This window comes from Lepisma saccharinum, chromosome 2 (genome assembly GCF_977018435.1).
Source record: "Lepisma saccharinum chromosome 2, izLepSacc3.1, whole genome shotgun sequence".
In the NCBI taxonomy this organism is placed as follows: domain Eukaryota; kingdom Metazoa; phylum Arthropoda; class Insecta; order Zygentoma; family Lepismatidae; genus Lepisma; species Lepisma saccharinum.
The window spans coordinates 100,163,343-100,307,521 of record NC_139230.1 but is presented as its reverse complement, the minus strand read 5'-3'; the positions used below and the strand labels follow the sequence as shown (position 1 = coordinate 100,307,521).

The following is a 144,179-nucleotide window of genomic DNA, read 5'->3' as shown; positions in this document are numbered from 1 at the left end:
GTACAAGTGGTTCGGATCCCACTTTAAACTGTAGGTCCAGTCCCGATTAGCTTTACTGTGCATATAGTGGACTTAAAGCAACAAATCAAATGAAATACAATCGTCGAGAGGAAGTGAACTTGGATCCAGAAGTTTTAGTCATGGCAGATGGCAACGCTTTCTTACTATCTAACAACTGTGATGGTGAGATTTGCAAGTTCCAGAGGGAAAGAAATATTAAAAGAACAAAAAAACATATTGTATGGAGCATTTATGTGTGTTTAGCAAGCAGTTAGCTTCATTAAAAACTATTAGGATGGTAGCCCTCGGACGAAACGCTACTTAAGTAACCGTAAGCTGCCTGTTCCTGGAATTCGGACGAAACGCTACGCCACGTGCTGTACATCTGAAATGGTAAGCTGGCGGTTCAGAAATGGTGAATCTGATGAAGGAACACTCACAGAGAAGACTCATGCACAGGTCGGGATTGGAAACCGGGACCCCTGGAGTCGTAGCGCGGTGTGCTAACCACTCTGCCACGTAATATTTTTTATTTACTTATTTTTAGCTACTTCCTTTTACCTAAGCTAAAAAAAAGAAATAAAAAAAATGAAAATTAGTCTTTTTTCAACATGTCCATTGAGAATGTAAATGATCTGTCCATTTTTCATTTTGTCAGGAAACCCTTAAAGTTTGACATTATATTTATTGGACTTTCGTCGCCATTGCACTGAAAGTTTATATCATTGCAAAGGCTGATATATATATCTACCAGATAGAACACTGGAATTGAATGAGATTAGGTAGTTGTTCTGTAATGGAGATAACACAATTCCATTATAACTTCGTCACTCGGTAGCAAAGTAAAATAATAATCGATTACTTTGATTTCACTATTATTCAAAATGTATCTATCTGTTAATAGCAAAAGTAAGAACCGAAGTCCACCATGCCAGCAACACTACTACTTTTAGCAGCTCCCACAAGTGACTGAGGTTAGAATGAAAGTTTGTCTTGTTTTAAGTTCACTTGTATGCACAGATAGGCTAATTGGGAGTGGAACTACAGTTTCAAGTGGAATTCGAATCACTGTGCCTCCACCAGGAATCAAACGCGACTAGAATGCAAGTGCTTTCTCATTTTCAGATGGCAATTGCAGGATGCAATTCTTTCATCTCTTATCGTCTGATGTCTACATACAAGCAAGTTTGGTATATTGAGTGTGTTTCTCGTTCATCTGCACAATATGGCAGCAGCCACGAGAATGCAAGCTAAAGACAGGCACACAAATTTGGAAGTAGTAAATACTGTATAGATGAATGAACAGGGCAACATTTAAATTAACACACAAGTATTGCTTTCGAATATCTTAGCATGCTGTGGAGCAAATTGTGGTTTTGAATTACAGGGAAAACACGCGAATACCACTACTCACTCGTGCATGCAGTGATCGAAGTGGTGGTTTGTACAATATGGTGGACGTTGAAACGAGCCTTGGAAATCGGTCGGGAAGTTGTTTATGTTATTGAATAGAGGAGTTGGGCGGTTCAAAACAATACTTGGTACGAGGCCTATTATTTTTATTAATTTAAGCACAATAGAAAACCTATTTTGACGATGTTTTTGTCGATTTTATACTATTGCAATTCTGTGTTTTTTACCTCGTACTTCGTACGAGTGGTACGAGTTTTTATTAATTTAACCACATTGGAAAACCTATTTTGATGATGTTTTGTTGATTTTATACTATTGTAAATCTGTGTTTTTTCATCCCGTACTTGGTACGAGTGTCATAATTTCTTACGAGTTAAAGTTCGTAACACCTACACCCATCTACACCTACACCTACACCCACGCCCACCCACGCACACCTACACCCACTTACACCCACTTACACCCACCTACACCCACGCACACCTAAACCTACACCCACGCACACCTACACCCACGCCCACCAACGCACACCCATGCACACCCATGCAAATTTATTTTCGGTCTACTTCGGGTCTACTTCTATTGCAACATGTTGGGCAACAAGTTATTACGCTACATTGCGATGGCTCGTAAGGGTAAACTATTGCAACATGTTACACAACAAGTTATTACGCAACATTGCGATGGCTCGTAAGGGTAAACTTTTGCATCATGTTACGCAACAATTTATTACGCAATCTTATGATGACCTTGTATCTGACGTGTTGTTTTCTCATTGGTTGGTTATGACGTAATGGGTGTTTTCTGATTGGTTGGATTATGACGTGATGCGATGTCGTGTTGTTTTCTGATTGGCTTGCTGTTTCTGATGTTTTCAACGCGCTCCGCGCTGAGGTTATATAAATGCCAAAACATTACAGTTCAGTCAGTATCGTGAGAGCGTTTGAAGAGTGCGGACGCGTTGTTGCAGTGCTGCTAATAATTTTTTCATGTGCTATGCACAGGGTGATATTTTTTATACTTAGTACAAATATATATTTTATATATAATAAAAAAATAGCTAATATAAAATAAAACGTCATGTATATTTTTGGGTTTAAAAAGAAACAACATAATCAGCCTGTAGAGAGAATTCCAGTGAACATGGATGTCTTGAGAGAAATTTATCATGAATTGAAAGGGTTACTTCTTGTTCACTTGAATAGCATTTGGTCTCATGTTGACGAGGATACTGGAAAGCACTTATTTGTATTTAATAATAACTTATCATCATATAAGTTACCTGTTAGTGGGAAAATTCAAATAAACGTTTCTCCACCCAATGCGGCAGTTTTGCACATAGGTTGAAATTTGTATAGAATTCAACATAGTACATTACTTCCTGATACGTCTTATGATGTGGAAGCTGGTGAATTTTTGTATGCTGAGATAATTGGAGAGTATGATAAATTGATTCCACCGTTTGTCGAAATAAAAATAATCTATCCTCTTATTAATATATAAAATACCTAAACAAAAAAAAACATGGATATATTTGGTAATAGAAGGCGACAGGAGATTCCAGATAATTCAAGCGAGATTGCTAGTTTAGATGCACGTGTATAGAAACTGAAATCAGATTTACTCATATTACAGAATTCGCTAAATCTAAATATTCAAGCAGAGATTGCAAATCTTCAAACTCAACTGATTGATCCTATAGTAAAAATTTATGGAGAACTCAAATCTTTGCTTCAGAAATATACTGATTTAGCTTCAATAGATAATCTTCAGAACTTAGAAGAGAATATTGCCAACTTGAAAAAAGCACTTGATAAATTTAGAGAAATCCAGAGAACGAATACCGAACAGCTGAAACAGCAATTAAATGACCAGGCAAATAGTATTCGTACCAAACTGCAAACCATCATCCAGAATATCAAAACTCAAGAAGAATATGAGCAGGTAAATGTATAAATCTTGCTAAATTGCAAGAACAGTTTCAATCTTTCGAAGTTCCTACATTGCAAAGTATCAAATCTGAATTACAGACAGATGAACAGCATACAGCTATAACAGAAGTTCAATCGAAACTACAGACATTGGAAGATTTTATCAATAATTTACCTTCATCTTATGGATTAAATGCTATTGCTCGGAGCGTTGCCGGAATCAAATTGCAGTTGGAGACTTACGAAGATTTTGCGAAGATACAAGGTTCCATAGCTCACATAGAAGACACTATGGCAACTATGAGAAATGAGCTGACAAGTGAACAGGAAACTCTGGAACTGAAACTGCCTGGCATTACTGATATTCTAGCTACAGTTCAACAGCAAGTTACTAAGCTTGAAAGCTTGAATACTGAATCAGAATTATCGCATTTCCATCATCTTATTGACGACATTCAGAGTAAATTAGAGACACTGAAACAGTCTTCACCTACCCAGGATGACATAACGCAACTGCAAGTAATTTTGAAAAATGCAGCTGATGTAACAGAACTCGATGCTATAACATTAACTCTCACCACACTTCAGAATACTGTAGCTGTTTGCCTACTTCTCAAGAAATCAGAGCTATGAGGAGAGCAGTACATCGTATTTTAAAATCTGAAGATATCAAAAACATTCAAGCAGAAATTCGCAAATCAGATAAACTGTTGCCAGTCTCCCCAACAATCAAATAATTAACGAACTACATGCATTATTTACAGAAATCAGAAGTCAAGTACACGATATTGCTACGCAAAGTTCTAAATTGAAACTTGTGGAAAATTTACAATAGACTATTTCTAATATTACGTCACAAATTACTACTCTTGAAGCAAGTCAAGAATGTGCTTTATCAGGTTTTGCTACTCAACTTCACGATCTCAAAGAGAAATATAAACAACTGTATGTTGATGTAAAAATCAAACCTAGCTACGATGAGTTGGTTCATACTATCAACGAACACATGGATCCCACTTTAAACTGTAGGTCCAGTCCCGATTAGCCTTACTGTGCATAAAGTGGACTTAAACCACCAAATCAATCCAATCAACGAACACTTGGAATCGGCATTAAGCAGACTAGATGACGTAGATACTCATCAATTTTATTCTATAGAAATTGTTAGGTTACAAAGTGTTCCAAATGCTCGAGGGTACTGAACGTTCGTCAATGCTGGCAATGTTTACAAATTATATCCGTACACTCAGGTACATGAATTTTTTGTCGATGGTAGTTTACGACTTCTGAAGTTTAGTTTTCTAAAACATGGAAAACATATTGAAGTTCCACAGTTTACTATAGTGCGAAAAGATGGTATACACAAGGCAGTTCAAATACCTATTGCATACTGGGATGAGTCTATCAATAAATATAAAGTACATGACGAAGAACAATTATCAGTTTTTGATATTGAAATTGGTGACAAGCTAGTATTTGACATAAAGCGGTTATACCCTGAGGACAATCCATTTTATGCGATATTCTCACTTCGAACTCGATGTCAAGACAAGATATAGTTCATGAATTACACAAACCAGCCATTCGCAATTACAAGCGATTAAGCGTAGTAACGAAAGGTATAAATGATTTGTTCCAGGCTGATCTGATCGAGATGGCTCCTCGCCTAAAAGGGGGCATTTAAAAAACGTGGATAAGATAAATCATGGTTACAAATATATGCTTACAGTTATTGATACCTTTAGCAAATATGCATGGGCTGTTCCCATAAAATCCAAGACTGGTACTTGTGTTACCGAGGCTTTTAAGTCGATATTCAGTGAGGGAAGGATACCAAAATATTTACGGACAGATAGAGGGAAAGAATTTTACAATGCTACATTTGCTAAGTTAATGCAACAACTTAATGTTAAACATTATTCTACATACAGTGATCTGAAAGCTAGTATAGTGGAACGATTCAACAGAACATTAAAAAATCGCATGTGGAGACAATTCACTCTACAGGGCAATTATAAGTGGGTGCAAATTTTACCCAAGCTAGTTCATGATTACAACAATACAGTACACAGTACTATTCGCATGAAACCTGCTGAGGTAACCAAATCTGATGAGCAACGATTGATTTCTACTGTTTATTGTAAAAAGTATACATACACTACCAAGAAGCCTAAGTTTAAAATAGGAAATCAGGTAAGGGTTAGTAAATATAAACAGTTATTCGAGAAGGGATTCACCAAAAATTGGAGTACGGAGTTATTCTCAGTGTTTCAAGTTCTACCAGGGAATAGAAATACATATATCATAAATGATAATCATAACAAAATATTGAAAGGGAGATTCTATGAAGAGGAACTTAGTAAAAAAATATATCGAGATACATATCTAATCGAGAAAATATTGAAGAAGAAAAATAATAAATTGTATGTGAAATGGCTAGGTCTGCAAGACAAAAGTTGGATAGAAGCAAACCAGGTGATTATTTGACACCAACATGGAATGTGGTACAGCGTTTACCAGATGTAGTGGAAACTAATAAGAAAAATGGAGAGTTGTTACCTGATAACATAAGATGCCTCATTGCAGGCCCATCAGGTTGTGGAAAAACCACTTTGCTGGTTGATAATTTCTTGCTTGCCCCCAATTGGCTAGATTGGAAAAATAGACACTTGTATGTATTCTCAAAGAGATTAGAACAACCGAAATACCAACAGCTCATGAAGCTGTACGAGGGACTGGGCATAGCTACATTCGAATCAACAATAAAACCTCTCGACCAATGTTTGAAAAATTCTGTTGTGGTGTTCGATGATGTTATTCAGGAAAATCAGAATGAGATTAGAATTCTTTTTACACAGGGTCGTCACAAACAAATAGACTGCTTTTATTTAGCTCAAACTTATTCCAAAATTCCCAAACAGTTGCTACGAGATAATACAAACTTAATCTGTTTGTTTCGTCAAGATCATACTAATTTGAAACATGTAAACGATCATTATGTGGGAGGAGACTTTAATTACAACCAATTTTCAAAATTCTGTTCATCTTGTTGGAACAGCGACGATTTTCGATTTGTCACTATCGACATGACTCGCAAACCTAACAATGGTAATTTTAGATATAAAATCAACGACTTTTTAAACGTTGAAACGATATAAAATAACCATTAATAAAAAAAAACAAAAATATGACGAAACATAAAATAGAAGATAATTCGAAATTACGAGAGTACTTGTCCAAACGTTTCAAAGGCTGGAAATCAGAGAATCGAGGTTTTTACGAACAACACAAGCGTCAAGACCAACCTATTATCGATGCAATCAGTGGTCTTGGTAAAGAGATTAAGAGTTTGACAGAACAAAATAAAAACCTCATCAATGAATTGGTACCTCTTACTGCTAAAAATTATGCAGGTTTCATCCTACGCCATTATCTAGTATCCACACTCCTCTCCACACACCTCTGGTACTCAAGGAACCACCTGCTAAAGCAGCTTTAGAAGAGTCAGAGAAAATCGAGTTGGGTCCCCTGGCAAGGGATTATTTGAGTACAGGAAAATCCGAAAAATATGAAGTATTTGGATTGTATCCAACTATGGAGGGCAATGAAGGCGTAGTATGGAAAATTGGCACGTCTAAAGTAACATTCGAAGGGGACAGCATAAAAATTAATTTGAGTGGGAGAAATAGCTGGTCTAGATATCCTGGTACCGTAGGGCTATGGGAGCTTATTACCAAAAAACAACCAAAGCATTTTACAGATTAGATTATCAAAGTTACTCTGAAATTTTGACACTCTCTGATGCTTTGTAGCAAAATAACGATGCTAGTCAAAAGCGTGTGAAATCGAGCATCGGGGATAAATACAAAAATCTGATTAAACCTATCTGGAATCAACTCAAAACCAGTAGTGGTATAAAACAATACAATACTCTACCTAAGCAATTTGTATGGGTAAACGATGTGAGAAAACATATAGATAGGTTGTTTGTTATAGCAGGAGAGGAAAATGCTGGGAACAATAATTTCCATAATGAGAAAATGGGTATTGTAAACATGATTAGTGACAAATTAGCTAATTTTATCGTAAAAGATCCTAAAGGTATAGGATACTTAATTAAAATTATCAATTCTCTACTTGCTAGATTCTGGAATATATCAGAGGGTCGAGGTTTAGTGAATGATATTATTAACAAATTTCCGTTCGAGTTACACGTACCTGGTTACCAATATTGTGGTCCTGGTACAAAACTTGAGAAACGAATAGAGAGAGGGGACAGGGGTATTAATCCTCTGGATGCAGCTTGCAAAGAGCATGATATTGCATAAAACACACACAAAGATCTGAATGATCGTCATGTGGCTGATCAAAAACTGGAAGAGGCAGCTTTTGGAAGATTAACAAGCAGAGATGCATCGTTAGGTGAAAAAATAACAGCGTTGGGTACAACTATATGCTATGAATACAAAACAAAAATTAGGGTGGGGTTTGTAATATAAATACACTGAAATATAATAATAATAATAATAACAACAACATGAAACCAAAAGGAGTTGTGTACCAAATACCGTATTATGATCTTAACAATTTAAAACTTAATTTGATTTTAACTAAAAAACAACAAGAAAAGAAGAGGCAATGTATAGCCAAAGGGAACGGAATGAAATTATTACTCATTACGTCACAATCAAAACTATTGCAAAATGCAAGAAAGAAAACGCACAGTGGTGGATTCATATTCAACATTCCAGCTATCCTGGCTGCATTGGGGGCAGTTGGGAGCTTGGCTGGGGGTAGTGCTGCTATTGCCAAAATTGTGATTGATTCGAAGAAGAATAAGGCAGAACTTGAAGAGCAAAAACGTCATAATCTTGCCATGGAGAGAAAAAAATAGGCAAAGGTGTGAAGTCTAGAGCACTTAGAAAATTTAAAAAAAAGAAGAAGCACTCACGAACCAAGAGTTCGGTTTTTGAGTTGGTGTTTTAAGTCCACTTTATGCACAGTAAGGCTAATCGGGACTGGACCTACAGTTTAAAGTGGGATCCGAAGCACTTGTGAGTCCACCGGGTATCGAACCCGGAACCCCTCGATTACAAGGTAATGACGCTACCACTGCGCCATGGGGGAGGCCCTTCACGAACCAGGACAATGAATCTTTAGCTAAAATATTTAAAATTAGACACTTCAGGGGGGTTTTCATGTCTGATTCTCTCCCTAAAGGTAGTCTTCACTCTCGAGAATGTGGCGTGGTGAATTTGGACAAGTCCGAAAACGTTGGTACTCACTGGATATGCTATTATAAACAAAATGACAATGCTTTTATTTTCGATTCTTTCGGAGGGGAACTCCTACAGAATGAATTCGTTACTTGAAGCATGTTAAAATTTATTACAACGACGATCGTATTCAAGATTTCGATCAAATTATATGTGGCCATGTTTGCATTACAATGCTCAGAATTTTAATTAAAATACAACATCAAATTAAAAGATTTTCAAAAAGCTGTATTATATATTAAATATGGGAATTTTTCATCTCTCCAGCGAGACTTCGATTTTGAAACTACATCTTCACGATGATATTATCTATCCAAAATCCATAGCTCTGAGAGCATTCTACAGTATGTATCTGATTCCGAATGTAACTACCTACAACAATACTACATTAGTAGGTAATGAAAAAATAATTATTCATCCTGGACAGTATAACTTATCTACTTTACAATCTGAACTTCCAACCACTGTCTTGCTTTCTCAAAATTCTGTAACATACAGAGTGGAGATTGTAACTACCAATGAAACATTGGACTTATCTACCATGGGGGAACTTTTAGGATTTGAGAACAATAGCAAATTAGAACCAGGTGTTAGGAACGTAGATAAATTTATACCGAAATTCGTAGCTATAGAGACATTGAATATTCACTGTAACATTGCCAAAGGTATGATTATCAAAGCAGAAGAAAATTCGATTGGCAGTCACAAGGAGACAGGTATCATTGCTACATTTAAACCGAATTCGGAATATATGGAACCTATCTTCTATTCCCCAATCCCACCAGTCTATTTCCCTGTTGCTATTGATAAAGTTAATTACATAGAGATAAAAATTACGAATGAGAAAAATGAGATCATCGACTTTGCCAGTGCTAATAGCACTGCGATAATAGAAATTAATATTTAAAATATATAAATAAATACCAATATGGAAAATATCGAAAGTTATGAATTACAGCTCTTCCCTCCAAACAGAAGAACATTTGCAAATTTGAATCAGCCCAACAAGGAGATACAGTGTGACATCACGGGAGGGGATGGGTTCATTCATCCACATAGATCTGATCTGTATATAAAATTTGATATTGTAAAACAAAGTAATGGTGAAGAATATCCCCTCCCTGGGGCTAATATAAAACTATTAGATAAGTTTGATCCATTCTTATTCTCTCAAATTGAAGTCTGAAAGCACGGTACAGTGATTGACAGGATTGATTGCCCTGGAATTACATCCACTACAGTAGGGACATTGAAACTGTATAAATCAGAGAGTGCATATTACAAAGTTTGTGATTTCGAAGCTGGAACAAAAATTTAAGCAACAAGTCACACAGTACTGTTCCCCATGAGATTGCTATTTCGATTTTTCTCTGATTATAAAGAAATTATGTGGAAAGGTGGCTTGAGTGCCATATTTCGCAGAGCACCCAATGATCATAATGCCATCATGAGATACAAACTTTGAATGCAGATGGAACAGCCAATGAGGCTAGTTTACCCGGAGCTGCGAAATGTGTGATCCAGTCTGTGGAGTTGCGAATGCCTATAGTTGAATATGAATCGAATTATGCTCTCAAATACAAAGCGAACATTTTGAAAAATCCTCAAATTCCGATTCAGTTTTATACATACCAATGCATACAGAGGTCAGTGGAGGGTAAATTGTTTGAATTTGATCTTACTAATCAGTTCCAATCTTTTCAATATGACATGCCAGAGTTCGTAGCTGTGCTGTTTCAGACAGGGAGAGATGACAATCAGGAAAAAGATAGCAGTCAGTTTGATAATTCTAAAGTTAAAAATGTGTATCTGAAGAATGGCAGAAATGAAGTATTTCCTCGTGAAAATTACAATTTAAACATTGCAGAAGAAGATTATTTAAAATTGTATGAAGCTTGCAGTGCATTTAAACGAGTAACTGAAGATAGCATAGACATGTATTATAATCCAGATGAGTTCATAATTCACAGACCAAAAATTTTAATCAATGCGTCAAAAAGAAAATTAGTAGTTTTAAATGATCGAACTAATATAAAATTGATATGTGAATTTCATGAAACTCTATCTAAAAATACTACATGCAGTGCAATTTTAATTGTGGAGAAATCATATATTTATGATGTAAAAAATGAAAGAGTGATAGAAAAATTTTAATAGTATAGTAGAGAATAATATATAAAAAATTAAACTATGTGTACACTGCAATTATTATTAACTTCTAAACTAAAGTGCCCCCAAGGCAAAGTATGGATTCCACACTCGAGAATACACCTCTTGTCGTCATGTGGATTCAGGGCTACTTTTTATATTTTATTCGTTGTAATCTCATGGTTTGAGCTTTTTATTCTATTATCCTCTCGAAGTATCCTCGACTGTGAAGAAAGACAAGAAATATAATCCTGGAATGTTAGTTTGTTTTCCACAGTATCTTTGCACGTTCCTTTTGCTTTCCCCGTGACGCTGCTCTCTGTTCTGAATGTATACATCTTCGAACGCAAACCAGCGAACTGAACAACAATATCGCCGTTACACTCATCTTTGAACTTGCCGAGAGCCTTCTTGTTGTGGGAACGAATTCCAAATCTGTTGGGCTGAGGATAGGAAGAAGTGTCGAAATACCCAAGCATGGAAGGATGTTTAACATCTTCGTAGAGGTTAGATGTTTGTATGTCATAAATAAAACTATCAGTGTCCATGTACAAAATTGACAGCTTATCTTTATAGAAAGGTTTCATAATATTATAGTGAAATTCAAACAGGTACAGTTTTGACAAGTCGAGAACCGTTGCGCCAACGTAAATAGTTTTTCTGAATTTTATCAATTTTAAATCTAGATTAAAAAGTGTTAAATTCTCATTGTAAATTTTTTGCGATTTGAATCTAGGATCAGCTATCAATTTTCTACATTTATTGTTATCCGAAACCAATTTTATGTCTACATGCTTTCTGACGTTCTCCATCGTCTTTCCATAAACAGCATTATTCATTAGTTTCTAAAAATCTTTATCTAATTCTGAAATTGGCAGCTGTTCTGTGTCTCGTGTTGGTCTCAATATAAGATTTTAACCATGCATAGTGTTTAAACTTGAGAATTCTTCTCACATTTACTACCTGAACACCCTTCCCAATCAAAAACTGTAGATTCTTGTAGTGGACGACATATCTATCTTTTCTCTCTAGAGTTAACATAAGCTTGCTTTGATTAGAATCAGGTGGACATTTAATTTCTGGAGCCGGAGGCAAATCGGAAAAAGTAGCATGCAAAGTATTTGGAAATTCAATGTCTACCTCAATGAACAGACCAAATTCACGATCGTCGAAACGATTAGTATCAATTGAAATAGGATCCAGCCACTCGAATCCTCCGTATGGAAGTCTCTGTATCTTTGGTAACCCATAGAGATTATTTATGTCTGCGTAAAATATGTAATTCGATGGTCGATTTGCATTGTATTGATTCTCAGACATGTGAATATTGTTTGCCTTTGCGTATCTCAGCGAATATTGTACCATCCCCCCACGTATCCCTCTTCCTATAAAATGTAACACGTCCACATCCGAAATCAATTCCAACTTGATCCATGTCTGGAGCAACATAGCAGACCACGCCAAACCAGGAAGACTGTAGAAGTATTCTGGATCTAATTTATAAATATTTATTGCTGTTTTTCTAAACACTTGGAATACATCAGCAAGTATCGTTACGTCTAATTTGAGATACGCATCGTCATAATCGCCAAGAGTATTGCATCTCAATTCCTTCCATATTAATTTCACATGTTCGTAATTCCGGTTCTTTTCAGTTGACTGAAGAATTCTTTTTGTGATGGGAGAGTGTCATCGTCAAATTTAGACTCATCGGTTACACATTCGTAAGGGTAAATGCCTTTACGTTTAATCAGCTCTAGGTGTACGTTTGGAAAACTAGCTTTTGTAATTTTTTAACTGTTCGTCAGTAAGTTTACTCGCTAAAGCATCGAGACTTGCCGTAAGGAATCTAAAAGAATCTAGAAACCTCATCTCTATGATTTCATTCGTTGCTGAAATCTTAACTTTCTTACTTATAGAAATATAACGCTCTTCGTTTTGCGCAAGAATATCTATTCTTAACGTATCGTATCCAAAATTTCGAAATAAGAAATGGAAGTCGTAATTGGATCCATTGTGGAAAAATATTGGTACGAATTTGGACTTCTGGATCTTGAGGTTGCAGGTGTTACAAATTCCACTAATGTAGTTTCCGGTGAAGTGATTGTGGTGCAATACTTTCCGATTCTTATTCGTGAAATGTTGATCGCACACTGGACACGTCTCAATGTTATTGTAAGATTTCAGTTCATCACTTGATAGTGGAAGCATTGATTTCGATTGACTTAAGAAGCTTCCAATGTTCTCAACCTCCTCCACCATCTTTTTGAAAAAGTGTTCAATGACATTCGGTCCGCGATATATATATGGCTTATCTATCCTATCTTGCCAAACAACAACATATCCAAAACTATTTGTATCATGAACCTGGTACGGTGTTGTGGAAGACAATTCTGGATCCGGATCGCAATAAGACAATGGCTTGAGAAAAGCCTCAAAGTCCGCAATGATGATGGCCGGATGTTCCAACAAGGCCTTGTGCATTTTAAATTCTTCCACTTCATTCGCTTTGGGCATCAACATGCGAGCCGGTCTATTGACTCCAAAGTACATTTTATGTTCAGCAAGTTTCTGGGCAGCAATTTGACAGTATTTTCTGTAGTCGACTTGTTTTCGATCGTCGAACGTGGTCAAGCACCTTGGACAGACCTCGATGTCGTGTTCATGCTTAGTTGCTTGAATTCTCACCGAACGTGACATTGAACGAATAAGACAGTAATGAAACTTGTTATCGTCAGCAATAAGAAGCAGATTGATTTACATGGCTTGGTCATCAAGAATATTAGTTATCCTAACAGGATGCACAAAATGCTTAACTGAACTATACGAATATACATTTATAGCTAATCGTTTTCCTTCTCTATTTCGTACCCTGTTTTCAAACTTTGTTATATCGGAAATAGCAACAGGGTATTCGATGCCTGTCATAGCATATTCAATCTCATCGATATATTGTGTGTAGTGACTAACCTGTTCCGGATGATTTGAACAATGAACCGGGTGAAGCGCTGCTAAAATGCACCACATGAAACACTTATCGTCGATGTTATGAATGTTCAACACAGCTCTCTTATGCTGAATTTCTACCGGAAGTGGAACTTAGCTCGAAGCAGAAAAAGGTGTAAATTTGTTTACATAAACGATTAACCTGTGAGGACTTCCGCATAGAGACCAACCTGATCCCTTAGCCTCGAACTCATCGTGTTTCCTAATCAAATCACTAGTAAGATTAGAATAAAAAACGTTCAAAATTATCAATGTCTGCCAAATAAAAAACTTGGTTTCTCGTTTTGTGAAAGAAAACATTTCTTGTACCATTGGGTTTCTCATATTCACAAATTAGATCAACATATACTTTTATGCAGTTGTTTTCTAGTTTATTTTTCAGAATATTTATGATAGATGTTATAATTTCACTCAAGAAACTAGAAATATCACAGCGTAGATTCGAAGTAAAACAGAAATCCAAGAATTGGTTGTTGAATGCAGATCTAATCGGCTTTTGGTCATTAGATATCTTAATTTGTTTAGAAGTAGAAGCTTCAGTATCAGGATGATAAATTTTTCTTTTCAATGCTCCATGTCCGGTTGATGCTTTGCAAATTTTCATGTGTTTACTTAAATATGCAATGCTAATTATTTTTTCGCATTGAGTACAAAGCCTAGTAGGTAGCAAACGATTTATTTTCGAACCTGCTTCGCAACATCTTGCCCTATGCTTGCTAATATTACTTTTGGAGATGAATTTTCCACAAATGACACATTCGATGAAAGTGGTAGATGACATTTTTTTTAAAACATGCTTTAAGTAAATAACAATAAGACGCACAATCAAGTCAAGATTCAATAAGACAATTTTAAACTTACGATAATTGATAGAATGTAACTTAAAAAAAGACAATAGTTATAATTATAATATTTTTTCAGCTCTGGTATTTATATACACATTTTCTCCGAAAAAATACAAAATTCAGTACAAATACAAATACAAATTCATACAAATTCAATCTGTATGAAAAACAACTTGAACCCTCTTCAAAATAAAATAATTCTAGCTATTACAATAAAATTTTCAGCTATGTTATTTATACAGAATTTCCAGAGACAACAAGTAACAACTGATCACATCAGAACTCAAGCTGATCAAAATTACTATGCACTATGTAGCTTTAAACTAAATTGAATACTTAACTTTTAACGAAAAATATTATGAGCAGCACTGCAACAACGCGTCCGCACTCTTCAAACGCTCTCATGATACTGACTGACCTGTAATGCTTTCGCATTTATATAACCTCAGCGCGGCCCGCGTTGAAAACATCAGAAACAGCGAGCCAATCAGAAAACGACACGTCACGTCATAATCCAACCAATCAGAAAACACCACGTCACGTCAGATACTGGGTCGTCATAATATTGCGTAATAACTTGTTGCACAACATGATGCAATAGTTTACCCTTACGAGCCATCGCAATGTAGCGTAATAACTTGTTGCGCAACATGTTGCAATAGAAGTAGACCCGAAGTAGACAATAAATTTGCATGGCTGTGCGTGGGTGTAGGTGTACATGGGTGTGGGTGTGCGTGGGTGTAGGTGTAGGTGTGCATGGGTGTGGGTGGGTGTAGGTGGATGTAAGTGCGTGTAAGTGGGTGTAACTGGTTGTAGGTGTGCGTGGGTGGGCGTGGGTGTAGGTGTAGGTGTAGATGGGTGTAGGTATTACGTACTTTAACTCGTAAGAAATTATGACACTCGTACCAAGTAAAAAATTTAAAAACACAGATTTACAATAGTATAAAATCAACAAAAACATCATCAAAATAGGTTTTCCATTGTGGTTAAATTAGTAAAAACAATAGGTCTCGTACCACTCGTACGAAGTATGAGATGAAAAACACAGATTTGCAATAGCATAAAATCGACAATAACATCGTCAAAATAGGTTTTCTATTGTGCTTAAATTAATAAAAATAATAGGCCTCGTACCAAGTATTGTTTTGAACCGCCCAATCTACTCTACTTTATTGTTTCACATAATTTGTAGGTATTCACACGTGGTCTGAGAAACAGAAAAGTCACACATATAATTCTCCCGAGGCATTTTGTTGCAAGAACCTTGCTTGTATGCCACGGACAATAATCTTCATGGGTAAAAAAGTGTAACTCTCCTGGCGAAGTGTTCTCGACTTGCGAGCCAGCTTAAATCAGCGTTAGCGTCCAATGTTTTGAGCGCATACATTGCTCCCATCGTAAGGTAGAAATCATCCTGCTTAGAGCAATGTACGCGCTCCGAACGTTGGACGCTAACGCCGATATAACCTGACTCGCAAGACGAGAACACTGTTCGCATCTCTATAGGCATATAATAAGAAAGTATCATACCCAAATGACACATCTGGCGTAATACCTAACGTGCCAAATTTTGGAAAATAGGGGCTGATAGCATGTGTGAGAACCAGAGGGACTTAACTCCAATTTATCAAATTTATAGGAGAGGAAATAATGTATTCTTAGGAATATGACTCTTAAACGTGACTCCGCCTTATAGATAAGAATTAGAAGTGGAAAATGTCTATTTACTCCAAATACTCTTCAGAGGAATTTTTTAACAAAACTGAAAACCGCATTTTTGTAGTTAAGTTCCTCTTATTCCCGAAGGACGATATGTGAAATACATTTCATGAGCCATGTTTGAAAGAAGTCGTGTTAAGATGTCAAACATGTAGCTCACAGACATGCTGTATGTAGAAAGCATGGAGGATAAGCTTCAATCACACTTAATCTAGGCTCACAACAAATATAGCGGCTGAGTGACCTAGCGTAATGAAAAGCAAAGAAAACAGTTACTCATTGGAAGGAACAATGAGTTTCATGTTTAAGATCATTCTATCATATGTATAATTAATGCAGTTGCTTATAAAAATTAAAAATGGTCCAAAATGCTTAAAAGTAGTTGAAAATATGAGGCGTTGCGGATACGAAGGGCGAACTCAACAAAGTGCATTGTGACGGAAATGCTTTTCAAGTTGCCAGGCACAGTGCGAACTCCATAAAAATTCTTTGAAAATCACGCATGAAACATTCCGATCTACTGTTACCAAGTTTTTGTGGAGCTCGAACTGTGCCTGACAACTTGAGACGCATTTCCCTCACAATGTACGTTTGTTGAGTTCGCCCTTCGTATCCGCAATGCCTCATATCGACTCTAAGAAAAACCGAGAAAAGGAATACGCCCATTCAAACTAAAAACCTCGATTTGCATACTAAATAGAAGGCATTTTCACCCCATACTTGAAATTAGTTTTAGAGAATCTAAAATAAGAGGAATTCCTGGTAAATAAGACGCGGTAGCGGTCTATTGCCGCGCTTAACATTGACGAAACAATGCTTTACTCGCGATTAAAATTACCACCTGAGCGCTAGTGTCCCTTCCAATATGGCCGCTCTACGTAGGATAGACCTTTGTTTACATTCAGTAGTAGGCCTCCCCGATGGCGCAGTGGTAGCATTGTCGCCTTGTAATCAAGTGGTCCCGGGTTCGATTCCCGGTAGAGGCACATAGTGGTTCGGATCCCACTTTAAACTGTAGGTGTAGTCCCGATTAGCCTTACTGTGCATAAAGTGGGCTTAAAACAACAAATCAATCCAACATTCAGTAGTAGTACGTAATAGCAGCGTGTTTTCATTGCTGGTATGGAAGAAACGTTTAAATTACGCGCCATATTGTGAAGGTGAAGCTGTGCTGAGAAAGAATCATTTAATTATGATAACAAAAATAACACGGGAAACGCACACGAAACTAATGTATACGCACTGGTTTTTCAAAGCCGTGCTGTTTCATCTGCACTGCACCTCGGTTGTAACTGCCTAACTGGGGCTCGCAGAAATGATTTGAAAATAAAGCAATTCATCTGTACTGCAAAGCTTGGGAGGAAATAAATGAAAACATGCTGTTGCAGTTTTTTTTCCCCAAAGAGGCAGGCTGGATTAATAACATCACCGGATAATAATAATATTAACAATAACAACAATTTCTTTTAGGCTATTTTCGGTCTTCACTGAAAACTGACATACTGAATGAAACAGCAACATTAGCATGTCATGTTTTTCTGACTTACTTTTATGATTATGGACATTAATTAAAACTCAAACTATTTTCATCTTTGCACTTAATCGACTTGCACCTGTTTCAAATTATACATACATAATACATGGTTTTCGAAAAAAATGTTATATTCATAAAGAACAATTTAAAACACTTTCATGGCAATCAAATCATCTTTCCGAAAGATTATTTCGGAAAATAGAGTGAACAGACTCGTACATTCTTCGTAATTTCTTTGCCGCATTTCAGTTATGCCAATCTTGTCAATCAGTTCTGTTTTCCCTGATTTATTTAAACATTTCATTTTGTTGATTCCACGGGGTTGAAAACACATGTAAGTTTTTCACTCGTCCTGAACCAAAAAACGATTTAGAACAAAAAACTGAACAGTATATGCTACTTTTTCGCATGTTCCCCATGCTTTGAATGGCTTCAACACGACGAAGCGCAGCGAGGTGTCCTACGTTGAGTGGTTCCTGAAAATCTCACCAGATGGCATATCGAATAATTTTAATCGCGAATACCCCGAAGTCGATACCAAAGGTTCATGGACATCTGCAGGATTTTTTCCAGGGAGGGGCAAGCAAGGTAGATTTATCCCGCTGGGGGAAACAAGGTGCACGTCCCCAATAACAGTGTTGTCTCCTCAAAAAACATTGCTTTAATTTGAAGTTATCATGTTCATGCAATAATTAACACATATTATTGCAGCTGGAATGAAATTGTGTGATATATATAATTTTTGGTTAACTTTCATTTTCCAGGTGGGTCGTGCCCCCCCTCCCCGCCTCTCTTTCGGACGTCCATTCAAAGGTTGTATTTTTATTTCGCTTCTACCACATTCGGTTAATTGCGATGATAAAGGATGTGATAGGTGATGGAAATAGTATAAAGACAATGACCCATCCGTATTTTCTAGTCCAGGTTCTAATCAGACATTAGACTTCGCAGTGTATTACGCTAACCAATTTGCCACGGGACTGGCTTCTTCGTGTTTGTCTGGCCATCAAATGATTAATTAGTTATTCAAACTATATAGGTAGCTAAGCTATATAAAATAACGAAACAGAAAAAAAATCCACTTGACGTCTTGTAGTATTATCATCAACCTACAATTTCATGCTCACAAATCCACACAGGAAACTTCTTGTGGCATAGTTTTACGGAATGGCCTTCGGGAATAAATATCGCCCATTTCCTGGTTCAGCTCGAGACAATTCAGGTGCCTTATCGAAGCTGCTCTTGAGCACGCAGGGTTCCTAACATACCTCGCCGTAATTCAGTTGTTGTATCTTGATTAATATGCTGTAATGTAGAGATAACCGTATATTAAATAGGAGGGAAAAGATTTTTCTGACGGAAAATAAGTTGGCAATGCTGCAAACACCGAGCCATTCTTGATAAGATGCTTGAGGAGCGTCGAGCAAACTTTCCTGAAAAGCACAACCCCAGTATCGAAGGTCATGCTACACGTGGATTGGCAAGTTTCGGGAGCATGCTGTCTGGCTACACAATTCTACCCAAATACCTGTTTGATAATGAATGTTGCCAACTCACCCCATTAAAATAATTCCCATTCTATCTCTCACGAGTTAAACTAACCTACAACTAGTGAGTTGGCAACACTGATTTCATCATGCACAATCTATTATGAACTGAAGTAACCTCATTGACTCAATCGGTGTTGCCAACTCACCCCATAAAAAACTTACCCATAAAATCTTTCACGAGTTAAACTAACCTACAACTAGTGAGTTGGCAACACTTATACGATCATGCTCGATCTATTATGAACTTTGTTTGTAAATTTCCGACCTTAGGTTACTTATCATCGAGTGTACATCATAAATCTGCAAACAGATTTTGGCTATCTCCTACCGTTTAAAAGTTAAACCTACTTCCGGTCGCCATTTTGAATTTCCGAGAATAGGATGTATTCATACTTTTACTTATCTTCGAGTGTACATTAGAAATCTGCAAACAGAATTTGCCTGTCTCTCTGCGTTTTAGAGAATTCCCCAAAAAAATTTTGATAAGCTACAACAACAGAGCCATCTATGTGCAAATATCTGAACTCGGTGAACACTTGGGTACAAGTCAACTTTTTACAATACTATATCATTTTAAACTTTCTTTGACATGCTAGTAAGCGTTAGACATTTTACTTTGGAGCTGAATATGCCTTTCTTAAAACGTCTTATATTGTTAAAATATCTTTAATTTACATATTTCTCATACCGCTGATTCCTGTTCTATTAGACCTCTTCAAGAAAATTACCAATTAGTGAAAACTAATTGAGCAAAGAGAGGCTAATAGGGCAATCATACAATGATATGGTGATATGTGAATTGTCCATTTCTTCGATTCAGATAAATGGATCGAATTGAAACTGGGATATTTAGAAAATGATTGAAGAGTACGCAGCAATTTTTTTGTTCACTGAGACCGAACTGTACCCTGAGTGCGAGAAATATATATATATATATATATATATATATATCAGTCAAGAAGCTAACGTTGTCAAAATGTGACAACGTTAACCCTTAACATACCTAACGTTGCTACAACGTACAGTTTACGTTGACACAACGTTGTGCAACATCTATATATATATATATTTATATATATATATACATATATATATATATATATATATATATATAAATGAATGTTTCTTTTTATATTTCTTATATGTTCCTATACCATTCATCGGATTGCGATGATAATTTGGGAAGTTGTTGTGGGCATGCCCGGGAAGGTTTCTGTGGGGGTAACCGCCCCCCCACAGAGATTAGAAAAAAAGAGTGATATTAGTGTTCCGAGCATTCAGCTAGTTCATCATAAATACAACATGCATACAATGTTGTGGCAACGTTAGTATGTTGACTGGGATCCTATACTTCAGGTGCGTAGACTCTGTATCACAGCGCCCTGGCCAAGAGGAATGCAACTCCCCTCGACCCGTCTCCATCTGCCAAGCAAGTTTCACCCATACTTTACCAAGTGATTATATAACAGGTATGATCTGATTGGTTGAAAAAATCACACCATATCAATGTGGCCTCTTCTGACTTGTGAGAAAAAAGTTGCGCCACATGGAGCAACAAGTTATTGCGTAATATGATGATGTCATATCAGACGTGTTGTCTTCTGATGGGCTTGCTGCCTCAGGTATTTTCAATGCGGTTCGCGCTTAAGGTACTGTAACTTTCAAGTTCTGGGATAGGAAACGTGAATGTCAAAGGAAAAGGAGAAGAATGAGAAGATGGAAAGTAAGGTCCTTGTAAACGTGGAGGGTTTGGAAGAGAGAAATTTTCATTTTGAGACACAATAGTTACATCTTCTTTAATGGGAGAATCCGGGAGTGCCATATTTTTAGAAAACAAGTACACGTTACAAAATTTCAAGAGCAACGAATCAATTGCGAAATCCCCAAAAATTTTAACTTTGAAAAGCAAAAAAGGAATGTCTGATAATTTTCAAATACAAGGTGCTTTTATTTTACGGTCGTGACTGGGATTGATCGTTATTCTACTACCTCAAAGGCCGTGGTCGGTTTAAGTACCTTGGTGGAAGTTACAAAATCAAATTGGGTGGAGGTTATTGTCACGTTTTTCGCCACACCTCAAAGTTACCTATGAACTTCGCTATTCTTAACTTCAATTTGGGGATAAACGCCAGAACATTGCCGTTTACAAGCTTATTCTGAGAATAAAGAACGTAATACTGCCACAAATTTCCAAAATGCGTTATATGATGCGGTAAAGTGTATGTTATTCTAGATTTGTTTACCTTCACCAATGACTACAATTGTTTCTAGCTACAAATTCCTCTTTTCCTGTTATTTTTCTATCATCGAAGCACGTAGTGATTATAGAAAAATTCGGCGTAAATGAAGTCAAACGAAGATGTCCAATTTTTAACAATTCAACAACGTCATTTATTCAACATTAAAGGTTAACAACAAGGCGAACATAATCTTTTCATAATTACCACAACAAGATTACGTCAAGAGAACCATTAACAACGTTCTTCATAACATTAAGATAATATTGGCAAATTTAAATCAAACAAAAACTTACGTCATTCTTGACGCTGAACTAGGTACAACCTGTTTGAACAATTTTACCGCATTTATCACTATGCTTATATTTTTGTAGTTCAAATACTCTTAATCAACTATTCAATAAAAGAGGTTCAAAAATTTGGAAATCAGCTAAATTGAGAAATCTACAATTTGTTAACTTACTTTCCTATCTAGGCTTCAACCATTTAGTGTGAAATAGACTAAATCAAAATGATTTTACTCTTTTAAATAACCGTCGTTATTATTATTATAGATTCGTAAACTGTAAACAGCCCATACTTAGAAATATGCGGCAAATTTACACAAACCCTTTTTATTCCTTTTTTGTCGAAAATGCCCTAGATGCTCATTCGGAACTAAGTAAATGAATTACCTCACACAATTTGCCAGTAAATAGACGGAATCCAAAAATGGGGGAAAAAGGGAGGGAATTGTGTTCTCGAAAGACTCCGTCACGATTAGCTCGAGTACATATTTACGACGTGTTTCACAAAACCCAACAAGTCTTTCCACAAAAAAAATCAACACGTTATAGAACTGCAAATATCAAACACTTGTACACACACGTATTCAGATCACCATTTTAACTTTCGTCTATATGTTCAAACTAGACGAGGACCATCACAAACACGTGACATGCCATTAATTTTGCGACGTGCTGCATTCAAATTGCGCCTTCGTGATATTTTACAAATTTCAATGCTATCATTTATCTAGCAAACACATACATATTTCTGTATGACGTAAGATAGAACTTCGTCGCTGACAAAAATAGTTATTTTTAAAAGTTGATGCAAATCTTACGTATTTTTGCGTAGTTTCTTGTCAAGTAAAAATAGGCATTTTTCACTCACACTACAATTCACCAAAAACAACAATATCCATTACCTACCTTCGTTTTATGTGCGGTAAAGTTCCAAGTTCTGAATGGGTCGAATTCCTTCATTTTTGGTAGACAAATCCACACGGGTACTTGTATCCCGTGGTTACAATCTGAAGTAGCTCATTTCCAATATCACTCCTGCTGCTAACTGTTAAATGCCGCGTGCCGTTCCATGCGTCAATTAGGAAACTGGTACGACATTTGAAATGTTGCGATGCGTATTTTACATCGAAGCCTAGTGATTTACATTCAACAAACCTCGGCATATTCATCGCGAATTGTGAAGAACAAGTCCAGACGATAAAGTTCAAAACTGCGTCCCCGAGAAACATTTGCAGTGGAGCGCGTGAAATAATGACTGTTGGCGATATCAAGCACAAGACACGACTGGTTTTTGCACACGCACATACCACCACTCTTTCACTTCCTCATTAAGTCGTGTTTTTAGATGGCGTCATATGACGATATATCTCGCAAATGGTCAGTGGTGCCATCTGTCGGAACTTCAGTTAATCAAATAATGAGTGATTTTATAACTTATTTTTGAGCGGAGCAATTTCCAACACGCAGAGTTGGAAGTTGCACGATTTTGCGAACTAAATAGCAATAAATCGCTACAGTACTTAAGGGGTACTTTACATTACAAATCAGTCAGTGTCGTGAGAGCAGTTGAAGAGTAAGAACACCTGTTGCAGCACTCCTCGTAGTACGTAAGTATAGTGATTATTTATTATCTTTTTGTGCATCAGTACGTGTAAAGTGATTGTATTAAAAAATAACATTTTTTTTGAATGGTCAGAAGTACAGAGTGTAGAGCAGTCAGTCCTGTGAGAGCAATAAAAAAATACAGACGTCCTGTCACAGTGGTTCTTGTGAATTATTTACAAAGTAGAAAAAAAGTTTGCATTTTTTCCTTATACTCCTCTGCACTGCATACTGTGTATAAATAAACATAACCCCCTAAAATATCTCAGCACGATGCGTTCGGTGAAGACTTGCCCTGCGTGCGAGAACACTGTTTCGAGTGCTAATTATGCACGACTCTGTCGTGAATGCGTACCAGGCAAGCGTTTGTCCGCAACAAAACCGTGAACCGGGTGCGGTAAAAGTTTGACAATCGCATACATCAAGCAACACCAGCTTACTTGTAAGGGTGACGGAGCCCAAGTTCCACAACCGTCCACCTCGACCAAGAAGAAGGCAGAAGCAGCTTCCATCAACGCACCATCTGCCAAACGCGTCAAGCCTGTGGCAAAAGCAGACCAAACCGCTTTCGAGCGTATATTGGAAGATATTGTTCGCACTTCGGATGGCTCATGCGACGTGCGAAGCTTCTTTGATTGCAAACGGGCCAGTATAATTTCCATTCTCCGCGATGCATTGGTCACAAACTCCTCCAAATTCTACACAACGCTATGTTGCAAGTACAAGAAGCCATCCAATGAAACGTACAGCTTCTGCCACAACACTAAGGCCAAGATATTGCATCTGGCGGATGGCGACAACCTTACAAACATCTACGACAAGTTTGTCGAAGAGCTGCAGGCCTAACAGGAGGAGCACGAGGCTAAAGGCTCGGGTGGTTCGCTGTGTGGCACCTCGCACAAACTCTGCGTCAAACTTACCAAGTTCATGCCACTGTCGGGCTCCAGCTATGCTCCCCTGCCATCCAAGTTTGCGGCAAAGAATGCTGTTCTGAATATTCAGAACAGAGACAGCTAATGCTTCCTCTGGTCGGTGCTTGTAGATTGCACCCTGTCCACCGGCAAAAACATCCGCACCGTGTTACCCACTACAAGCAGTACGAGTCGGAGCTGAAAGATGCGATGGTTGGGATCGACTACCCGATGGAGGTCTCGAATATTTGCAAGTTCGAGGCCCGTACACACAACCCGCAGTTGGCTATCAATGTTTATGGCCTCACGGAGAAGAAAAACAAAGTATACCCTATTCGGGTAAGCGACGTAGACACCAATGATGCTCGAGAAATCCATTTCCTACTCATCAAGGATGAAACTCACCATCACGACACTCTTATTCGCTCTCTCTCTCTCTCTCGGCTTGTTTCTAGCAAAACAAGCGAATACGAACACCACATAGAAGTTTGTCGCAGGTGGTTGTCTACCTTTGATAATCGAAAACAGCAGGATTACCAGCGCATTCGAGGACCCAACATTGCTGCCGAGAAGCTTGCTCGCCACAAACTCTATTGCAATGCCAACGAGCTAGGGGTGGCAGTTTTGCCCAAATCTGGCACTGTAGAAAAATTCCACATGCACAGTGCCATGGTAGAGCACCCGGCTATCATCATCGCAGATTTCGAGGAATTCCTCAAACCTATGTCCTCATGCTATCCCAATCCCGAAGTTTCCTTCACTACCCATTACCAACTCTACGAGGCCTCGAATTTTGCATATGTTGTGGTGTGGCGAGACCGACATGTTGACCCCGAGCCCTATGTGTATCGCGGTCCCGACGCAACCAAAGACTTCCTCAAGAGTATGGTTGCGGAAGCCAAAGAGATAGGAAGTTCCTGGTGGCCCCGGAGCCTATGCTACCGCTGTCTCCTGACGATGAGATCAAGCACAAGAAGGCTACTACCTGTTCTGTGTGCACCTGGAAGTTTACCACCAACAACCGTAAAGTTCAACATCATGATCACTTCAACGGCAACTACGTTGGTCCTTGGTGCAACCGGTGTAATTTGTTGGCCAGGGACCCGCACTTCATCCCTGTGTTTTTCCACAATGGCTCGGGGTACGACTTCCATCATCTGGTGACGCATCTTGGGTACGACGACATGCAAATCAACGTCCTGGCGCAGAACGACGAGCGTTACATTAGATTGAGCAAGTGGGTGCGAAGACCAGAATCAAGCTCCCTCATCGAACTTCGTTTCCCCGACTCCCTGAGGTTCCTCCCGGCCAGCCTCGATGCCCTGGCGAGAAAGCTCAGCGACGAACAACTGCCCATTTCCTCTGCCATTTTTCCGAACTTGGACGTCGGTCTCTTCAGGCGTAAGGGAGTCTACCCCTACGAATACATCACCGACCCTACCAAGTTTGCGGAGAAGTCGCTGCTTCCCCGAGCGAAGTTCTACAGCAAGCTGCGAGACTTGGGCATCACTGAGGACGACTACAACCATCCTCAGTCCATGTGGTGCGAGCTGGATTGCCAAAACCTCGGAGACTACCACGACGCCTACTTAAAACTCGATGTGACGCTCCTTGCTGATGTGATACAGGCGTTTCGTACAACTGCGAAGACCATCTACAAGCTGAACCCGGCGTACCTCTACAGTCTTTTTGGACTGGCATGGTCGGCCATGTTCCTCGTTACAAAAGTCAGACTTGAGCTTCTTTCGGACGTGGACATGATGTTGTTTGTAGAACGTGACTTCGGGGAGGAATGGGCCAGGTGTCGCAGCGACACTCGCACGCCAATAATCACCACATGGCCACCGGTTACGACCCAACCCAACCGTCCAGCTACATCATGTACACAGACGTCAACAACCTATACGGGCGCTCCATGATGCTGCTACTCCCCTCCGGAGGGTTCAAGAGGGCTGATCCCGACGATTGCGATATTAAAACCTTCAACGATTTTGAATGCGGGTTTTTTGCCGAGGTGGACTTAGAGTTCTACGAAAAGCTGCAGGATTTGTTCTGCGACCTCCCGCCAGCCCCGGAATTCAAGTGCCCGCTTGGCTCGAACCAACCAAAGCTCGTCATGGACTTCGAGCCAATATAGCGTTATGTTGTGCACTAGCGAAACCTCTGGTGGTTGATGCAGCGAGGGGTTAACGTCCGCACAGTACATCAAGTTCGTATGTTCGAGCATTCTTCATGGTTCAGACCATACAATGACCTCAACACCAAACACCGCACAGACGCCACTTCTGATTTCGACCGCGATTTCTTCAAGTTAATGAACAACGCAGTGTTTGGGAAAACCATGGAGAATGTGCGAAATCGTGTGGATGTGAGGTTAGTATGAAAGAAAGCACAATGTCGCAAGCTGGTAGCACCCCCGTTATTCAAGTCACGTACTATTTACAATGAGCAGTTGCTCTGGTGCATATGAGTAAGAGCGAGGTGAGGCTCAACAAGCCAATCTATGTTGGTGCCTCAGTATTCGACCTGAGCAAGATGCACATGTTTCAAGTACAAGGGTTGGATAAAAAGTAATGGCAACACTGCTGTCCCGTGAAAGGGGTGAGTCACAGTGCCACAAGCGTTTCGTGGCTGATAAAGGAATGTCAGACGAGGAAGTATAGTGAGTGGGAGCGATTGTATGTTATTCAGTCAAAAACAGCAGTGCTGTGAAGCAGAGGACGAGAGTGCAAGCGCCCTAAGAAGATGATTAGGCAAGAAGAACAACGTCTCTTAGGCAGACGGTCAACGCAGTCTACTACTGCACCTTCTTGCAACACCACCTTCGTCTCGCATTAAGAAGGAAGTGACGGCACGTTCTGGCACGATGTCCCATCATCCGCTTTACAATGCAACGTGTCACACTGCGAACACTGTGACGGCGCTCCTGCATAACTGGTAGTGGGAGGTACTTTAACATCCGCCGTATTCACCGGTATTAGACCGTGTGATTACGACCTTTTTGCCAAAATGAAGGAACCACTGGGCGGGAAGCACTACGACACGCGCGAAGCCATCATAACGTGCTATAGGGCGGTCACTGCGGGACATCGACAGAGATGGACGCGCTGACGGTGTATGACGCCTTCCATACGTGTGGCAGAAGGTCGTAGGGATGGGGGCGATTACATTGAAGGAATGTAACACGTGCTCCTCTGCCAATACAGTCAAGTACCAATTATACCAGTGTTGCCATTACTTTTTATCCAACCCTTGTATACTATGGGACACTATAACCACAATATCAGCCTGCTCCACACGGACACGGATAGTTTGGTGTACCACGTTCGCACGGCCGACGCGTATAGGGATATAGCCACGGTACCAACTCTTGTGAACCTCTTTGACACGTCAGGCTATCCCCAGCCAAACCGATACGGAATCTAGGCTCGCAACAAGAAGGTGCCTGGCAAACTCAAAGACGAGAAGGACGGAAATGTGATTGTTGCGTTTTCCGGTCTTCGTGCCAAAGCCTATTCTATTCGGGCTGAAGGATCCATCACAAAAAAAACTAACGGTGTGGGCAGGCAGGTGGTCCAAGAGCACCTCAAGTTCGAGGATTACGTCGATTGTCTGAAGAAGACCAGATCACCAATTCTAGGAGTGGAGCAGTGCATCCAGTGTGTCGACCATGTTTTGACAACCAAAAGGTGACAAAGGTTGCCCTAGACGAACGCGACGACAAGAGGTGTGTTCTGAAATGTGGGATTCACACCTTCCCGTGGGGCAACTATCGTCTAGAAACGAGTAAGACATGCCTCAAATGTAGTATGGAGTAGAAGTAGATCGTATGTAATGATGATAACGAAAAACTCATTTAACAGAAGTTCCAATTTAATATAGCCAAGATACTGGACCAATAGTGTTTATCTTCAAATGAAAACAGGTCGAGGTTTGGGATTTTTAACGGAACTAACTCCCTACTGTGTCCTAAGGTACGAAAAAGAGGCACATGCAGGGCCAAGGAGGCAGTTTCTTTGTGCGCTCAAGTGTGATAATTTCTAAATTCATCAATTTTCTTTTCACATTTTCCTCAAAATATCTTCTCCACAAAAAAGAACAGCATCGCGCAATGTGTTGACAGGCAGAGTATCGTGAAAGTCGCATATAATCTTAATATTGTAAAAAGATGTTCTATGAAGTATGCTCAATTATCAACCTCCACTCTTCGCAGTACATACTGGACACTGCTTTGCCGGTTAACAAAACAATCTAATGTTTGGACCTACGGTGAGTATAATCTTTATAGAATTACGCGATTTTTGATGTGTTGATGACGAACATGGGTCTGCGAGCTATAAACTCGTCAGGGTTATAATACACATCCACGTTGCCGGAGGTCACCCTCTTGTACGCTGTGTACACCTCATACAATTTCAAGTAATCTTCGTGTGCAATGTTTAGGTTGTAATTCTCGCGTGGGAAAACTTCGTTCTTACCATTTTGAGAAAGATGTTCTTAATCTTGCAATTGTCGAACTGGCTGGAATCTTTCTCCTGATTATTGTCCCCCCTGTCTGGAAGAGTACAGCCACGAACTCTGGCATGTCGTAACGGATGCTGCTGAACTGTGTGGTAACATTGAATTCAAAATGTTTGCCAGGTTTCTGCACACACTGGTAGCCCTAAAACTGGAAGGGGACTTGGGGATTCTTCAGGATGTCTGCTTTGTACTTGAGGGAATAGTTAGATTCGTATTCCACCACAGGCATGCGCAGCTCCATAGACCTCACAAGACACTTGGCAGGATCGGGTAGTGTGTTTGGAATCGGGGTGGTCACGTCCGCACCCAAGGTGCTGTAACGCATCAGCGCATCGTTGTCGTTGGCGCTTCTGCGTAAAGTAACGCGCAAACTAACCTTCCACATGATATCTGTGTAGTCTGAGAAGAAAACTGGAAGCAGGCGCATGGGAAACAGAAATGTGTGATTTTGCGTTTTGATTTTTGCACAAATGCGGCACAAAATTGTCCACGAGTCTTAGGTTTGCGTTTGGTGGGGAAAGCTTCGCCATTGTCTCTCTTCACTACATCAAACTTGATGTACAAATCAGCTCTGAGGGTGAATGAATCCGTCCCCGATGTCCACATCGAACTCAATCAATCGGTTCGGTTCGTTGAGGTTAGCAAACGGGCGACGATTGAGAGGGAAGGATTGCAACTCGTAACTTTCGATTTGCTCCATGATGGTTATTTATTACACATTGATACTACAGCAGCGGTGGTGCAAAATCTCCCCCCTCGCCCTTATCGTTTGTCACTGCTAATTCTATGTTGTCTATGCGGTTACGAAACACGGGAAAATGTATCGGTGAGGAGGGTGTGTAGATAATTGGCCCCGTGAACTCTGAGTTTGGCTTGAACGTAGCAATAATTCCTGTCTGCTTGTGGCTGTCTGGAATGCCGTCCGAGGATTTGGTGATCATACCTTCTGCCACGTTTCAATGTATGTTCAGAGTCTCTATGGCTAGAAATTTTGGAATGTTGGCGGCGATGTGCTTGATGCCAGGTTCGAGCTTGGTGTTGTTCTCGAATCCCAGAAGCTCTCCGACAGTACCCAGGTTCACGGTTTCCGTAGCAGAAACCAGTTCCACTCTGTGGATTACGGAATTTTGTGACAGCAACACATCTCTCGGCAAGTTGGCCTGCAAGGTAGACAGGTTGTACTGGCCAGGGGTGATGCTGATTTCTTCGCTACCAACCTTGATGGTGTTGTTATGAATCGTGACATTGGGTATCAGGTACATGCTGTAGAATGCGCGAAGAGCAATAGATTTAGGATAAATGATGTCGTCATGCAATGCGAGTTTCAGAACGGAACTCTCGCTTGTAAGATGGAACACTTCCATAGCGCTTCAGGTGCCACAATGCTTTTTTGGAAATCCTGAATTGTTGGGTTATTTAATTGCGAGAGGAAGACGAGCATGGACATGCAGAGATTTCCGCAGTTCACATCGCTGAAACCCTGGATGCGTTCGTCATTGTAGTAGAGGCTGGGAACACCGAGATACCTCACCAACCCAGCAGGTGGTGTGCCTCCGAATGAATCGAAAACAAATCCTTTGTTGTTGTTGACTTTCAGGTATCATATCCAATGTGTACCTGGATTTTCGTAACTGTCCAGGTTAACCACGCCACACTCTTTTTTCTTCACACAGAGGGTAGAGAATCGGACATGAAAACGAGATTCAATATCGAGGTTGTACAGGGCTCTTCTTTTTTTAAAAACTTTCTCAAAGCTTCGAGGTTATTTTTTTGCTTCCTGGTCACACATTTCCCCTTCTACTCCATAGCCAGGTTGTGGCGTTTCTAATCTTCCAGCTCGGTCATAGTGATGGTCGTACCCAATGCAGCAACCCGTTCACCTAGCGAGGCGTCTCTGCTGACGAGTCTCCCGAAAGCTGCATGCTCCAACTTCCTGTCGGCATCGTGACGTGCGTCGAGATCTGTGTGTGTGTTGTAAGCAATGTCGTGATCCTTGCATGCTGCGTCCAGTGGGTTCACTCCCTTGTCTCCTCTTTCCAGTCGCTGTTCGAGTTTTGTACCCGGACCACAGTACTAATAACCCGGCAGGTGGATCTCGAAGGGCAGCTTGTTGATAATATCGTTCACGAGACCTCGACCCTCGGCCATATTCCAAAATTTCGTAGGCAGTGTGTTGATGATCTTGATGAGGTACCTTATGCCTTTGCTGTCGTTCACAATAAAGTTAGCAAGCTTGGAGCTGATCATGTCCACGATGCCCAGCTTCTCGTTGAGGAAATTGCGATTTCCTACATTCTCTTCGCCTGCGATGACCAGCAAACGTTCCACAAGCTTCCTCACGTCGTCCACCCACACAAATTCCTTGGGCAGAGTGTTATAGTGTTTGACACCGCTGCCAGTCTTGAGCTGGGTTCATATTGGCTTGATGAGGTTCTTGTTTTTTTCGCCGCTGCGGGATTTGACGCGATTCTGTGTTGTATCCTTGTTTTGGTACAGGCCGTCCGGCATGATCAAAATTTCCGTGTAACTTTGGTAATCCTCATCCGTGTAATCTTTGGTTGCTTTTTGGTGATGAGCTCCCACAGTCCCACTGTGCCGGGATACCTGGTCCAGCTGATCTTCTCGTTCAAATTGATTTTCACATCGTCACCCTCGAACGTGACTTTTGAATTTTCAATTTTCCAAACCACTCATTCGTTGAGTTCCATGGTCGGGTACAATCCGAACACCTCGTCCTTTTCGAATTTCCCGGTGCTTAGGTAATCCCTCGCCAACGGACCCAACTCGACTAACTTGTCCGAAGATTTGCTGCCTAGGGCCTGACGTCTCGGAGGTGGTACGAGTTCAAAAGGAGTAATTTGACTGCTGGATATCGGTGTGGGTATGGTATAATTTCGAGCAGTGAGTGGCACAATATCGTTAATCAAGTCATTGTTTTGTTCTGTGACATCTTTGATTTCTTTACCGAGTCCGCTGATGGCATCGATGATAGGCTGGTCCTGACGCTTTTTCTCTTCCTAAATTCCACGATTCTCGGATTTCCACCTCTTGAACCGTTTCGCCAGGTAGTCGCGCAGCGTCAGGTTGTTGTCTGCGAGTTTGCGTTTCGCCATTGTTATTTATAATACATCAAGAAGTTTCTTGTAACGTTGCAACGTTTAGAAATTTATTAATTTTGTTTCTGTATTATCCGTTATTGGGCTTTCTCGTCATGTCTATTGTGACGAATCAAATCATCTTGGTTCCAGCATGAAGAGCAAAATTTGGAAAACTGATTGTAGTTTTTGTCCCCACCTACATAATCATCGTAAGTGTGTTTTAAATTGATGTGGTCTTCACGAAACAAACAAATGAAATTAGCATTGTCCCGGAGCAGCTGCTTGGAGATTTTGGAAAAAGTCAGCAAGGTAGAAGCAGTCCATGCCTCTGTGCCGGCCTTGATTGAAAAAATTGCGAGTCTCGTTCTGGTTCTCCGATATCACATCGTCGAAGACCACCACCAAATTTTCGAGGCAACAGTCTACTGGCATTACTTCAAAAGCAAAAATAGCTATGCCTAGCCCCTTGTACAGTTTCATCAGCTGACAGTACTTGGGTTGTTCCAAACATTCGGAGAAAACATACACGTGCCTGTTCTTCTAATCTAGCCAGTCGGGCGCAAGTAAAAAATTGTCTACAACCAACGTTGTTTTTCCGCACTCCGAAGGTCCAACGACAAGACAGCGAACTTTGTCGGTCAACAGTTCACCATTTTTCGTAACCTGACGTACCGAGGGAAAATCTGGCAGTCGCCTCACCACATCCCAAACACCCGTTACACAATCACCTCGTTTGCGTCGATCCACCTTTTTCCTCGAGTCCCTGCCATTTCAACAACAGTTTGTTACTTTTTCTACGTAACACTTTTTCAATAAGATACCTGTAGGGGTATTTTGTTTTAGGAAGTTCCTCTTCGTAAAATCTTTGTTTCAGAATTTCTTCGCGATTATGTTATATTATATACGTGTGACGGCTTCATGGTAAAACTCGACCTACGGTGAAATGTTCCTTACTCCAATTTTTAGTGAAGTCTTTCTCGAACGCTTGTTTAAATTTACTGATTCTCACCTGGTCTCCAATTTTGTGTTTCGGTTTCTTGCTTGTAAATTTGTATTTTGGGCAATAAACTGTAGAAATTAAACGCCGCTCGTCAGATTTGTTAACGTCAGCTAGTTTCATGTTTATCGTGCGATGCAAACTGTGATTATAGCTGTCAACAAGTTCCGGAAGCATGGAACCACTTGTAATTTACCTGAAGCGTGAATTGTTTCCACATGCGGGTTTTGAGAGTTCGGTTGAAACGGTCCACTACGCTGGCTTTGATGTGACTAAAGGTCGAGTAATATTGAATATTTTGTTTTTGAATAAATTGCTGCAGACAATGCTTGGTTTTCTATGTACAGTTTGTCCGCTATTTCTATGTCGATAATTTGAGTCGCATCTTCGGCATAGGCTGTTTCGCGAAGTTCGGGGTGGGTGAAATCTACCAACTCCACTCCTCTTATTTTAGCTCGTCACCGATGTTTGTCACGGACATGGTTGGGTAGTGGGTTGGGTGAGGCAAAGACCAGTAGAAAACCCTGACGAACTGAAGTGTGCCAGCGATGAAAAACTGGTGATAGGCTTTGGCAGGAGTCAGCATGTAGAGTTTGGCACCCGGATGGAAGAGCGAGGAAAATTCCCTGTTTGGAATGCTGTAGAGTTCGATGACAATTGTGGACTTGAGATTGTCGATTTTCAGATTGTTTACATTGGTTCGAACCTCGCTCTCCACATCCTCCAATCTACCGTTTATTGACTCCAGACGTTCGTCGATAGCACTGACAACAGTGTCGTAATCGGGCTTGATCTTCACATCGACAATAAGTCTCTTGAATTTTTCGTTTAACTCATGTAGTTGGGTACTGAAATTTGCTATGGCCGATTCATGGCTCACCTAGATGTTGCCAATGTGCTCTTTCACATTGGCGATAATCTGCTGTAGATTTTCCACAAGTATCAACTTGGTCGTGGATCTGGGTTCTAATTTCCGCAAATAAGCCATGTAGCACGCTGATGTTCTGGTTTTTAAGCAAGGTTGCAACAGACTCCCGAAGCAATTCAATTTCGGTTCGTATGTTTTTGATGGCGACGGATTTTAGTATTCGGTTTAAAGCCCTCTTCACGCTTTACAATTCCTTTGAGGTAGGCAGGGAGGGCCACCGTGTTTTGGAGCGACTCCAAAGCTTTTTTCAGCGCGTCCAACTAGAAGGCAACAGCAGCAGCGCGTGTGCCTTATTGTAATTGTGTTATGTCGTCCTGGGTGGAGGTTAATTGTTGCAAAGTTTCCAACTTATTCTGTATGTCGTCGATCAAGTGATGAAAATGCGACAACTCTGATTCGGTGTTAGATTTTCCAGCTTGGTGATCTGCTGTTGGACGCTGGCCAGAGTATCCCTGATGCCAGGAAGTTTGGATTCCAGTGCTTCGTGTATGTTTGCCAGATCATTTTCGATGACGGCGAGAGCATCCTCAATGTGCGTTATGGTGCCTGGCAGCTTCCCGAAAGCCTCGTAGGTCTCAAGTTGGAATTTGATGTTGGCAAGACTACGGGCAATGGTGTTCAGCTCGCTGGACGAAGGTAGATTTTCGATGAAGTCCTCTAGCGTTTGGAGTTTAGTTTTGACTTCGTTGATGGCTGCATGCAAAGCATCCGTTTGAAGCTCAGCCTTGATGCTTTCCAACTTAGGAATTTCGGACGAGTGAAACTGTTCGCGCAATTTGGCAATACTGGCGTTCACGCGATCGTAGTCATTTTGAGTCTTGACGCTCTGGATGATGGTTTGCAGTTCCGAATGGATGTTGCTTGTTTGGTCCTGCAAGTGTCGCCTCAGCTGTTCCACATCGGAGGTCTGCGTTTGCTGCAGTTTCAAAAGTTCGTTCTGCAGCTTGCCTATGCTCAGCGCCAACTTCTCGAGGTTGTCTATTGACGCGAGGTCGGTATACTTTTGCAGCAGCGATTTGAGCTCGGTGTCGATCTTGAGTACAGGGTCCAGGCACTGAGACTGCATTGTGGCTATCTCTGACTGGAGGCTGTAGTTGAGCGTGGACTGCAGGGTTTGCAGGTCGCTTCGCAGCTTCTTGACCCTGACGTCGAGCATGAGAAGCTCGTCGCCGTGGTCGTCGCGTTTCGAGTGACCAAAAATTACGTTAGGCATTGTGACTACTGTGGTTATCGCCAGCAGACACATCGTATGTTGTAGTGGCATCCATTCTGTCAGGCTTGATGCAATAGATGTTCTTGCCGGAGGAAACCTTGACCTCCCCTTTGTTCTCAGGGTTCATGTTGAACTGCAGTTTGCCAGAGATGAGGAACCGGTAATAATTCAAGTTGTTGTTGAATACATAGGAAGCTATTCCCAAATCCTCGTAGTACTGGGTCAGAATACAATTCAAGTTTATAATTAACAGACCGTTAAGTTTGTATAGCATGAAAGGCAAGGAGTTCGTTGAAGCTCGACGACGACGACGACGACGACGACGTAGGCTGGACGGGCACTTCCATATTTTTACAACGTTACCTTGTTGACTGGGATGGTAATATATATACGTATATATATTTTTTTTACTCGCACTCAGGGTACAGTTCGGTCTCAGTTAACAAAAAAATCCCTGCGTACTCTTCAATCATTTTCTAAATAACCCAGTTTCAATTCAATCCATTTATCTGAATCGAAGAAACTGACAATTCACATATCACAATATCATTGTATGATTGCCCTATTAGCCTCTTTTTGCTGTTGTGCTCAATTAGTGTTCACTAATTATCGATTTTCTTGAAGAGGTCTAATAGAACAAGACACGGCGGTACGAGAAATATGTCAATTAAATATATTTTAACAATATACGACGTCTTATGAAAGGCATATTCAGCTCCAAAGTACTTTGTCTAACGCTTACTACCATTCCCTATTGCTGGCAAAGAAAGTTTAAAATGATGTAGTATTGAAAAATTTTGACTTCTTCCCAAGTGTTCACCGAGTTCAGATATTTGCACATAGATGGCTCTGTTGTTGTCGCTTATCAAATATTTTTTTTTGGAATATCTCTAAAACGGGAAGAGACAGGAAAAATCTGTTTGCAGATTTCTAATGTACACTTGAAGATAAGTAAAAGTATGAATACAACCTTTTCTCGGAAATTCAAAATGGCGACCGGAAGTAGGTTTATCTCTTAAACGGTAGGAGTTAGCCAAAATCTGTTTGCAGCTTTGTAATGTACACTCGAAGATAAGTAAAAAAATATAAATACATCCTATGCTCGGAAATTCAAAATGGCGACCGGAAGTAGGTTTAACTTTTAAACGGTAGGAGTTAGCCAAAATCTGTTTGCAGATTTGTAATGTACACTCGATGATAAGTAAAAAAATATGAATACAACCTATGCTCGGAAATTCAAAATGGCGACCGAAAGTAGGTTTAACTTTTAAACGGTAGGAGTTAGCCAAAATCTGTTTGCAGATTTGTAATGTACACTCGATGATAAGTAAAAAAATATGAATACAACCTATGCTCGGAAATTCAAAATGGCGACCGAAAGTAGGTTTAACTTTTAAACGGTAGGAGTTAGCCAAAATCTGTTTGCAGATTTGTAATGTACACTCGATGATAAGTAAAAAAATATGAATACAACCTATGCTCGGAAATTCAAAATGGCGACCGAAAGTAGGTTTAACTTTTAAACGGTAGGAGATAGCCAAAATCTGTTTGCAGATTTGTGATGTACACTCGATGATAAGTAACCTAACATCGGAAATTTACAAACAAAGTTTATAATAGATCGAGCATGATCGTATAAGTCTTGCCAACTCACTAGTTGTAGGTTAGTTTAACTCGTGAAAGATTTTGTGGGTAAATTTTTTTATGGGGTGACTGAGGCAGTTCATAATAGATCGTACATGATCGTATAAGTGTTGAAAACTCACTAGTTGTTGGTTAGTTTAACTCGTGAAAGATTGTATGGGAATTTTTTGGGGGTGAGTTGGCAACACTGGTTGAGTGAGTAAGGTTACTTTAGTTCATAATAGATTGTGCATGATGAAATCAGTGTTGCCAACTCACTAGTTGTAGGTTAGTTTAACTCGTGAGAGATAGAATGGGGAAATTTTAATGGGGTGAGTTGGCAACACTAGCTCATCATTTTCTGATTTTCTCATCATTTTCGGGCGCAAAACTGGTCCATTACCTCTACTGATGAGGGACACATCTCGTTCATATACTAGATACAATCATGGACTATACTTGAAATGACCTCCCCGATGGCGCAGTGGTTGAGTCGTGGCCTTGAAATGAACGGGTCCTGGGTTCGATACTAGGTGGAGGTACAAGTGGTTCGGCTTCCACTTTAAACTGTAGGTCCAGTCCCGATTAGCCGTACTGTGCATAAAGCACACTCAAAACACCAAATCAATAAATCATATACTTGAAATGTGACGTGCTAAACACTGCTTTCGGATATCAGTTGGACATGGCAATTTTCATATACACGTTGCATTTTCTCTACTTAGATTCATTATGTCCAAATTTTATCCTAATAGATAATCTCGCAACAACGCAAAATGTTTTAATTGACGCGAATTCACAATGACTCATATAGAGTGTATTTATAAATGAACGGTGTGGTTTCAAAAATTAATAATAAATGTATTTATTACTTTACACGGGTAAAACTTACACCGAAAGCAGCAGCAATTGTCCAATTTTATATAACTTTTTATATTTGTATAAAGATAGAAATTGAGAGGGGACAATTTCCCCTCTGTGCCCCCTTGCAGGTGCTCTTGGCCGTCTGGAAGAAATATTGCACGAAAGCCGTGAAAACTAAATCCATCTTCAGTATCCTTTTGTCTGGCTACTCTTAGATTCTGCAAACCTTTTTTTCTATAATTCAATGTTTGGTCCCATTACCCCCTAGAATTGATTTCCGTACAAGTTTCACAGCTAATCTCCCCTGCCCTCTGTGGTTGCGCCATTGCACCTTGTTCCGCCGTTGTTGATTTGTGAACTTTCATCGGATGAAAATACTTCATTTTCTTCAAGAGCATAATATCGTTTAATAACCGGCGATAAGATTGCTCTACCCTAAATTTCTGGATTAAAGTATAATAATATAGGGTCATGGAAATCTGAAAGGGGGGCGAGGATGGCCACATCTCCCTTTTAGAAAACGAATGTCAGCTAAAGGTATATATTTCACACGTATAATTTGATTCCAGTCATAGTAATTTACATTAACTATTATTATGGGGATGCAGGAATGCGATAATTTTGAACTCAAGGGGTGTTTCTTGAGGAGGCAACACTATTATTGGGTTGATATATCACATGGAAAAATGCCTTGCTTGTCCCTACGTCGAAAATATCGGCAGACGTCCATGATTAGAGGGTGAGGCATTTGCCCCCCCCCTGCACCCCGTGCACACGCCTATGGCTTCTCATTTCTACACTAGTTGGAAATTTATTCAATTTCGAGCCAAAAATTTTGAAATCAGGGTTGTTAAACGTCCACGAATCCATAAATTCTAATGGGTTCTATTGGATTCCGCAACAAGACCGGAATCTTTTTTATCGCACAGTTTAAATTCGGTCCAAGTTGCGTATTGTTTCATTTCAATATGGAACTTAGACCGTCTTTAAATTGGTCCGGAAAGAAAGTCCCTGTGCCGCATTTCAATTGATCCGGAGAAAAGGTTCCTGAAACGAATTGAAATATTTTAAACATAAAAAGGCTCTTTACGGTCCAGATCCATTTATGCTTCCTAATATTCCCTGCTGAACCCGAATTGATTTAAAATTCCTGACCCTTTAACAACCCTGGCTTAAATTCATTTATTTACAAACAACCATATTTTAACGACTATTTCACATTAATATCACACGATATACTGAGTTATTTTTCCCAATGTTCCAATGAAAGGTAAGAGATTTGGGCTATTCCTTTTTCTTCCTTGATCTTAAATAGATTATATTCGTCACGCGCCTATAACTTTACTAGCTAACATTTGTAAATTGTTCTTTCCTTGTAACGTTAACATCTACCATACTGAATTTATTTACGTTCCTCATGCAGATGATATGTACCCAACTGCATTTTGTTCCGTTCCGCTACAGTGGCTTACATTTTGTTACATTCCTATGTAACGTTAATTAACCATATTGCCTTTCACTTCATTCCATTACGGAGGATTGCATTCAGTTACGTTCTTATGTACCGTTATTTACTACCATGTTGCATTTCGTTACGTTTTGGTAACGCTAGTATATACCACATTGCATTTCGTTACTACATTCCTTGTAACGGTAGTATATACCATATTGCATATTACGTTATGTTCCAATGTGCTCATTTCGTTCCGTTCCTTTATAACGTTAATATCTACAATAATACATTTTGTTATGTTCCTTGTAACGTCAGTCTATAACATATTGCATTTCGTTACGTTACACGGGTACCAGCAGTTGAACCATACTCTTCCTCCTACAAAATGGAACGTACCGTGTAACGCAAATTGGGTACATTACGACTCCCTGCTTATCACTCACCCGTTCCAACAATTTCATAACAGTCAAACACAATCTGTTCTCATGACTCATCAAGGCCTCCTCTTCAGACAGGAAACCCTCTCTCCCAATTCCTAGAATTTCAGACTCATCAACGTCAACTCCTCAAAACGGAAACGCATATCACAATTCCCAGAACACCGTCACAGAAAAAAAAACATTCACACAAACATGTTCGGTCATGTACCTTTCAGACCACACCCAATTCCTGGAATTTCTAACTCATCAACGGCCGCCGGAGAAAAACACCTTCTCCCCAGAATGACTATTCAACGGCCTCGTCAAACAACGGAAACACGTACCCAAATTCCCAGAGTTTCTGACTCATCAACGCCATCTGTTTTGAGACACCGGAAACACGTACTCCAATTCCAAGAAAACCAACCGTCACCGAAAAACCGTCGCCTACTGTTCCTCCTCCCCAACAACCAACCAAAACACTCCTCACAAAATAAGCCCCACCCATTTTATGACGTCACACCAATCAAAATCATCTTCACAAAATAAACTCCACACATTTTATGATGTCATCACTCAAAAACTCACCCTTGCTTGCCCACACACCTACATCATCAATTGATCTTTGACCGATCATTTATAATCAATTGATTTATCGGACTCAACGGGGGTACATAACTACTGCATCTAAAGTTTGCTCGTGTTGAACATAGCCCGCTACGATCCTTCCAGCCTCGCCAATCAACCAGTTCTCGTATTATTCGAAGAACTTACAGTTGCTGCCGTTACCCACCTAATGGCGCTGATGGCTAATAGACGAAGAACAGAAACATTTCTTTTTTCGGAAAAAAGTTTCCAATTCCATCAATAGCAAATTTCATGTCGTAGGTTTTTAAATGCACAGCTGTTAAAAAAATTAAGATATGCATGCAACTTACTTAGATAAAAAGTGAAAATTGGGGAGAAAACTAAATGTTGTTTGTTTGAAGTAAAACTTGGGATGTTTTAGATACATGTCAATGAATAGAAATATCATTGTGGAGAATGGAAACTCGCATGTCTGGGTTTTTGGACCACTTAACCCACATAAGTTGCTGTCACAACAACTCATAGCTGACAATTTAGTTTGGATCATAATCAACAAAGTTGATAACCATAACAAGAACTAATAAAAACTTCATGGTGAACCTTGTAGATCTCTTCTTTTCACCTGTACTGTAGGGGTTAGGAAACCATTAACAAGTACCTTAATATATAGTGTATCCAACTAGTAAATATATCACCAAAATGAAGTTTTCGGAAAACTAATTATAATTGTTCTTTGTCTAACGTAATCATATTCAGGTGCAAAATCAATAGCTGCGTTAGTGTCCTGCTTCATATGTTCCTATTATACATATCTAATGATAATAAGGATGCGTGTATGTTACCACCACTTCGCATATCTTATTGAGTGTTACATATATGGTTTTAATCTGCTTGATACTTTTTTCCTTAAAATATCATAATCAACATTCATGAGATTTATTGGCCTGTAATCATTAGCTCTTGCCGAATTGTTAACTATTGGTAATCAAACCATCATTCCAGTGTTACAATTCTTTCCAAGTTTATTTTTTTTAAATATAGATTGCACCCATTTGATTAGCGTGGAGCCAGTTATACTCCATACTTTTTTTTAAAAATGTTCACTCGTAATTCTATTTATACCTAGTGACACATTTCCTCTTAAACTTAACACAGTTTAGTTGGCGGAGTGCATCGCGCTATGACGCTAGGGGTCCCGGGCTCGAATCCCGGCCTGGGCATGGATGTTTGTGAGTGTCCATTCATCAACTTCAACATATCATCACTCATCTCCATCTTCGCAATTAGCCAATAGGTGCACATAAGCGAAGTAAAAGAAAGCAAAACATATTCTAAATACAGTTCTAGTTTATCTTTCTTAGTAAACTCTTTTTCGAGGATATTCCAGTTTTCATCCTCTAGTATTGTTTGTATATTATTTCTTATTCCATTCGCATTTATTACATCAATTGTATTTGCTTCAAATTTGTTTTGAAAATATTTATCCATTTCATGTTGATGTTCATTCGGAATTTCTTGTTACATTGTTCCTCGTGCTTATTTTTATTTCATTAATAATTTATCTTTGACCTCTATTTCGTTCTTGCTTTATGTGATAAAGTGTGGTTGCTTTCTCTTTGACAAAAAGCTGTATATTACTTCTTATTAGTGCATCGATAATTTTATTTCTATGAAATCTTAAGTATATTGCTTGCATATACTTAATTTTGTCTTTGCAGATTTACTTTGTAGTGCCTGATTATTTAATTATTTTTATGTTATCCATAAATTTTTTGTAACTCTAATTTAAAGCAATTATCCCACAACTCAATAATATTTAAGTTATAACTACTCATTGTTATCGACAAGTTCCATTTTTCTTGATAACTTTGAACGAAAGCTTCTTCGTTTAGAGATTCGTTATTTAAACGCCAGAAACACGGTCCTCTACAAATATTGCCAGCGGCTATTTTTATTTTAATCATATATGCTAAATGATAAGAAAAACAAACTAAATATGTTTGTACAATATTGTATAATATTGTTGGATTTATTACCCTTTACATGTGTCCATGTATCTACAATTTGTAGTCTCTCTACTAATGCTTATAATGTCGGCGAGTACTTACAGCGAGATTTCTGATCAATGGTTTATATTTAATGAATAGAAGGTCCCTCCTAATATAATATCTCATATATTACCACTTAATTTTTTTGACACTTCATCATAAAATAATTGATTTCGTTGGTTTCTATTTTAAGTGCCAGAAGGAGCACATAAATTAATATTTTTACTCTATTCAACATTGCTGTGCTAATTTGTCCTGAATGCTACCATTGTACTTTTTGCATCCGCATGCCTTGCATATATATATTGCCTTACCTTGTTTATTAAAAGTCAAGTTCGCGTATGCATCATGAATATCACCACCTTCTATACAGGGTGTTTCTGTGACCGTGTTTCGGACTTGCAGGTATGATGGAACTGAACAAACGCAACAAAATGAGAGAGGGAACTGGTCCGGAAATGCAACAGTCAAACGTTACAAACCAAAAGCTTCGAAGGGGAGGAAACCACACACAATGGGGAGGGGAACCATAAAAGAAAGTGGAAAGAATCCACCCCGCATGCCCTGTAGAAGACGGAACGTCAAACTCGACGTGTGTAGTCTAGAGGCACGAGTGTCGCGGTTGCAATCAGTTCAATGGATTATTTGCTACAGGAACTGGCTGATATGGTGTTTGTCATTGGCGAGCAAATGGGAACTGTAGGGAAGCAGAAAAGGTTGTATCGGACCACGTATCCAAGGCGCAGACATCCAGTGCACACAATGTTTCCCAGACTTTTTCAACGATTACGGGAAATTCCACCTCAATTCCACGAGCAAGGTGGACAGAGAACTGCAAGGACACCCGACCTTGAAGAAGCAGTGCTGGATCGGGTGGAAGGACAACCATCCATTAGCACACTGGCCCTGTCATGTTATATTGGTGTGGCCTATAGTACTGTTGGAAAGTTCTGAGGGAGCAGCAGCTCAACCCTTACAATCCACAGCTTGTCCATGCCTTTGGTCCAGCTGATTTCGCACCCTGTGTTGTGTTTAGTGAATGGTTACTGCAGCGCTGTGTGGTCGACCCCCAGATTCATGCCTGTGTGTTTTCACTGATGAGGCAGGCCTGTTTCACAAGAGACGGAATGCTGAATAGTTGTAATAGCCATGTATGGGCAAATGAAAATCCCCGTGGCACAATCGTGAACTGCCATCAAGACAGATTTGCTGTGAACATGTGGGCGGGCAGTTTCGGCGAATATTTTACAGCCACGATTAACTGGAAGAGTTTACAGTGTGTTTCTGAGAGACATACTCCTCGAGATATTGGAACATGTCAAACTTCTCGTTCGTCAACTCATGTGGTTTCAGCATGTTGGGCCCCAGTTCACTTTGTAAATGGTGCTCGTGACATTTTTTATTTATTTATTTATCTATTTAATAGAAGATTCCAAATACAATACTAACCAAAATACTATTAAAACAATGTAAAGATCTATAGGGTATTATCGCATATTACAGCGTTAGCCATTTTACATTGGAACGATTTTATAGAACATAAGGACAAACAAATAATAACATAATAACACAAAAATAATAACATAGAAAAATTACATGTGGTTAAGAGACTTACATACTTTTAGTTAACTTTCTTCTAAAACGGTCCAGATTTTCAAAAATGTATATTTGGCTTCCTAGATTATTGTATTCACTGGGCAGTCTAAGGAACAGAGAGCGCTGGATGAGGCACAATCTCGGCTTCTGAGGAGCAAAAAGTTGAGTGCTTCTTGTTGAGCGGGCAGGCACACGAAAGTGAATTTCCTGAAGAAGGCTCTCACTTCTGATGTTGCCATTCACTATTTTATGTAGAAATATATGGTCAGCCAGTCTATGTCTCTCTTGAGGAGTTTGGATATTTAACATGTGCAGGAGGATGAACTTTTGCAAGTGTTTTGTGGACGGAATTCGGTGTCGAAAAATGACCAGGAAGAAATTTAGAACGGAATTTGGTCTATCTGAATTTGAGGGGCATGCCATATACCAGGTCGGAGAACAGTATTCAATTTTAGTTAACACAAAAGATTTGTAAAAGGTTCTGAGGGCAGTCAAGTTGTTTATTTATGTGAAACGATAGAGAAGACCCACCATACGCATTGAACCCCTTGTGACTGTAGAGATGTGCTCAGTAAAGGAAAGTTTCTCGTCAAATATGACGCCCAGGTCCTTTAGTGCGGCAACTCTTTGAACACAATTACTTTTTATGAAATATTTAGTTTTAAATGTGTTTTTCCTTAAGGAGAACGTCATCATGGTACATTTTTGAGGGTTGAGGTTTAAGTTCCATAATTCACACCACTTTATTAGAGAATCTAAATTGTTTTGCAGAAGTGTCATGTCACTGAAATTGGAGATTTTACTATATATTTTGCAATCGTCAGCAAAAAAGAGAATGTTTTTGCATGAATAGGAAAGATATTCTGGAAGATCATCAAGGTACAGGATGAAGAGAAGAGGTCCAAGAACACTGCCTTGAGGTACACCAGAAGACACAGCTTGATAAGAAGAAGACATTCTGGAAAGAACAACTTTTTGTTGTCTGTTTTGAAGGTAGTGCTTGAGCAGAGATAGAAAGTTTCCATGAATATTGAAACGGTGAGATAATTTATGAAGCAGGAAATTGTGGTTTATAGAGTCAGAAGCTTTCGAAAAATCCTGATATATTACATCCAGTAGAGAGTTTTCAGATATAGAGTTGATAGCGTCAGATAATAAAATGCTTAAGTTGGTTAAGCAGGAGCTGCCTGATAAGAAGCCGTGCTGTGCTGTATTTATATATGGAGAGGCAAATTTGTAGAGTCGGTCCTTTATTATCTTTTCACAGACGATAGAAACTGGTGAAAGAAGGGAAATAGGCCTACAAGAAGAAACAGCACACTTGTCTCCAGATTTATATAATGATACCACGCTAGCATTTTTCCATGAATCTGGAAATGTACCCTCATTGAAGCATCTGTTTAATAAAATAGAGAAGGGAATAGCGAGAGAAGAAGCAGCGTTTTTTAGGAAAATAGAAGGGATTTCATCAGGACCATTGGCGCGATTTTGAGGAATTGAAGATAGGATGTGTTGCACTTCTTCTGGGGACGTGGAGAGAGACGTTAGAGAGTGACAGCAAACTGGACGGAGGTTGGGAAAGGATGAAGCCGGTGAATTCGAGGTTGTATTTATGGAGAAAAAATAGTTAAAAAGATTAGCTTTGTCAGGGTCCTCTGCGCATACTGAGTCATGTTTTACTTTCAAAGGTATTCGGGAATTTTGCCTCCTTGAGTTGATTAGTGGCAAAAACGTTTGGGATTTGATTTGATTTTGTTTGTGTATTTGGTCTTCTGCAATTGTTTTGAGTGACGTCGTAAGTCGGTGAAAATTTTTTCCGTGCGTATTCATTAGGAAAATGTTTCCAGAGATCCCAAGCCTTTTTTCAGTTTCCAAGGACATGTAAGAGCTCAGAGTCGAGCCAGGAAGGGTACACATCACTTAGCACGTCACACGTTTCGTCGACACTTCCACTCTCCAGGATTGTCCAGGCAATGGAATCCAGCGTCGAACGGATGTCACCCCAGGGTGCTTTGCTCCAAACAAGGTATTGGCGTCGAGGGATGGGAGGTCGTTGACTATTCAGGTGGTCCGGGAGCCAGAATACAGCGTCCAGCGATTCGTGGTCCGAAGGCATGAGGTTTCTCGAAGGGGTGATGTGCGCCGAAGGGAGTGATGAGAGAATGTAGTCCAGGTTTTTGATTTTTCGTGTATTGAACATATTGTGCTGTTGAAGTCTGAGGCCATGTATGAAGTGATCTATGAAGTACGTGTCGTTCTTGTCTTTTGTAAAGCCATGCGTGGAGTCTGTCCATGTAATTGAGAGATTGAAGTCTCCGAAAAGAATTACGTCGCCCATAGAGGATGCCGACATCACAGAATCGTAGCAAGCCTGCAGAACTGCTACGGGGCAAGTTTTGTGTGGCCTGTAAAAACAACCGATGAAAAGTTTGTTTTTCTTGCCGAGAAGCACCTCAACCCAGAGAATTTCACAGTCGCGATCCAGGACACTTCGCACCACACTTTTCCATTTGTTATTTATGCAAAGCATCACTCCCCCGCCCCTTGAGCCTCGGTCTTTCCTGTATATAGTGAAATGTTTTGAAAAAGGCAGTTCGGAATCCAGTACATTGTCATTGAGCCACGTTTCGGTTATTGAAATACAGTCCTGCTCCATAAATTCTCCCAATTCCGAAGTGCAGTCAGAAAGTGTATTCTTTATGCTCTGGGCATTATGATAGTATGCACTGAATTTGTTTTCCATTGGCCTGGGGCCTGGGTTTAACTTAATGAGTAGTGGGAAAGGCCATATTACTGGGACGAGAAATGATGAACCCCCCTTAGGCAGATTTGCCTACACTTAAACCTAGCTCAACATGCCCATATGAGCTTTTTGCTCAAGTGTAGCACCCTGTCTAATCCAAGATTTTTGTAAAAATGCCCTCGGGAATTTCCCGAAACTACAGTGTACAAATGATGAGCCCCCTCAGATTGATTTGCCTACACTTATAAAAGGCACTTCTGTGAGATTGTTGTCCATAAATTTGTTAAAAATATGCCCCTCTTGATATTTTTTTTTGGATACACTTAAAACTAAGCCAAGATGCTCATAAGAGCTACCCACGCACACCCACGCACACCCACCCACATCCACTCACATACACCCACACCCACCCACACCCACACATATTTACTTCCAGTCCACTTCCGGTCCACTTCCGGTTCACTTCCGGTCCACTTCCGGTCCACTTCCGGTTTGCCTACTTCCGGTTTGCATACTTCCGGTTTACTTCCGGTTTAAGTTCAATTGGGCACCAGGCTCAACTTGTATATCTAGTATTAAGATAATGTAATTCTTCTAGAATTGCTCTGTGACTCTCATTTCTTACATCATAAACATATGATTTTTCACCTATGAGAATAACACTACATATGGTGTCATCAGAGAGTGTATCGTGGAATTCACAGATAATTTTAATGTTTGTCCTGTCATTAACCACAACTTGTTTCCTTTTTGAAGTGTTGATGACAAACATGGGTCTCTGTACTTTGAATTCATCTGGTGTGTAATACATGTCAGTATTGCCAGTAGTGACCCTTTTGTATGCTGTAAATGCTTCATATAATTTAAGGAAATCATCCTTGGAAATGTCTAAATTATAATTTTCTCTGTGAAATATCTCATTTCTGCCATTTTTAAGATATATGTTCTTGATGTTGCAGTTATCAAATCTACTTGAATTTTTTTCCTGATTATTGTGTCTTCCAGTCTGAAACAGTACCACCACAAAATCCGGCATTGTATACTGGAGAATGAATTTGTAGCATCAAACTCATAATAAGTACCAGCGGCAGACTTCTGTACACATTGATATGTATAAAATTGTAAAGGTACTTGTGGATTTTTTATTATATCTGCTTTGTATTTAAGAGCATAACTGGCTTCATATTCAACAACTGGGATTCTTAGCTCCATAGTCTGAATAATGCACTTGCCCTCATCAGGTAGGGTATTCGGCAGAGCTTCCCCTGTAGAATTTAATGTACTGTACCTCATCAAAGCATTATTATCATTGGCAGCTCTTCTGAATGCGATTCTTAAACCACCCTTCCACATAATATCTTTGTAATCTGAGAAGAATCCTGGCAACAGGCGCATGGGGAACAATACTGTGTGGCTCTTGGATAATATTTTATCACCAGCCTCAAATCCACCTATTTTGTAGTATGATGCCTCGGTTTTGGATAATTTTATTGTGGCCAAAGCTGTGGAGGTAATGCCGGGATAATCCACTTTGTTTATAACAACACCATGCTTTCTGATCTCAATTTCAGAGAACAGATGCGGCACAAAATTGTCCACCAATCTTATATTTGAATTTGCCGGATAATCTGCACCATCGAGCTTTACAAAATCAAATTTGATGTATAGATCTGCTCTGTGGGGGTGTATAAAGCCATCCCCTACATCAAGATCAACCTCAATTTCTGTGTTGGGTTGATTTAAATTTGCAAATGTCCTCCTTTTGGGGGGAATGATTGTAGCTCATAACTCTCAATATTTTCCATTTTTTTTGTATGTATTTTTATTTAAATATTAATCTCTATGATTGCAGTTGTTGTGGCTCCAGCAAAATCAACTAATTCTTCTTTTTCATTAGTGACCATCAACTCAATGTTATCTATTCTATTATGGCACACAGGAAAATATAATGTTGGGGATGGAGTGCAGATGATGGGCTCCATAAATTCAGAATTAGGTTTGAATGTTGCAATGATGCCAGTTTGTTTGTGAGTGCCTATGCCATTTGATTTGGTGATAATACCCTCAGCCACATTACAGTGAATATTCAGAGTCTCTATGGCTAAGAATTTAGGTATATTAATAGCAGTGTGTTTGATGGCTGGTTCAAGTTTTGTGTTGTTCTCAAAACCTAACAGCTCTCCTATAGTACCCAGATCCACTGTTTCTGTAGCAGATACAATCTCTACTCTGTGAGTGACAGAATTTTGAGTTAATACTATACCTCTGGGTAATTGAGCATTTAGAGTGGACAGATTATACTGCCCTGGAGTGATGACAATTTTTTGATCCCCTACTGCAATTGTGTTGTTGTGGTGTGTAATATTAGGGATCAAGTACGTGCCATAAAATGCTCTGAGAGCTATTGTTTTGGGATACACTATATCATCATGTGATTTGAGTTTCAATATTGAATTTTGGCTGGTGAGATGGAATACCCCCATGATGTTTTAAATACCACAAGGCTTTTTGAAAATCTTCAATTGATGGTTTATTTATTTGAGACATATATCTAAGAACAGATAAACACAAATGTCCACAATTAACATCTTTGAAGTTTTGAACACGGGCATTATTGTAATAAAGATTAGTTGATTTTAGATATTTTACTAAATTTTCAGGTGGAACACCTCCAAATGAATCAAACACAAATGCCTGATTGTTTAAATATTTAAGATAACAAATCCAGTGAGTGCCCTGATTTTTGTACTTATCCAAATTAACAATGCCACACTCTTTGTTGAGTGGTTGTTCTGGTAAAGAATCAGACATGTACACCTCTAAAATTTTTGATGCCCAGTGGCTTGATTAAAGCTTCAATATCTTGGTTTGTAAGCGGCTCTTGTTTTTTTTAAACTTATTCATGGCTCTCTTAACACCTTTGCCTTGTTTCTCCATGGCCAGGTTATGGCGCTTCAATTCATCTAATTCTGCCCTATTTTTCTTGGCATCTATTACTGTTTTTGCTATGGCAGCTGATCCCCCAGCCAAGCTCCCAACAGCCCCAAGTGCTGCTAAGATGGCCGGGATAGTAAATATAAATCCACCCACATGTGATTTTTTCCTGGATTGTTGTAATTTTTTTAATTGGGGGGTACTAAGCAACAATTTCATTACATGGCCCTTGGCAAGACAAGTATTTTTTTCTTCCGCTGCTTTTTGGTTAAAAGACTATCAATAGTTTTAAGAGATTTAAGACCTGCATAAGGTATTTGATACATAACACCCTTGGCCTTCATTGTAGGTTTATTATATACATATTGACAGCCCCCACCTCAGTTTTTGTTTGGTGTTCATAGCTATGGTGGTCCCCAATGCTGCTATTCTTTCACTCAAAGAAGCATCTTTGCTTACAAATCTACCAAATGCAGCCTCTTCTAATTTCTTGTCTGCAACATGTCTCTTGTCAAGATCAGTATGTGTGTTGTATGCTATGTCATGGTCTCTACAAGCAGCATCTAGGGGATTAACACCAGGATCACCTCTGTTTAATCTATGGTCCAATTTTGTGCCTCGACCACAATACTGATAGCCTGGAATGTGTAGTTCAAATGGCAGCTTGTTTATAATGTCATTAACCAACCCCCGGCCCTCAGAAATATTCCAAAATTTAGGTGGTAGAGTATTAATAATTTTTATAAGATATCCAACCCCCTTTGTGTCATTCACTATAAAATTAGACAATTTGGTGCTTATCATGTCCATAATTCCAACTTTTTCATTGTAAAAATTGTGGTTGCCAGCATTTTCCTCCCCAGCTATCACCAATAACCTATCTACAAGTTTCCTGACATCATCAACCCAGACAAATTCTTTAGGCAGGGTGTTGTATTGTTTGATTCCACTACCTGTCTTGATTTGTGACCATATGGGCTTGATTAAATTGTTGTATTTTGCTCCACTGCTAGACTTGACTCTTTTTTGTGTGGGATCATTGTTCTGGTATAGAGCATCTGATTTTATTAATATTTCTTTGTAATGCTCATAATCTTGATCTGTATAGCTGCCAGGCCTTTTCCTAGTCATCAGTTCCCACAACCCAGGTGTGCCGGGATATTTAACAAAAGCACCTCTTTCTCCAAGATGAGATTCTGAATATACAATGAGATCATCTCCCATAAATGTTACTCTGAAATTGCCAATTCTATGTACGATGCTACCATCACGCTCTGTGTCAGCATATAAGCCAAAACCTCATCTTTGTTGTCTTTAGGTGTGCTTAAATATTTTTGAGCAAGAAGACCCAATTCAATAGGATCCTGAGCAGCTTCAATTCTTCGAGGAGCAACAGGACTAGGTGTATGAATACTGGAAAGTGGGGTGATTGGATAATCTAATATGTTCCTTGCAGCTACAGGTACAAGCTCTGTGATCAAATTTTGATTTTGCTCTGTAACAGTTTTGATATTTTTACCTAATTCACTAATAGCATCAATAATAGGCTGTTCTGTTTGTTTGTGTTGTTCATAAATTCCTCGGTTCTTTGATTTCCATCCCTTAAATCTTTTTACAAGATAATCTCTTAATTTAAGATCATCAATGATTGGCCTTTTCATGGTTATTTATATATGTTTTAATGTCTAGAAAATTGTTGATTTTATTTCTGTATTTGCCACTATTGGGTTTTCTTGTCATATCAATTGTGACAAACCCATAACTGTCCTGGTTCCAGCACCTACTGCATAACTTGGAAAAATCATTGTAGCTCAAGTCCCCACCTATATATTCATCATGTATGTGTTTGAGGTTGGTATGATCTTGATGAAACACACATATAAAATTGCTGCTGTTTCGGATCAGCTGCTTCGGTATTTTAGAAAAAGTCTGTGCCAGGTAGAAGCAATCAATGTTTTTGTGTCGGCCCTGTGTAAAGAAATTTCTAACCTTGTTTTGATTATCCAGTATAATGTCATCAAACACAACAACAGAATTATCGAGACATTCATGGAGTGGCTTAACATCTGGTACAAAATTGGCTATATCCAATCCATCATATAGCTTCATCAGCTGCTGATATTTTAATTGTTCCAAGCTCTTAGAGAAGACATACAAGTGCCTGTTTTTCCAGTCTAACCAGTTGGGTGCCAATAAAAAATTATCAATCATTAGTGTAGTTTTACCACAAGCTGATGGCCCAACAATAAGACATCTAATATTATCAGGCAGCAACTTGCCATTTCTCTTAATCTGCTGTTCGGGTTCTGGAAGCCTTTTTATAACATCCCAGGTGCTCATATTATCACTTTGTCTGCATCGATCCAGCTGTGTTCTGGAAGTCCTAGCCATTTGACAAGTAACTTGTTGCCTTTTCTGCGGATGATTTTTTCTATGAGATATGTGTTATTCTTATTGCAGAGAAAACTTTTGTGTATGATGTCAAGAATGAAAAAGTGTCTGAACAGTTTTAGATACAAGAGAAAAATTGGATAATTCTATAAAAATTACACTGACCTTAGATCCAAACATTCTTCACACATAAAAATAAATCACTATACTATAGAAATTGATGACAATACTGAGTGGTGCCAACTTCAATTTGTAGGTTAGCTTCGCCTGTGAAATATATCATGGTGAAATTTTCGTGGGGTGGGTTGGCAACACTGCGAGCCCCCACTGTGGCCCCTCCAAAAGTAGTGGGGGCATTGAACCCATTGTAAAAAACCCACGGCATACATCGTGAAAAGAGGGGGCTCACACATCATAAAAAATACATCGTAGCCGTTTACGCTGAAGGCGACCACCTACAAAAAAAATAAGGCCCCCAAATACATCGTAGACGTTTACGTTGAGGGGCCCCCCTACAAAAATAAGGTCCGAAAATAAGATTGAGAAAAAAAATAGGGCTAGAACATTGTCAAATGCTATGAAATCAACAAAAAATCATCAAAATATGTCACAACTGAGGTTAAATACTAGGTTCCTACAAGGTTAACATAGAAAAAACCTTTTTGCACTTTGTAGGTTATTTTAACAAGTAAAAGGCTGTAAAAAAGTGAATAGGTTAAGTTATATCACGTAAGATCATGGCATACCTACAAAGGTGAGGCTCCAAAAATAAGATTGAGAAAATAAAGCTAGAACATCGTCGAACGTAATAAAATACATAAAAAAATCATCAAAATCATGTAAATATGTCACAACTGAGGTTAAATACAAGGCATACCTACAAGGGTGGCGTAGAACCAATAGGTTTACACAATTGGAGCCAATTATCTACACACCCTCCCCACCAATATACTTTCCTGTATTTCGTAATCGCTTAGAAAACATAGAATTGGTAATTTACCTACCAGAAGGGCGAGGTGGTTGATTTTGCAGAAGCCACGACCACTGCCGTCGTGAAGATTAACATATAATAAATAACCATTATGGAGCAAATCGAAAGTTATGAGTTGCAGTCCTTCCCACCCAATCTTTGCACGTTTGCGAACCTCAATGAAACAAATCGAGAGATAGAATACGATGTGGACGTCGGGGACGGATTTATTCACCCTCACAGAGCTGATTTGTATATCAAGTTTGATGTTGTGAAGAGAGACAACGGCGAAGCATTCCTTGCCAATGCAAATTTAAGACTTGTAGAAAATTTTGTGCCGTACCTGTTCTCGCAGGTGGAAGTTAGAAAGTGTGGCACTATCATCGATACGGTTGACTACCCCGGGATTACCTCTACAGCTGTGGGAACACTGAAACTCTCCAAAACCGATGCTGCATATTAAGAGGCACCGGGATTCGAAGCAGGTACAATAATCAAAACTCAAAGTCACACAGAACTGTTTCCCATGCGCCTGCTTCCTGGCTTCTTCTCCGACTACACAGAGATTATGTGGAAGGGTGGTTTGCACGTCACTTTTCGCAGAAGCGCCAACGACAACGATGCCCTGATGCATTACAGTACCTTGAATGCAGACGGTTCATCACTTCCCAACACACTACCCGACCCTGCCAAGTGCATCATCCAGTCCATGGAGCTGCGCATGCCCGTAGTGGAATAAGAATCTAACTACGATCTCAAGTACAAAGCAGACATTTTGAAGAATCCTCAAGTACCCATCCAATTTTACGATTACCAGTTCGTGCATAAACCTGCTTCAGGCAACCATTTTGAATTTGACGTGACCACACAGTTTAACAGCATCCGGTACGATATGCCAGAGTTTGTGGTCGTACTCTTCCAGACAGGGGAGGACAACAACCAATAAAAAGATTCTAGCCAGTTCGACAACTGCAAGATCAAGAACATCTACCTCAAAAATGGCAGGAACGAGATATTCCCGCGTGAGAACTGCAACCTGAACATGGCAAACAACGACTACCTGAAACTCTATCAGGCATGCACAGCTTACAAGAGAGTGACCTCCGGCAATGTGGACGTGTACTACAACCCCAATGAGTTCATACCTCGCAGACCCATGTTCGTCATTAACACATCGAAGAGAAAGCAGGTGGTTCTTAACGATCGTACCAACATCAAAATTGTTCCATGACGCCTTGCCTGCCGATACTCTATGCAGCGTTATTCTTATTGCAGAGAAAACTTTTGTTTATGATGTCAAGAATGAAAGAGTGACTGAACAGTTTTAGATACAAGAAAAAAAAATAGGAAAATTCTATAAAAATTACACTGTCCTTAGATCGAAACATTCTTCACACATAAAATAAATCACTATACTATAGAAATTGATGACAATACTGAGTAGTGCCAACTTCCATTTGTAGGTTAGCTTCGTCTGTGAAATATCATACGGTGAAATTTTTGTGGAGTAAGTTGGCAACACTGCGAGCTCCCACTGTGGCCCCTCCAAAAGTAGTGGGAGCATTGAACCCATTGTAAAAAGGCCATGACATACATCGTAAAAAGAGAAGGGGCTCACACATCATAAAAAATACATCGTAGCCGTTTACGCTGAGGGCCCTTGCCTACAAAACAAAAATAAGGCTCCTAAATACGTCGTAGACGTTTACGTTGAGGGCCCTACCTACAAAAATAAGGCCCCAAAATAAGATTGATCAAAAAATAGGGCTAGAACATCGTCAAATGCTATGAAATCAACAAAAAATCATCAAAATCATCAAAATATGTCACAACTGAGGTTAAACACTAGGCCAACATACAAGGTTAACATAGAAACAACCATTTTACACTTTGTAGGTTATTTTAACCCGTAAAAGAATGTAAAAAAGTGAATAGGTTAAGTTATATCACGTAAGATCATGTCATACCTACAAAGGTGAGGTTCCAAAAATAAGATTGAGCAAAAATAGGGGTAAAACATCGTCGAACACAATAAAATCCATAAAAAAAAAATCATCAAAATCATCAAAATATGTCACAACTGAGGTTAAATACTAGGCATACCTACAAGGGTGGCTTAGAACCAATAGGTTTACACTACTATCGATTCATCTTATGATTTGTCAAGTAGTTGCTTTTAACTCCAATCTTTTTCAACGAATTCTGGAATTACAGGATGTGTTGCGCGATGATGGTTTGATGAAATACACCTCTTCAGTGCACTTTCTTGACAATAACCCTAATATCAGTATTGAAAACTTTTCCTTACGAGTAGCTGTTGTTAAGAAACCAATTCCTGAAACTTTGTCAGGTGTTCTCACGGCGCACAACTGTTGTTTGTTATAATGGGCCTGCGGGTATGACTCACAGTGCTGTCAATACTCAATCGTTTCCGAGAAGCCAGGTTCCCCAGACAAACCTAAGCGACAATTTTGTTATTTGGGTTGCATAGACAACAGGCTTTCAGATGTTTCAATATCGCAGTTCACGTGGACCACTAACTACTTTCTCTGACTGTACGTATGAGTAGTGGTATTTATACTAGGGACAGCGCCGGAAAGGAAGAGCTCCCCTCCAGCAGATTTGCTACACTTAAAACTTGCTCAACATGTTCATATGAGCTTTTTGCTCTAGTGTGGAACTCTGTCTAATCTAAGATTTTTGTAAAAATGCCCTCGGGAATTTTTCGGAAAGGAAGAGCTCCCTCAGATTGATTTGTCTATACTTACAAAAGTTGCATCAGACAGATTTTTGTCCATAAATTTGCCAAAAATTGATATATTTTTGGCCATACCAGAAATTTAGCAAAAACCCATACATACACACACATATTTACTTCCAGTTTAAGTTTAATTGGACCCCAGCCTCAACTTGCATATCCAATATTAAAACAATGCAATATGCAGAGCCCCTCTAGAATTGCTCCGTGTTTGCATGTTTCCCCCCCTCTGTGTCAGTGTGTACAATTCCCGAGACGGTAGTATTGATTTTTGTTTTGCTTGTTTCTCCTCAGCGCCAGTACTTACAGAAATTCCCGAGTATTGCATCAGCCAGTATTGTGAGAGTGACTGAGGAGAACAGATGTGTTGATACAGTGCTTCTCATACTTACTGGTTTAAATATTCATATTGAACAATATAAAATCTGATATTTGTTGTAATCCCATGTCCTGCATGTCTGTACAGGTATTTGTGCTGGGTCAGTGTGAATGAATATTTATTCTTTTTTTCCACTTGTAAGCTATTGTCTTTACAACCTGTCATAATAAGCATAGAGATTAGATTTAAAACCCAGGAAATTTTATATAAATACCAAAGCCAAAAATATTAAGTGTATACACACCTACACATATACACACATATACAAAGCACACAGCTGAACCCAACTGATATTTTTTATTCAGTATAAAGTTTTGATTTGAAACCCAGGAAATTGTATATAATAAACAACAACAAAAATGCCAAATCAAAAATATTGTAATCAATGCAATAAAAATATATTTAGCTCTAATTGGGCCAGACACCAAAAGATTTGTAACCCAGACAAATACAGAACTCCCACAAAAATTTGCCCCAAATGCAATAGAAAATACAGCATGCAATACTTCACATATACACATAAAGATACTTGCTCTGTACAGTCATCAACATTGCCACCTCAACCATCTACATCTGGTCTGAAAAGAAGGCACGAAGTACCTCTTAATGCCAGAGCAGCAAAACAGGCACGCCATGCACCCATCCATAGCAGTTTTAATACCCAACTTAGGGATTACCGGTTTGTATCAGAGCCAAGATGTGGAATTGAGACTTTTTTGAACAGTATAAATTCTGATCTGCAGGCAATTCTTAATGCACAAAATGGCTCTTATAAGCTCTCCCTCAAATTGTTTACACAATATAAGAAGCCAAATGGTACAAAATTTACACAGCCCCACATAACAGAAACTGCACCGGTATATTCAAATACAAATTCAGACACAATAATAAGCAGATTGATAGATCAATTAAATATTAAACACTCTGAATTTGCGGCAAAAGAGTCCGGATGGAGCCTATGCGGCTCTCCGCACTAGCTCTATGTTAATATTTCTGAATTCAGCCCATTACAAGGTTCCACTTATGTGCCATTACCTGCCAATATCAAAAACAAAAGAGCCGTGGTTAATATAAAAAATAATGACCAAAAATGCTTTTTGTGGTGTATTTTAGCTGCTTTGTATCCAGTTTCAAGGGATCCTCAGAGAATAACTTATTATAAACAACATGAGCACGATTTTGATGATGCAATGGAGGGTTTAGAATATCCAATGTCTGTCCAGAATATTGATAAATTTGAAAAAAGGGCCAAGCATATCAATGGCAAACAATTATCTATTAATGTATTTATTTGTTCCACTGGCAATTGCCCGATAGCACCTCTCAGAATCAGTACATTTGATGATGATTCTGCTGTTCCGATTGATCTGCTCTTAATTGAAGGAGATGGCACAAATCATTATACTCTGATACACAGTCTTGAAGCTTTAGTCAGAAAACAACTAGACAAATCTAAGACAATATTCAAGTTGTGCAGAAGATGTTTAACTGTATTTTATGGTCAAAAAATGGTAAAAGGGGTTCGTGAAGAGAGTGCAGAAATTGCTAAAAACAAGTTAATTGAGCATCTGAAATACTGTGGCAACCATAAACCTGTTCATATGGTGATGCCCAATCCAAGTGAAAATTGCAAATTCAAAAAGTTTGAAGCCTTGTTGGAACACCCTGCATATATTGTCTGTGATTTTGAATCGAACCTCAAATCTCTTGCATTCTGCAATCCAGATCCTGAAGAATCTTCAAGTACATCATACCAGTTACATGAACCTTCCAGCTTTTGTTATATAGTTATACGGGATGGTGTAGCTAGTGAGCCACACTTATACATGGGACCAAATGCCATCAAAATATTTGCACATAGAATAGAAAATGAGTGCCGTGACATAGCATCTAATGTTCTATTAAAATCAAAGCCTATGTTGCCTTTAACAGAGGAACAGATTGAAGATTTCAACAATGCAGAAAAATGCCCGGTATGTGATTCTGAATTTTCAGATACAAATATCAAGGTTCATCACCATTCTCATACAGATGGTCGATATAAACAGGCCCTGTGTAATAGCTGTAATATTAAGATCAAGAGACCAAAATTTGTCCCCATATTTTGCCATGGAGCATCCAATTATGATTTCCATCATCTGATCAGGTACGAGGGGTTTGACAAGCAGAATTTAAATATTTTAGCTGAAAATGATGAGAAATATATATCTATTAGCAAGATAATTAAAGTTAATGGTGTTCCTATTCACATAAGATTTCTTGATTCTTACAGATTTTTATCTGCTAGCCTGCCTACACTTGCCACTCAATTATCTGATGATCAATTCAAAATCACACGCGCATTGTTTCCAAATCAGGACCTGAAATTAATTAGGCGGAAGGGTGTATATCCATATGACTATGTTACAGATTTTTCCAAATTTGATGAATGTTCTCTGCCACCACAAGAAGAGTTTTACAGCAAAATCAGAGGATCTGGAATCACTGATGAAGATTATCACCATGCTCAGTTGATGTGGAACAATTTAAAATGCCAGACATTTGGTGATTATCACATGGCATATTTGAAACTTGATGTCACCCTCTTAGCTGATATATTGCAGGCATTCAGAAAATCTTCTATGGAAAATTATAAACTGGACCCAATGTATTTTTACACTGCCCCAGGTCTAGCATGGTCTGCAATGTTTTTCAATACCAAAAAGCTATTGGATCTGATCCAAGATCAAGATATGTATCTGTTTATGGAGAAATGTATAAGAGGAGGGATGGTGCAATGTTCCCAGAGATATGCCAGAGCAAATAACAAATATATGCCTGATTATGATCCAGCACGGCCATCAAATTATATAGTGTATGTAGATGCAAACAGCCTCTATGGTCATGCCATGATGCAAAAACTGCCATATGCAGGGCTTGAATGGGTTGAAAATGTCAATATTGAAGATCTTAAGAATTATGATGACAGTGACAATGGGCTATTCTTAGAGGTTGATCTGATAATTCCTGATGATTCACACAACAAATTTTCTGATCTGCCCCCAATTTCCGAGGTTCAGTGTTCACCTGGCTCTAAACAGAAGAAGCTCATGATGACTCTGGAGCCGAAACAGGGATATGTCACATATTACAAAAACCTCCAGTTCCTGATGAAACATGGTGTCCAAGTGAGCAAAGTTAGAAAAGTTTTGAGGTTCAGGCACTCAGAATGGTTGAAACCATACATTGATACAAACACGGAGCTTCGAACATCTGCAAAGAGTCAATTTGATAAGGGCTTGTTTAAATTGATGGTGAATTCAGTGTATGGCAAAACAATTGAAAATGTCAGAAAACATACCGATGTTAAAATAATTACTGACCCCAGCCTGAGCAAAAAATTGGTTGTAAAGCCTAATTTCAATTACAGAAGAATTTATGATGAGCACATGGCACTTTTCAACATGAAAAAAACAAAGATCAAATTTGATAAACCTATTTATGTAGGGGCTGTGATATTGGAATTGTCCAAATTACATATGTTAACATTGTATTATGACGTGCTGAAACCTTTTTATGGTGATCGTGTAAAATTATTGTACATGGACACGGATAGTTTTATTCTTGATATTCAAACAGAAGATGTTTATCAAGATATGTCACAGCCTGAATTGTTTCAATATTTTGATACCAGTGAACATACAAGAATTCAACCCCACAACAAAAAGGTGCCTGGCAAGTTAAAAGATGAGACACTTGGTGATGTTATTGTGAAATTTGCTGGGTTAAGTGCCAAGATGTACACTTTTGAAACATGTAGTGGCGCTGTTGCCAAAAAAGCCAAGGGCATTGGCAGAGTTACTGTTGAAAAAGATCTCCAATTTGAAGATTATGAAAATTGCCTCAAATCCCAGAATTCAATCAAAACATCAGAAAATAGAATTCAGAGTGAGGATCACTTGCTGACTTCAAATATTGTAAGAAAAGTGGCTCTGGACCCACATGATGATAAGAGATGCATTTTATCATGTGGCTTACATACTTTACCATCGGGGCATTGTGATTTGAAAAATGGAAATCAATGCCCAAACAAAGAGCATGATTTGAAATAAATAAACATGCCCATGAACTTATTTGGGTTCAAAAAACAGGATATTATGGACCTGCCAACACCACAACCCTCTTCTGATATGCTGTCTAAGCTGAGTGGCTTGTTAATTATTCATCTGAACAGCATATTTACAGATGTTGATGATGAAACGGGTAAAATATTGTACATATTTAACAATAATTTAAATCATTACCAATTACCTGTAGGTGGTCAATTGCAATTTATTACAACCCCTGAGGGTGATGTCAAGATTTCAATAGGGAGAAATATTTATAGAATTAAGCACTCAAACATGATTTCTGGCACTGTATATACTGTTTCTGCTGGTGTCTGCTTATATATTGAGGTCCCTGGATCATATGACAAGCTTATACCCTTTTTTATAGAATTAAGAATCAGATACTCTATAATAAATAACCACTAAAACAAAATGCCTAATGATATATTTGGCCATACAAGACATGAAGATCACAGTGATGAGATTCTGATGCTTGATGTCAGAGTCAAGAAATTAAGAAGTGATTTACAAGCTTTGCAAACCACACTCAATGCCAGTCTTCAATTAGAAATTACAAATTTACAATCACAATGCATGGACCCTCTTCTTAAAATTGATTCCGAACTCAAAGTGTTGCTTCAAAAATATACTGATCTGGCCACATTAGATAATTTTCGAAGTTTAGAAGAAGCTGTAGCAGCTCTTCAAGCCAAATTTAAGACCCAGGCTACCAACTCCGAGCAATTGAAACAACAATTGGAAGAGCAAATAAATAATGTCCAGGCACAGCTCCAAACAATTGTCAAAAGCATAAAATCACAAGAAGATTTTGATCTAGTCATTTCCACTCTAAAAGAACAGATTCAATCACTCCAAATACCTAATCTGGACCCTCTGAACAATGCCATAGCCGAGGTTAAAGAAAAAATTGAGACACTTGAAAATTTTATGAACAATTTGCCATCTTCTGATGCTTTGAATGCAATAACTCGGAGTGTTGCCAATATTAAGCTAACTAACTAACTAACTAACTCTCTAGCCTTCTTAAACCCGAAGGTTCATGGCTGCAGCAACACAGGCCTTCCATCTGTCCCTATCTTGAGCAAGATCTATATACTCTTTTCCATCCCTACCGATTTCCCTTAGGTCCATCTCGACGTTGTCCCTCCATCTTCGTCTTGGCCTTCCTACTGGTCTCTTACCATCAGGTTTCCCAACAAGAATCCTGAAAACTCCTCTTTCCTCTCCCATTCGTGCCACATGGCCTGCCCACCTAAGTCTTCTTGATTTAATTATTCTAATAATGTCTGGACATGAATACAAATTATGTAGTTCTAAATTATGTAACCTTCTCCACTCACCTGTCTCCTCATCCCTTTTAGGTCCAAAGATTTTCCTAAGGATCCTATTTTCAAATACTCTCAATTTATGTTCCTCTTTCAATGTAAGGGACCAAGTTTCACATCCATATAATACTACAGGCAAAATTACTGTTTTGTATATTTTAACTTTTAGATTCTTAGATATTAAACGAGAAGACAAAAGTTTATGAAGAGAGAAGTAACATGCATTTCCTGAATTAAGCCTACTTTTTATTTCCTCTTTAATATAATTTTCATTTGTTAATATTACTCCTAAGTATTTGAATTTGGAAACTGGTTCAAACGAGTTGTTATCAATAATTAGATTTTGATTATTACCTAACACTTGGTTTCGGCCTGTAAGCATATATTTAGTTTTCTCTTTGTTAACTTCCAAACCTATCTCTTTAGCAGTTTTGAAAAATATTTTAGCATTATTCTTAATTGTATTCACATCATCCCCCAGTAAGTCTACATCATCTGCATATGCTAACAACTGAGTCACACCATTTAATTTTAGTCCTTCTTTAGTTTCGTTTACCTTCCTAACAGCATATTCTAAGGCAAAATTAAAGAGCAATGGAGATAATGCATCTCCTTGTTTTAACCCATCATGAATTGTAAATTTGTCAGACATATTAATACCCACACGAATTTTACTTTCTGTTTCACTGGTGCATATTTTTATCATACTAACAAGCTTCTTAGGTATTCCAAACTCTACTAATATATTATATAATTTATCTCTTTTGACCGAATCATATGCTTTTTTGAAATCAATGAATAGCTGATGGACATTTTGATTATATTCCCACTTTTTTTCAAGTGTCTGTCTGATGTGAAAAATTTGATCTGTAGTTGATCTGTTGCGTTTAAATCCACATTGATAATCACCTATAATTTCATTAGCATATGGGGTTAGTCTTGTTAAAAGAATGTTAGATAATATTTTATATGTTGTTGAGAGTAGAGAAATTCCACGGTAATTATTGCAGTTCATTTTATCACCTTTTTTAAACACAGGAACAATTATGGATTCTTTCCACTGTTGAGGGATTTCTTCTTTATTCCATATTAAACAAATTAATTTATGAATTTGACAAATTAATGAATTTCCACCATATTTAATTAACTCAGCTGGTATTAAATCAATGCCAGGTGCTTTGTTATTCTTTAGCCTTTTAATAGCATCTTTAACTTCAGTCAAGTTAGGTTCTGGGACTAAAGGTTCTGCTGTGTGTACTTCATTCACTTCTGATTTATCTCCTACATGGACATTTAAAAGGTCATTAAAGTAGTTCTTCCATCTATTTAGAATATCGTTTGGGTCAGCTAGAAGATCACCGTCTTTATCTTTTATCAAGTTTACTTTAGGTTGCCACCCCTTTCTAAATTCATTTACACCTTTATATAAATCTCTGATATTTTTATTTTTGCTGTTTGTTTCAATTTCGTTAATTTTGCTTTTCAAGTAATCTCTTTTTTTACTTCTAAACGTGCGGTTAACTTCTCGCTTTATTCTATTATAATTGCTTAGATTTGTATCATCAGAGTTATTTAACCACCTAAGTCTAGCCTGATTTCTTATTTCTATTAGATTATGACATTCATTATCAAACCATGGCTTACTTTTTCTCGGTTTATGGTATCCTATACTTTCTTTAGCTGCTGATTCTATTGCATTACGTATGTGCTCCCAATTCTTATTTACGTCTGTTTCATTTATATTTTCATCATCATTTAAATCCTGCAAAACATCAAATCTATTTGACAGTTTAATTTGGTAATCTTTCTTAATTCTTTCATCAGTAAACTTTCCTGTATCAAATTTTAGAACTTTTAGATTTTGTTGCTTATGATTTATCACTGAGAGTCTTTCTCTTAATTTAGCAATTACTAAATAATGGTCACTGGCACAGTCAGCACCTCTATGTGTACGAACGTCAATTATACTAGTATGCCTTCTCTTATCAATGAGAATATGATCTATCTGATTATGAGTTTTACCATCTGGAGAAGACCAGGTATATTTATGGATATCTTTATGTTTAAAAGTGGTACTTTTCACAATTAAATTCTTTGAGGTTGCAAAAGTAATCAATCTTATACCATTATCATTACTTAATTCATGAAGACTTTCTTTACCAATCGTGGGTTTAAATGTCTCTTCTTTCCCAATCTGTGCATTACAGTCACCTAACAGAATTTTCATTTCATACTGAGAAAATTTATCAAAGACCTGTTCTAACTCTGTATAAAAATCATCTTTAGTATTATCATCTTTATCTTCCGTTGGTGCATGTATGTTTATTAAAATAATTTTACACCACCTACCCTGTAAAACTGCATATGATATCCTATCATTAATAAATTCTATTGTTTTAAGAGCCGAGATAATTCTATTATTTATGAAAAAGCCTGTTCCAAAATTATGATTTTCAGTACCACCATAGAAAAAAGTATAATTTTTAGTTTTACAATTCCCTTCTCCTGGCCACCTAACTTCCTGGACAGCTACTACATCTAATTTATACTTGACTATCTCATTAACCCTTTCACCCCCAGACAGAGAAACGTGAAAACCCTCTACATCCCAGGTTCTAATGTAAAATCTTCAATAATAAAATCATTTAATATTCCATGACAAATATTGCCTGAATCTTCATCCCAATTAATATTGTATTTCTTTGAACTTTGTAGGAAGTTCAGTCATAACCATAATTTGTTTTTGTTTTTATATACTGTGTTATGTAATAGTACATAAAGAAATAACAATACATAATAAACATTATATGTAATATATATTGTTTTATATATTGCGTCGTTACTCACTCGCAGCTACACATTTTGTAAATATTACATTGTTATATGGATATGCATAATATAATATATATAATACATAAACAAATACATATTAGTATACATAAACGAAGTACAGCGTAGTACATCCAGTCCAGATGAAAACTTCCTACTTATTCTTGTCCATTCTCTAATTATTTGTTGTTTTTTAACTTTGTGAAATGTTCAGTGATAACGATAATTAACATGATTTTTATAATTTATTTTATAAATTTATATTCTGCGTTATATAATAGTACCTAGTGTAATAATAATATGTAATAAAAATATATATAACACATAAAAGAAATACATTGCATTACATATTGTGTCTTTATTCACTTGTAGCTACAAATTTTGTAAATTTTACATTGTTATATGGGTAACATAATAAATATAATACATAAAATAAGTACATAGTAGTACAGCAGGTCCAAATGGAAACTTTCTACTTCTTCTTGACCTTATGGTACTTAGCAAAGTGTTCCGGAGAACAGTTTCATCTGGCAAAACTTTCCACCCATCATATGATAATGGTGTGTCTTCTTCATCTTCTGAAATGGATTCCGAAGATACTTCAGATTTTGTAGAGGCTCCAGAATTCTCCGGAATATAGTCTGAATCACTAGAATCACTTAAAGAATTCATTTTCGGAATGAAAGAAATCAACCGTCCTTCTTCGTCAACTCTCAAAAAATAGGCAAAACAAACGCTCGTTGCTTCTTTACATATATGGTCATAAGGGGCGCCATTGTTTCACACACCTGCTGGTTATTACGGAAGGCAACAAAGAAAACGTAACGGTAGAGCGTCCCAGAAAGAATTTGCCTTTTCCCTGCCTCAAACCAGATACCCACGTTTATAAAGAAAACAATACACTACGAACACATCATACGTGATGTGCTTGGTCTGCACGACCATCCTGTCAACACATCATACGTGATGTGCCTGGGGGTGAAAGGGTTAACTGTACACTGAAATGCCCCAGGCCGGTAAAGGCTCAGAACATTCCAGGTGCCTAATTTAATATTTTTCTTATTCCTAACGTAGATCTTATCCTTAGTCCAGGGACCTCCCAAAGTAGTCCCCACCCGGAAATCCGAACGGGGGACTATTTTACCTCCGGAATATTTTACCTTGGGAACATCCATGGCCTTATATTGCTGATTCTTGACATGGCTTTTTACAGTGCAGAGTTGTCAGCTCTACGCCTAACCCCCAATATGAATGGAGGAACTACTACACAAGACAAACACAAACACATTAGACAGCACAACTACTATACAAGACACACACAATATTAAGCTGCAACTTGAAACATATGAAGATTTTGGAAAAATTCAAAGTACCATAACCCATCTTGAAGGTACAATAGCAGCAGTGCAAAGTGATTTGGCAAATGTACTAGAATCTCGCCTGCCCGGTATTGTAGATACTCTTGTTAGTGTCCAGCACCAAATCACAAAGCTTGAAAACCTCAACACTGAATCTGAACTATCTCATTTTCATCACTTGATCGATGATATCCAAACAAAACTTGAAATTTTACAACAATCCACACCCTCTCAGGCAGATATAGCCCTGCTCCAAAATGCTATGCAAAATGTGGCTGATGCTTCTGAATTAAACAATGTGAAATTGGCACTTGAATTTTTGCAGAATACAGTATCAAATCTTCCCACATCACAGGAACTTAAAAATATTAAGAGAGCAGTGAATAGGATATTGAAATCAGAAGATATCAAGAATATCCAAGCAGAGATCAAACAACTCATTCAGACAGTGGCCACTCTACCAACCAATCAACATATTAATGAACTGCATGCCCTGTTTGAGGATATCAGAAGACAGGTCCATGATCTTACTGCTCAAAATTCAAAATTGGCTGTTGTTGAAAATTTGCAACAAATTGTAGCTAATATCAAGCAACAGCTAGGGACCATGGAATCCAATCAAGCAAATGCCCTGTCTGTTTTTGCCACCCAGCTTCAAGAGATTGTGCAACAATACAAGAAACTTATTGTGGATATAAAAATCAAGCCAGGCCATGATGATGTTGTTAGGACCATCAATGAGCACCTTGAATCTGTAACAAGCAGATTGCTTACAGCAGAAAAGGAAATAACAGGCATAATCGAGAATCCAAAACATACAGTAATTCTTGAATTGTACAGCATCCCCAACAAAGAATATGATTCACCATTTACACCAGGTGGCAAAATATATATGCTGTCCCCTGTACAATTTTATTACCAGTTTTTTGTTGGGGGCACATTGAGACCAATCAAGATCAAATATTGGCATCAGCCACAGGCACACCACTACCCTACCTTATCAATAACAAATGCTGAGAACAAAGTAAAAATCACCAGTGTAGAGTTAGAGGATTTTACAGATCCCAATACATTAGAAACAGCCTATACTGAAGATGATGGCACTCTGGAATTTAAAATACAAATAGGAGACAAATTATATTTAGAAAATCCTGCGGTCTCAGCTGCTGAATACCCTATAGTTGCAATATTCTTGTTTACATATTATGTCTAGACAAATTATTGTTGATGAATTACACAGACAAGCCCGACATAATTATAAGAGACTGCCAGTAGTCACAAAGGGCATAGATGATTTATGGCAGAGCGACTTGATTGAGTTGTCAAGTGGGCAGTTGAAAAACTTAGACAAAATCAACAAGGGCTACAAGTATCTACTCACTGTGATAGATACATTTTCAAAATTTGCCTGGGCTGTGCCACTCAAATCCAAGACTGGAACATGTGTTACAGAAGCCATCAGGACAATCATCAATCAGAGTGGAAGATCACCGCGCTATTTGCAAACAGATAATGGCAAAGAATTTTATAATTCAGTGTTTCAACAATTTATTAAAAGCCAGGCAATAAAACATTACTCGAGTTACAGTGATCTCAAAGCCTCAATTGTAGAGAGATTCAACAGAACCTTAAAAAATCTTATGTATAAACAATTTACACTGCAAGGTAATTATAAATGGCTTACAATCCTTCCAGAACTTCTACATAAATATAACAACTCGGTCCATTCCACAATCAACATAAAAAACCTTTTAAGTAACTTCATCTGATGAGCAAAAATTGATCAGGACTGTTTATTATCCTAGATACCAGCCAACAACAAGAAAGGCCAAATACAGGGTGGGTGATCAAGTAAGAATCAGCAAATATAAGCACTTATTCAAAAGAGGCTTTACAAGAAACTGGAGTACTGAATTATTTACAGTGGTTCAAGTTAAACCCGGGACCCTTAACACATATATAATAAAAGATCACCGAGGAGAAATTCTCAAAGGCAGGTTCTATGAACAAGAGCTCAGCAAAACTAAACAGCCTGACACATATCTCATAGAAAAAATCATCCGCAGAAAAGGCAACAAGTTATTTGTCAAATGGCTGGGTCATCCGGAAAACAGCTGGATCAATGCAAACAAAGTGATAATATGAGCACCTGGGATGTTATAAAAAGGCTGCCAGAACCTGAACAACAGAATAAGAGAAATGGCAACTTGCTGCCTGATAATATTAGGTGTCTTATTGTTGGGCCATCTGCTTGTGGTAAAACTACACTAATGGTTGATAATTTTTTATTGGCACCCAACTGGTTAGACTGGAAAAACAGGCACTTGTATGTCTTTTCTAAGAGCTTGGAACAATTAAAATATCAGCAGCTGATGAAGCTATATGATGGATTGGATATTGCCACTTTTGAACCAGATGTTAAGCCACTTGATGAATGTCTCGATAATTCTGTTGTTGTGTTTGATGACATTATACTGGATAATCAAAACAAGGTTAGAAATTTTTTTACACAGGGGCGGCACAAAAACATTGATTGTTTCTACCTGGCACAGACTTTTTCTAAAATACCGAAGCAACTGATCCGAGACAACAGCAATTTTATATGTGTGTTTCATCAAGATCATACCAACCTCAAACACATACATGATGAATATGTAGGTGGGGACTTGAGCTACAATGATTTTTCTAAATTTTGCAGCAGGTGCTGGAACCAGGACAGTTATGGGTTTGTCACAATTGATATGACAAGAACACCCAATAGTGGCAAATATAGAAATAAAATTAACAATTTTCTAGACATTGAAATATAAATAAATAACCATGAAAAGGCCAATAATTGATGATCTTAAGTTAAGAGATTATCTTGTAAAAAGATTTAAGGGATGGAAATCAGAGAACCGGGGAATTTATGAAAAACACAAACAAACAGAACAGCCTGTAATTGATGCTATTAATAATTTAGGTAAGAATATCAAAACTGTTACAGAGCAAAATCAAGATTTGATCACAGAGCTTGTGCCTGTAGCAGCTAGGAACATATTAGATTATCCATTCACCCCACTTTCCAGTATTCATACACCTAGTCCTATTGCTCCTAGAAGAATTGAAGCTACTCAGGATCCTATTGAATTGGGTCTTCTTGCACAAAAATATTTAACCACACCTAAAGACAACAAAGATGAGGTGTTTGGCTTATATGCTGACACAGAGCTTGATGGCAGCATCATACATAGAATTGGCAATTTCAGAGTAACATTTATGGGGGATGATCTGATTGTTTATTCAGAATCTCGTCTCGGAGAAAGAGGTGGTTTTGTTAAATACCCCGGCACACCTGGGTTGTGGGAACTGATGACTAGGAAAAGGCCTGGCAGCTATACAGATCAAGATTATGATTATTACAAAGAAATATTAATAAAATCAGATGCTCTATACCAGAACAATGATCCCACACAAAAGAGAGTCAAGTCTAGCAGTGGGGCAAAATACAATAATTTAATCAAGCCCATATGGTCACAGATCAAGACTGGCAGTGGAATCAAACAATACAACACCCTGCCTAAAGAATTTGTCTGGGTTGATGATGTCAGGAAACTTGTAGATAGGTTATTGGTGATAGCTGGGGAGGAAAATGCTGGCAACCACAATTTTTACAATGAAAAGGTTGGAATTATGGACATGATAAGCACAAAATTGTCTAATTTTATAGTGAATGACACTAAGGGGATTGGATATCTCATAAAAATTATTAATACTCTACCCCCCAAATTTTGGAATATTTCTGAGGGTCGGGGCCTGGTTAATGACATTATAAACAAGCTGCCATTTGAACTACACATTCCAGGCTATCAGTATTGTGGTCCAGGCACAAAATTGGACCATAGATTAAACAGAGGTGATCCTGGTGTTAATCCCCTAGATGCTGCTTGTAGAGACCATGACATAGCATACAACACACATTCTGATCTTGACAAGAGACATGTTGCAGACAAAAAATTAGAAGAGGCTGCATTTGGTAGATTTGTAAGCAAAGATGCTTCTTTAAGTGAGAGAATAGCAGCATTGGGAACCACCATAGCTATGAGCACCAAACAAAAACTGGGGTGGGGGTTGTGAATATGTATATAATAAACCTACAATGAAGGCCAAGGGTGTTATGTATCAAATACCTTATGCAGGTCTTAAATCTCTTAAAACTATTGATAGTCTTTTAACCAAAAAGCAGCGGAAGAAAAAAAGCTCTTCTCTTGCAAAGGGACATGGTATGAAATTGTTGCTTAGTACCCCCCAATTAAAAAAATTACAACAATCAAGAAAAAAATTGCATACAGGGGGTTTCATATTTACCATCCCTGCCATCTTAGCTGCTTTGGGGGCTGTTGGGAGCTTGGCTGGGGGATCAGCTGCCATAGCAAAAACAGTAATAGATGCCAAGAAAAATAGGGCAGAATTAGATGAGCAGAGGCGCCATAACCTGGCCATGGAGAAAAAAGGCAAAGGTGTTAAGAGAGCCATGAATAAGTTTAAAAAAAACAAGAGCCGCTTACAAACCAAGATATTGAAGCTTTAATAAAGCCACTGGGCATCAAAAATTTTAGAGGTGTGTACATGTCTGATTTTTTGCCAGAGCAACCACTCAACAAAGAGTGTGGCATTGTTAATTTGGATAAGTACAAAAATCAGGGATCTGTTATCTTAAATATTTAAACAATGAGGCATTTGTGTTTGATTCATTTGGAGGTGTTCCACCTGAAAATTTAATAAAATATTTAAAATCAGCTAATCTTTATTACAATAATGCCCGTGTTCAAAACTTCAAAGATGTTAATTGCGGACATTTGTGTTTATCTGTTCTTAGATATATGTCTCAAATAAATAAACCATCAATTGAAAATTTTCAAAAAGCCTTGTGGTATCTGAAACATCATGGGAGTATTCCATCTCACCAGCCAAAATTCAATATTGAAACTCAAATTGCATGATGACATAGTGTATCCCAAAACAATAGCTCTCAGAGCATTTTACGGCATGTACTTGATACCTAATATTACACACCACAACAACAAAATTGCAGTAGGGGATCAAAAAATTGTCATCACTCCAGGGCAATATAATCTGTCCACTCTAAATGCTCAATTACCATGAGGTGTAGTGCTAAATCAAAATTCTGTCACTCACAGAGTAGAGATTGTGTCTGCTACAGAAACAGTGGATCTGGGTACTATAGGAGAGCTGTTAGGCTTTGAGAACAACACAAAACTTGAAGCAGCCATCAAACACACTGCTATGAATATACCCAAATTCTTAGCCATAGAGACTCTGAATATTCACTGTAATGTGGCTGAGGGTATGATCACCAAATCAAATGGCATAGGCACTCACAAACAAACCGGCATCATTGCAACATTCAAACCTAACTCCGAATTCATGGAGCCCATCATCTACAATCCATCCCCAACATTATATTTTCCTGTGTGCCATAACAGAATAGATTATATTGAATTGATGGTCACTAATGAAAAAGAAGAATTAGTTGATTTTGCTGGAGCCACAACAACTGCTATCATAGAGATTAACATTTAAATAAAAATACATACAATGGAAAATATTGAGAGTTATGAGCTACAATCATTCCCCCCAAACAGGAGGACATTTGCAAATTTAAATCAACCCAACACAGAGATTGAGGTTGATCTTGATGTTGGGGATGGCTTTATACACCCCCACAGAGCAGATCTATACATCAAATTTGATGTTGTAAAGCTCGATGGAACAGATTATCCGGCAAATTCAAATATAAGATTGGTAGATAATTTTGTGCCGCATCTGTTCTCTGAAATTGAGATCAGAAAGCATGGCGTTGTTATAAACAGAATAGATTATCCCGTCATTACCTCCACAGCTTTGGCCACACTAAAATTATCCAAAACCGAGGCTTCATACTACCAAATAGGTGGATTTGAGGCTGGTGAGAAAATATTATCCAAGAGCCACACAGTGCTGTTCCCCATGCGCCTGTTGCCAGGATTCTTCTCAGATTACAAAGATATTATGTGGAAGGGCGGGTTAAGAATTACATTTAGAAGAGCTGCCAATGATAATAATGCTTTGATGAGGTACAGCACATTAAACCCTACAGGAGAAGCTCTGCCTAATACCTTACCAGATGCAGGCAAATGCATTATTCAGACTATGGAGTTAAGAATCCCAGTTGTTGAATATGAGGCCAGTTATGCTCTTAAATACAAAGCTGATATAATAAAAAATCCACAGATTCCTCTGCAATTTTACACATATCAATCTGTACAGAAGCCTGCATCTGGCACATATTATGAGTTTGATGCTACAAATTCATTCTCCAGCATACAATACGACATGCCTGATTTTGTGGTGGTACTGTTTCAGACTGGGAGACACAACAATCAGGAAAAAAATTCAAGTAAATTTGATAGCTGCAACATCAAGAACATATATCTTAAAAATGGCAGAAATGAGGTATTTCCTAGAGAAAATTATAATTTAGACATGTCCAAGGATGATTTTCTCAAATTATATGAGGCATTTTCTTCCTTCAAGCGTGTCACTACTGGCAGTACTGACATGTATTACACACCAGATGAATTCAAGACACAGAGACCCATGTTTGTAATCAACACTTCAAAAAGAAAACAAGTTGTGGTGAATGACAGGACAAACATTAAAATTATCTGTGAATTCCATGAGGCTTTACCCGATGACACCATATGTAGTGTTATTCTCATAGGTGAAAAATCATATGTTTATGACGTAAGAAATGAGAGAGTCACGGAGCAATTCTAGAGGCCCGATTCAAACACAGAGGCCCTTTGGATATAAAACAACACTTTACCGTCAGAAAATATATTACCTACCCATTTTATAGCACCTCTGCTCGTAGCAGAAAAGCTTTTACCTACCCAAAACACAGCACATCTGCCATTGCAATTATTCTGTTGCGACAAGACCAAACCTTTGCATGACAATATCCGAGAAGGCAATTCCTCAATATGATGGATAGCAAGTAATTTTCCCTGAAAGGGTGCATAGTGTAGATAAGAATTTCTCTTTGAGTTCCATGACAAATGACATGTAATTTCCCTCGGAAAAGGCACAGTATAGGTAATAGCAACAGATATAATCTCCCAGGCATTTACTAATGACGATGAATAATATGTTATTTCTCTCTGAAAAGACACAATATAGATTATATCTGCTGGCATACAACTCACGGGCATGCAATAATTTATTGTTGGCCGAAACATGGGACTGATCAAAAGATTGGAAAGAACATGGAAGCATGTTTGTTCGCTTCTATTGTATTGATCAGGCAATTTTGCCCGTATTGCTAAGCTGATATTTTCATACCCAGACAACAGAACAAAACTCTGGTGATTCCCAATAGAGAATAATTTTGCTCTGTTGTACAACATTTTTTACCAGGTTTAAGATCTGGGGGCTATCAACAAAACAAAATTATTCTCAAAATCTCACATATAGAATGCCACATATATTTCAATCTCTCAGGACTCAAACCCAAAAGCCTCCTGATTACAAGACAACAATATTAACATTTTGCCATCAGATTTTATGAGGACTCAAACCCGAACCTCCTGATTACAAGGCAATAAAAACCATGCACCACACTCCACTGGGTCTCATAACCCAATAAATATCAATTCAAGATTCCTGGGATTTTGACAGAAAAACATACTATAAACAATAAGATGATAAGAGAACTTGCCATAGTTTTAAGTATAGACAAATCAATCTGAGGGAGCTCTTCCTTTCCGAAAAATTCCCGAGGGCATTTTTACAAAAATCTTAGATTAGACAGAGTTCCACACTAGAGCAAAAAGCTCATATGAACATGTTGAGCAAGTTTTAAGTGTAGCAAATCTGCTGGAGGGGAGCTCTTCCTTTCCGGCGCTGTCCCTAGTATAAATACCACTACTCGTATGTGGTTGATGTCGTCTTCCCTGGTGTATTGTGCAAGGATTATTCCTTGCTTACTGGCTACATTGTAGGTGGGTGATGTGATCTTGACTGGACTGTTTTCGTGTCGTTAGCTTTCGTAATAATCAGTTTAATAACAACAATAACGGGCAAAGTTCAAATGGCTTACATATTCCACAAACAAAATTGCTAATGTACTCGGAATCTTTATCAATAATTTTTTGTATACACTCGTATTATCCAAGAACGGAGCCCTCCGGAGCGTAGTAAGCAAGTTTTTAGAATATCGCTCCTCGCTCCGGAGCGGAGCGTATCAAGGTATCGCTCCGCTCTGGAGCGGAGTGAACCGTTCCCCAAAACTTCGCTCCTCGCTCCGGAGGGAAGCGAGAAATTTTCCCATTCCTGCTGCTCCGCCCCGAGTGAAGCGGGCTAAGACATCGTTTCTTAGAATATCGCTCCTTGCTCTGGAGCGTAGACAGCAGCCGGAGCGTTGATCCGCTCCGCTCCGAAACCCTTATACTTGTAAGACAGTCTATTGACGTAAGTCGAACATTCTCCTACAGTGCTCGGATTTTGATCATATCTGGCACGTTTGCTGCTGTCCATCATAGATAACATTCAACTGAGACGTACGAATCACTAGAAAGGAGGGTACTTATCATTTCCATTTTCATTACTCTCAAGCTGTTTTCTGCTGGATATCTAACATTTCCCGATGAATAACCTTTTGTTACATTACACTGGCCAACAAAAGTTTTCTATCAGAGCTGAAATTAGCCTTCCTTTATATAATTTTGAATATGCTGAATCCGAATCCGTAATCGTTATTTGTCCATCACCCACAGTTTTTCAGATTCAGTATATATATATATATATATATATATATATATATATATATAACTAAATATGCTGACCAAGGCAGTAATTTATTTTATTAAAAACATAAACTAACGTAACGTTTCAACCTTCTAGCAAGGTCTTCTTCAGACTCTGTATCAAGACTCTGTACTTGATACAGAGTCTGAAGAAGACCTTGCTAGAAGGTTGAAACGTTACGTTACTTTATGTTTTTAATAAAATAAATTACTGCCTTGGTCAGCATATTTAGTTTTTCATAATCATGGAAACAAGGCTTAATGGAGTTATAATATATATATATATATATATATATATATATATTGAGACAACATGCAAATATGGGTACTACTGTACTGTAAGGGAATTTTTTTAAAAATATATATCTGGGAACACTGTACGCAAACCTATCTTTGTGAAGTTCCTTATCAGTTACAGACTGTGTCCACGCATCATTGTTAGACCTGCAGTACAGGATCGAAGCTCATTCGAACACACTATAACATACCCAAATGTACCGTCCGCCATGAGACCAGTGAAGAATTGCCTTTTCCCAAAACCCCTAATAAATTATGGTCAGTGATGAGTCTGATGGTGATTTTGATAACTAGGATAGCATTGTTGCAGATCCAACATATGAAGCAAGCAGGCATTCAAATGAACAGCATTTGTTGAGTCAGGCTGATCTTAATGACCTCGTACGGGATTTTAAATTGTCAGAGCAGCAATCTGAACTCTTGGGCTCCCTGTTAAAAGGCTAGCATATCTTAAAGCCTGAGACAAAAATTGTTGTTTTTTTTTTTCGAAATCTTGAAGGTGCTTTTAAAGATTTCTTCTCTCTGGAAGATGGTATTGTGTTTTGTAATGACTTTGGCATGAATTTAACACACACGAATGGCATCTCTTCACAGATTCGTCACGTGTAAGTTTAAAACGGTCTTACTCCACAATGGTAACGTGTTACCATCAGTTCCTGTGGCTCATGAATTAATAAAACTACGGACTTTCAGTTATTATTATATGTGGCGATCTGAAATTTTTCTCTCTTGCACTAGGAATGCAACTTGATTACACGAGGTTTTCGTGGTTCCTTTGCGAATGGAAATTTTACAGGATTAGTGATGCTAAAATCAAAAAGGGTATTTTTGTGGGCCATCAGATCAGGGAACTGTTCCGTGATGAAAAATTCAATGATGAACTTAATGAAATCGAAAAGGAAGCATGTCTGTCATTTTCAAGAATATGCAGAGATTTTTTGGGGAACCATAGGTCCGACAATTTCCGCGAGGTTGTAACCAACCTATTAAATGCATTTCAGCCTTAAAATGCACTTCTTGAACTCACACATAGATTTCTTCCCCCCAAACCTTGGAGCTGTCAGTGACGAGCATGGCGAGAGATTTCATCAGGCTATTGCGGAAATAGAGAAACGTTACCAGGGAAAATGGACCTCCTCCATGTTAGTTGATTATACCTGGACTTGGAAGAGGGATGTTCCTGATGCCAAATACAGGCGAAAATCATACACCAAAATATTTTTAGGTGTAAGCTTCAAACATGTTCTTATTGCAACAGCACCTTCTAGCATGCATACATGTTATAAACGGTAGAACAAATTTGTTTCCTCTGTCTCATCAAAACTGTGATTGACAGGAAAAAACTACAAACAGATCTGAAATCAGAGCTGAAAACATTATTAGATTCACCTATTAAAGTTCTTGAGACAAAAAAGTCGTTTTTTGTTGGCCAGTGTTATCTACGTTAACAAATTATCTTAGTTTTTCTTTTACACCATCATTCTCCATCTCCAGATTAAATTCATGCACAAATTTAAACTCCCTTCCCGCATCATGTTAACATAAGTTAGCACGAGTGCCGTCATCGTAATGAAATTTCATTTCAGGCACGTGCTGTTTTAGTATTTTTGTCATGGTTGCTTCTCGTACATATTTAATGCACACATTACGTGATATTGTGGGTATTTGTATTCCAAACAGTTCATTGAAATTAATCGACTTTTCCGTGAATGAATTATTGTATCGTTCTCGCCGCTTTTATCAGTGCACTTGCGAGGAAGCTTATTTTTAACGTGTTACTATGTATTCATTATATGTAGAAAAGCGTTCGTATTTCTTACTTGTTCCAGTTCAATTTACTAACGACGTTGTTCACTCAGCCTTGTTGCACTGGCTAATCGCACAACCACGGAGACGATATCAGCACGTCCAGCTCCACAGCCTTACACCGATGAAGTACACCAACTGCTCCATGAGATTACTAACGATAAACTCTACACAATACTGTGATCTCAGTGGAAACAAACTTGTGTAGAAGTTCCGAACCCCTTTCGCCTCAGATGAAGAAAAATACCTACTTTGCAGAATCGTTCGGTACTGTGCAAGCTATACTCACTAAAATGTATCTAATATCGTCAGAGATTTGCCTCTTTGTATTCAAATGTTACTGCAATTATCTCCAGGTGGAAGAGAACATATTCAATGTTTCATTCTCCATACTGCGTACTCCCTATTTTAAATTAATGAACGAAGAATTTTAAAACTTTTTCAACGATCGTATTTCTACATACAAACTTTGTCTAATTGTGTTTAGGGTTTCTAATGTGAAAGAATGAAAACAAAATCACAAAAGCGTTTTCAGATGGATAGAAGAACTGTTTCAAAGTTGGCTACTATTTGTTCGATTTGAAGTGCTATGTAGCCAAATTTACAAATTGAGTACTTCGATTTTTCAAGGCGGACAAATGAGGTGTTGCGAAGATAACCTAATTCCAAACGTTACTGCACACAACAACACAATCACGGTCGGCAACGAAAATATAACTCACCCGGGCAGTACAATTTGTCGTCTTTGTAAGCCAAATTTACCAGAAGCGTCTTGCTCTGTCACACAGAGGGTGGAGGTGCTGTTTTCAACAGAAACTGTTGACCAGGCTACTGTAGGCGAAAATTTATCATTCAATAATCACACCAAGTTGAAGCTGAGCGTGAAACACATCAACACCATCTTTCCAGAATTTTGGACCATGAAAACTTTGGGCCATGTTTTAGTTAGGGGTTCTCTTATCCCGCAAGAGGCAATAACGAAGACTCGTCCGAGCAACGACTAGTTGAATGGTAGAAAATTTAAGCCACTAATATAGTGCAATAAAACAGATCATTCTTGATTGAATTTCACGCGTTTGAGACAATAATTGGAAGCGTTATCGTTTCAAAATGCGATATTGTCTTACATAAATTTGGAGTTTTTAGTTAGGTTAAAATAAGGGGTACTCTTGGATCAACCTTTGCGCGACAAATCATTAGGACATCACCATTTTCAAAAGGGTAACGGGGTGAAGTAACATTTTCTGGCCAATAAATAAATAGAGATTAACAGGCGATGATGTAGACTCGTCTCGAGAGGATGAGTTGAGACGGTCAAAATGTATGCATTTTCAGCACAAAAGCGGACCATTCTTGCCTGGGTGTTGTAACTTTGAGAGGTTAAATGGAAGTATTTTTGTGTAAAAGGTGAGGTTTTGATATGTTTCAATCTGGGGTGTTCCAAACTCCTAACGTGACTCTACTTTCTACTTCTTGGCCAAATGGATAAACAAAAACAATTCTGAATATAAAAGATCTTAAAATATCTTACCTCCATCTGTCGAAGGGTAAATGTTGAAATTGTCGTTTTGTATCCAAGAGGTAACAGTCAGGTAGTCCCTTACATAGGATGGTATTTTGCAGTGCAGAACAGCTGTGTTTCCCGGTAGAGCGTGCACATTATAAACCTGGATATCGTAGCTTTGCAACACCACTGAAAGAGATAGAGAGATAAATGTTGTTACTGTCCCCTGCGCTTCATAAAGTGCCAATATAATTGAGCAACACACTTGATCAGATAATCCCTCACGCATTTCATGCATATGCATTATAAACATAAACACAACCACTAAAAATGATTCTATATTCACAGATCATATCGAGTAAACTATGGTAATGGCGTGGAAGTGCGTGAAAGAAACCAAGGTGCATACCTCTTCGTTGTACGCAGTTTGTCAACATTGGAATATAATTTTCATGTTTTGTAAACTATAGTAAAGCTTAAAAATGTGATATGTTCTTTGTACACGATGCATATACCATTTTCTAATTTCGTCTTCTTTCGAACGTTTTACACGTGAGACATAATAAACAGAAAATTCAATAGATATTAATACTTTATGTGTCTCTCTGGCAGTTTCCAGAAGCATTCAGAGTCGAAACTGGTAAGACAAATATGATGAACCTATTATTGGTATTTATAAGTCACAAAATAGAAAATCCGTTCGGTAAGTTACTTATCTCCCTGGAAATGAGCACAATTATGCAGTATAGAGTATTCTTTAGAGTTACTATATTTTCCAATTATCCACTCCGACTGTAGGTTAATCGTATTACTACCATTATTTTAGTCTTTAATACTAAAGTTTAGTAGTAAACCTTTATGCAATCTTTAATTTTAAGGGAAAACTGTTTCTGGGAAGTTGATAGTCGTAATGGTTACGTTGTTGATGGCAGTGGAACTACGAGGAAGTCTCATATTCTAGGGAATTTTCTTGACGTATTGATTATGTGAGGTTTATTATCAATTTGTTTCTAATTTTCTATTAATCTAAAAAATGCTTAGGTGATAAATTGCAGAAGAAATGCAAGTAGTGAATACTTTTAATTCAATATATTCATCAGTTATCTTTTAACAGTTTAATTGTGAATTTCCAACAACAAAACAAAGTGTGCCAAAGGAACTTGTCTTGTTACTTGAAGTTTCCAACTGGTGTCCCTGGTAAAATCTAACTTCGTCTTATCTCAAACAATTCATGGACATTTTAATACTCATAGCACAATAATTGTATGAGAAGGCCAGTCTGTATTTTTAAATTACAAGCAGTCTGACCAGTTAATATTCAACAATGAGATTCTACATACACGTCAAACAATCAATACCGAAATCAAAATTCGAGAAATATCCTCAATTTTTAATTTTTCGGTTAATTTGTCTAATATAATTTTATTGACTTGACAGACTTGCATTGGCCACACAGAAATTAAATCAATCCCTAGAGCAAGAAGTACCTCGTCATCAATTTTTTTACGCCTTGCTTAATTTGATAAATTTGTTAAACAACTTATAATGAAAGAAAGAACAAATGTATAAGGTGCAAAATAAGAAGTTAAAACTAAAAGATATGTTATGACAAACAGAGTGGAGTTTATTGTTCCCATAAACTAAATGTTATGACGTAATCGAATGAACGCCAATTAAAATTTAAAAATAAGCTGATGTACTAACCTTTATGTAAGAAACTAATAGCAGAAGTTTATAATTTTATACTTATCAATTTACAAGTATTTGTTAACTGAAAAAGATGTATCAGAACCTTTTTAGATAATTCATCAAAACCAACTTATGTAAAAACTGCACATGTAAGTTACGAAGTATTTTGTCTTCATAACTTGCTAGTCAGAGGTTCGAGATGAAAGAAATTGGGTATAAATACGCCGAAGTTCCATTGCTAAAGGAGTTGTTTCTTGGTATCCGCACCTGCGTGGGTGTGTTATCAGGCCTAATGTTCAGTCCCTCACTCCCCGCCGGTTTTTCAATACTGAGTAAAGTTCGGAAGGACGATGTCATTCGGATATTTAAGAAGTTATCGTATTCTAAATCTGCAATTAGCCGGTTTCTCATTTTCGCTATCCTAGTTTTCTCCATGTACACAAATTGACTTACCTTAATAAAACGAGATCAAACCTATATCATATGGTTGGAGTTTTTCTTCTGCCCACTTTAGATAGTTCCTGTGCGGACCTTTGGAGTACCGTGATGCTGACTACAGGAGTTGAGGGAAATTAACTTAATTCCTACGACTGCGTGTGTCTGTTTACAGATTCAGTGTCGAGTCACTCACACCCCGCAGTTGTAGGAACGTAACAATTATTTTTGGCGCCCAACGTGAGGCCTGAAATTTAAGGACTCCTGAATCACCGCCCAGAAGTCAACGTAGAAGACGTATCAGTTACGTTTTGATGTTAATCGTGAAGGCCATGACAGTTGACGATTTCGACCACTGCCTGAAAGATCATCATAGACCACACGTGGAAGCCCGAATGACGTGGACTCTTGACCAACGGCCTGAAGTCGTTGAGTAAAGGTAAACAGTGCTGGAAGGATTCAAAGGTGCGGAAGTCTCCTGGGGAAGAATTCTTGAAATGCTTAACAAGTGAGAAAAATCGTCAGAAGTTGGGAATACCCCGTCGGAGTAACTTGCGACACTAATACAAGAATTGGTTTTTAAAAGACTTTGAGTAATTATTGGGAAAATGTCAATCTTGAGAAGGAGTAAATAGTATATGTAAATATATATATGTATATATTTGCTGTTAGATGAACGAAAAAGGTTTTGTCCAAAATAATATTCCATTGGTTTCTTAAAAGGTTAGTACATCAGCTTATTTTTAAATGTTAATTGGCGTTCATTCGACAACGTCATAACATTTAGTTTACCGGAACAATCCAATCCACTCTTTTTGTCATAACATATCCTTTAGTTTTAACTTTTTACTTTGCACCTTATACATTTTTTATTTCTTTCTTTATAATTTATTTAACAAATTTATCAAATTATGCAAGGCGTAAAAAAATTGATGAAGAGGTACTTCTTGCTCTAAGAATTGATTTAATTTCTGTATGACCAATTGCAAGTCTGTCCAGTCAATAAAATTATATTAGAAAAATTAACCGAAAAATTAAAAATTGAGAATATTTCTCAAATTTTGATTTCGGAATTGATTATTTGACGTGTATGTAGAATCTTATTATTGAATATTAACTGGACAGACTGCTCGTAAATTAAAAATACAGACTAACCTTCAAAGGAAGAAGAAGAAATTAGAAGCGAATAAGGAAATACTTGATTGGTTAAAATATATGACCAGCGTCGACAAGAAGAAAAAAAGAAAAGAAAGAGAGAGAGAAGCAAAAGGAAAAAGGGAAAAGAAAGAAAGAAAAACTAGATGAAGATGACAAACGTAAGAAGAAGAAGAAGAAGAAGAGAAAGAAAGATAAATTAGAAGCGAATAAGGAAACGTTTGATTGGTTTAAAATATATGACAAGCGTCAACGAGAAGAAGAAGAGAAATGAAAAAACAGAAACTAGAAGAAGAAGAGAAAAGAAAGCAACAGGAACTAGAGGAAGAAGAGAAAAGAAAGAAACAGAAACTAGAGGAGTAAGAGAAAAGAAAGAAGGATGTGATCACCTTGATAGAAGCAATTCATAAAAACTGGCAAGATTTCAAGCAAATGATAATTATGGAAGTAGAAGATATAGAGGAGCAGAACATGAAGAACTGATGGCAGAAATATCTAAGGAAATAACCAAAGATAAGGAAAAGATGTTGAAATAATAAGTTTTATTGATCACTTCAGAAAATTGATGGCGGAAGAGAGTTTAAGAAAAGATGAAAGAGAGAAGAACGTGATTCCATGAAGAAAGTAATAAAATGTAATAGGGAACGGTCAGGAGCAATTCCACAAAAGTAATGAACAAATTGAATCCTTAAGATCTAGACTTGAACGATTACCAATATCCAGTAGTGGAATTTCTTTTAAGGTAGAGAACGGAGCCACCCTCTTACTTTAAATTCAAGTTCATCAGAAAGATTCAGGTCCTGAATTAACCAGACGCTATAAACTGATACGACGAACTAAGAAATCAGAAGAGAGTCATGCTGAATAGGATATGATAGGTTTGTAACTTCGACTCCAAACAAGACGTTTAGACTTGCAGATATAAAGGTCTTAGAAAAGTTCTCCGGAGAGATCAATTCAGTTTCGGCGGAGAGATATCTAGAAAATGTGAAGACCTATCTATATATTATGAATATTCCTATGTATTATAGGTTAATGATACTACCCTCACAAATGATTTGGAAAGCATAGTCTTGGTTTATAGCGAATGAGAAAAGATGGGAAACCTTTGAACAGTTCTGTTGTTCGTTTAGAACACAATGTGCATCATTAGACGCCAAAAAGCGAGAAATGCAATTGTTCAGAAATAAGAGACATCAGATATATCTTGAACTCACTCTAGAAGAATATTTCTGAAACAATTATGGTAATTTGTACAATTTAGTAGAGGCAGTGGATCAACGGGAGGTACTGAATTTGATTTCTCAGATAATTCCCCATGAGAGTTAGGCAGTTAGTTCTATCCAGAGATCCAAAAACCATAGAAGAGTTGGCAAATTACCTAAGCAGATACGAAGTCACTGAACAACTAGAAAATGCTAGAGGAAATTTTTCCAAAGGAGACGATAGAAGACCAATACAACCAAGAGTGAGGCAGATCACCACCGAAGCTGATTCTCCAAGAAGAACAGAACATTTCCAGGGTCGGCGAAGTTATAATAATCAAACTCAGATATATTTTCCAAGGGGAAATCAGTATATTAATAATAATAATAGATTTAGACCAAAAAAAACTTACTGGAGTAGATCACAAAACTTAAATAACCGAACGAAGAAATACTACCAGGCTTCAGATATAAGAGATAGTGCTAGCTAAACAGATGAAACAGTGAGGGAATTAAATCCAGCCGTTCCCATATGGAAGGATACTGTATGTAAGTCTCCAGCTTTAAAAACCACCTCGTTGTAAATGGAGCTCTCTCATTTGCAACGAAATATGCTGAAAGTCCAGACGAACATTTAAAGCGTAGACAAATTTATTATGGAAGATTTACAAGAAGTACTTCATTTGGATTTGGAAGAAGAGGATCAGTTAAAAATGGTAGAATGGAGCAGAAAAGATTTTTTTCAAAAAAAAAATTAAAATATTGCTAAAATTTTGGAGGTAAGAATTAAATGCACAATTGACATTGGGAGTGAGTGTACTCGAATGAATTATAAAACTTTGTTAAGTGTGCGTGAAAAATTGCCAGGCCTAAAACTCCGGAAATGCCCTGAAATTAAACTACGTGATATTACTGTGAAAGGCAAGACAAGGGTTGTGGGTTGTAGGGGGAAACTTTTTGAGATAGGAGGAGGATATGTATTTGAAGAGACTGTGTATGTGAGCCGAATGGTAGATGCAGATTTATTGTTGTGATACCCATTGTTACAGTAAATCAAATGTTATATTTAGAAAGGAAGGGCAATTGATAGAAGAAGATTTACTTGAAGAAGATAAACCTGAAGAGAGAAATATTGATGTGTTAATAAGTAAAGTTTGCCTTGATGAATAGCCGGCCAGTGAAGAGAATATAAAAGAAAAAGCTTACTCCTCTGAACTCTTAACTCCTGACCATAAAGAGAAATTGTTCCTTTTATTAATGGAACAAAGATTGGTATTTTCTAATAAATCGGGATTAGCCAAGGATGCTACATGTGAAATGCCTTTAAATTCAAGTGAACCCTTATCCGATCCCGATGTGTTAATGGTGGAAGTTAGAAAACGAACTCAATAGATGGAAAGAATGGGGAGTTATTAGGCAGTGTCAATCGCCTTACTTAAATCCTCTGCTAGTAGTAGACAGACCAGATGGATCAGTACGAACCTGTATCTTTTTTCGGAAATTGAAGAAATTGATTATAACTCCCAAAAGTACCGTGCCTATCTTGCAAGAAGCTTTACAGAGGTTCCGAAGGAAGAAATATTTCAGCTGCTTGGATTTTGCCTCTCGATATTTGCAGATACCCATAGAAACTAAGCATCGGAATTATACAGCGTTCACCTATAAAGGGAGATCTTGGTGTTTCACCCGTATGCCTTTTGGGCTATCTAATGTTGTGACTGTTTTTATGCATGTTATGCAATCCTTATTTGAACCACATTCTGAAGAATTTTTAACCATCTATATTGATGACCTACTAATATTTGACGAATCTTTAGAAGATTATTTTCAACATGTTGCATGAGTAATAGCTAATCTAAGAGAAGAATGGTTCACTATAAAGCTAAAGAAATGTGAATGGATAAAAGCCGAGATAAATTATTTGAGGATAGCTGCGTTCGGATGGACCCGAAAAAAATGCAACTATAATTCAATTTCCTAGACATAAAAACAAAATGTATCTACAAGAATTCCTAGTATTAGTGAATTGGAGAAGAAGATTTGTAATAGATCTATGGATGAAGACTACTAACTAGGAGTCTTTGTTAACCAAAAATGAGAAGTAGGAGTGGACAATTGAAAATGAGACTAGTTTTAGGGGTTTAAAAGGAGTTAGTTCAATTACCTGCTTTGTGTAAACCCATTTTTACCAAACCATTTTGCATTATGTGTGACGCCTCACTGACAGGATTAGGAGCAATGTTATTTCAAGGGAAGTTAGAACAGAGTACAGATTTGTAAAGTATCGCCATCATGCAGTATGCCAGCAGAAAGCAAAAGAATAAATTCTTATTTTATATGGCTCAAAATGAAGGATGAAGTTGCCAAATATATTCGAGAGTGTATGGTATGTTCGAAAAAGAAACCCGATCAGGTCGAAATCTACAAACAGATATTTACTATAGTGGGAAAGCGTCCCCACGATATCTGTCGATATCGTTGGGAAATTGTCAAAAGCTGGTTTCTAGAATTTTTTGCTTACCATCGTGAACGCAGGAAACAAATTTGTAACTGCTTACCCCCTAAGAACAGCTAGTACAGACTGGATCAAATGAAATGTACTTCCATTTGCCTACCAACTCGGAAGGGAGCTGGAAACTCTTCATTACTCCTGTGTAGGTAAGAAAGTGGGGAAGAGCAGTAGCAGACAAGGCCATCACGCAAACTTTTTTCCAACAAGCTTTCTGTTGGGGTCTTGGCAGTTTGTTAATACCCCCCTCTCTCTCTTTGGATTGAAAAAAAGGTGCGACGATTATGCAATGATATACGGTAACATATAACGATAAAGCTTTATCTGAAAATGATAATAATAATAATAATAACCCGTGGTGCAACAGTCCGTGAGGGCCAGGTCCTACCTACCGACTGCCGACCTCACTTCCACCTGCCGAGGTGGGAATTATGGGGTGACTTGGGGTCAGCAAGACAAGCCTTCAGTCGTTATAGCTCCAAAATTTCCTCACGACGGTGGATTGCCACCGGTCCCATACACAGGCCGAAATCTCAGGACCAAGTGTTCCGGATTCGAATCCAGGCCTGGGCATGGATGTTTGTGAGTGTCCATTCATCAATTTCATCATATCATCACTCATCCCCATCTTCGCAAATTAGCCAAAGTGCAGGTGAATATTTTGTTGTTTGACGTGAATTGTTAATAGGCTATGCCTAAACTCTTAAAATACTCTAATATCAGGTTTTCTGTTGCAATTATCATTTCAATTTTGAGGGCCTCCATGACCGAATGCTTTGCATACTGCTCTATGAAACCGGAGAACCTATGTTCTATTGATTTATTGATTTGCTTTATTTTAATTCGCATCTTGTGACATTTTCGGCTAAACGCGACGATGAGGATGGTCGATGAAATGATGAAATTGATGAAGGGACACTCACAATGAACACCGAATGAATACAATGCGAAGGCCGATGTTCAAGCACGCGGTGCTAACCATTCTACCACGGAGGCCGGAATACTTTTTAATGTATAAGCGGAATCGTTCTTTGACATCGGACTAAGTACTGTTAATGTGCGTCACCTCGGAGTTATTATATTTTGAATTTCTAACAATCAATTTATATTTATTCTTAACCATTCTTTTGCCTACATCAAAACATCCACACAATAAGATCAATTACACTAAGGACAACAGCGTTAGAGGCTATGCTTCAAGGAATGATTAAGCACACAACGATGACGGAAAATAATTCACATGATTATAGTCATGCATTACATCAGTGAAACAATAATTTTCGGTCATGATGATAAATTGAAAAACGCAGGGACACAATAATCGATTGATTGATTGATTTTATTTCGCTTTTCTTCCAGTTTTGGGTAATCACAAAGATAAGATTGAAAGGTGTGTTAAGATGAAATTTGTGAAAGGACAACTACAAACGTAGATGGATAGGACACAGTCCAAACCCCGCCGACCAATATACTGACCTTGTGTCTAGACGCCAGATCCTCGTTGGTGTGCAAAATGCACTCCATGGTGACAATGACGTAAGCATTCGTAGAATTGATTTGTATATATTTATATATATATTAAATAAAAACGAGTGCTGAACCATTGCGCATTATGTGATATGCTCATTACTTCTCAGGAACACAAGTAGACACAATTGGACAGTTCTAAGCCACCCTCATTGGGGCTCGTGGGGCTCGATCGCCTTAATGGATTTCTCTTGTAAGGCGCAGTGTTGCCAACTCTTACCCAAAAAAAATCACCAAGGTTGTGGCGCTCGTCGTAGCCTTTTATGATGTATATTTTGAGGGCAGAGTTGGCAACACTGTGGGGGCACTGTAGCTTTTTATGAGGGGGGGGGTTTATTGCCCTCTGTTTACATCTGGCAACACTACCGTAGATTGATAGTGTTGTTAACCTACTGGGTTTTTCACTGTAAATTTTTATCAAAGGGTCTGAGGGGCCTATGTATTTTTTTATGTCTGGCAATACTGTTGGGGGGCCTAGTGTTGGCGACACTGTGGGTTTACTGTAGCCTTTTATGAGGGGGGTTTATTGTCCTCTGTTTACATCTGGCAACACTACCACTATTCATACTTTTTCTCACATATAGGTGTACGTGATGAATCACCAAACAGATTTTTCCTAAGTCATGAATTGGAGGGTTCTATGACAACCTATATTAATTCCCGTAAGAGAACAGAAAACACACACACACAAAAAAAAAACAATACTGTGGTCACTACAACAAATAGTCTTCTTCAACCCCAATCCAACAACCCAAAAATCATCCTAACTAGAACCATGTAACTATCTGCCATCTGTTAGAGGTTTTGTGAACTATGTGGTGTTTTGTTTGTGTGTAAAAAAAAAATGCAATGCTTTTTGCACTTGGTTATCATCACCTAACATGTTATTAATTGTTTTTTAAAATTAATTACAACTGAAAACTAATAATTAATATTATCTAAAGTTACTAATTAATATTATACAAATAATTGATATATTTTTTTTGTTCTTGTTGCTAGTGTTGGGTAATTACAGTTGTTGCAAAATATTAGCTCTCGCGTATGACAGTTTCTGAGTTTTGTTGGGTATACATAGACGAATCGAAATTTTACTTGTTATGTTAAATTGTATGTTAGGGTACATGGTAGGAGAAATCATTGTATATTAGAGCGCTCTTTTAATGATTTGCCTATAACTGCATACAGGCAGCCGTAAATTTAGCATAAAATATCCTGATCCTGTTTCTTCTAGCATGTGCGACGTTTGTTGTGGTGGGCTTCTTGGGGGAAATGTGATTCTCCCATGATGTCATCTGACTTACTAGTATATGCGATACGAAGAACAGGTGTGTATGTGGCTTACTAGGATTAGGCTCATGGTAATGAGGTCCTAGTAGCTGAAACGTTGTCGGGGTATTTTGCAAAAATTTTTCTTAAACAGTTAACAAATATAATATATATTTTTTTAAATTCAGACATTAGATGGATTTTACAAATATATTTTTAAAAAAATAGGTTAGGTAATTGTGGCTTCTACAGCTCGCCAAGCAGGGTGCTCTTGCATAAGCTCTTATCAGTCTGTAAGTCAGCAACAAGCAACCTGCGCTAGAGGTAGATGCTCTTGACATCATGAAAAATGAAAGCTTTTTCACTGTAAATTTTCATAAAAGGACCTGAGGGGTCCATGTATTTTTATGTCTGGCAATACTGTTGGGGGCCTAGTGTTGGCGACACTGTGGGTTTTTACTGTAGCTTTTTATGAGGGGGGGGGTTTATTGCCCCCTTTTTATATTTGACAATTTTATTGGATGTTTCTTTTTTTGAGGCTCGAAATTATTATTTGAGGCTTGAAATCATTATTTGATGCTCGTCGGTGTTGCCAACCCACTCTACAAAAATTCTACTATATGATCTTTCACTGGCTAACCTAACCTAACCTAACCTAACCTACTCTAACCTAACCTAACCTAACCTAACCTAACCTAACCTAACCTACTCTAACCTAACCTAACCTAACCTAACCTAACCTAACCTACTCAAACCTAACCTAACCTAACCTACTCTAACCTAACCTAACCTACTCTAACCTAACCTAACCTAACCTAACCTAACCTACTCTAACCTAACCTAACCTAACCTACTCAAACCTAACCTAACCTAACCTAACCTAACCTAACCTACTCTAACCTAACCTAACCTAACCTAACCTAACCTAACCCACCCTAACCTAACCTAGCCTAAAGCAAGGAGCTGGCAACCTTGCTTGAGGCTTGCCTTACAGTGCATAAAGCAAGGTTGCTAACCTACTGGTATTTTTGCCATAACTTTTTACAAAAAAGAGAGAGGAGAGAGAGAGAGGGAAGAGTTAAACAACCGACAGCCCACCTACAGCTTTTTTTTGTCTAACCTAACCTAAAGCAAGGTTGCCAACCTACTGGTACTTTTGCCATGGCTTTTTACAAAAAAAAGAGAGAGGAGAGAGAGAGGGAAGAGTTAAACAACCGACAGCCTACCTACAGCTTTTTACAAAAAAAAAGAGAGAGGAGAGAAAGAGAGGGAAGAGTTAAGCGTATTATCTGCTTTCATGTCAGATTTTACCAACCTGTGAGCTGTAGTGTTTAGGTGACAAGCGACCTGCTCAAATATGAGTTGGCAGCACTGACTTATAAACCCATTGGGTTCTCTTGGCATGTTTTTTCATGATGTGTTGCTAGGCTATTGAGCATCTTGGCGTATACAATGTATATATTTTGAGAGGGGGGTTATAGCTTTTTTATGCTGTACGAATACTGGAAGCTTGACAGTGACAACCAACAGAGTAGGTAAACCTACATCCAGGAACTGGCAACACTAGTTTCTGACAGTGAATTTGAAATAAAATATTAAACAAAATACATGAGTAAGCACTGTGATTACAAATAGTACCAGTGTTGTGCCCCCAACTCCAACTGGGCAACTGGGGGAAATAATTGTACAACAATTTGTACCTAATTGTACAACAACTTGTACCTAATTGTACAACATATACACAGACATAAAAGAGAGAGCCTTCCCGCAACTTACTTCATGTACAATTTATATGATTTTACAACTGTGAAAAGAAAGCATATGTGTTCTGTATGCACACATTTATTCTTATTTTTCGAAGTTGAATGAAAGCACATGTTTTTACGCTCTCGTAATACTAACCTTGCTCCACTGATTTTAAATTGCTTCCATCCGCTTTTTTTTCTGTGTTATTTCCGCATGTATGCAACATTTGCTTTCAATAGACAGAAGGAATGTTAGTATAGCAGGCTCCGAGTTTACAATTTATTAAATTAAACAATAATTTATGTAAGAATATACTTGTACTTACCGAACACAAAATAATAAAAAGCACATGTGAATGTTTGCGTGTACAAAATGCTAATTAGCGAGAGTTAATTAAGCAAGGCAAGTAAAAGAAGCAAAATAGAACAACATATGGCGGCGTGAAAATATGTAAAAAATTCGATTCAGAGGTGGATCGAATTAAAGTTGGGGGATATTTTGCATTTTTTCCCTATAATGTACAAAACATTTACCGTACATAATCTTTTCCATTTACAACAGTATAAAATAAGAGGAATGTGTGACAATATCCATATTAATTAGGAAAGTATGTTGTGTGCTAGGTTAGCTAATTGTGTCTTCTACAGCTTCACTGTATAGAGGGAAGATGGAAAAAGAGAGCTCTACGGAAACTGACGCTCTTAACAATATTGTACGCCCGTGAAAATTATATATAAATAAGGCATAAGCGTATTATCTGCTTTCATGTCAGATTTTCCCAACCTGTGAGCTGTAGTGTTTAGGTGACAAGCGACCTGCTCAAATATAATACTGTTGACAATATTGTACGCCCGTGAAAATTATATATAAATAAGGCATAAGCGTATTATCTGCTTTCATGTCAGATTTTCCCAACCTGTGAGCTGTAGTGTTTAGGTGACAAGCGACCTGCTCAAATATAATACTGTTGACAATATTGTACGCCCCGTGAAAATTATATATAAATAAGGCATAAGCGTATTATCTACTTTCATGTCAGATTTTCCCAACCTGTGAGCTGTAGTGTTTAGGTGACAAGCGACCTGCTCAAATATGATACTGTTGACAATATTGTACGCCCGTGAAAATTATATATAAATAAGGCATAAGCGTATTATCTGCTTTCATGTCAGATTTTCCCAACCTGTGAGCTGTAGTGTTTAGGTGACAAGCGACCTGCTCAAATATAATACTGTTGACAATATTGTACGTATATTGTATTGTATAGGAGACTAGAAGCATATAATTTGGCGAAAAAAAAACCAAGTAAGGTCATAGAAAATAGTTAAAAAAAAATAAACAATTATATTTTGCATTGCACAGCATTAGGTATTAAATAACATACCCCCAAAAAATCTCTGCATTATGCGTTCTGAAAAAAATTGCCCTACGTGCCAAATTACTATGTCAAGTAAACATTTTCAAAGGCACTGTCGTACTTGTGTGCCGGGAAAGCGAATATGTGCAACCAAATTGTGCTCTAAGTGTGGAATAAATTTTACTATTGATAACTTCAAGCGACACCAGCCTACTTGCAAGAGCACTGGAACATCTCTACCGCAACCTTCCAAGCGAAAGGTAGAAGTAACCTCCCTCGATACATCGCCACCTGCCAAACGCGTCAAGCTGGCGAAGAAAGCAGACCGAATTGCGTTTGAGCATTTATTAGAAGACTTTAACATAACATCAGACAGCTTCTGCGATGTGCGTAGTTTTCTGGAGAGCGAGCGAGCTAAGATAATATCCATCCTCAACGATGCATTGGCTACATACTCCACTAAATTCTATGCTGTGCTATGCTGCAAGTATAAGAAACCGTCTGATGAAATATATAAATTCTTCCATGCCACAAAAGCAAAAACACTGCATCAGGCAGATATCACTGACCTCGACAGCATCTACGACAAGTTTGTCGAGGAGTTTGTGGCAAAGCACGAGGAGCATCGGGCTAAAGGCTCGGGCGGTTCGCTGTGTGGCGACCCCCACGAACTTTGTCTGAAACTTAGCAAGTCCCTGCCACTGGCAGGGTCTAGCTATATTGCCCTGCCGCCCGAGGTTGAAGCAAGGAAAGCTGTTCTCAATATTCAGAACAAAGACACCAAATGCTTCCTCTGGTCGGTGCTGGCAGCATTGCACCCTGTTCACTGGAAAAACCACTCGTACCGTGTTGCACACTACAAGCAGTATGAGTCGGAACTGGAGGATGCAATGGCCGGGATTGCCTACCCTGTAGAAGTCTCGCATATTCGCAAGTTTGAGGTTCGTGCTCGTGACTTGTTGGGCCTACAATTAGCCATCAATGTTTACGGTCTCACCGAGAACAAAAATGAGGTCCACCCCATCCGGGTGAGCAACGTGGGCAACAACAACGAGGTACGAGAAATCAACCTCCTGCTCATCAAGGACGAAACCCATCACCATTACACCCTTATTCGCTCTCTTTCCAGACTTGTTCCAAATCAGAAAAATAGACATGATGGTCACATCGTGGTGTGTCGCAGGTGCCTGTCCACTTTCGACAACCGAAACCATTATAAATTCAAACACTCTCGAGGTCCCAACATTGCTGCTGAGAAGCTAGCTCGCCACATGTTCTACTGTGGTACCAACAAGCCTGCACGAATTATCCTGCCCGAACCTGGTGCAGTAGAGTGCTTTCGCATGCACAGTGCTATGGTGAAGCATCCTGCCTATATTGTAGCAGACTTCGAGGCCTTTCTTCAACCTCTGTCTAACTGCGAGCCCAACCCCGAAACATCCTCTACCATTCCTTTCCAAATCCACGAGGCCTCGAGTTACTCCTATGTTGTGGTGTGGCGAGACCAACATATTGCCTCCGAGCCCTATGTGTATCGCGGTCCCGACCCGGTCAAACACTTCCTGGAGAGAATGCAACAGGAAGCCATCAAGATAGGGAAGGTGCTGTTGGCCCCCAAGCCCATGCTGCCTCTGTCTCCGGAAGACAAGCATCAGCACGAAATGGCTCTAAATTGTCCTGTTTGCAACTCGGTCTTCACTGACGATAACAAAAAGGTCCACCACCATGACCATTATGGGAGCGGAAGCTACATTGGCCCGTGGTGCAACAGATGTAACTTGAGAGCCAGGGACCCGCGCTTCATACCGGTCTTTTTTCACAATGGCTCGGGATATGATTTCCATCACTTGGTTACACATCTAGGGTACGACAATGCGAGAATCAATGTCCTGGCACAGAACGAGGAGCGTTATATTAGCATCAGCAAGTGGGTGCCGATCCCCAACTCAAGCAACAGCATCGAGCTTCGGTTCCTCGACTCTCTGAGGTTCCTCCAGGCAAGCCTCGATGCTCTTGCTGGGAAGCTCAGAGACGACCAACTAGCCATTACTACATCAAGTTTCCCGAACTTAGATGTCGCACTCATCAGGCGTAAAGGTGTCTACCCCTACGAATACGTCACAGACCCTTCCAAGTTCGAAGAAGAGTTGCTGCCTCCCCAGGATAAGTTCTACAGCCAGCTGAGAGGTTCAGGTATTACCGACGAGGAGTACAAGCATGCTCAGTCTATGTGGGTCGAGTTGGGTTGCCGAACTTTCGGTGATTACCACGATGCATACCTGAAGCTTGATGTGACGCTTCTTGCCGATGTGTTCCAGGCGTTTCGGGCGACTGCGATAAACATTTACAATCTGGACCCTGTATATTTTTACAGCCTTCCTGGACTGGCATGGTCGGCCATGCTCCTGCTGACTAAAGTTAAACTTTCACTTATCTCAGATAATGATATCATGCTTTTCATCGAGAGAGCTATCCGGGGCGGCATGGTCCAAGTGTCGCAACGCTTCGCACACGCCAACAATCACCACATGGCCACTGGTTACGACCCCTCCCAACCATCAAGCTACATCATGTACACTGACGTGAATAATCTTTACGGGCACTCCATGATGCAGCCACTCCCAACAGGACAGTTTAAGTGGGTAGATCCTTTATACCACGACATCGAAAAAGAGTGCGACGAGTTTGGGTTTTTTGCCGAGGTGGACCTTGACTTCCCCGAGAAGCTGCAGGATACATTCTGTGACCTCTCGCCTGCTCCGGAATTGAAGTGCCCACCTGGCTCGGATCAACCGAAGCTCGTCATGGACTTGGAGCCCAAAAAGCATTATGTGCTACACTACCGGAACCTCCAGTGGTTAATGCAGCAAGGGGTCTCGGTCAAAGCAGTTTACCACGTGCTCTTGTTCAGGCAGTCTCCATGGTTGAAGCCGTACATCGAACTGAACACCAAACATCGCACTGATGCCACTTCGGAACTTGATCGCGATTTTTTCAAATTAATGAACAATGCGGTATTTGGGAAGACCATGGAGAATGTGCGAAATCGCGTTGATGTGAGGTTGGTGACGAAGAAAACACAGTGTCGTCGACTTGTTGCAAGCCCGCTGTTCAGGTCTCGAACAATTTACAACGAACAGATGTCTCTGATTCACATGAACCGGGGCAAGGTGCTACTCAACAAGCCCATCTATGTGGGAGCTGCAGTTTTGGATCTGAGCAAGTTGTGCATGTTCGAGACATATTACGGCATACTACGTGCACACTACAACCACAATATCTCGCTCCTCTACACAGACACAGACAGCTTGGTGTACCATGTTCGCACGGCCGATGCGTATGGTGATATAGCCAAAGTTCCAGCTCTTGTCAAGCTCTTCGACACATCGGGCTATCCCCAGCTAAACCGGTATGGAATTCTGCCCCGGAACAAAAAAATACCCGGCAAACTCAAGGACGAGAAAGACGGGGATGTGATTGTGGAGTTTGCTGGACTTCGTGCCAAAGCCTATGCGATCCGGGCTGAGGGTTCTGTAACAAAAAAGGCAAAGGGTGTAAGCAGGCAAGTGGTTCGGGAGCACCTCAAGTTTGAGGATTACCTCGAGTGCCTCAGAACAAAATCGCCCATTCTACAAAAAGAGCATCGTATCCAAAGCGTCGATCATGTGCTTACAACTAATATTGTCAGGAAAGCTGCTCTGGATGCACACGACGACAAGAGGTGTATTCTTGAATGTGGGGTCCATACACTTCCGTGGGGCCACTATCGCCTCCAAACTAGTAAGACCTGCCCAGAGTGTAACAAAAAGTAATAGGCAATGCGAAAAAAAAAACAATTTTAATTTACTTCCACTTCCTCGATTACATGCATGCATGGCACAGCAAAATTAAACTTCTGGAAACTGCTAATTGCAATTTGTACTTATATATATAAAATTCCACATTTCTTATTGTGTGCTATTTTTTTTTATTTATTTAAAACTGTTCAGTCACTCTTTCATTCTTGACGTCATACACAAATGTTTTCTCTGCAATAAGAATGACACTGCACAGAGTATCTGCAGGCAAGGCATCGTGGAACTCGCATACAATCTTGATGTTGGTACGATCGTTGACCACCACTTGCTTCCTCTTAGATGTGTTGATGACGGTCATGGGTCTCCGTGCTTTGAATTCGCTGGGCGCGTAGTACACGTCCACGCTTCCTTCGGTCACGCGTTTGTAAGCCGTGTAAGCTTCGTAAAGTTTGAGGTAATCGTCTTTGGTCATGTCGAGGTTGTAATTCTCGCGCGGGAACACTTCGTTCCTACCGTTCTTCAGATAAACGTTTTTGATCTTGCAGTCGTCGAACTTGCTGGAATCTTTTTCCTGATCGTTATCGCGTCCGGTCTGAAAAAGCACTACGACAAAATCTGGCATGTCGAACTGTATGTTGTTGAACTGCGTCGTCACGTCGAATTCCATGTGACTTCCCGACGCCATCTTCTGCACGCACTGGTAACCGTGAAAGTGAATCGGCACCTGCGGACTTTTCAAGATCTCCGCTTTCTACTTGAGGGCGTAGTTCGTTTCGTATTCCACCACCGGCATTCTCAATTCCATGCTCCGGATGACGCATTTCGCCGCTTCGGGTAAAGTGTTGGCTATCGGCGTGGTGCCGTCCGGACCCAAAGTAGCGTATCGCATCAGTGCGTCGTTGTCGTTGGCCGCTCTTCGAAACGTGATCCTCAGTCCTCCCTTCCACATGATCTCCTTGTAGTCCGAGAAGAAACCAGGCAGCAGACGCATGGGAAAGAGCACCGTGTGACTTTTCGTCGATATTTTGGTTCCGGCTTCGAATCCCCCGGCCTGGTAGTACGCTGCGTCCGTTTTGGATAATTTCAACGTTCCCACTGCCGTCGACGTGATGCCTGGATAATCTATTCTGTCGATGACGGTGTTGTGTTTCCTCACCTCCACCTGCGAGAACAGGTGAGGCACGAAGTTGTCCACGAGTATCAAGTTTGCTGCTGCGGGAAACGCGTCTCCGCTTTCTTTCTTCACCACGTCGAATTGAAGGTAGAGGTCCGCTCTGTGAGGATGAATAAACCCGTCGCCTACGTCCACCTCGTATTCGATCTCCCTGTTCGCTTCGTTCAGATTGGCGAACGTGCGACGGTTGGGAGGGAAAGATTGCAATTCGTAACTTTCGATTTGCTCCATTTTACATGTATGGTTATTTATTATATGTTGATCTCCACGATGGCCGTCGTAGTGGCACCTGCGAAATCCACCACGTCTCCTTTCTCGTTCGTCACCACCAACTCTATGTCGTCTATGCGGTTGCGACATACTGGAAAATAGATCGGCGAAGAGGGCGTGTAGATGATCGGTTCCATGAACTCGGAACTTGGTTTGAAAGTGGCTATGATTCCCGTCTGCTTGTGACTTCCTAACAATCCGTCCGAAGATTTCGTGATCATTCCTTCGGCCACGTTACAGTGTACGTTCAGAGTCTCTATGGCCAAAAATTTAGGAATGTTGGTTGCGACGTGCTTGATGCCAGCTTCGAGTTTGGTGTCGTTCTCGAAACCTAAAAGTTCTCCCATGGTGCCCAGGTCCACGGTCTCCGTCGCGGATAGGATTTCCACTCTGTGCGTGACCGAATTTTGAGAAAGGTATGTGCCTTTGGGTAATTGAGCTTGCAAAGTGGAAAGATTGTATTGTCCTGGCGTGACGACGATGTGTTCGCTTCCGACGCTAATTTTGTTGTTGTGCTGCGTTACATTAGGTATGAGGTACATGCTGTAGAATGCACGCAGAGCCACGGATTTAGGATAGACGATGTCGTCGTGCAGCGTGAGTTTCAAGATTGAAGATTCGCTCGTGAGATGGAACACGCTCATCCTAGTGATGCTGTTTGAGGTTCCACAATGCTTTCTGGAAATCCTCGATCGTAGGGTTATTTATTTTAGAGAGAAACGCGAGCACGGAGAGGCAGAGATGACCGCAGTTCACGTCTCCGAAATTTTGAATGCGTTCGTCGTTGTAGTATATAGAGGTTTTGTTCGTTTTCAGATAATGAATTAAATTTGTAGGTGGAACACCTCCGAAAGAATCGAAAACGAATGCTTTATCATTGTCGTTTTTGTGGTAACATATCCAATGCGTGCCTGGATTTTCTTGACCGTCCAAGTTGACTACTCCGCATTCTCTTCTTTTAACGCTTGAAGGTAACGAGTCGGACATGAAAACTCCTCTGAAGTGTTTGATTTGTAACGGTTCGATCAGAGATTCAATGTCTCGGTTGGTGAGTGCTTCTGTTTCTTTTTTTTAAACTTCTTCATCACGCCCTTTCCTCCTATCTTCTCCATGGCCAGGTTGTGACGTTTCTGTTCTTCCAACTCGGCCTTGTTCTTCTTCGAGTCGATGACGGTTTTCGCGATGGCGGCACTTCCGCCGGCCAAACTTCCAACGGCCCCCAATGCTGCTACGATGGCCGGGATGCTGAATATGAAACCTCCGATCTTTTGCTGTTTCCGCGAACGCTGCAATCTTTTCAATTGAGGTGTGCTGAGCAGCAATTTCATTCCGTGTCCTTTCGACAAGCAAGAACGTTTCTTCTCGCGTTGTTTCTTGGTGAGTAACCCATCGAGGGCACCTAGATTTTTAAGATTGGAGTATGGTATCTGGTACACGACACCCTTGGGCTTCATGTTGATGCTCTATGTGTTATTTTCACGGTATGTTATTTATATATATATTCTGAGATTTTTTCTTGTGTAGTTTTTTTACGGTATGTTATTTATATACCCCACCCCAATTTTTGTTTCGTGTTCATGGCGATGGTGGTACCCAGTGCGGCGACCCGTTCACCCAGCGATGCGTCTCTGCTCACGAACCTTTCGAAAGCTGCATGTTCCAATTTTTTGTCTGCTTCGTGACGTGCGTCCAGATCCGTCTGCGTGGTGTTGTAGGCGATGTCGTGATCTTTGCATGCGGCGTCCAACGGATTCACACCCTTGTCTCCTCTCTCCAATCTTTTCTCGAGTTTGGTACCCGGTCCGCAGTACTGGTAGCCAGGTAGATGCATCTCGAAAGGTAACTTGTTGATGATGTCGTTCACGAGTCCCTTTCCTTCGGCCACGTTCCAGAATTTCGGAGGCAGCGTGTTGATGATTTTGATCAGGTAACCTATGCCCTTGTCGTCGTTCACGATGAAGTTGGAAAGTTTGGTGCTGATCATGTCCACGATGCCAACCTTCTCGTTGTAGAAATTACGATTGCCTGCATTCTCTTCGCCGGCTATCACCAACAATCGGTCCACGAGTTTCCTAACGTCGTCCACCCAAACGAATTCTTTGGGTAACGTGTTGTAGCGTTTGACGCCGCTGCCTGTTTTGACCTGGTTCCAAATCGGTTTGATGAGATTCCTGTACTTCTCGCCGCTGCTCGATTTCACCCTATTCTGCGAGGCGTCGTTGTTCTGGTACAAGGCATCCGTCATGATCAGAATTTCCTTGTAACTTTGGTAATCTTCGTCGGTGTAATCTTTCGGCTGCTTTTTGGCGACGAGTTCCCACAGTCCCACCGTACCCGGATACCTGTTCCAACTATCCTTGTCGCCTAAATTGACTTTAATATCGTTGCCTTCGAAGGTCACCTTCGATTTCCCAATCTTCCACACCACACCGCCGCCTTCGCTGGTTTCCATGCTAGGATACAATCCGAACACTTCATCCTTGTCGAATTTCCCCGTGCTCAGGTAGTCTCGTGCCAAAGGCCCCAACTCGATTTTATCCGAAGACGTGCTTCCTATGGCACGACGTCGTGCCGGTGCATCCTTCAGTTCGAACGGCGTCGAAGGAATGCTCGAAATTGGTGTGGGTACGGCGTAACTTTTAGCTGCGAGCGGTACGAGTTCGTTGATCAAATTTTTATTTTGTTCCGTGACACTTTTAATTTCTTTACCTAGACTGCTGATGGCATCGATCACGGGTTGATCCTGACGTTTCTTCTCTTCGTAGAATCCGCGATTCTCGGATTTCCAACCTTTGAAGCGTTTCGCGAGGTAATCGCGAAGCTTGAGATTTTCGTCTTCGATTTTTCGTTTCGTCATGACGTTATTTATACACGTCGTTTCTCACAACGTTGCAACGTTTAGAAAGTCGTTGATTTTGTTTCTGTATTTTCCGTCGTTGGGTTTCCTCGTCATGTCGATCGTAGCGAATCCGAAATCGTCACCGTTCCAGCAAGTAGAGCAGCAGCGTTCCGAAAATTGATTGTAGTTCATGTCTCCGCCTACGTAGTCATCGTACGCGTGCTTGAGGTTGGTGTGATCTTGACGAAACAAACATATGAAATTAGCGTTGTCGCGTACTAACTGTTTTGGAATTTTGGAAAACGTTTGAGCTAGGTAAAAACAATCCATTTCTTTGTGACGACCTTGCGTGAAAAAGTTGCGAATTTCATTTTGATTTTCCAGGATGGCGTCGTCGAACACAACGACTGAATTTTCACGACAATCGTCGAGTGGTTTTATTTCCGAGGCGAACGTTGCAATGTCCAGACCATCGTACAGTTTCATCAGTTGTTGGTATTTGGATTGCTCCAAACTTTTCGAGAACACGTACAGGTGCCTGTTCTTCCAATCTAACCAATTCGGTGCGAGGAGAAAATTGTCCACGAGCAGTGTCGTTTTCCCACATCCCGAAGGACCTACGATCAGACAGCGGATGCTGTCGGGAAGCAACTCGCCGTTCTTTTTTTTTCTTGTTTGACTTTCCAGATCCGGCAGACGCTTCACCACGTTCCACGTACTCACAAGATCACTTCGTTCGCGTCGATCCAACTCTTTTCCGGAAGTCCCAGCCATTTGACAAACAGTTTGTCACCTTTCCTACGCAATACTTTCTCGATGAGGTACGTGTCGGGGTGTTTCGTTTTAGAGAGTTCCTCTTCGTAAAATCTTCCTTTCAAAATCTCGCCGCTACTATCTTTTATTATATACGTGTGTCGGTTTCCGGGTAGAACTCGAACCACCGTAAAGAGTTCCGTGCTCCAATTTTTTGTGAATCCCTTCTCGAAGGTGCGTTTGAATTTGCTGATCCTCACCTGGTCTCCAATTTTGTATTTAGCTTTTTTTGTCGTGGGTGTGTACTTTGGACAGTAAACTGTAGAAATTAAACGCTGCTCGTCGGACTTGGTAACGTCGGCTGGCTTCATGCCTATCGTTCTGTGTACCGTATCATTATAGGTGTCGACGAGTTCCGGCAGGATGTCGACCCATTTGTAATTTCCCCGAAGCGTGAATCGTTTCCACATGTGTGTTTTCAAGGTTCGATTGAATCTTTCCACGATGCTGGCTTTGATGTGACTGAAGCTCGAATAATGTCGAATCTTGTGTTTTTGAATAAATTTTTGGAATACGGCGTTGTAAAATTCTTTACCGTTGTCCGTTTGCAGAAACCGTGGTCGTCTGCCACCGCTTTCGCGAAAAATTAATTTGAATGCTTCCGTGACGCATGTTCCCGTTTTCGCCTTCAAAGGTAGAGCCCATGCGAATTTCGAAAATGTGTCTATGACGGTGAGGAGGTACTTGTTGCCCTTGTTCAATTTATGTACGTTTTTCAAATTGCCGCTACTCATCTCCACGAGGTCGCTTTGCCAGAGGTCGTCGATGCCCTTGGTTACCACAGCCAAACGTTCGTAGTTGCGGCGTGCAGGTTTATGCAATTCTTCGACGATGGCTTGCCTAGACATTTTTTCTTAGAGATTACGTTTCAAGAGAAGCACAAGCGTGATGGGATTCAAAGAGGGTGGCACTTCGCTCGTGTTTTGAATGATCAGCTTATCGCCGGCACTCACGTCGAAAACGGTGAGATCTTCGTCTTCGTGTATTTCATATATGTTGCGCGTTTCGTTCCAACGTGCCAGAGGAATGTTTCCTGCTTTCTGGACACCACGATTCGATATCAAAGTCATGGTGGGAACGCTAGCTTTTCTACCGTGAGACCAGTACGAAAATTCGTTTATCTGAATCGTGCCATCGAGGAGAAACTTGTAGTACGGATGATAAGGATGTAACATGTACAGTTTGTTACCTTCGACAAACGTGGAGATTCTTTGTTGATTGGGAATGCTGTTGATTTCGATGGCTTGCAAGGTGAACAATTTGGCGAATTTAGTGTCGACGCCGAGCAGATTACTGTGAACTTGTCCGAGTTTATTTTCGATGGGCAGCAAATGCTCGATTATGGCATCCGTTACGGTAGAAAACGACAGTTTGATTTTCACTTCCACGTTCAACTGCTTGTAGTTTTCGTTGAGTTCTTGCAACTTGGCACCGAAAGAGGCCAGCGTCGATTCCTGCGTGGATTCCAGCACTCCGACTTGATCTCTGATGTTGACGACGATGTTCTGAAGGTTCTCGACTTGATTCAATTTCGAGCTCTTCTCGGTAAGATCGTTCACGATCCTTCGCATCTCTGTAAACTGCGTGTGAAGGTCGGCGACGCTCTGGGAAGTGGGCAGCGTCGACACCAGCGAACTAATTTCGTCTCGAATCTGTTCCACGTTCGCCGTTTCCGTTTCTAGTCGTTTCAGCATTCGAGATATGTTTCTTTTCAAAGCGTGCAATTCTTTGGAGGTGGGGAGATTGGCCACCCTACTCTCGAGATCGCTTAATGAACTTTTGATGTCGTTCGAATCGGATAGTGCCGTCACCGCCGTTTTCAATTTTTCCAAATCTTCGCTCGAAGGCACGCTCGTCCGTAACGATTCCAAGTCACCCTGTATGTTGTCGAGTACGTGATGAAAATGAGCGAGATTCGTTTCGACGTTTAAATTTTCTAAATATTCGATCTTCTGCTGAACCGTGCTTAACGTGTCTTGAATGCTCGTCAACGCTCTCGCTTCAGCGTGAATATTTTTAATTTCTTCGTTGATCAATTCCAAGGACGCCTGAAGCGTGGCGATGGTGGTTTGAATGTGTTCGAAATCTTGATAGGCCTCCAATTGAATTTTTATGTTCGCGACGCCTTTACCGATGACCTGCAGTTCGTCCGACGATGGTAGGTTCGTCATTGTATCTTCCAAAGTCTGCAACTTGAATTTAATTTCTTCCAACGTGCTGGTGAATTCTTCTTGTAATTTGGAAACAACGACATGCAAGCGTTCTGCGTCTATATCGTTCACGACGGTTTGAAGTTCAGAGAAATTCTTTTCTATTGCGGAAGTTCGTTCTTCGATTTCGAGTTTCAATTTTTCCAAATCTTCATTTTTCGATTGAAATTGCTGTAATTTGGCCAAATCATTTTGAAGCGAATCCACGCTCAACTGTATATTTTGAACGCTGTCGTAAGAAGGTACGTCGACATAATTTTTTATGAGCGTTTTCAGTTCGGAATCGATTTTCAGAATGGGGTCGAGACATTGCGTTTGGAGCGTAGCGATTTCCGACTCTAAACTTTTGTTTAAGGTCTCCTGGAAAGCAATCAAATCGGTCCTCAACTTCTTAACTCGAATGTCCAACATGAGAATCTCTTCTGCGTGGTCTACACGCTTGGTGTTGCCGAAAATGTCGTTAGGCATTTTTGGTTAACGGTTATTTATAATAGGATAGACGATTCGTAATTCTACAAAAAGAGGAATGAGTTTGTCGTAATCTCCGAGAAGTTCCATGTAAAGATAATCTCCTGCAGAAACATCGTACGTAATGTTAGAAAGCATCTTGTCGTGCTTGATTCGAAAAATATTCTTGCCGGTAGAAATTTTGATTTCGCCTGCGTTTTCCGGATTCACGGTGATTTGAAGTTTCCCGTCGATCGGAATTTCGTAGACATGTAAATTGTTATTAAAAACATAAAACATCTTGCCCACATCGTCATTCAGTTTCGTCCAAATGCTGTTGAGATGAACAATCAGTAAACCATTGAGTTTAGATAATACGGAAGGTAAGAGGTTATTGGAATTTGGTGGTGCAGTCTCCATGTTGATCTGTTTGCGGAAGCCAAAAAGATTCATTGTCTTTGTTAGTTATTTAAGAATACGGTCAAAGTTTTTTTTGTAATGACACGCAGAGTTTTTTTTTTGTTTGCTTGCGTCACAATACAGGCACGCGCGCGCACGTGTGTGTGTGCGACACATTGTTCCCGAAAGAGGTTTACAAAAGTCACGATATATAAACATTTGGTCCCACAGTTGGAAAATTACGATAAGTTGCATTCAAAAGTTTCAAAATATCATATAGTAGAATTTTTGTAGAGTGGGTAGGCAACACCGACGAGCCTCAAATAATAATTCAAGACTCGTCGGTGTTACCAATTCCTATTTGTAGGTTAGCTTAGCCAGTGAAAGATCATATAGTGGAATTTTCTTCGGATGGGTTGGCAAAACCCAAGCCTCAAAAAAGGAACATCCAATAGAGTTGCCAAATATAAAAAAAAGGCAATAGACCCCCTCATAAAAGGCTACAGTAAAAACCCACAGTGTCGCCAACACTAGGCCCCCAACAGTATTGCCAGACATAAAAAATACATAGGCCCCTCAGGTCCTTTGATAAAAATTTACAGTGAAAAACCCAGTAGGTTAACAACACTGTCAATCTACGGTAGTGTTGCCAGATGTAAACAGAGGGCAATAAACCCCCCCTCATAAAAAGCTACAGTGCCCCCACAGTGTTGCCAACTCTGCCCTCAAAATATACATCATAAAAAGCTACGACGAGCGCCACAACCTTGGTGATTTTTTTTGGGTAAGAGTTGGCAACACTGCGCCTTACAAGAGAAATCCATTAAGGCGATCGAGCCCCACGAGCCCCAATGAGGGTGGCTTAGAACTGTCCAATTGTGTCTACTAACACACGCTGCCTTCAACCAGTTTTATCCTTAAACAAAATTGCGGGTTAGGATGCTAACTGATACTTCCAAGACAATATCCAAAGAACACTGTCACATACGCAGAATGTAAAACATTTTTATTTTCTCGTTTCTACTACATCCCTGGGGTGTAAAGACGGCTGGAGCGTGGTGCTGATGATATGACCTCAAAAAGGCCGAACTCGAGAATATGTGGCGCCTTACTGCCACATCCCCTAAATGTGCCTTCATGGCACGGTGCTATACACACGACGAACCTTACCTTACCTTTACTACTACCGCTCTGCTACTACTAACTTTTCATTCCAGGAAGTTTTGTATTTTTGATCCTTCATTATGTTTTCATTGCTAACCTGGTTCATTCCCAGTCATGACAATAATTAGTCGATGCAATAAAAATACGTCAAACTTAAAATGAAACAGGTGTCGGCGCGCGCGCACACACACAAACACAAGTAGAGAGAGAGAGAGACGGGGGGGTTAGGAACACAAAATCCTTCCACAAACTGCCAAGACTCCAACAGAAAGCTTGCCGGGAACAAGTTTACGTGACGGCCTAGTCTTCTACTACCCTCCCCCACTTTCTTATCTACGTAGGAGTAATGAAGAGTTTCCAACTCGCTTCTGAGTTGGTAGGAAAAAGGAAGTACATTTCATTTTATCCCGTCTGTACGTACTGTAGAGATGATTAATAAAACGGAATTAGGATATTTTTCTCATTATCCTAAACCGAAGTATGTTTTGTCTGATAGAAGAACACAATTCACATTCCTTAAATGGGCACAGTTCTTGGTAAAGCATAATATTAGTCCTTTGTTTACTACACCGTATCACCCTGCCAGTAACCCCGGGGAAAAAGTAAACCAAGAAATATTTAGACTTCTAAGGTCATTCTGTTCGAAACATCATAGTTCATGGCAAAAGTATGTAAGCACAGTATGCTGGCTATTTAATGTTTCTATATCTAAAGCTACAGGGTACGCACCAGCGGAACTCTTTTATAATAGACCAGTAGCAGCAAATGAATTTACTCATTTGGAGTGGCCTATTAACGAGAATGATGAAGTGAAATGGGAAACTAAAGTGTTATCTCCTGTAAAGCAGGCTAGGAAGCGACGAATTATAATATGAAGTTCCGTGTATGTGTTAAAAGTAGACGATTTGGTATTAAAGAGAAATCACAAGCTCAGCTCTAGGCCAAACCAAGAATTTGCCAAGTTTTTTAAATATTTTTTGGACCCTTACCAAGTTACTCAGGTTGGCCACAACATGACTCTGTTAAAAGATCCGTGGTCTGGGAAAATTTTGGAAACGAAATTTTCTACAATTTCAAAAAGATAAATTCCCAAACTGCAAACAGTAAAGATTTAGTGTTTATGAGTAAGTCATTGTTCAACTCATAAATATGAGCTGAAACTATTAAACAATTATTTTGTTTGTCTCAAACTAAAGAAAGAAAGTGTTTATAGGATGTTTTAATTAGTATGTAACTGTCAGTTTTGTTGTAATTGTTGTAGGAGAAACGCATATTTGAAAATCTCATGTTTTTGTGAGATCAAATTTTCTAACTGAAACAAATATATATGGTAAAGTTATTTTTTTGAGGATGAGATGAGATCCTTAGAAAGTTTTTAGGTCTAGCCTTTTGGTGATAAAGACACAATATTGAAGTAAAAAAGTCCTAAAATATTACATATAGGTCTAGAACCAAAAAAGAGCAAGATAACGAATACAATAATGCTTGTGTAACTTCACTTATCCCCGTCTGGTTCATTGAGGAATCTAAAATGGCTGTAGAGAGTAAAACTGCTGTGGTGCTTACCGATAAAGAACGAGAAATAACAATGGAATTCGAAAGCTGTTACCAACGATGGTTCAAATATACGACGTCCGATTATGAAAGGATGGAAGGATTTCTAGAAGAACTAGTGGCCAAATTTACCACACATTGGTGAATGTAAGAAAAAACGAAAATGATCGTCTTAAAGATACATTTTGTAAACTAGATTATCAGCAGAAAAAGCCGCTAAAAGAATTTAGGGAGATGGTCGAAAAGAACCGACTGGTGATGAAACAACTCTCCAACACTTCATGTAATCTAACAAACTTGATAGAAAAAGTGCCTGTAGAAGAAGACAAGGAAGTATAAGGAAAATTCCAGTAAGGTGAAGGATGATGACCCTTGTGAATTATTGGCTATGATACGGAGATATCTGATAGAGATTCCTGAGTTAATTTCAGATGTATTCCATGAACGCGCTGCTATTGAAAACCTGTTAACAAGAAAAGAACCAGCTATAGACCTAGTAACTGATAGACTAAGGATATAGACTGGTATCATTGCCTAACGGAGGAGTGCCTCATATCTATGAAAATATTCTGGAATCCTTCATGGCTACCCGAAAACTTGGGAAATTCCAAACCTTTAATGCTATTCAGACAAAATGTATTTTTGAACGGTAGAAAATACAAAATAAAAGAAGGATATGGAGATAAGAATTAGTGAAAATGCTGACGTAGACTTAAAGCATATCTATATCATAATTTGTTTATGGAAAAATAAAAATGGTAAAGAAAAAAATATCAAAATGTAAAGAAAAATATTTGGAGTTAACCTAACCATAAGAAGAAATATTTTTTTATGTCTTCCTCAGTAATCAATGGTTGGAGTTAATTCTGTCAATTGAACTGGAATTTGGATAATAATTTAAAGTTATTCTTTCTTAAGTAAGGTGTTGAACAAATTATAAAATATGAATAGTTAGAAAGTTTCTATGAAAACATAATGCGGCTATGTTAAAGAAATGTAAACTTAATCTTCCATAGTTAATTGTGTTTCTTGAACTAACTAAGGCTACAATAGTATACAAGTTTAGAAGTCACATAAACATTGAATATGATATTTAGATGTAGTATTTTATTGAGTATGTAATTAATTAATGATTTGATTCTTGGGAAGATATATAGTTAAATCTCATGGATTGTTATTCTTGATAATTGAAAAATATATGACTAATTTCAATGTTTTGATTACATGATGTTATTCCTGTAAATGGAAAAAGAATATATAGTACTTTTACTACGATTTGAGGTTATAAGTTCTATTATTATGTCGTTTAATAATTTGCAAGTTGATGAACTCTTAAATCAAAGATTAAAAAAACTTTTGTATAAAAACTAAAAGGCTATTAGTTGAAATCCAAATTAATCATTGATATTGATATAAACTTAATGAAAAAGAAAATTTTGCTACTCTCAACGCTACTCAAATTTTCTATTTAACTAATAGGAGGTGAGTCTGTTACGCCTTGCTTAATTTAGTAAATTTGTTAAATCATTAATAGAGAAACAAAGAAAAAAATTATAAGGTGCAAAGTAAAAAGTGACAACTAAAAAATATGTTATAACAAAAAGAGTGGAGTTGATTGTGACGATAAACTAAACGTTATGACGTAATCAAAGAAACGCCAATTAAAAATTAAAAATATGCTGATGTACTAACCTTTATGTAAGAAACTATTGGCAGAAGTTCTTAATGTTATACTTATCGATGTACAAGTATTTGTTAACTGAAAATGATGTATTACAACATTTTGGATAATTTATCAAATCCGACTGATGAAAAAATGCACATTTGAAAGTAAGTTAAGAATAATTTTGTCTTCATAACTTGCTAGTCAGGGGTTTGAGAGTACAGAAATGGGGTATAAATACGCCGAAATACCATCACTAAAGGAGTTGTTTCTTGGTATCCGCACCTGCGTGGTGTGTTATCAGGAATAATGTACAGACCCTCACACACCGCTGGTTTTTCTATACTGAGTAAAGTTCGGAAGGACGATCTCAGTTGGATATTTAAGAAGTTATCGTATTCTAAATCTGAAATACCCGGTTTCTCAGTCTCGCGATCCTAGTTTTCCCCATGTATACAAATTGACTTACCTTAATAAAACGAGATAAAACCTATATCCTCTGTTATGGGTTGTTCTTCTGCCCACCTTCGATAGTTCCTGTGCGGATCTTTGGAGATGCGTTGTTGCTTACTAGAGTAATTTAGGGAAAGTAACCTAGTATCTACGACTGCGTGTGTCTGTCAACAGATTCAGTGTCGAGTCACTCACAATACGCAGTTGTGGAAACGTAACTTATTATACTGTCGCACTTGCCAGTCTCTATAATAATTATCTTACTTTGGAATGGTACATTAACGATTTTGTAGTATACGTCTAGGCTTTGTCGATGCAATAGTTTAGAGAGAAATGTATCATATTGACCATGATTTTAATTATTGTATCATATTATTATACCAGGTAATATTAATTTTTAACGCATAAAAAATAAAAATAACTCCAAATCCTTTCATATTCTTGGTGTTACAATAATTATCTGGTTGTTATCGAAATAAAATATCATTACCAGTGTTACATTTGGGAATAGCGGATATATGTTGTTGCAATTTAATACTTCGATGTCCCAACTCATTCTTATAAGTTATTCATCAAAGGATTGATTGAGGCGATGGTATGATTCAACCAGTAAATTCACTTACATTCATTTTAAAGCATTTCTTTCTACGGATTTCTTTATTTCTATTCAAACTTTTCAATTTATACATAATATCATTTTAACATTTAATTGATTTTAAATTCATTCAGAATGTACCGTTTACTTTACACTTCCTTCAAGTCTCAAACAAACCATTTTTTTTTAATCCCACACCCATCCTTTTCTGCATGTCAATATCGCTACAGATAGTCTATAGAGATGCTTTCGAGATATAGTTGGCAGAATGCAGTCACCCAAAAAGACTTCTGCTGCTCATCTCTTCTTGCTATAGTACAACAGACTTAGTACTACCCCTTTATATTAAGGATGCTTGTGCATCACATCCCTTACAAGCTCACCATGGTTAAGAATCCAGTTCATCACAATTCACAAGGTTCATTACGTCTTGTTGCACCATACTTCAGTGCTACACCACGAGCACGGACAGTGGACAGCCAATTTTGGATTAAGCAACCCCAATATCAACTGAAATTTAGAACACGTGGTGCTTTAAAAAAAACTTCTCTAATATGTAGTGATGATTATCACCACCCCAAAACGAACGTTTAATCACACCCGTCCATTAATCCACTTCCTGGTTCAGTGTTTGGACACTTCACCTCCCCGACTGACAGCGGCATTGCTACAATTACTTAAATTACTTCGCCAAAAAGGAACAAAGTAGCAATTGCATTGTCTCGAATGAAGCATAAATTAATTACAAACTGTTAATCGAACGCAAATTATATATTGTGCTATATAAATTTTCAGTCTTCTGATACGTCCCTCAAATATTTTTTTGGAGTATGACTACTTATACACCTTTCTATTACTATAACTGACTCAACTCTAGCGAAATGTTCTTGTATATGGAAGGAAAATATCAAAGGCTAGGCAAGCGACTTGAGTCAGGATGCCAATTTATTGAACACCCCTCAACACAAAAACAGCTGACTGAGGTGTTATGTACCAAAATAAGTTAGTCATGGTGTATACTAGTTGTCACAAATTCAAACTGACAAACCAAACAGGATGCTTAATTTAGTAAACCCAAACTTGCATTTTATTCAGTATGGCATCACCATGAATGATCAATTCTCCCTGACATACCCCTTATCCTTCATTTAATTTGCACAGAACAAAATGAATGCACTTCCAAGAGTAGAGAGAAGTATATGTTTGAAACCATTTATTTTGTATTTATTTATTTTACCCCGATTTCAGCTAATTTTCCAAGAGGAAGATATTCAAAAAATCCAAATTTTACCACGATTTTAGAATAAAAAATAATTATGTTTTTTAATTAAAGTTCAATTATTTAATTTTAACTTCGCTATGTATTAAACCATTTATTTTGTTTTTATTCATTTTACCCCGATTTCAGCTAATTTTCCAAGTTGAAAATATCCAAAAAATCTAAATTTCACTATCTTTATAGCATAAAAAATACTTATGTTTTTTTTTTAAGTTCAACGATACATTTCTATAGGGCAAAATTCACTTTACGTGTCTAAATCATTATATTTTAAGCATATATTTACAATTATCCAGATTTTAAAAGAAAAATAGATGTGTTGATAGTGATTTTGAGTTATTTTACAGTGCTGTGCAGTGCAGTGTGTATATATATAATTATTTCTTAAATGTGTATTCTGATTAATTTATTTCTTAAATGTGTAGATACTAATTTAAATTATTAGAAGTGCAGTATATATAAATATTTCCCAAATATATATATATTCTGATTAATTTACGTCTGAAATGTACATGTGTATATTTTTTAGAAGAGAAATATAAAAATATATATGTATGTACCTTGGTGTGTAGAATACTAATAACATATAAATTTATAATTAATTTTTATTAAGTATAAATTGTTCTAACATTTTTTAAAAAATAAATATATAAATCCTAACATTTGTTTTAAAAAAATCAATATATGAAATATTTTTTTAAAAAAAATTCAATATATAAAACCTAACATTTTCAAAATAAATTATATAATTATATATATATATACAAATTATATAAAAAATGAATAAAAAATATTAAATTCAACCACAAACAAGAAATTTTGTATACAAAAGAATATACTACATCAGATATAAATAAAGAAGCTTTAGATATTCCAAATCTTCTAACTAAACTAAAACAAAAAATTATAGATGCAATTCAAAATAAACTTGAAAAAAATTATTCTCTCAAAATATATTTTAATCTATTCTGTATGTATATAAATTCTCATAGTGAAAAAGAAGAATACATTCATCGTACTCGTGTGTTAACTTTACACTATAATGATATTGTATCTTTGTATGATATTTATGATAAAATTTGTGAAGAACTTAAATTAAACAACAACAGTTCGAAGTGAGTGGTTCGGGTTGGTCACTTTGTGACACAAACCATAAACTTGAATTAAAAATAGCAAACTATGAGCCTCTTGGTGGATCTAGTTATATTGAATTAACTGACAAGATTAAAAACAAGAATGCTGTAAAAAAAATTCAAAATAATGACAATAAATGCTTTTTATTGTGTCTCATAGCCTATTTTCATCCAGCATCTGACCATAAAGATCGTGTCTCTAATTATAATTATTCTGAAAATATAGCAGGGTTTAACACATTGACTGCCATGTGTATGATGTGTCATACACATGGCTTCTTGCTTCTGGGCCACGTGTATGCTACTCCATACACAAACAAGAACTTGATTCTCGGCCGCGTATATGGAAATGTATACACAGTTCAAGCAAAACTATATGACTGTTAAATAGCTGTGGCGTACAGCTAAGATGGGGCAGTAATAATTTTAATTTCTGTAATGTCTTACAACAGTAAAAAATATTCAAAGCTTTATTTACGCTTACGTATTCTTTTCACTAGTACTAATGTATTGACAACTAAAAAAGAAGGGTAAATGTGTAAATACATTTTTTTTCTGGTTGGAATTCACAGTAAACGATTATACATTATGGAGTACATTGCTAGTACATCATAATTCTTACAAAAAGATTCGTTATATAATATTTCTTTTGTAAACTTATGTTCCTTGTAGATATATAGATATAAGGATGACATATTTTGTACCGAACACTTTGGAAGTACGGTTATTTTTGTTGAAACACTCCCGGCACATAAAAGGATTTTTGGGACATTTGTCACATACTGTCTTCACCCACCTGGCAAACTTTCTAGCTGTCGAGTCAGAATTTCCACTTCTGCCATAGATTTTGTAGCAATGTACAAGCGTCCTTGCTTCTTTCTTCCATTATCCCCTACTTTGTCTATCAAGTGATGAGTTGGAGTTTTTCTGCCTTGCTGCACAGGTAAAGTGAGTTGCTGTCCAGGAGGTAATTGTTCAGAAAGAATACTTAGGATTACACGTTCCCTAAATTCATTTATGTGTATGTTACTGGACTGGATGCAGTCACTGTAGAGAATGTAGGCATTCACGAGAGCCGCTCCCCATATAAATTCAATAATAACTTTCTTGTACCATATTGTAGTCTCTCGCAGATCTTTGACTGATCACTTACGTCAATGAAGGACTTGCCAGTATTGTAATCAACAATTGCGGTAGGCTTTCTAATTTCTGAACCATGTCTTTCTGTTACAGTTACCTCTTCAGCGGAGTGAGCTGTAGATAGGACTAACACATCTCTCTTATCTTTCCACTTCAGAATAGTCACACCTTTCTGAGTTTCCTTTCCTACAATACCACCTTTCCTCAATTTATCTTGAACAACATCTGCTGGCAAATAATTACGGTTAGACCTAATTGTACCGATCAGATGGGTATTATTGTCAATGGCAAGGTAAGCAAGAGGAACGCTGGTGTAATAATTATCAGTGTAAAGGCGCCGGCCTTCACCTAGAAGATCTCTTACAAGCTGTAACACAACAGTTTCAGGAACTGACATGTTACCGGACGTGTTTATATTTCCGACATAAAGAATAATGTTCCATGTATAGCTCCTGCTGGCACACAACTTGAAAACTTTCACTCCGTATTTATTCTTTTTGGAAGTGATGCACTGCCGAAATGAAAGTCTTTCCGCCATGGTATCATACTTTCGTCGATACAATTTTTTCCCCCCTGGTGTGTATATTTCTTGGAATCGTGAAATGAGTTTGTTGGTGATGTTCGTAATTGTATCTAACCTATCATTAGGGACAGCACGTGAATTGTCTGCAAAATGCCACATTCGTAGAAGCAGTTCAAATCTGTTTCTACTCATTATACTTCGGGGAAGAGGAAAATCATACAAAGCACTAGTGCTACAGTAGTCTGATAATTTTGGTACTTTGACCAAGTCCACCCATCCTAAGGAAGCCGAATCGTCATGAGAAGCATCACTTGGAAAATACTCAGGGTCCACATCAGAATCGTAATTTAGGTCTTCACCACTCATATCAATGAAATCTTCATCACCCTGAAGGTAAAGTCTAATCTGGTCTTAAGCCATTTCTCATACGAAATACAGAGGACAATAAACACAATCTACTTTTTTGTCTCCATCTTATGACTCTCGCTGCCAAGTGTTGGCAACGGTCTTAGTCAAAGGGGATGTATCACAAGAGCACTGAGGAAAAAAACACTATCTACAACAGCATTGCGGCAGAAACACAACATGCAACTTTTACACCATTGTTGCTAAATCGTAACAGTTGACACTGTTGGAAAATCATTTTATAACAATTGTCAGAAGCTACGAGCTACATTTCACCACAAAATTTTAAAACAACTTGATATTCGGAAAGAACAAGACAAAATGTGGTAACACAAAGGGAATAACTACGTGTATGAAATCATATACACGAGGCATACAACGTCAAATTGAAAACCTACGCCGCGTGTATAGAAATGCATACACACCACAAAAACCTCAACAATGGGTTTAATTTCAATCGTATTGAGACATTATGCATACACATTTCATTCACAGTCGGTCAGTAACAAGAAAAGCGGATTGGCCCAGAAGAGATACATTTTCAGTTACACGGTGGCAGTCAATGTGTCAGGCATAAAATATCCAGTAGATATCTCACCTATCGATGAATTTAAAAAAACAATATAAAGAACACTACAATCAACCAATAGATGTGAATGTTTATAGTATTAATGAAAAAAATGAAATTTGTGTACTCAGACACCATCCACCAGCAGATGGTGCAGACATTATTAGATTATTATATGTTACAAAAGGAAACAAGAAACACTACTGTCTCATACAGGATCTACCACGATTGGTGAGAAAACAAAAATCATACACAGCCTGAATAGCAATATGTGATCGATGTCTGTCAAAATTTGATGGAAAAGGTGTGAAAGCATGTGAAGAGAAATTAGAAGAACATATTAAAAATTGTTCTCTCTACCCTCCTGGGACTTATAATTTTTCATCCAAAAGTAAAAAAAAAAATGTAATTATAATAAATCATTGGTACAACATCAATTTGTAATTTATGCAGATTTCGAAACAAGACAAGAACTAATATCAACATGTATCCCAGATTCGAATGTATCAAGTACAACACATACAGCTAAACATAAAGCATGTGGTGTTGCACTAAAATTAGTAAATACTTAAAAAGGTAAAGGTAAAGTGTTCCCCTGTGCTTAGCACCACGCCATGAAGGCGTATAGGGGGTGTGGGGGTAACGCCCCACACTTTCTTGATCCGGTCGTGAGTGGGGGTGATGTGATCAGCATCACGCCCCTGACCGCCTTTACCCCCCAGGGTTTCCCCCAGGTACCCATGTTATTCGACGCTGGGTAGGCGCCGGGGCCGCTTCCACCGTTAGAAAAGTTCCCGGATTTGAACCTGCCGGGGATCGAACCCGGGACCTTTAGCATGGTAGTCAGACGCGTTACCGACTGAGCCACCGTAAATACTTATGGAAAAAATAATCCAGAATTATATATTTATCGAGAAAAAAATTCAGCCCAAAAATTTATTCAAACCGTTCGAGAGTGGTTTGAAATTCTTGCTCCAATCTTACATAAAGAAATGCCAATGAAGGATTTTACACCACAACAACAATGGGAATATGATAATACCATTCGATGTAATTACAGTAATAGATATTTTATTTCTGATAGTGAAAAACGAAACACCACAACCATTTAAATGTAGAATATATTCATACAATTTGTAATTCAGGTAATTTGCAAATACAGAAACCTAACTTCATTCCAGTATTTATTCACAATTCACGAAATTTTGATACACATTGATTTATCAAAGAATTAGGGTATTATGCAGAAAATATCAATATTATACTACGCAGTAAAGATAAATATATTACCATAGAGATAAGTATTAAATTAAAAAATGGAAAAAAAATGTTCTTAGATTCCTGGATTCATATCAGTTTTTATCTAGCAGTTTAGCTACTCTGGTGAGTCAATTAACCAACGAAGAATCTGTTCACTTAAAAGAATAGTTTGGTGAGGTAAGATAGAATTACTGAAAATAATATGATTTCATGGATAGTTTTAAAAAAATCAATGAGACACAGTTAGGATCGAGAGATAAATTTTATAACAAACTTCAGGATGAAGACTGTAGCGAGTTAGATTATTAATATGCACAGAGAAGCTGGAAAACACTGCATTGCAAAACAATGGGGGAATATCATGACAATTACTTGATTTTAATTACTCTCCAGTTGGCTGATGTGTTTCGAGATCGTTGTCTTAAATTATATGAACTAGATCCTGTATTTATATACACAACACCCGGTTAATCCTGGCAGGCTATGCTTTTAAATACAAAAGTTGAAATTGGTCTCATCAACGATATCGACCAGTTCATGTTTGTTGAATCTGCTAAACGTGGTGGTGTCCTTTAAAATATGCAAAAGGAAACAAAAAATATTTATCTAGCTACGATCCTCTACAACCATCTAAATACATATTTTTTATGGATATGAAAAATTTATATGCGCATGTCATGACTCAATCACTGCCAATTGGTAATTACGAATGGATCAGCGAGAAAGAACTTGAAAACAGAGATTTCAACTGGTCTGAAGATCATGCAAGAGTTTGTCTACTTGAAGTTGATTTGGAATATCCATCAAATCTCCATGTCGAACACCACGGACTAGCTATGACACCAGTTTCTCAGAAGGTCCCGGGTACAAAGGAAAGAAAATTCATATTATCATTTGAGAACAAAAACAATAAGGTGATTGATTCATTATCGATTGTTACAATTTTATTTGGAACATTGTATGAAATTAATAAAAATCCATAAGGGGTTAAATTTAAATTAGACCAAGAAAAATGGTTTGCTCAATATATTGAGAAAAAAAAACCAATCGAATACAAACACATTCGAAATTTGAAAAAATATTTATAAATTAATAAGTAACTCCATATATGGAAAATGTCTAGAGAACAAAAGATTTCGAGTAAGGTGTAATTTGGTGTCGGATCGAAAAAAACTTCAGAAACTCTTTGCTGATTCCACATACAAAGGTTTTACAAGAATTACTTGTGATCTGACTCTCATTGAAAGATCCAATACCAATATAATGTGGTATTGCAACACCCACCGATAGCTGTGGGTGTTGCAGTTCTTGAATTAGCTAAATTGGAGATGTATAAATTTCATAATAATGTTATGAAACCCAGATACAAAGATAAAATTGAAATAGCATACATGGATACTGACAGTTTTATATATGAAATAGAAACACCTGATTTATACAGTGACTTGTTTGCTATGAAAATATATTTTAATTTTAGCAACTATGCATAAAATAATTTATTACACAATCTCGAAAACCAGATGATCCCTGGGAAAATGAAAGATGAGGCAGCAGGGTCTATAATAACAGAATTTGCTGGTTTAAAACCAAAAATGTATTTCATAAATATTAAAGGCAATGAAGAAATTAAAAAAGCTAAGGGTGGACCATGTATAAGAAATCTTACAATGGAAGATTTTAAAGAATGTTTTCTAAAACGAAAACCAGAAAGAGGTCTGCATATCATCTGTCTAGCAAATTAGCTGGTATGCATACAATAAAAAGAAACAAAATAGCCCTCAATGGGGATGATAAAAAATTGCAAATATTAGATTTCAATGTCCATACTAGAGAATATGGACACTATAATATAAATAAACAGTGTGATAAATGTTTTCTTAAAAAATTGATATAAATATTAATATCATATTTTTTAACATTTTTCTTATTTATCTTTTTGCAGAGTTAGGCGGTGGTAGAGTAGTCCTAAGGCTAATTTTTTGCTCTAAAGTAAATAAATAAAAATATATATTAGTATTAAATAGTATCAAAATTAAAATTGTTCTATTACTCTCTCATTCTTTACATCATATATATATGATTTCTCTACAATTAAAATTGCATTGCATATGGTATTTTCGGGTAAAGTTTCATGAAACTCACATATTATCTTAATATTTGTTCGATCATTAATAACTACCAATTTTCTTTTTGATGCATTTATTAAAAACATTGGTGTGTGAATTATAAACTCGTCTGGATTATAATACATATCAATATTTCCTTCAGTTACCCTCTTAAATGCACTAAATGCTTCATATAACTTCAAATAATCTTGATCTGCAATGTTTAAATTGTAATTTTCACTTGGGAGTACCTCATTTCGACCATTTTTCGAAAATACATTTTTAATTGTACAATTGTCAAACTGGCTGCTATCTTTTTCTTTATTGTTATCTCTTCCTGTCTAAAACAATACATCTACAAACTCTGGCATATCGTATTGTAGAGATTGAAACTGATTAGTAATATCGAATTCAAAGAATTTACCCTCCACTGGCCTCTGTATGCATTGATATGTATACAATTGTATCGGAATTTGAGGATTTTTCAAAATGTTGGCTTTGTATTTGAGAGCATAATTCAGATTCAACTATAGGCATACGTAACTCCATAGACTGAATCGCAAATTTTGCAACTTGGGTAAACTAGCATCTTTGGCTGTTCATCTGGATACAAAGTTTTGTATATCATTATGTAATTATGATCATTGGATGCTCTGCGAAATATGATACTCAAACCAGCTTTCCACATAATTTCATAATCAGAGAAAAAGCCAAATAGCAATCTCATGGGGAAGAGTACTGTGTGAATTTTGGCTTTAATTTTTGTTCCAGCTTCGAACCCACCAACTTTATAATATACACTCTCTGATTTGGATAATTTTAATGTCCCCACTGTAGTGGATTTAATTCCAGGATAATCAATTCTGTCAATGACTGTAAAATGCTTTCTGATTTCAATTTGTGAGAATAAGAATGGAACAAAATTATCTATATGTTTTACATTAGCAGTAGGGGGATATTTTTCACCATTACTTTTCTTGACGATGTCAAATTTTATATACAGATCCGATCTATGTGGATGAATAAAACCGTCCCCTATTGTAATGTCAAGTACAATATCCTTATTCGGTTCATTGAGGTTAGCAAATGTCCTCTTGTTTGGAGGGAATGACTGCAACTCATAACTCTCGATATTTTTAAATTGGTATTTATTTATTTATTTTAAATATTAATTTATATTATTTCAGTGGTATTAGCACCGGCAAAATCGATGATCTCATTATTCTCATTTGTAACTGTTATATCTATGTAATTAACTTTATGAAGAGAAACAGGGAAATAAACTGGTGGGATTGGGGAATAGATTATAGGTTCCATAAATTCTGATTTTGGCTTAAATGTAGCAATGATACCTGTTTCCTTGTGGCTACCAACTGAATTTTCTTCAGCTTTGATAATCATTCCTTTGGCAATGTTGCAGTGAATATTCAATGTTTCTATAGCTAAGAATTTTGGTACAAATGTACCTATGTGCCTAATACCTGCTTCTAATTCGCTATTGTTGGGGAAACCTAGAAGTTCGCCTATGGTAGATAGGTCTACTCTTTCTTTGGTAGATAAGATCTCCACTCTGTGTGTTACAGAGGTTTGAGATAGGACTACAGTGTTAGGAAGTTCAGATTGTAGTTTAGATAAGTTATATTGTCCAGGAGTAATAATAATTTTTTCATTACCTACAAATATAGAATTGTTGTAAGTAGTTACATTTGGAATAAAATAAATGCTGTAGAAGGTTCTCAGAGCTAAGGATTTTGGATAGATAAAATCATGGTGGAGATGTAGTTTCAAGACCGAAGTCTCGCTGGAGAGATGAAAAATTCTCATATTTAATACTCCACACTGATTTTTAAAAATCTTGTAATTTGGTGTTATGTATTTTATTTCATATTCTAAACATCGTAATACAAACATTACCACATATAATTTGATCAAAATTTGAATACGTTCGTCGTTGTAATAAATCTTAACATGTTTTAAATAATGAATTAATTCTGAAGGCGGTACCCCTCTGAAGGAATAGAAAATAAAAGCATTGTTATTTTGTTTATAATTGCATATCCAGAGGGTAGCAATATTTTCGGACATGTTCAAATTCACCATGCCACTTTCTCGTGAGAAAGGGTACTATGTTTAGGGAGAAAATAAGACATGAAACCCCCCTGAAATGTCGAATTTAAAATATTTTAACTAAAGATTCACTGTCTTGGTTCGTGAGCGCTCCTTTTTTTTAATTTTCTGAGTTCTATAGACTTCACACCACTGCCTATTTTTTCTCCATGGGAAGATTATGACGCTTCTGCTCTTCTAGTTCTGCCTTATTCTTTTTTGAATCAATTACAGTTTTGGCAATAGCAGCACTGTGGTGGTGTTCTAAGTAATAAATTCATTTATTTTCTTTGGCTGTACATTGTCTCTTCTATTCCTGTTGTCTTTTAGTTAAAATTTGATTAATTTTTAAATTTTTAAGATCATGATATGGAATTTGGTTTACATCTCCTTTTGGATTCATGTTGTTCTTTATTATTATTTTTATTATCTTTTCAGGGTATTTATATATATATATATATATATATATATATATATATATATATTACAGACCCTATCCTAATTTTTGTTTTGTATTCATAGCAATGGTTGTACCCAATGCTGTTATACGTTCACCTAATGATGCATCTCTGCTGGTTAATATTCCAAATGCAGTCTCTTGCAATTTTTGATCAGCCACATGACGAGCATCCAGATCTTTTTGTGTGTTGTATGATATGTCATGTTCTTTACAAGCTGCATCGAGAGGATTGATCCCCCTGTCCCATCTTTTAAATCGTTTCTCATGTTTTTTCCCAGTTCCACAGTATTTGTAACCAGGTACATTTAATTCGAATGGGACCTTATTAATAATATCATTAACCAAACCTCGACTCTCTAAAACATTCCAAAATTTAGGAGGTAGAGTATTGATGATTTTAATTAAGTATCCCATACCTTTGGGATCATTTACAATAAAACATGCTAGTTTATTGCTAATTATGTCTACATTACCCATTTTCTCGTTGTATATGTTGTTGTTTCCTGCATTTTCTCCCCTGCTATATCAAGCAACCTATCTATGAGTTTTCTCACATCATCCAACCACACAAATTCCTTAGGTAAAGTATTGTATTTTTTGATACCACTACCAGTTTTGAGTTGGTTCCAGATAGGTTTAATAAGATTCTTGTATCTGTCCCCACTGCTCGATTTTACACGATTTTGAGTGGCATGGTTATTTTGATATAACGCATCAGATAGTATCAAAATATCTGAGTAACTTTGATAATCTTCTTCTGTAAAATTCTTTGGCTGTTTCTTGGTGATGAGCTCCCATAATCCAGGAGTGCCAGGATATCTGGACCAGCTATTTTTCCCACCCAGATTGATTTTTATGTTGTCCCCTTCGAATGTTACTCTAGATTTCCCAATTTTCCAAACTACACCCTCGTTTGTTTCCATGGTGGGATACAATACAAACACTTCATCTTTTTCAAATTTGCATGTATTCAGGTAATCCCTTGCAAAGGGACCCAACTCGATTTTCTCTGGTTCTTCTATGGCAGCTTTAAGTGTATCCTTGAGTATTAAAGGTGTGTGAATACTAAGTAAAGGTGTGGGTGGAAAATCTGCATAATTTGTAGCAGTAAAAGGTACCAATTAATTTATAAGATTTTTATTTTGTTCTGTGACATCCTTAATCTCTTTACCGAGACCACTGATTGCATCGATAATTGGTTGGTCTTGACGTTTGTGTTGTTCATAGAATCCTCGAATCTCAGATTTCCAGCCTTTGAAACGTTTGGACAGGTAATCACGTAATTATTCACGTAATTATCTTCAATTTTATGTTTAGACATATTTATTTTTTGATTAGAGGTTATTTTATATCGTTTCAACGTTCAAAAATTCGTTCATTTTATTTCTAAATTTTCCATTGTTAGGTTTTCTAGTCATGTCGATGGTAACAAATCCAAAATCATCACTTTTCCAACGAGATGAACAGAATCTTGAAAATTGGTTATTATTTAAGTCACCCCCTCCGTAATCGTCATATGCATGTTTCATATTAGTAATGTTATGATCTTGACGAAACAAACAAATTAGGTGTGTATTATCTCGTAGTAATTGTTTAGGAACTTTGGAATAAGTTTGAGCTCAATAAAGCAGTCTATTTCTTTGTGACGACACTGTGTAAAGAAATTTCGGATTTCGTTTTGATTTCCTAGAATGATATCATCAAAACCTATAACAGAATTTTTCAAACAATCATTGAGAGGTTTTATTTTTGATGCAAATGTAGCTATGTTAAGTCCCTCGTACAGCTTCATGAGTTTTTGATATTTAGATTGTTCCAAACTTTTAGAGAATGCATACAGAAGTTTATTTTCCAAATCTAGCCAATTAGGGGCGAGCAGGAAATTATCTACCAGCAGTGTAGTTCTTTTCACAGCCAGAGGGACCTACAATGATGCACCTTATATTATCATTTAACAACTCCCCATTTTTTTTACTAGTTTCCACTAAATCTGATCTGGAAAACGCTGTACCACATTTTTTAATGTTCTGTAGAATCGTTTTACTATACTGGCTTTAAGATAACTGTATGTAAAATAATGTTTAATATTATGTTGTTGCATTAACTTGGTAAATGTGGAGTTGTAAAATTCTTTTCCTCTATCTATTTGCAAATATTTTGGTATCATACCCTCACTAAATATCGACTTTATAGCCTCGGTAACACAAGTACCTGTCTTGGATTTTAGAGGAATAGCCCACGCATATTTACTGAATCTATCAATAACTGTGAGCATATATTAATAACCATGATTTATCTTAAGTAAATTTTTTAAAGTTCCTGTGCTCATTTCTATCAGATCAGTTTGAAACAAATGGTTTACACCTATTGTTACCACACTCAATCGTTTGTAGTTGCGACGAGCTGGTCTGTGTAATTCATTAACTATATTTTGTCTTGACATCGGGTTCTATAAGAAAATATGACATAAAATGGATTATTTTCAGGGTATAACTGTTTCACTTCAAATAGTAATTGGTCACAAGCTTCCACATGAAAACAAGATAAATGTTCATCCTCATGTATTTTATATTTCTTTGCAGATTCATCCCAATACGCAATAGGTATCTGAAGTGCTCTATACACACCATCTTTTCTCTGTATGGTGAAATTTGGCACTTTTATATGTTTCCCCTTCTTTACATAGCCAAGTTTTAAAAACCTAATATTACCATCAAGAAAGAATTCATGAGACGGAGTGTAAAGATACAATTTGTAAACATTACCTGCATTAACATAAGTCCAGTGTCCTCGTACATTTGCTACACTCTCAAGTCTAACTACCAGGTAACCAAGAAAGTTCATGCGGTTTTTACAACTGCCCGGAGTTTTCGTGGGGTAGTACGCAGTTCAGCCGCCAGGGGACATGGATGTGTGATTGGCGGAAAGCTCATTCCTTGGCACGTCGGCTAACGTAGATAACAGGTCGCAGTCGATAGTTCGGGAGCAAGTATTCGCAGTGAACCATGACTGTGTCGAATGCAGTAATCAGGGCGTGTTTACTTTATGAGTACAAGTTGGGCATAAAAGGAGCGGAAGCAACAAGAAAAATATGTGCAGCGTTTGGAGAAGGTACAATTAGTGAACGGACAGCGCAAAAGTGGTTTCAGACCTTCTCGAGTGGCGATGAGACACTGGCAGACAAACCTCGATCGGGCAGACCGAAATCTCTCGAGGTGGACCAACTGAAGGCAGCAATTGAAGAGGATTCACATCAAACGTGTCAAGAGCTCGCTCAACGATTTGCGGTAAGTGCTGAAACAATTCGTGTGCACTTGCATGAGCTTGGCAAATCATGGAAACTGAGTAAGTGGGTCCCGCACGAGCTGACTGCTGCGAACCGTCTCCAACGACTGAACATTTGCGCTTCCTTGCTCACTAGGAACAACAACTGTCCAATTTTGGACCGCATTTTGACCGCATTGGCTATCGTCAAATGACACCATACCTTTAACTGCAAAACCTGCTCATCATCAGCGGAAGGTGATGCTGTGTGTCTGGTGGACTACGGCTGGGATTGTGCATTATGAGTTCTTGGAAAGTGGTAAAACCATCAACAAAGAGGTGTACTCCGCGCAATTGCAAAGTGTGACCGAACAGCTTGCAAAAAACAACCTGCATTAGTGAATAGGAAGCGTGTTCTTTTCCACCAAGACAACGCTAAACCGCATACAGCAAAGATGACCCTGGAGGTGATTTCTTCTCTCGGCTGCAACTTCTGCAACATCCAGCGTATTCACCCAACATCGCTCCATCAGACTACCATCTTTTTTTGTCTATGGACAACCATATGCGCAATCGACATTTCCAAACTCGCGAGGAGGTTGAAAACGCGGTGGTGTAGTTTTTTGCGGCCCTACACAAACACTTTTTCAAACATGGCATCTACAGGCTTGTACAAAGATGGGAGAAGGTTGTAGAAGCGGATGGTGGATATTTTCCAGAATAAATACAAGGTAAACACATTTGTTTTGGACCTTTTCTTCTTTGTACTAAAACCGCATGAACTTTCTTGGTTACCTGGTATCTCAACATTAAAAAATTGACGTAATTCAAGGTCGTCTAAACTTGATATTCGTTTATGCTGCGTTACACTTCATCTTAGCTGGGTTTGATTTTCAAATCGAAATTCAATTGTTTAAATTGTTCTTTGAGATCATGAAGTTTTTAGGTAAATCTTGATAAAGCAAATTCTTGACTTGTTTCGAGGGTACTAATTTGTAGCTTAATATTCGAAATAATCACTTGTAAACTTTCTACAAGTTTCAATTTAGTACTTTGGCTTGCAAGATCGGGTACCTGACTTCTGATTTGTTCAAACAATGCATGAAATTTATTGATTATATGGATGGTAGGCAAAGTAGTGATGGTGTCTTGAATTACAGGAATTTCCGCTTGAATGTTCTTGATGTCCTCTGACTTGAGTATTCGATTTACTGCTCTCTTTACAGATCTTAACTCCTGGGAAGTATGTAAATTAGCTACAGTATTTTGAAGTGTGGTCAAAGCTTGTTTAAGAGCATCCAAATCCGTAGCATCTGCAACATTGCTCAAAGCATTTTTAAGTTGTTGTATGTCATCTTGTGTAGGCGTAGATTGCTGTTTGTATTGCAATTTGTTTTGTATGTCATGAATCAGATGATGAAAATGGGATATTTCAGATTCGGTTTTCAGATTTTCTAATTTGGTAATTTGTTCTTGAATTATGTTTAAAGATTCGGTTATGCTTGGCAACTTAAATTACAGAGTTTCCTGTACATTTGTCAATTCATTTCTCATGGTTGTCAAAGTGTCTTCAATATGAGCTATGGTAATCTGTATCTTCCAGAAACCTTCATAAGTCTCCAACCGTAATTTGATACTGGCAACACTGCGTGCGTTGGCGTTTAATTCGGAAGATGAAGGTAAATTATTGATAAAATCTTCCAACGTTCGTAGTTTGGCTTGAACTTCTGTTATCAACCTGTGTAACTGATCAGTTTACAATTCAGTTTTAATATTTTATAGTGTTGGAATTTCGAAAGATAGAAATTGCTCTTGTAACTCGAGAATACTAGCATTGACCTGTTCGTACTGCTCTTGCGGTTTGATATTTCGAATAATACAGGGTGTCCAACGAACGGCTCAACTGGGAATTAAGAGTGGCGTTACTCTGTAACCGAAACCTGTACATATATAAGTTATACACCAAATGTTAGCCCTGTCCAAGTAGATATTTTTAAACATAGAAACAACAAACGGGGTGAAGTGTTGTTCATGCAGTGTTGCCAAATGTAAGTGAAAGTGTAAATTTATTTTTCCACAAAGCATGGAAAATTGCATGTCAAACATTCGTACGGAAATTTGGACGTCAATTTCCACCTTGGGTAGGTGGACTATTTCGCCATCTATAGTTCAGAGAAGAAAACCGATCGTTTTCGCGTATAGCCAATCCTGAAATGCCTCGTAAAGGCGTACCGGTCCAAATGGGTGTTTTAAAAAATATATGAGGTACAGTGGGAACACTGTTGATGTTTGAAGACAACAAAATGTGTGTTTAGTGATGGTCTATGACATGGAAATACTGGAAACAGGAAAAAAAGAAAATGAAAATTATGGTGAAAAAAGTGTTACTTACGTACTCCTGGCAACCATGCAAGGCGATAAGGGCGCCCACCGAACGAGAACAAAAGAATCGGTTAGTTTTGTACTCAGAACTGTTTGAGCCGTGCATTTCGCATTGTTCGTAGGGGAAGATTAGTATTGTTCTGTGAAATGAAGTACTCTTTGGAAGAGAGGGTGTTCATTGTGGAATATTATTTTTGTTCAAAATCGTACGCTAGTGTAAAAACTGTGTTTCGCGAGAAATATCCGAATAACAGTGTTCCAGAAAATTCGACGATATATCGACTCGTTTTCAGATTTCGTGAAACAGGATCAGTTAATGACAAACCCTACCACAGACAACCACCAGTTTTGACACAAGGTGTGCTGCAAGGATGTGGAGCAGAGAATATCACAATCTCCCAGAAAATCTGTTCGTAAACTTGTTGCACAGTCAGGTGTATCAAAAACAACAATCACCGAGCGTTAAAACAATTGCACCTACGTGCATATAAGGTACAGGCTGTGGAAGAACTGAAGGAACCAGACAAAGGTGCAAGTGTAAGATACTGCCAGTGGTTTAGAAATTTTATTAGAGACAATGGTGTGAAAATTTTGGATAAGGTTTTTTTCACGGATGAAGCATGGTTCCACTTAAATGGATATGTCAACAGTCAAAATTCTCGACACTGGTCAAGTAACAATCCCCATTTGTTACATGAACAATCACTTCATCCACAAAAGATCGGTGTGTGGTGCGCGATTTCGCGAAGAAAAATAATCGGTCCATTCTTTTTCAACACAACAGTTGACGGAATAGTTTATCGTGACCTTATCACACAGTTTGTTTCTCTGTTGGAACGTGATGAACGTGATTGTTGGTTTCAACAAGACTCCGCAACATGTCACACGTCTAATGAAACTTTAGACATGTTGGCAGAGTTTTTTGGCGATCATATTATAAGCAAAAACTTATCGCCCAGTCGCTCCCCGGATCTGACGTCTCCAGATTTTTTTCTGTGGGGTTATTTGAAACAAACAGTTTACATTAATAACCCAAGAACACTTGATGATCTAGAAATAAAAATTTGCACAGCCATTAACAATATAAACCAATCAACCTTGCATAAAGTTGCTTCCAACATGATAAAACGTGTTGATTAATGCCTCAGGGAAAATGGTTGTCATTTTCAACATCTTTCGTAAAGCTACACTGCCTGTTACGCGCATTGCATGGTTGCCAGGAGTAGGTAAGTAACACTTTTTTCACCATAATTTTCATTTTCTTTTTTTCCTGTTTCCAGTATTTCCATGTCATTGACCATCACTAAACACACCTTTTGTTGTCTTCAAACATCAACAGTGTTGCCACAGTACCTCATATATTTTTTTTAAAACACCCATTTGGATCGGTACGCCTTTACCAGGCATTTCAGGATTGGCTATACGCGAAAACGGTCGGTTTTCTTCTCTGAACTATAGATGGCGAAATAGTCCACCTACCCAAGGTGGAAATTGACGTCCAAATTTCCGTATGAATGTTTGACATGCAATTTTCCATGCTTTGTGGAAAATTAAATTTACAATTTCACTTACATTTGGCAACAGTGCACCCCGTTTGTTGTTTCTATGTTTAAAAATATCTACTTGGACAGGGCTAACATTTGGTGTATGACTTATGTATGTACAGGTTTCGGTTACAAGTAACGCCACACTTAATTCCCAGTTGAGCCGTTCGTGGGACACCCGTTAGAAAGCAGTTCGGTACGAATAGTATTTGCTTCATTGTTTAATTCTTGATTTCATTGTTCTGAATTGGTTGTTTGGATTTGTCGAAATGTATTAACTTCAATTTTCAACTTATCTATATTCTCCTCTAAGTTTTGAACATTGTCAATTGAGGCTAAGTTGGTATATTTACTATGGGATTAACTATTTCAGTTTGGAGATTTGTAATCTCATCTTGAATATTTAAATTTAGTGAATTTTTTAAAATTAATAAATCTGATTTAAGTTTCTTAAGACGCTCATCTAATCTGGCGATGTCGCTGGAATTATCTGGTATCTCTTGTCGCCTTCTATTTCCAAATTTATCCATTGTTTTGTTGATTTATTTTTACTTTTAATTTGTTCTTTTTGTTTTGGTATTTTCATATATTCATGAGAGGATAGATTATTCATATTCCGATGAAGAAAGGAATTAACTTCTCATACTCCCCTATTATTTCGCATACAGGAAAACACCTGCTTCCCATTGTATGTTTTGTTGGGAATCATATTATTGTGTTTAATCCTGTACAAATTTCGACCTATGTGTACAATTGCTGCACTGGATAGAGAGCTACTTATTTGAATTTTCCCTGTGACGGGAATTTTATAAGACGATAAATTATTGTTGAATACATGTAATTGTTTATCAGTATCCTCATCCACTTGATACCAGATACTATTTAGATGGATGATAACCAGACCTCTTAGTTTACGATGAATATCCCTAATGACATCCATGTTTACTGGAATTCTCTCTATTTTTTGAATATGCTTCTTGAAACCGAACACATTCATAGGCATTTTTTCGTTTGGTTATTTATTTATTGAGTTTGATATCAAATTAAAGAGAACATCAAAACAAAACCAATGCAAAAAACCCACCTTTCTACGTTACTTGGTTCTCGAGATATAAGCATTTTAATAATTTTAAAGATAAAAAGAATATAAGGGAATCCAAGGCATAATGTTTCTCTCACAGCATGCAAAGAGGAGAAAATAATCTTTTCATGTTTACATATTCCCCATATTCCGAGTTCAACTTCTTTGAATGTCACACATTACTATGTTCCGAGTTATCTTTGATCTCTCTGCATGTCACACAAAACAATGCATTGTTTCCTGTGACAACTAATGATTAGAATGTGGCATTCGCTTCTGTTATTTTTCCAGACTTACTGGAACATACCACAGATTTCAAATTCCTCAGTAAAGAGTATTCACCCTGTTAACTATTCATTGCACAAAACCCCTTCGTCAGAAAATTGCTTGAGACCGTGCAGGAAAGACGTGTATTTCATAGTAACCAGTTTTATGACTTCTCCTCATGACATCATCAGTAACCAATGGGTAAGCTTTTTTAAACGGGGAAACCCCGTTTTTTATTGTGTCCGTGAAGTATAAAGGTATTCGCATGTGGATACTCGGTTATTTCATTTTAGTGTGCACTCGTGAGCAGATATATTTGCTATAACTAAGAAATGCATGTTAGAAAATTATATATGATAGACACAGTTCGGGGCTTCAGCCACTTGCTCTATCATAGCTAGTTGAGTCTCTATTGAGTCTCTATCATAGATTTTTGGTCAGCATCGCATGAAGCCGAAAGTTAAATTTTTTGACTTGTGAAAATTTTCTCTTTAGTACTGGTTTGTTTGTGTGTTTGAAATATTATATTACTAGCTTTAACTTGAATAATTTCAAGATTTTCTTAATCTTTCATATATTACTAGCACTTAAATTAGATATTTTAAAAAGAAACAATTTTGTTGCACTAACACTAATTGCTTCGTAATTTGCTTATTATTCAATACATATATATATTTATAAAAATTAACTACATTACTACACACAATTTTGAATGCTTTACATCCGAGGTGCGTACATATATATTTTCATATATAGCTTTTCTTTTAAAAAATACACAGGTACATTTCAGACGTAAATTAATCAGAATATATATATTTTGGAAATATTTATATATACTTCACTTCTAATAACTTAAATTAGTATCTATCTACACATTTGAGACATAAATTAATCAGAGCACACATTCAAGAAATAAATACATATATATATATATATATATATATATACACACACTGCACTGTACAGCACTGCACTGCACTGTAAAATAACTCAAAATCGCTATCAACACATCTATTTTACTTTTAAAATCTGGATAATTGTAAATATATGCTTAAAATATACTGATTTAGACTCGTAAAGTGAATTTTGCCTTATAGGGATGAGTCGTTGAACTTTAATAAAAGAAACAATTATTTTTTATGCTATAACAATGGTGCAATTTAGATTTTTTGGATATTTTCCCCTTGGAAAATTAGCTGAAATCGGGGTAAAATGAATAAATACAAAATAAATGGTTTAATACATAGCGAAGTTAAAATTAAAGAATTGAACTTTAATAAAATAAACATAATTATTTTTTATGCTATAAAAATGGTAAAATTTGGATTTTTTGAATATTTTCCTCTCGGAAAATTAGCTGAAATCGGGGTAAAGTAATTAAATACAAAATAAATGGTTTCAAACATATACTTCTCTCTACTTCCCAGCACAAATCATTTATTTAAAAGCGACTAGAACATGAACTTCCCCCTGCTGCAAGAGAACTTCACATTAGTACACATTTTACACAATGTTCTATCACAATAGGACAATTGTCTCAGGTGAAATGGTTACTCAGTGGTAATGTATACAATGATTTTATACAAATAAACACACACAAAAAATTACTCACTCATACAAAAAAATAAATGTCTGGCTCATATTGTCTTTACTTGATAATAATGAAAGATATATATAGGGTTGACGTATAGTGAGTTAGCAACCCAAATTTCTAATCATGAGCAAACATGCACCAAAATTTTGCTTAAACAAAAGACAATGATGTTGGTTCTTTGGAACAATTATTCCAGGATGAACGATTTAACATCAGATGTGTCCAGAAATTTAGTTCCAAACCTTATACTTTATTTACCACTACCACTGCCCTCCACTCATCTCATATGCATAAATTAAAAAAAAAAATTGGAAGGATTTCAATTTTACCGTAAGTTCAACAAATTGTTTTCAAAATAATTGTTTACAACGTATTAGCATGCCACAGGTGGAATAGATCAAAATACCAACCATACATGCTATTTAATTAGAATTTTTACAAGTCACGTGACATCTACCAAATTACCATATATTTCAGTATATACTGATAAGTAAAGTTCACATCTTCTAATTGAGTGCTTAAAAGACCAGTGCAGCGACGCAAATGTGTAATTTTCCTTGGTTACAGAATATTTGCCACTTTTTTTGAAAATGGCGTCGTGCAACACTTTTATCAGCCGTAAGCATATGTCACCTATCGTGAATTGATACAACTACTTTAACACTTATGGTGATTATCGTCATAGTTTGTGTACGCGGGTTAAACAACAGACTCTCCCAGCATGAATTGAATGAGCAAAGGAAACTATAGTCCCAATCTTTTCTTTTTCATTTTCTAAAACTTATTTGGTCTTGGAATACATATTATGTATGTATGTATGTATCTATGTAATAAATGCCCTAAATTTTTGGTTATTTTGGATTTGGTAGGCGTATATCGGGATATAAAATTTCAATTCGGAAATTTTTACCCCGAGCGGGGGAACGTGGAATGTCTATCGGTGCAGCTATGAGTCATCGCATCTCAAAGATGTGAGACAGGAGTTTCTGAGGTAAATGTCCGGTCACTGCCGGGTTGAACGCAATGCAATTGCAAAATACGAGCTCAAAGAGGGCCGGCGGTGATCGGAAAAGTGTCAGATCGTTTTGGAGAGGGCTGGAGGTTTTGAGAGAGAAGGGATCGAGACACCCCGGTCCCGAACAGGGTAAGTTGCATTTTCCCTTGTGTGTCTGTCATTCTCAATCACGACGTATATGGTTTCATAAACGTATTTCACTTCGTTTATTTAATCTGGTCAAGTGTGTACGTCATCACAGTTCCTTTTTGTGGGTCATGTGCTAAGAGAGTGACGTACCTGTGGCTTTCTTTCCTTTGTTATACTTTCCTTTGTTATACTTTTCATTGTTATACTTTCATTTGTTATACTTCGCAACTGGCGTATGCAGAAGGGGGGCTGAATCGGTTACAGCACCCCCCAGATTTTTTTTAGAAAATCAAAAATCAAATGAAGGCAAGTAGTCCAGTTTAGAGAGTTCTACGCCCTCTTGTGGTGAGCTGAAGTGGTGAGCTTGCCTTAATGGATTTCTCTCGTAAGGCATGAGCTCTATTTGATGGCGCAGTGTTGCTAGCTTCTTACTCGAAAAAATCACCAAGGTTTTTGGGGTAACCTAACCTAAAACAAGGAGCTGGCAACCTTTTTCTCGCAGTGTTGCCAACTCCTCACTCGAAAAAATCACCAAGGTTTTTTTTTCTTGGTCTAACGTAACCTAAAGCAAGGAGCTGGCAACCTTGCTTGAGGCTTGCCTTACAGTGCATAAAGCAAGGTTGCCAACCCACTGGTACTTTTGCCATAGCCTTTTACAAGAAAAAAAAAGAGAGAGGGAAAAGTTAAACAACCGACAACTTACCCACAGCCTTTTTTACTCTAACCTAACCTAAAGCAAGGAGCTGGCAACTTTGCTTGTGCAATCAACCCGGTTGACCGCCCTCAAGTGGAGATCAGTGTTGCCAACTCCTCACTCGAAAAAAAAAATCACCAAGGTTTGTTTGGTCTAACCTAGCCTAAAGCAAGGAGCTGACAACTTTGCTTGTGCAATCAACCCGGTTGACCGCCCCTCAAGTGGAGATCAGCGTTGCCAACTCCTCACTCGAAAAAAAAATCACCAAGGTTTTTTTGGTCTAACCTAGTCTAAAGCAAGGAGCTGACAACTTTGCTTGAGGCTTGCCTTACAGCGCATAAAGCAATTTTTGCCAACCTACACACACTAAACAAGGAGAGCCGACAACAAATATGTACTGCCGTAAAAGAGAGAGAGATGGGTGGATGGTAATATAGTATGTGTGTGCGTGTGCGCGTATAATATGTAGCATTATTAACTAGAGTGTGTTGGCAATTTACTTACAACTAAAAAAAAAAATAGAGATGCCAACTTTGCTGTAAGATGAAGAGAGAGAGAGAGAGAGATTTATGGCTGGCAAGAGTAATGAGCGAATGCGCCATATCGTAATTTTCCAACTCCGTATATCGTGACCTTTGTAAACCTCTCTCGGGGGAACATTGTAACACAAACAAACAAACAAAATAATAATGGTTGTTTTTAGGATGCCTGGCCCCTATAACCTCGCCAGGGTGCGTGGTGCCCAACCAAAAATGTAAAAGTTTTCTAATGGCTGCGGTTATAGATTACCGCACCTCTGTAGAGTTTCACGTGTTTCCCCCCCCCCCCCCAAACTTCCATGAAACCCTACAGAGGACCTCCGTAATGCATGCAACGTGTACTAACGACTCTAGTGTTATTTGATGTTGTGATATTTTTGGATATAGAGTTTTATTGTGAGATATAGATAAAAATAATTATGTTTATTATAATATTTTCTTGATGAAGATGGAGAATGTATGTGTGTGTGTTACAAATAAAGTTGCATGGTTTTTTTCTAGTGTGTGTGTATGTGTTTTTGATGTTTCGACAGCATCTGAAACGATAAAAAAATTTCATTGTTAATTTTCACGTGTAAAAAACAACAACAAATTTTTTTGTGCAAATTTTCTGATTGTCTCGTGCTATAGTGCAAAAAAGATATTGCAACTGATAACTAATGAAATTGACATTTGTAACTGATCTGAACTAGTGAAATTCGTATTGTGCCATTGTAACTGATTGTGCTAGTACAAAAAAATTCTTATTGTGCAAGAAAAGATGTTAAAAAACTTGTTAAAACTGCTCTGTGACCCTCTCGTTCTTCAGGTCGTAGGCGAAGGACTTCTCTGCAATCAGGATGACACTGCATAGGGTATCCTCGGGCAAGGCATCGTGGAACTCGCAGACGACCTTGATGTTGGTTCGATCGTTGACCACAACCTTCTTTCTCTTAGATGTGTTGATGACGGTCATGGGTCTCCGTGCTTTGAACTCGCTGGGCGTGTAGTACATGTCCACGCTTCCCTCGGTCACGCGTTTGTAAGCCGAGAACGCTTCGTAAAGTTTGAGGTAATCGTTTTTGGTCACGTCGAGGTTGTAATTCTCGCGCGGGAACACTTCGTTGCGTCCATTCTTCAGATAAACGTTCTTGATCTTGCAGTCGTCGAACTTGCTGGAATCTTTTTCCTGATTCTTGTCCCTCCCGGTCTGAAAGAGCACTACGACGAAATCTGGCATGTCGAACTGTATGTTGTTGAACTGCGTCGTCACGTCGAATTCCATGTGACTTCCCGACGCCACCTTCTGCACGCACTGGTAACCGTGAAAGTGAATCAGCACCTGCGGACTTTTCAAGATCTCCGCTTTGTACTTGAGGGCGTAGTTCGTTTCGTATTCCACCACCGGCATTCTCAATTCCATGCTTTGGATGACGCACTTGGCTGCTTCGGGTAAAGTGTTGGCTATCGGCGTGGTGCCGTCCGGACCCAAAGTAGCGTATCGCATCAGTGCGTCGTTGTCGTTGGCCGCTCTTCGAAACGTAACCCTCAGTCCTCCCTTCCACATGATCTCCTTGTAGTCCGAGAAGAAACCAGGCAGCAGACGCATGGGAAAGAGCACCGTGTGACTTCTCGTCGATATTTTGGTCCCGGCTTCGAATCCCCCGGCCTGGTAGTACGCTGCGTCCGTTTTGGATAATTTCAACGTTCCCACTGCCGTCGACGTGATGCCTGGATAGTCTATTCTGTCGATGACGGTGTTGTGTTTCCTCACCTCCACCTGCGAGAACAGGTGAGGCACGAAGTTGTCCACGAGTATCAAGTTTGCTGCTGCGGGAAACGCGTCTCCGCTTTCCTTCTTCACCACGTCGAATTGAAGGTAGAGGTCCGCTCTGTGAGGATGAACGAACCCATCGCCTACGTCCACATCGTATTCGATCTCCCTGTTCGCCTCGTTCAGATTGGCGAACGTGCGACGGTTGGGAGGGAAAGATTGCAATTCGTAACTTTCGATTTGCTCCATTTTACATGTATGGTTATTTATTATACGTTGATCTCCACGATGGCAGTAGTCGTTGCACCTGCGAAATCCACCACGTCTCCTTTCTCGTTCGTCACCACCAACTCTATGTCGTCTATGCGGTTGCGACATACTGGAAAATAGATCGGCGAAGAGGGCGTGTAGATGATCGGTTCCATGAACTCGGAACTTGGTTTGAAAGTGGCTATGATTCCCGTCTGCTTGTGACTTCCTAACAATCCGTCCGAAGATTTCGTGATCATACCTTCGGCCACGTTACAGTGTACGTTCAGAGTCTCTATGGCCAAGAATTTAGGAATGTTGGTTGCCACGTGCTTGATACCAGCTTCGAGTTTGGTGTCGTTCTCGAAACCTAAAAGTTCTCCCATGGTGCCCAGGTCCACGGTCTCCGTCGCCGACAGGATTTCCACTCTGTGCGTGACCGAATTTTGAGAAAGGTATGTGCCTTTGGGTAATTGAGCTTGCAAAGTGGAAAGATTGTATTGTCCTGGCGTGACGACGATGTGTTCGCTTCCGACGCTAATTTTGTTGTTGTGCTGCGTAACATTGGGTATGAGGTACATGCTGTAGAATGCACGCAGAGCCACGGATTTAGGATAGACGATGTCGTCGTGCAGCGTGAGTTTCAAGATTGAAGATTCGCTCGTAAGATGGAACACGCCCATCCTAGTGATGCTGTTTGAGGTTCCACAATGCTTTCTGGAAATCCTCGATCGTAGGGTTATTTATTTTAGAGAGAAACGCGAGCACGGAGAGGCAGAGATGACCGCAGTTCACGTCTCCGAAATTTTGAATGCGTTCGTCGTTGTAGTATATAGAGGTTTTGTTCGTTTTCAGATAATGAATTAAATTTGCAGGTGGAACACCTCCGAAAGAATCGAAAACGAATGCTTTATCATCATTTTTGTGGTAACATATCCAATGCGTGCCTGGATTTTCTTGACCGTCCAAGTTGACTACTCCGCATTCTCTTCTTTTGACGGTTGAAGGTAACGAGTCGGACATGAAAACTCCTCTGAAGTGTTTGATTTGTAACGGTTCGATCAGAGATTCAATGTCTCGGTTGGTGAGTGCTTCTGTTTCTTTTTTTTAAACTTTCTCATTACGCCCTTCCCCTTCTTCTCCATGGCCAGGTTGTGACGTTTCTGTTCTTCCAACTCGGCCTTGTTCTTCTTTGAGTCGATGACGGTTTTCGCGATGGCGGCACTTCCGCCGGCCAAACTTCCAACGGCCCCCAATGCTGCCAGGATGGCCGGGATGCTGAATATGAAACCTCCGATCTTTTGCTGTTTCCGCGAACGCTGCAATCTTTTCAATTGAGGTGTGCTGAGAAGTAATTTCATTCCGTGTCCTTTCGACAAGCAAGAACGTTTCTTCTCGCGTTGTTTCTTGGTGAGTAACCCATCGAGGGCACCTAGATTTTTTAGATTGGAGTATGGTATCTGGTACACGACACCCTTGGGCTTCATGTTGATGCTCTATGTGTTATTTTCACGGTATGTTATTTATATATATATTCTGAGATTTTTTCTTGTGTAGTTTTTTACGGTATGTTATTTATATATTTTCAAGGCCTCGCAGTCGTTACAGAAATTCTATTACGTGCTTCGTTTTCTTGCCAAGAAGTTCCTTTGTCCCCTTGTACACGATTCGAGTTTTGTTCTCGATTAAAATAGATAGCTTCTCGTCGGATAACATGTTAGCGTATCGATCTGGTAAAAATAGACTGTATTGTGCGTTGAGCAACAGACGTACCTTGGGACCATACTGGGTAGAAACGATTGAACCGGAAGTTATCGTGTAAGGTTTGTCGACTTCCAATTCCTGAATTTTTACATACTCGACTGACAAATTTAGCATTTGTTTTAATGCTTGGAGATCACTTATTTTTTCGGTCGTCATATCAAAGAAAAATTTCAAAGTGTTAGAGAGAAATTTAATTGTTTTTCACGATGTGTGTTATTTATATATACCAAAGATTATTTTTTTCTGATGTGTGTTATTTATATATCAAGTTTTTTTTTGACACGTATATATATTATTATTTTTTTTAACAGGGGAAGAAAGTTCGTGCTTCGGAAAACGCGAGGATGTGCGTAGTGATATCTTCCTTCTCCTGCATAGACTTGTACCAATCATCAGTATACTGTCTTCTTCCCTGCATCGCCTCGTACAGTTCGTCCGACCTATCGTTTAATTTTTCCCCTGCAGCCGAAAGCAGAATGTTGAGATCACCGCACCTCAGGCCGCTGATCTCCCGAAGAATGTCCTTGAGAACCATTTCACAAGGGATGCGAAATTCCGGCATTGTTTTTGCCATGATTACAAGTTTATTAACATCTCCGTTAACTACCTTTTTGAATATTTTAGATAGTAGCTCGGGTGGCAAATCAGTTATGCAAGCCATGTTGTTTTTTTTACTGTATGTTATTTATATACCCCACCCCAATTTTTGTTTCGTGTTCATGGCGATGGTGGTACCCAGTGCGGCGACCCGTTCACCCAACGATGCGTCTCTACTCACGAACCTTTCGAAAGCTGCGTGCTCTAACTTTCTGTCTGCTTCGTGACGTGCATTCAGATCCGTCTGCGTGGTGTTGTAGGCGATGTCGTGATCTTTGCATGCGGCGTCCAACGGATTCACACCCCTGTCTCCTCTCTCCAATCTTTTCTCGAGTTTGGTACCCGGTCCGCAGTACTGGTAGCCAGGTAGATGCATCTCGAAAGGTAACTTGTTGATGATGTCGTTCACGAGTCCCTTTCCTTCGGCCACGTTCCAGAATTTCGGAGGCAGCGTGTTGATGATTTTGATCAGGTAACCTATGCCCTTGTCGTCGTTCACGATGAAGTTGTTCCAAATCGGTTTGATGAGATTCCTGTACTTCTCGCCGCTGCTCGATTTCACCCTATTCTGCGAGGCGTCGTTGTTCTGGTACAAGGCATCCGTCATGATCAGAATTTCCTTGTAACTCTGGTAATCTTCGTCGGTGTAATCTTTCGGCTGCTTTTTGGCGACGAGTTCCCACAGTCCCACCGTACCCGGATACCTGTTCCAACTATCCTTGTCGCCTAAATTGACTTTAATGTCGTTGCCTTCGAAGGTCACCTTCGATTTCCCAATCTTCCACACCACACCGCCGCCTTCGCTGGTTTCCATGCTAGGATACAATCCGAACACTTCATCCTTGTCGAATTTCCCCGTGCTCAGGTAGTCTCGTGCCAAAGGTCCCAACTCGATCTTATCCGAAGACGACGTGCTACCAATGGCTCGACGTCGTGCCGGTGCATCCTTCAGTTCGAACGGCGTCGAAGGAATGCTCGAAATGGGCGTGGGTACGGCGTAACTTTTAGCTGCGAGCGGTACGAGTTCATTAATCAAATTTTTATTTTGTTCCGTGACACTTTTAATTTCTTTACCTAGACTGCTGATGGCATCGATCACGGGTTGATCCTGACGTTTCTTCTCTTCGTAGAATCCGCGATTCTCGGATTTCCAACCTTTGAAGCGTTTCGCGAGGTAATCGCGAAGCTTGAGATTTTCGTCTTCGATTTTTCGTTTCGTCATGACGTTATTTATACACGTCGTTTCTCACAACGTTGCAACGTTTAGAAAGTCGTTGATTTTGTTTCTGTATTTTCCGTCGTTGGGTTTCCTCGTCATTTCGATCGTAGCGAATCCGAAATCGTCACCGTTCCAGCAAGTAGAGCAGCAGCGTTCCGAAAATTGATTGTAGTTCATGTCTCCGCCTACGTAGTCATCGTACGCGTGCTTGAGGTTGGTGTGATCTTGACGAAACAAACATATGAAATTAGCGTTGTCGCGTACTAACTGTTTTGGAATTTTGGAAAACGTTTGAGCTAGGTAGAAGCAATCCATTTCTTTGTGACGACCTTGCGTGAAAAAGTTGCGAATTTCATTTTGATTTTCCAGGATGGCGTCGTCGAACACAACGACTGAATTTTCACGACAATCGTCGAGTGGTTTTATTTCCGAGGCAAACGTTGCAATGTCCAGACCATCGTACAGTTTCATCAGTTGCTGGTATTTGGATTGCTCCAAACTTTTCGAGAACACGTACAGGTGCCTGTTCTTCCAATCTAACCAATTCGGTGCGAGGAGAAAATTGTCCACGAGCAGTGTCGTTTTCCCACACCCCGAAGGACCTACGATCAGACAGCGGATGCTGTCGGGAAGCAACTTACCGTTCTTTTTTTTTCTCGTTTGACTTTCCGGATCCGGTAGACGCTTCACCACGTTCCACGTACTCACAAGATCACTTCGTTCGCGTCGATCCAACTCTTTTCTGGAAGTCCCAGCCATTTGACAAACAGTTTGTCACCTTTCCTACGCAATACTTTCTCGATGAGGTACGTGTCGGGGTGTTTCGTTTTAGAGAGTTCCTCTTCGTAAAATCTTCCTTTCAAAATCTCGCCGTTACTATCTTTTATTATATACGTGTGTCGGTTTCCAGGTAGAACTCGAACCACCGTAAAGAGTTCCGTGCTCCAATTTTTTGTGAATCCCTTCTCGAAGGTGCGTTTGAATTTGCTGATCCTCACCTGGTCTCCAATTTTGTATTTAGCTTTTTTTGTCGTGGGTGTGTACTTTGGACAGTAAACTGTAGAAATTAAACGCTGCTCGTCGGACTTGGTAAAGTCAACTGGCTTCATGCCTATTGTTCTGTGTACCGTATCATTATAGGTGTCGACGAGTTCCGGCAGGATGTCGACCCATTTGTAATTTCCCCGAAGCGTGAATCGTTTCCACATGTGTGTTTTCAAGGTTCGATTAAATCTTTCCACGATGCTGGCTTTGATGTGACTGAAGGTCGAATAATGTCGAATCTTGTGTTTTTGAATAAACTTTTGGAATACGGCGTTGTAAAATTCTTTACCGTTGTCCGTTTGCAGAAACCGTGGTCGTCTGCCGCCGCTTTCGTGAAAAATTAATTTGAATGCTTCCGTGACGCATGTTCCTGTTTTCGCCTTCAAAAGGTAGAGCCCATGCGAATTTCGAAAACGTGTCTATGACGGTGAGAAGGTACTTGTTGCCCTTGTTCAATTTATGCACGTTTTTCAAATTGCCGCTACTCATCTCCACGAGGTTGCTTTGCCAGAGGTCGTCGATGCCCTTGGTTACCACAGCCAAACGTTCGTAGTTACGGCGTGCAGGTTTATGCAATTCTTCGACGATGGCTTGCCTAGACATTTTTTCTTAGAGATTACGTTTCAAGAGAAGCACAAGCGTGATGGGATTCAAAGAGGGTGGCACTTCGCTCGTGTTTTGAATGATCAGCTTATCGCCGGCTCTCACGTCGAAAACGGTAAGATCTTCGTCTTCGTGTATTTCATATATGTTGCGCGTTTCGTTCCAACGCGCCAGAGGAATGTTTCCTGCTTTCTGGACACCACGATTCGATATCAAAGTCATGGTAGGAACACTAGCTTTTCTGCCGTGAGACCAGTACGAAAATTCGTTTATCTGAATTGTGCCATCGAGGAGAAACTTGTAGTACCGATGATAAGGATGCAACATGTACAGTTTGTTGCCTTCGACGAACGTGGAGATTCTCTGTTGATTGGGTACGCTGTTGATTTCGATGGCTTGCAGAAAATGCAGTTTAGCGAATTTAGTGTCGACGCCGAGCAGATTACTGTGAACTTGTCCGAGTTTATTTTCGATGGGCAGCAAATGCTCGATTATGGTATCCGTTACGGTAGAAAACGACGGTTTGATTTTCACTTCCACGTTCAACTGCTTGTAGTTTTCGTTGAGTTCTTGCAACTTGGCACCGAAAGAGGCCAGCGTCAATTCCTGCGTGGATTCCAGCACTCCAACTTGATCTCTGATGTTGACGACGATGTTCTAAAGGTTCTCGACTTGATTCAATTTCGAGCTCTTCTCGGTAAGATCGTTCACGATGCTTCGCATCTCTGTAAACTGCGTGTGAAGATCGGCGACGCTCTGCGAAGTGGGCAGCGTCGACACCAGCGAACTAATTTCGTCTCGAATCTGTTCCACGTTCGCCGTTTCCGTTTCCAGTCGTTTCAGCATTCGAGATATGTTTCTTTTCAAAGCGTACAATTCTTTGGAGGTGGGGAGATTGGCCACCCTACTCTCGAGATCGCTCAATGAACTTTTGATGTCGCTCGATTCGGATAGTGCCGTCACCGCCGTTTTCAATTTTTCCAAATCTTCGCTCGAAGGCACGCTCGTCCGTAACGATTCCAAGTCACCCTGTATGTTGTCCAGTACGTGATGAAAATGAGCAAGATTCGTTTCGACGTTCAAATTTTCTAAATATTCGATCTTCTGCTGAACCGTGCTCAACGTGTCTTGAATGCTCGTCAACGCTCTCGCTTCAGCGTGAATATTTTTAATTTCTTCGTTGATCAATTCCAAGGACGCCTGAAGCGTAGCGATGGTGGTTTGAATGTGTTCGAAATCTTGATAGGCCTCCAATTGAATTTTTATGTTCGCGACGCTTTTACCGATGACCTGCAGTTCGTCCGACGATGGTAGGTTCGTCATTGTATCTTCCAAAGTCTGCAACTTGGATTTAATTTCTTCCAACGTGCTGGTGAATTCTTCTTGTAATTTGGAAACAACGACATGCAAGCGTTCTGCATCTATATCGTTCACGACGGTTTGAAGTTCAGAGAAATTCTTTTCTATTGCGGAAGTTCGTTCTTCGATTTCGAGTTTCAATTTTTCCAAATCTTCATTTTTCGATTGAAATTGCTGTAATTTGGCCAAATCATTTTGAAGCGAATCCACGCTCAACTGTATATTTTGAACGCTGTCGTAAGAAGGTACGTCGACATAATTTTTTATGAGCGTTTTCAGTTCGGAATCGATTTTCAGAATGGGGTCGAGACATTGCGTTTGGAGCGTAGCGATTTCCGACTCTAAACTTTTGTTTAAGGTCTCCTGCAAAGCAATCAAATCGGTCCTCAACTTCTTAACTCGAATGTCCAACATGAGAATCTCTTCTGCGTGGTCTACACGCTTGGTGTTGCCGAAAATGTCGTTAGGCATTTTTGGTTAGCGGTTATTTATAATAGGATAAACGATTCGTAATTCTACAAAAAGAGGAATGAGTTTGTCGTAATCTCCGAGAAGTTCTATGTAAAGATAATCTCCTGCGGACACATCGTACGTAATGTTAGAAAGCATCTTGTCGTGCTTGATTCGAAAAATGTTCTTGCCGGTAGAAATTTTGATTTCGCCTGCGTTTTCCGGATTCACGGTGATTTGAAGTTTCCCGTCGATCGGAATTTCGTAGAAATGTAAATTGTTATTAAAAACATAAAACATCTTGCCCACATCGTCATTCAGTTTCGTCCAAATGCTGTTGAGGTGAATGATCAACAGACCGTTGAGTTTAGGTAACACGGAAGGTAAGACTTCGTGATCTGGTATGGTTTCCATAATGATCTGTTTTTTGAAACCGAACAAATTCATAGGCATGCTGGTTATTTAAGAATACGGTTATAGTTTGTTTTTTGTAATGACAGTCAAAGTGTTTTTTTTTTTGTTTTGTTTTTGTTTTTATGAATCTTCTGTTGAAGATGGACATATGTTGCAGGTTTTGCTTTCTGCTAAGCGATAGTGCCCCCACGGCAATGTGTGAATACCACACTCGAGGACGCACCTCTTATCGTCGTTGGGATCCAGGGCAATTTTTCTAACTTTGTTTGTGGTGATGATATGGTCGACGCTCTGGATGCGCTGTTCTTCTCTTAGAACCGACGACCTGGTCTTGAGGCAATCGACAAAGTCCTCGAATGCGAGATGCTCCCGAACCACCTGTCTGCCGACACCCTTGGCCTTCTTGGTAACGCTGCCCTCGGCTTTGATGGCATAGACCTTGGCGCGAAGACCTGCAAACTCGAGAATTACATCACCGTCCTTCTCGTCTTTGAGTTTGCCAGGCACTTTTTTGTTTCGGGGCAGGATGCCGTACTGGTTCGGCTGGGGATAGCCCGAGGTGTCGAAGAGGTTAAGCAAAGCTGGTACCGTGACTATATCCCTGTATGCATCGGCTGAGTGGACGTGGTACACCAAGCTGTCCGTGTCTGTGTAGAGAAGCGAGATGTTGTGGCTATAATGTGGACGTAATATGTCGTAGTACGTCTCGAACATGTGCAGCTTGCTCAGGTCTAATACTGAGGCACCAACATAAATTGGCTTGTCGAGCCTCACCTCACTCTTCCTCATATGCACCAGAGCAAGCTGCTCATTATAAATGGTCCTCGATTTGAATAACGGGTTCGCTACGAGCCTGCGACATTGTGCTTTCCTCGTTACCAATTTTATGTCCAGGCGATTCCGTACATTCTCCATAGTTTTGCCAAACACCGCATTGTTCATAAGCTTGAAGAAATCCTTATCAAGCTCGGACGTGGCTGCAGTGCGGTGTTTGGTGTTGACTTCAATATATGGCTTCAACCATGGAGAATGCTCGAACTTGAGGATGCGGTGAACTGCGCAGACCGTGACCCCTCGCTGCATCAACCACCGGAGATTCTGGTAGTGTAGGACGTAATTCTTCTTGGGCTCGAAATCCATGACGAGCTTCTTCTGGTTGGAATCGGGTGGACACTTGAACTCGGGTGCAGGGGGAAGATCGCAGAACAAATCCTGCAGCTTCTCGGAGAACTCAAGATCCACCTCGGCGAAGAACCCATGTTCCGAATCGTCGAAGCTTTCGACGTCGAAGTTGGAAGGGTCAGCCCACTCGAAGCCTCTAAAAGGGAGTGGCTGCATCATGGAGTGTCCGTAGAGGTTATTGACGTCCGTGTACATGATGTAGCTGGACGGTTGTGAGGGGTCGTAGCCGGTGGCCATGTGGTGATTGTTGGCGCGCGAGTGTCGCTGCGACACCTGGACCATTCCACCCCGCACGGCGCGTTCCACAAACAGCATCATGTCCACGTTCGAAAGAAGCTCCAGCTTGATCTTCGTCACCAGAAACATGGCTGACCACGCCAGTCCGGGGAGACTGTAGAAGTAGGCGGGGTCCAGCTTGTAGATCTTCATTGCGGTCGCACGGAACGTCTGGAATACGTCGGCGAGGAGCGTCACGTCAAGTCTGAGGTAGGCGTCGTGGTAGTCCCCGAGAGTTCGACAGCCCAGCTCGCGCCACATGGACTGGGCGTGGTGATATTCCTCGTCGGTGATGTTCGACCCTCGCAGCTGACTGTAGAAGTTTGCTCGAGGAGGTAGCGACGTCTCTGCGAACTTGGAAGGGTCTGTGATGTATTCGTAGGGATAGACTCCCTTACGCTTGAAGAGGCCGGCGTCCAAGTTCGGAAAATTTCCGGAGGTAATAAGCATTTGCTCGTCGCTAAGCTTCCCTGCGAGAGCATCGAGGCTGGCCGGGAGGAACCTCAGGGAGTCGAGGAAGCGAAGCTCGACGGTAGAGTGTGATCCTGGGATTCGCACCCACTTGCTCACACTGATGTAACGCTCCTCGTTCTGCGCCAGGACGTTGATTCGCATGTCGTCGTACCCAAGATGCTTGACGAGGTGGTGGAAGTCGTATCCCGAGCCATTGTGAAAAAATACAGGGATAAATCGCGGGTCCCGGGCCATGAGGTTGCATCCGTTGCACCAAGGACCAACATACCTACCGTCAAAGTGATCGTGGTGTTGGACTTTACGGTTGTTGGCGGTGTACTCCTTGACGCAGACAGGGCAAGCGATGGACTCGTCGTGTCTACGCTGATCGTCGGGGGACAGTGGAAGCATAGACTTAGGGGCCAACAGCACCTTTCCTATCTCGCTGGCTTCCACAACCATCCTCTCGAGGAAGTGTTTGGCTGCGTCGGGACCACGGTACACGTAGGGCTCGGGGGCAATGTGCTGGTCACGTCGCACCACAACGTATGCATAACTCGAAGCCTCGTGGAGTTGGTAAGGGGTGGTGGAAGAAACTTCGGGATCTGGATCGCAAGTGGACAGGGGTTTGAGGAAGGCCTCGAAATCCGCGATGATGATAGCGGGATGCTCCACCATGGCACCGTGCATGTGGAAACGCTCCACGGTGCCAGGTTTGGGCAAGACTGCCACACCAGGCTCGTTGTTACTACAGTAGATCTTGTGGCTGGCAAGCTTCTCTGCAGCGATGTTGGGACCTTTGATGTGCTGATAATCCTGCTGTTTTTGATTGTCAAAAGTTGACAAGCACCTGCGACAAACTTCTATGCTACCATGATGCTTGCTTGTTTGGCTCGACACCAACCGGGAGAGGGAACGGATGAGGGTGTAGTGGTGATTGGTCTCGTCTTTGATGAGCAGAAGGTGAATTTCCTGCGCACCATCAACGTTTACGTCGCTCACCCT

The 144,179-nt window shown here is 38.8% G+C and overlaps 1 pseudogene; it reads left to right on the top strand.

Moving 5' to 3' along the window:
- Nucleotides 1-122,307: 122,307 nt before the first annotated feature.
- On the top strand, nt 122,308-122,781 carry LOC145983408 (histone-lysine N-methyltransferase SETMAR pseudogene; annotated as a pseudogene).
- The last annotated feature ends 21,398 nt before the right edge of the window (nt 122,782-144,179 follow it).